The sequence below is a fragment of the Pyrus communis genome, chromosome 3, assembly GCF_963583255.1.
Source record: "Pyrus communis chromosome 3, drPyrComm1.1, whole genome shotgun sequence".
Classification (NCBI taxonomy): domain Eukaryota; kingdom Viridiplantae; phylum Streptophyta; class Magnoliopsida; order Rosales; family Rosaceae; genus Pyrus; species Pyrus communis.
The window spans coordinates 28849222-28980148 of record NC_084805.1 but is presented as its reverse complement, the minus strand read 5'-3'; the positions used below and the strand labels follow the sequence as shown (position 1 = coordinate 28980148).

General features: G+C 37.4%; 18 protein-coding genes, 1 long non-coding RNA gene and 2 pseudogenes across 23 annotated transcripts in view; 15 read left to right on the top strand and 6 right to left on the bottom strand.

The window, feature by feature from the left end:
* The window catches only part of LOC137727831 (cysteine-rich receptor-like protein kinase 27), a 2954-nt gene extending 2626 nt beyond the window's left edge, over window positions 1–328 (top strand). The window contains exon 7 of the mRNA XM_068466668.1: window positions 1–328. This exon is cut by the window's left edge and continues 176 nt beyond it. Within this exon, the coding sequence (XP_068322769.1) occupies window positions 1–145 (145 nt within the window). The 3' untranslated portion in view covers window positions 146–328.
* Window positions 329–10005: 9677 nt separating this feature from the next.
* On the top strand, window positions 10006–15676 carry LOC137729823 (uncharacterized). 3 transcript variants are annotated; one of them, XR_011068043.1, is made up of 7 exons: window positions 10006–10321; window positions 10524–10570; window positions 11327–11488; window positions 11609–12297; window positions 12449–12531; window positions 12665–12725; window positions 13689–15676. It is a non-coding gene; the product is annotated as an uncharacterized lncRNA (long non-coding RNA). The 3 variants fall into 3 exon arrangements; XR_011068042.1 differs by having other exon boundaries at window positions 11417–12297; XR_011068041.1 differs by having other exon boundaries at window positions 11327–12297.
* A 926-nt stretch (window positions 15677–16602) lies between these two features.
* LOC137727825 (cysteine-rich receptor-like protein kinase 27) lies at window positions 16603–19336 on the top strand. 2 transcript variants are annotated; one of them, XM_068466660.1, is made up of 7 exons: window positions 16606–17471; window positions 17576–17713; window positions 17807–17934; window positions 18021–18231; window positions 18355–18592; window positions 18689–18839; window positions 18928–19336. In XM_068466660.1, exons 1-7 carry the CDS (start codon window positions 16673–16675, stop codon window positions 19246–19248), a joined length of 1986 nt encoding a protein of 661 aa, XP_068322761.1. In that variant the 5' UTR covers window positions 16606–16672; the 3' UTR covers window positions 19249–19336. The 2 variants fall into 2 exon arrangements, with proteins under 2 accessions (XP_068322760.1, XP_068322761.1); XM_068466659.1 differs by having other exon boundaries at window positions 16603–17471; window positions 18021–18592.
* A 2598-nt stretch (window positions 19337–21934) lies between these two features.
* Window positions 21935–24732, top strand: LOC137727828 (cysteine-rich receptor-like protein kinase 26). The gene is made up of 7 exons (XM_068466665.1): window positions 21935–22804; window positions 22928–23056; window positions 23148–23275; window positions 23359–23569; window positions 23664–23901; window positions 24033–24183; window positions 24286–24732. The coding sequence occupies exons 1-7, from the start codon at window positions 21982–21984 to the stop codon at window positions 24619–24621; spliced, it is 2016 nt and encodes a 671-aa protein (XP_068322766.1). The 5' UTR covers window positions 21935–21981; the 3' UTR covers window positions 24622–24732.
* A 15960-nt stretch (window positions 24733–40692) lies between these two features.
* LOC137727827 (cysteine-rich receptor-like protein kinase 10) lies at window positions 40693–43885 on the top strand. The gene is made up of 7 exons (XM_068466664.1): window positions 40693–41590; window positions 41782–41919; window positions 42062–42189; window positions 42456–42666; window positions 42777–43014; window positions 43124–43274; window positions 43363–43885. Exons 1-7 carry the CDS (start codon window positions 40714–40716, stop codon window positions 43717–43719), a joined length of 2100 nt encoding a protein of 699 aa, XP_068322765.1. The 5' UTR covers window positions 40693–40713; the 3' UTR covers window positions 43720–43885.
* Window positions 43886–45173: 1288 nt separating this feature from the next.
* On the bottom strand, window positions 45174–47525 carry LOC137728592 (uncharacterized; annotated as a pseudogene).
* Window positions 47526–51460: 3935 nt separating this feature from the next.
* On the bottom strand, window positions 51461–53795 carry LOC137728084 (transcription factor ILR3-like). The gene is made up of 5 exons (XM_068466971.1): window positions 53434–53795; window positions 52668–52730; window positions 52431–52508; window positions 52141–52303; window positions 51461–52015 (listed from the first exon to the last, which is right to left on the bottom strand). Exons 1-5 carry the CDS (start codon window positions 53550–53552, stop codon window positions 51749–51751), a joined length of 690 nt encoding a protein of 229 aa, XP_068323072.1. The 5' UTR covers window positions 53553–53795; the 3' UTR covers window positions 51461–51748.
* A 459-nt stretch (window positions 53796–54254) lies between these two features.
* Window positions 54255–55997, bottom strand: LOC137729786 (thioredoxin-like protein CXXS1). The gene is made up of 3 exons (XM_068468808.1): window positions 55749–55997; window positions 55415–55537; window positions 54255–54768 (listed from the first exon to the last, which is right to left on the bottom strand). The coding sequence occupies exons 1-3, from the start codon at window positions 55860–55862 to the stop codon at window positions 54616–54618; spliced, it is 390 nt and encodes a 129-aa protein (XP_068324909.1). The 5' UTR covers window positions 55863–55997; the 3' UTR covers window positions 54255–54615.
* A 794-nt stretch (window positions 55998–56791) lies between these two features.
* On the bottom strand, window positions 56792–61738 carry LOC137729796 (kinesin-like protein KIN-14C). Its single transcript, XM_068468819.1, has 17 exons — window positions 61533–61738; window positions 61082–61324; window positions 60813–60957; window positions 60460–60569; window positions 60214–60333; window positions 59896–60099; window positions 59495–59704; window positions 59323–59397; window positions 59092–59238; window positions 58883–59021; window positions 58670–58779; window positions 58173–58334; window positions 57886–58106; window positions 57646–57727; window positions 57445–57549; window positions 57238–57342; window positions 56792–57132 (listed from the first exon to the last, which is right to left on the bottom strand). The coding sequence occupies exons 1-17, from the start codon at window positions 61575–61577 to the stop codon at window positions 56953–56955; spliced, it is 2403 nt and encodes an 800-aa protein (XP_068324920.1). The 5' UTR covers window positions 61578–61738; the 3' UTR covers window positions 56792–56952.
* A 1560-nt stretch (window positions 61739–63298) lies between these two features.
* On the top strand, window positions 63299–64654 carry LOC137727241 (oxygen-evolving enhancer protein 3, chloroplastic-like). The gene is made up of 3 exons (XM_068466099.1): window positions 63299–63676; window positions 64033–64328; window positions 64420–64654. Exons 1-3 carry the CDS (start codon window positions 63373–63375, stop codon window positions 64516–64518), a joined length of 699 nt encoding a protein of 232 aa, XP_068322200.1. The 5' UTR covers window positions 63299–63372; the 3' UTR covers window positions 64519–64654.
* Window positions 64655–68094: 3440 nt separating this feature from the next.
* On the bottom strand, window positions 68095–69357 carry LOC137727391 (putative F-box protein At1g47790). Its single transcript, XM_068466259.1, has one exon. The coding sequence runs from the start codon at window positions 69308–69310 to the stop codon at window positions 68222–68224; it is 1089 nt and encodes a 362-aa protein (XP_068322360.1). The 5' UTR covers window positions 69311–69357; the 3' UTR covers window positions 68095–68221.
* Window positions 69358–71777: 2420 nt separating this feature from the next.
* On the top strand, window positions 71778–73316 carry LOC137727923 (probable transcription factor At1g61730). Its single transcript, XM_068466790.1, has one exon. The coding sequence runs from the start codon at window positions 71915–71917 to the stop codon at window positions 73073–73075; it is 1161 nt and encodes a 386-aa protein (XP_068322891.1). The 5' UTR covers window positions 71778–71914; the 3' UTR covers window positions 73076–73316.
* Window positions 73317–74572: 1256 nt separating this feature from the next.
* LOC137728004 (histone H2A.6-like) lies at window positions 74573–75214 on the top strand. The gene is made up of 2 exons (XM_068466880.1): window positions 74573–74824; window positions 74942–75214. Exons 1-2 carry the CDS (start codon window positions 74636–74638, stop codon window positions 75149–75151), a joined length of 399 nt encoding a protein of 132 aa, XP_068322981.1. The 5' UTR covers window positions 74573–74635; the 3' UTR covers window positions 75152–75214.
* Window positions 75215–75461: 247 nt separating this feature from the next.
* LOC137728003 (protein DESIGUAL 2-like) lies at window positions 75462–76666 on the bottom strand. Its single transcript, XM_068466879.1, has 3 exons — window positions 76460–76666; window positions 76127–76332; window positions 75462–75771 (listed from the first exon to the last, which is right to left on the bottom strand). The coding sequence occupies exons 1-3, from the start codon at window positions 76556–76558 to the stop codon at window positions 75555–75557; spliced, it is 522 nt and encodes a 173-aa protein (XP_068322980.1). The 5' UTR covers window positions 76559–76666; the 3' UTR covers window positions 75462–75554.
* Window positions 76667–78346: 1680 nt separating this feature from the next.
* LOC137729937 (protein HEAT-STRESS-ASSOCIATED 32) lies at window positions 78347–80628 on the top strand. The gene is made up of 5 exons (XM_068468987.1): window positions 78347–78589; window positions 78847–79038; window positions 79188–79395; window positions 80029–80252; window positions 80352–80628. The coding sequence occupies exons 1-5, from the start codon at window positions 78467–78469 to the stop codon at window positions 80460–80462; spliced, it is 858 nt and encodes a 285-aa protein (XP_068325088.1). The 5' UTR covers window positions 78347–78466; the 3' UTR covers window positions 80463–80628.
* Window positions 80629–83588: 2960 nt separating this feature from the next.
* Window positions 83589–86685, top strand: LOC137728805 (anthocyanidin reductase ((2S)-flavan-3-ol-forming)-like). Its single transcript, XM_068467577.1, has 6 exons — window positions 83589–83937; window positions 84828–84994; window positions 85081–85281; window positions 85374–85533; window positions 85624–85840; window positions 86155–86685. The coding sequence occupies exons 1-6, from the start codon at window positions 83808–83810 to the stop codon at window positions 86297–86299; spliced, it is 1020 nt and encodes a 339-aa protein (XP_068323678.1). The 5' UTR covers window positions 83589–83807; the 3' UTR covers window positions 86300–86685.
* A 12358-nt stretch (window positions 86686–99043) lies between these two features.
* Window positions 99044–102779, top strand: LOC137729943 ((E,E)-alpha-farnesene synthase). Its single transcript, XM_068468993.1, has 7 exons — window positions 99044–99296; window positions 99406–99673; window positions 99791–100172; window positions 101290–101508; window positions 101634–101775; window positions 101998–102246; window positions 102339–102779. Exons 1-7 carry the CDS (start codon window positions 99126–99128, stop codon window positions 102636–102638), a joined length of 1731 nt encoding a protein of 576 aa, XP_068325094.1. The 5' UTR covers window positions 99044–99125; the 3' UTR covers window positions 102639–102779.
* A 408-nt stretch (window positions 102780–103187) lies between these two features.
* LOC137728590 ((E,E)-alpha-farnesene synthase-like) lies at window positions 103188–104706 on the top strand (annotated as a pseudogene).
* Window positions 104707–108642: 3936 nt separating this feature from the next.
* On the top strand, window positions 108643–112686 carry LOC137729942 (uncharacterized). Its single transcript, XM_068468992.1, has 6 exons — window positions 108643–109025; window positions 109252–110245; window positions 110347–110534; window positions 111461–111497; window positions 111600–111667; window positions 111767–112686. The coding sequence occupies exons 1-6, from the start codon at window positions 108928–108930 to the stop codon at window positions 112236–112238; spliced, it is 1857 nt and encodes a 618-aa protein (XP_068325093.1). The 5' UTR covers window positions 108643–108927; the 3' UTR covers window positions 112239–112686.
* Window positions 112687–113562: 876 nt separating this feature from the next.
* On the top strand, window positions 113563–118538 carry LOC137729940 (uncharacterized). 2 transcript variants are annotated; one of them, XM_068468990.1, is made up of 3 exons: window positions 113563–113906; window positions 114545–114710; window positions 114802–118538. In XM_068468990.1, exons 1-3 carry the CDS (start codon window positions 113793–113795, stop codon window positions 118308–118310), a joined length of 3789 nt encoding a protein of 1262 aa, XP_068325091.1. In that variant the 5' UTR covers window positions 113563–113792; the 3' UTR covers window positions 118311–118538. The 2 variants fall into 2 exon arrangements, with proteins under 2 accessions (XP_068325091.1, XP_068325092.1); XM_068468991.1 differs by having other exon boundaries at window positions 113767–113906; window positions 114556–114710.
* An 8943-nt stretch (window positions 118539–127481) lies between these two features.
* The window catches only part of LOC137729945 ((3S,6E)-nerolidol synthase 1-like), a 3962-nt gene continuing 516 nt past the window's right edge, over window positions 127482–130927 (top strand). Inside the window, exons 1-7 of the mRNA XM_068468997.1 lie at window positions 127482–127636; window positions 128374–128629; window positions 128824–129184; window positions 129266–129484; window positions 130276–130414; window positions 130506–130760; window positions 130863–130927. The exon at window positions 130863–130927 is cut by the window's right edge and continues 516 nt beyond it. Of these exons, the coding sequence (XP_068325098.1) occupies window positions 127586–127636; window positions 128374–128629; window positions 128824–129184; window positions 129266–129484; window positions 130276–130414; window positions 130506–130760; window positions 130863–130927 (1346 nt within the window). The 5' untranslated portion in view covers window positions 127482–127585. The remainder of the gene's footprint in view (window positions 127637–128373; window positions 128630–128823; window positions 129185–129265; window positions 129485–130275; window positions 130415–130505; window positions 130761–130862) is intronic.

Genomic DNA, 130927 nt, shown 5'->3' with positions numbered 1-130927 from the left:
GACACTCCCATTACCTTCAAGACCTGCATATTATTTGCACAACAGTGAAGCAGACACGACGGAACGAACACAATCATATGAATCTAAAAACCCTGAGCATGTGTCGATAAATGAGGACTCAATTACTGAGCTATATCCTCGCTAAAAAAATGTAGGTTTTTTGTTTTTGTTTTTAATTTTATTGTATAAACTGCAAAGTCAATCTCACTCCAGCATTGATATTAATATATGTAGGCGTTTTGGTTTGATTTAAGCACAAGTTTGTTTTATGTTGATTGTGTGGAGAAATTTTTTTGTGTATTTGGAACACCGACAATGTTAATTTTCATTATTTTGAAAGGGAACTTTGTTCCTGCATGTAGATAAATCCAGAGTTACGTGTTCTAAACAAATGTTTTGATCAATAAAGTAAAGAAAGAAAATACCAAACATCAGCTAAAGTTTAATTTTCACAGATTGCATCATAGAAAGACGAGTTAGGTCTCTAACATAAGAATTTCTTACGACATGTGGAGAAGAGTCACAAGATGCTTCCACTTATAAATGAAGAATATCAACACTAAATACTAGTACTAAGTGATTTATATTAATTTTTCCGAAAAATAATAATTTAGAGACCTAATTTTTACTTAAGTGCTAATTTAGAGACAAAATTAACAATTCATCTATGAAAAAAATTGTAGTTGACAAGTAACCTTCTCTTAAATATTTATGTCGATAGATAAATGAACTTTGTAATGCAAAGTTACATGCTAAGAATAGAAATTTTTTATAAGGTATACAGTTGGTCATGAAAAATAAAAAGGAATATTGAAGGGGTGATGTTAAAAAGACAACCACCAACTGTCATTTTATATGGCCTACAAAAGAATATCTAAAACTATGATCTTCCTGTGAAAATTCGAAGGGCTGAAACTAGAGTGGAAGAGTCAAGTGGAAAAGAGTATTCACATACACATTTGGTCTCTTCGTACGCATTGGTTTATTTATTTGGACCGCATTCAAAAAATAATTTTCCACGCATCTCACATATATCGCCAAAAAAATTTTGTTATGGATAATTTTGCTAACATGAACTTGTCTTCTCCAACTTTAACATAGCATGATCACCCGCCGTCAGCGGCTCGTGCTTTGCTTTCAGATTATGTTGGATTGTCTGGCTGCAGCTTCTCAAATTAACATGCATCTCAGCATTCAGGTTTGTTTCACTTTCTTGTTTTTTATCCTAACTTTGTGGTGTCGTTCGAATTGTTTTGTAGGTTTAGACATTTTAGATTTGGCTTTAGAGAGTTTAGGTTTCATGTCTCCTCTTTCTTTTCTTTGTATTTTTTTTGTTTTGGTTTCTAGAGAGATAAGATTTATGTCCCTCTTTCTTTTTCATGTATTTTTTTTGTTGGTTTTAGGAGGAGTAAGGTTTATATCCTGCTAACTAGAGACAACTTCTTTTTTCATTATGAATACAAAAAATTTCATACCACCGAAGTTTTCTGACAAAAAGATATTTCCATGGAAACCAATTCTTTCATCCTTGAATTTGTGACCACAAACTGGGAGAAGAAGATTCAATCCAGACCTACAAAAGAAACATTTTTCCAAGAGGAGTGAACACTAAATATTTGAACTTGGAAAAGAAGATTCAATCCACACCCACAAAAGAAACATTTGTTCCAAGAAGTGTGAAGACTAAATATTTAATATGGAGATGTAATTATTGAAAATTTGAAGAAAATGACAAGTAAGAACAAAGTTTGGCTAAAAACTCCATCCAGAAACCTTCATTTCCACACGGCATCTCAATCCTGGCATACATAGTCAAAGAAGACCAAGACGAAACCGTCAATCACTGTCAGTTTTCAACTCTCCGAACAAATCTACGCCACACTTGATTTTTTTTGTGGATTTTCAGCTTAAAAACAAATATATGACAATTACTTTATTGATCAGATATATATATATATATATATATATATATATATAAATTACTTTAGTGACTGAAAAAATAGGTTCCACAAGTTTATAACAGTTTCCTTCGTATACAAAAGAAAATAGGAAAATGATAAACATATTAGTTTAGCCTCTCAAATACTCTTATTTAATTTTGATCCTTTTTTTTGTTCGATTTATTAAATTTGAATGTCATAGGTTAAGAAAATTGTTAAATTCGATTCTCATAAATAGTGATTTCTACAAAAATTTATTCTTTCAATCCTTAACATATATATATAGTTGCATCAAAATAAAAAAAATTAACAAAAAACTTATCTATATTTTTAGGTTTTTTTTTTTTTTTCACTATAGGGTGGGTTGATGATTATAGAAGATACAACCAATGTTAGCTACTCTATTAAAGTTATAATTGAAGGTCTCGGGGTAATTAGTAGTGAAACACATACTTTTAAAGTACACATGAGATATTAGACGATTTTTTTTCTTGAACTTGTATGGAGCTGCTAATTTCTTTCTAAATTTTAATTTTAGCCGAATACCGCCTGATTTCTTAAAATTTGCAAATTTTCCCCCTTGAACTTTTATTATAATTTGTCTCATGAATTTTAATTTTACAACTGGCCATCAGTTTATAGTAATGAATTTGTTGAGATGGGTAATTACTTTTCTTATTTAAATTTTGGTCTTTAAGTGAAATAGGTGAATCGAAACAGATACGTGAATCAAGTCACAAGAAAGGCTAATGTAATGACATCACAATCCCAATATGTTGCTGAAAAAGCAAGACCAAGAAGAAGATTTATGGTTGTCCACATTAGCGATAAAATTGAAACTAAAGTGTATGGAGTGAACTAGCAGAAGAAAAGAAAAAAGAAATCATACATTATTTGGTTCCTCTCTAATGTGGGATTTTGTCTACCCATACATACATACATACATACATGCACATGACATACATTTACATATATACATGTACATACATACATACATACATACATACATACATACATGTATAATTATATAAAGCCAAACCTCAACCGCGTTACTTCGGAATTGAGCAGGACAAACGGATTTCTGCAGACCATTTCGCTCGTCTTTGCTTGTTTATATCTTGTTCGTTATAGTTCCGTTTGGCGAATAGTTTTCGCCTACGCACTCGTGAGGTCGAGCTCTATCCACATATGTAAATAAAAGTGACAAAACATTTAGGAATAAAATACGTCCTCAAAAAGTCCGTTTAATTCATTAAGGGTGTTTTCATCATTTTACTTATCAAAAAAAAAAAACTACACATTGTAATTATATACGCGTTGAAACTAAGAATACGAAATGTGTAATTTTAAATAGTGAAATCCAGAAACGAAATTTCACATCCAACGCCCGCAGCAAAGCGCAAGCACATTTTCCAGTTAATCCTATAATCAAGGGATTATATGCATTTACATGTTTATATCAATTTTAATCTTCAGGTATGCTAGTATAAAAATAAAAATATGCTGATTTGTAATCCTAGCTATTAGACCTATTTTCTTGCACGTCTTTAATCAATTGATTAGCTTTTGTTTATCATGTGCGGTCTGTTGTCCTCAAGTTTGTGTCTTTTTCAATATTTCTTATCTATCTACTTGATACGTGTTTAACACAATGTTAACAGTGTTAAGTACTATTATTTTGTGTTTTAAAAAAAATAATAAAAAATTCATACTATTGAATGAGAGAACACGGCACATCCAACTCCCTACCAACACGAATCCAACCCCAACAACCACCTTACCTCGCCAGCGGCCACTATCGCTCCTCGTCGCTTCCCGCCGAGGATCCTTTGTCCACCTTCCTCCCTATTCAAACTAACATACCATATCCGTGGGGAGAATACATATGACATCGAATTGAATAAGTCATCAAATCAAAGTTGGTGATTGATCTCCAATTGAATTTGTCACGCCTCGATCCCGAGATACATTTACAATCGATACATGACGCATTACCACATACTTTTTCATCTATCATGCCTCGCTTTTGAGACATGACAAAGAAAATAGAGACCAACAGTTCAAAAGTTTAATAAATTTTCCTTTTATTTCATAGCTGCATCCAATCCTCAGACTAGGCTGCCTATGTACCCTAAACGGGATCAAGTCATTCGTAGTTCACCTTAATAATTAGGCTATTTAGCCAAAATGGTCCTTAAGATTTACATAACTCATCGCTTTGGTCCCTGAGATTTGATATTGCTAGAATTGGTCCCTGAATTCGTCTATCATCACTCATTTTGGTCATTCCATGAAAAATCTCCATTAAATAGGAATAAAATGACAAAAATACCCTTATTTTTTGTCAAATCATTTTGTCATATTGTTTATTAAATTGAGGATATTTTTGTCATTTTGATCCTTATTTAATATATTTTTTCATGGAATGACTAAAATGATTGATGGTGGGCAATCTCCGGAACTACTTCTATTGATTTCAAATCTTAGGGACCAAGGTTTCACACTCAACTAGCGGGTGATTGCTCGACCATACCATTAGGGAGAGGGGATTGAGATGATCTCGAGCATCAGGCGAAGCTGAGACACATCCATACTAGAAGCCATTCGAACTTCCAGCAAAAGGACTGGGGGGGAGACCTAACCAAGTCCATCTTGTTCCCCCGTACCATCCCAATGTGATTAAGATCAATCCGCAGCCCACACTTCAGAAAGATCAAAAAAATGATCAACCTATCCAATCAAAGACCCCTTTTGGATTATACCTTGACTGCCTTGGAGATTAGACTTATGATCTTTACACCTTCATTTGTGGGATCAGATTAGATGATGGGTCCAAAAGAGGGACAAGCACACTCTCTCCCCCGGTAGAAACCTCCTCTCTCTGTCCCGCCCTTTAGCTTTCGGTATCGATATGCCTCAGAGACAATTTTGGCTAAAATGCCTAAAATTAAATCCATAACTATACTACGTACTTGCCTCACTAGGCGATTTCATAGCTATTCTAAAAACCCAAGTTGATGATACGTTATTTTATTTACGAATTCTCTTTCTTTCTTTTTTTTCTTAATGTTTCTCAACCTTGGTTCTAAACATCTTGGCGAGGCCTCAAAGTCGTGTTTATGAGCTCTAATAAAAAGTCATGGCCACTACCTCGTAATAAGGCCACCGAGTACAACCATACGTGCTGATTTCCTTTGGGGTCTTGACTATAGGAAGACACAATTCGTACTTATTACATGGACCTAACCGAGCATCTGATCTCCTGAACCCCAAAGTTACTTCAAATAAACAAAGCATAAATTCTGAAGTGCGTAAAAATACAAGCTAATCTTATGCTTTCTGCTTATAACTATTAAGTCTCAGTGTAAACAGAAATACCCAACATCATATACCTACAACAATGGCTTGTATATGTCAATGTTTTATTGTATGCTTATATACAAAACTTTCCTGGCAAATCATATACCAACAACAATGGCACGATCATCTGTTGCTGTAAACAACCCCAATAAAAAGTAAAAAACTTAAAGCTACTGTTCGTCTTACATCACCCAAATAACCAGGAGGGAGCAAGAGATACTAATCGAGTTAAAATCCTCGTAAGTAATGGTGTCTATAGTTGAAGTGCTAGATATTTATTTCTATATTTTGACACAAAATAGAATTTTGCATAAATTAAATCATACAACTCAAACCTGAAGCATGGCGGCGTTCACGTTGATCTCAACATCCGCAGCGACAAGAGTCACCCCTAGCACTGGTCTTCCTCCCCTGGCCCTTCGATTTTTTCCCCCATCTTTTCCTTTTTTCCACCGTCTTCCTCCCCCCTCCTTCATTCTTTTCCCCCTTTTTTTTTTCTTTTTCGCCGACCTCCCTCTTCTTGAGAGTTCTCCCCATTTCTCTCTTTATTTATTTATTTATTTATTTATTATTATTATTATTTTATATCTACTGATGTTATCTTTACTATTTCCTCAGCAGGATCCTCTGTTCGATTTGTACATTTCTTTGTGTAATTCAATTCAATGTGCTTTGTTTTCATCAATCATTTGGTTATCTTAATGTAAATTAGTGTTGATTTATGGTCAATGTTCGTAAATGATCAATTTGAGCTGTTTGTGTGGCCAATACAGAGTTTTCGATTCGTATTTGTTTCATTGCAACTTTTGCATTGCATAGTGATTCAATGAGCTAGACCTTACTTCAGATTCTGATGTAAGGACTTTAACTTTAAGGGATGCAATCAATTAAGATTTTAAAAGATTTTAAAAATGATAGATTTTATAGGATTAAAGAGGATTAAAGATTTCTACAAAATTCATATGGATTTTAAAGAATTTGAATGGATTGTTGTGGAAGGATTTGAAATCTAGGGAGTGATGTTAGATTCTTCTTACTCTTGGTTATAGCTCTCAAATCCCACAAAATCCACAACTTATTGAAATTATGATATCACGTCCCCAAAATTATTATTTTATTTCATTCTTGACGTATTTCGAAGATTTGATTGGAACTAGTTCGTTAATTCTCCAAATTTGAGAAAAACAAAGTGAGGGTTACTTTAATCATTTCTAATTTTCTCAACCTTTTTGGTCAACTCTTGAATTGGTTATGTAGAGTTCGATTCCATGTGCACGTAGGCGTAAACAGATCTTATTTCTGAATCAAAACAGAAAAGTTAGAGTCGTTTGAAGTTGATGGCATTTTGGTAAAATTACCAAAATGCTATAAATGGAGTGAAACCTCCAGAAAAGGGGGAGGTTTTCTGAAAGTGGGCAGGGGAGCTGCTACTAATCCATTTTAGGGGAGACTTGGACCCGTAAACCCACAAAACTTGACCTGCTTGTATCTTCTTCATCCGAGCTCCGTTTTGGGTGATCTTGCTGTCCATGGAAAGCTCTTGACGAACCCTACATCTCTGTGGTGTTATATTTCCCAATTTCTTTTCCATCTTTGCAGTTCGAACCTGCAAAGCCCACAAGTTTTCCGGTGGTTTTATCATTTTTCCGGTGATTCCAACAACCCCTTTCTTTGAGTGAGGTATGAAACTTCATCTACTCTTCATAATCTTCAAGTTGGTATGCTTAGTTTATGCTTTCGTATTCATTTTAGAGTTGGGTGTTTAGAACCCTAGAAATCTTGTTTTCTCTGGTAAATTTGGACGGTTTCTGGTTAGAAATTATCGTCAGCCTAGTTGTGAAAAGTGTTTCTCTTATTGAGTTCTAACTACCACGTAAATTTGAGCTCATCTAGTTAATGTTGAAAATTCGGGGTTTCTAAATCATCCATCTTGACTACCACTGTGTGTGGCGGTGCATGGGATTGTTCACGAGTGTTGTCTAGCTTTCAAATACCTTCTAGTAACCCTGTGAACCTATGTCTAGCTCGGTTTCCAAAAATTCAATTTTTTGGTGTGGTGATCAATTTAGACCACCACTTGTTTGTGTGATTGACAACAATCCGACCGTTGGATCATAATGAAATTTTAGTATGTTATTCTAGAAACATAATGTGGCCTTTGGGAAGTTATGGATCATAAATCTGATGTGCGGATCTTCAAGATCGAATTACGTAGAGTGGTGGACCCTATCGTTGACCGAGAGTTGAATTGTAGTCAACATGTCTCGATACGTTCTAAATAATAAAATTAGTACTATAGGAGACTTAAGTGAAGTCTAGTGGACCTACATTGGTTAGAGAGTGACTTGAACATATATGATGTGGTTATTACCTTGATTTCTTATATTGGTATCATCTGTGAATATGACTTGGTTTTATAATGCGATTTATATTGAAATGTGATTATATATATATATATATATATATATATATATTTAGCCATAGATCTATGTTTATTAAACATGATTTGGCTTGTGTACTGATGATGATCGAGATATGTGATTGGACGTGCATATTTGAAATGTGGTTGATTGGCATAGATGATATGATATGATGAAATGTGAATGACTTTAATATATGTGAATATGAAATGGTTTTATAATTATGTTTCCTATAAATTGTTAATTTTTATATCTAGCCATCAAGGTAGTTTATGAAGTGGGATTTGACGTGCACATTGGAAATATGGTTTGTTTTATATGATTGGCTTGATTTGATGAAAGGTGAAGGCTAGTGGTGGACTAGGACCCTGCTTGGCTAATCCGCATTGGGGGGTCGCTAGTGGTCCTGCTTGGTTAGTCCGCATTGGGGGACCATACTATATGTATGGATTGCGCTTGGTTAATCCAAGTTGGGCGATCCTTATAGCCATGTATGCTTAGGAGTGATCATGCTTGGTTAATCCGCATTGAGTGATCACCTCCTAATAACTGTAGGAGTGACTCTGCTTGGTTAATCTGCATTGGGGGGTCACTGCCTGCTTGGTTACTTTCTTAGGGGTGGCTCTGCTTGGTTAATCCGCTTTGGGGGGCGACTTCCTGTTTGGTTACTTATGTAAGCTTCGATCGAACTGCATCCCTCTTGCCCTACTTTTCATTGTGTTGTATGAGATTATGGTTGTGAGATATTGTGATTTGTTTCAGACGAACCGTTGGATGTCTAGGTGACTTATTCAGAGTTTTCAAAGGGTTGGTATTGATTTCTTATGAATTATTTATATTCAAGGTCTATAAATTGTGATTGATGACTAGTTTTATTATTGTATCACATGCTTATATTATTGTCACTCACCCGAGCCTTGCAGCTTATCTGAATGCCTGATTTGCCAGAGCACCAATCCCATAATGTAGGCATTGACTTTCCATATGACAGGTCTAGGTAGATTACGAGAAATTGCTTGATATTTTGGTTCCGTTGAGTGGTCCAGAACCCGATGTTGTTGGATTCCGTTGAGTGGTCCGGAATCCTTACTCTTGTTCATTTCGTAAGGTGATATTAGAATCCTAAATTCGAGTAGATGGGAATTACCCACCATAGATATTGTGAAAATAAATTAGAATTACCATGATTATTACTCATAATCCAAGTGGGGAATTATATAGAGTTTCTTGGTTAATTCGTGAAATGTTTTGTTATCGCATTGCTTGATGAACATAATTAAATGCTAAGATTGTACATCTTGATTCACGAATTGATTAATTATTTACGGGATTGTGGAGTGACGTTGGATATGAGTGTCGTTATTATGATTATTTTAGTTGATTAATATTTTTGGAGAATAATATTGTGTTTTGCTAATTCTTTAATATGTTACACGCTATGAAATGTGATTTCAAGTGGGAACGTGATGATTTATGTGATGGATGAAGTGGAAATGTTATTCGTCTTGTGGGATTATTATGTTGGATATCATTGTTATTGTTATAACTGACTTGTTGATAAATATGATGAGATAATATGATTGTGCTTCGTCGTTTGTTATTTGAAAGATTGCATGATATTCATGGTGATATTTTGTTGGGACATAACGACTTATGTGATGAATGTTCGAGTGTACTGAAGTAATGAATTACGAATGACTTGATTCCTATTTAGGGTAGGTAGGCAGTCTAACGAGGATGTTAGATGCAGCTATAAAGTCTACAAAGAATAATTGTGCAGTCGGATCTTAAGTTATGTTTCACTTTTTCCGGAGGCGGGGTAAGTTAGAGATGAGTATTTGGTGACGTTACGTGTCGATCCTAGACGTATGTCGGGATCGGGGCGTGACAAAAATCCTCCAAAATCTTAATTTTTTTAATATACTTAGATTTGAATGGATTTTAAAAATTTTTAATTGACTACACCTAGATTTGAATAGATTCTAAAATCCTTTAAAATCGTTTAATTGATTACATTAAAATTTTAAAGTTTTTGAAAATTCTTTCAAATCCGAATTTGACTACATCCTTTATTAAAATTCAAGTAGAGGTAAGAATTTGTAATAAGATACAAAGAAGTTCAATTGTAACTTTAGTTTCATCAATTCTACTGCAAAATCAAATGTCTGATGGTCCGAATTAAAAGTTTGAAGGGTAGTTTTGTCATCTTAATTGTTGGGACTGATTGGGATTGATGGTGAGGGGATTGTAGCACAGACAGGAGGCCATGCTGCCTCTGAGATAGAGATAGAGAGAGAAGGAGAGAGAGAGGGATTTCAGGGATACGCAAATCCTTCCCTTCACCACAGAAGCTCTGCAAATCAGTCGGCCCCAGCCTCTCAACAGTCATCTCCAGATCCCCTTCATACTGCGAATGAATTCCTTCGCCTTCAGTGTCTCCACACTGCGATGGCAACTGCAACAGAGCTCTCGAATTCTCTCTCTCTTGAAGTTCCTCCGTTTTTTCTCATCAAACTTCAATTCGTCCTAAGTTTGCCATACAACGATGAAATCGCGCAAGGTTTTTTCGGTTGATTCGGGCCACCCCCAACGTCCGGCAAGGTATCAATCTCTTCCTCTCCTCACGAATGTAGCTTCTCTGGTTTTCACTTTGATTTTTTATAGAAGGTATGAGATTTCTTTAATTTTTTTGCTTGGTTTATGATTTTTTTGTGGATTGGACTAGCTGGGGGCTATGGGTATCTTCGAATTTGGATGGTCTAGGGTTTCTGATGAGTTCTCTGTTTTTGGTTTTGGTTTTTAGGGATTGGACTAGGAAAAGGGCTGGAGGCGATTTCAAACCATATAAAGGTATATGTGTGTAAAGTCCCTTCTTTCGGTTTTTTATTGCATTGTTTAGGTGGTGAATTGCGCAGAGAATGGGGGAAGAGAGTGTACAATTTATTTAGTTTGAGCAAAACAGTAGCATTTAAGCTTAGTCGGTCAGTGAGGATTAGAGTCAATAAGTTTGAGAGATGGAATGATATATGTGTGTAAAGTCCCTTCTTTCAGTTTTTTATTGCATTGTTTAGGTGGTGAATTGCGCGGAAAATGGGGGAAGAGGGGTACAATTTATTTAATTTGAGCAAAACAGTAGCATTTAAGCTTAGTTGGTTATTGAGGATTAGAGTTAATAAGGTGTCCTCTGTCTTTATCTGAAATCTGAATTCATTGAATGATGAAGAGGTTGTAGTGTGAGATAAATCGAGAAAGTAACGAAAAGATAAAGCAACAAATATATGACAAACAATAATGATAGATCAATTCATCTATGTTGGTTTATTAAACTTGGTCAAGCAAGCCTTTTGTCTTAATTGGGATATAGTTTGGTACTTTCATACTAATTTCCGTAATTTATAATAGTTAACCAACTAAAAGTGCTTTCTTCTGATTATTTTCCAATATATTTTAGCCAGTACAATCCTAAAAGATTTATTTAGATGCACAACAAATCTGTGTATGAAAGGATATATGTGAGTATCTCTTACATGAATGATTTTATCATTTCCAGAATAATGTGATTTCACTTGATTAGACCAAATTGATTTGATGTTTCCCTATTTGAAGTTGAGGAGTCACATTGGTGGGAAGCAATTCAGGGGCACGTCGTCTTCTAACTGGTTCGTCGTCTTCTTTCTTCACTTATGAGTTTTTCAGGTCGAAGGAGTCATCTGCTTCTTCTGGGATTTTCGGGGCCATATTTGTGCCTTCTTCCGGCGTTGTTTATTGGTAACTTCTAAAACCTTTGTAGACATCATGTTCATTTCAGATTTTTGTATCAGTCTTTGTATGCACGGATTCGTTTCGTATTTGAACAAAATTGTAAAACCAAAATGTGTTGTGACTCAGATTTCTCACTTTGAATTGGTATGTTCTATGGCACATCAAATTCCCTCAATATAAGCCGAGGTATGGAAAAGCTTCGAATTCCTTGGTTTCTTCCAATTAGTATGCAGAACTCTCAAAAAAGAAACAGGTGAGGGTTGAATGTGTACCCTCATATATACAAGGAGAGATATGGAAATGCTTAGAATGGTGAAGTATTAGCCATGGTGCTAAGTTCTTCACTTATCATAATTTCCAATGACACAACAATTTCCAATGACTTATTACTCATTTTGGTCTATTTTAATATGGTTTGTGCTCCTCTGTCTTAAAAAAACTTTCCTTTGTTTTACTTTGTTGTTAGGCTTTTTGGTTTATTGGTGAAAGGTTCAGAGAGTTGGGATTGAGTTGTGCATATGTCATTTGAATTAATTTGGGTTGTGTTTAAGCATTGTACAGTCGCCGTTAGGATTTTGTGGTCAGACAAAGATGGAATCCAAGGACGATGACTACTAGAAAATTTTATTTTGAATTTGGAATTGGTTTGATTGAAGCCCCCTAATTGATTATAATTTCAATTTAGTTTTGATTTTTATGCATCAGGAATTTCAATTGAAGCCTCCTAATTGGATAGTTCTTTTCCCATGTTAGGCTTCTCTGACTCTGGTGATGCAGATACCAAATTGGAGCGGTGCTGTTAGTGGAGGAATCAGGTAGAAACAATGAGTTTGTAGATTGAATTTGTATATGATGATAATGAAACATACTATGTTGGTTTTGTAATTCTTTATGCTTTCAAAGTTAATTGCGCGGTTATGTTCGTAACCTCTGGGTTCTTACGGTTCTTCGTCTCTCTTACTTCAGATTCTTTGCGTTTTTATCATTCATTTGTGAAGAAATGGGTCGTACGAAGTGGTAAGGCTCTGAGGAAGGCACTTGCCACCAAGGTGCATTTCATTTGGGTTTCTAATGTCGAAAATTAGAATTGATAATTACAAGCGATTTTTTCCAAGAAACAATCAGATTATTGAATCTAAGTTGCTAATTGTTTTAATTTTGTATATGCTGCAATTAAATTAGCACCCGCAACTGGAGGAGTCAAGAAGCCTGACTGCTACTGCCCTGGAATCGTCACTCTTTGGTAAGTTTTCAACACAATATAGTTCAAATCCTCTGAATCATGTTCTTGAATTTTACTATATGTATCATGTTCTTTGCATTTTGTTATCTGAACTCTGTTTTTTGAATTTGGTTACCGGAATCGTGCCTATCATTTGGTGTTTAATTAGTTGGTTGTTTCGTAATCAGATTGCTGAACAAATGTTTTGTGTCAATTTGGCTGTCATAGTAAGATTACTTCATGGAACAGTATAATTATTGTGGTATGTGAATGTTGAATTTTTTCTTAATTTAATTTCGGAAAAGAATGTGTTTAACTGTAGTACTATATGATGAAGTTAGCATCATTATCGGTAAATGCTAGAAAGAAAAAAATTGTCCCTCTTCCTCTGGCCTCCTGAAGTGTTTCAATTCCAGTGTCACCATCTTTTGTTTCATTCATTCGTAGAATATATTCTTCTTTTTTCTATACCTTTATTACCTCCTTTTAACTTTGATTATCTGTACTTGATGAGTATTATTAGATCCATTCTCAAAATTTTGCATCCCCTGCTTCTTTCTTATGGTCCTTATACTCAAACATGTTCAAGTTTGTATTTTTCTGATGGATTAGACTATTGGGAACTTAGTTACTTTTACTTTTTATATATTTCTGTTGGGTTTTTTGTTTTTTGGAAAATGAGTATTTGATTAATCGCTTGACTTTCGCTTTCAAAAGGACTCAGAACTTTTGTGTCAATTTGGCTGTGATGGTAAGATTACTTCATGTAACATTGTGTTGTGGCATGTGGGTGTCGAATTTTTTTCTTAATTTAATTTCGGAAAGAAATGCGTTTAACGGTAGACCTATATGATGAAGTTAGCATCCTTATAAGTTGGGATCCTAAAACAGGAGTGGTGTACTCATAAATTCCTACTTTTCTCTGCCTCCTTCCCCTCTACTTGCACCAATTGTGACTTGTTTTCTTTTTTGGTTCTATCTCAGGAGTTTATCAAGGAGAAAGTTCATGAACGAAAGAAATCTAATCGAGAGGTATTTTCTTTTTGGCAAATATCATGAATTATGTTTGGGTGTTTAAACAATATTTGCCTAAAAGTATACTCTGTTTTTTAGTGGTATTTCAAATAAGGTAACTTCCCCAAACACTGATATTTTGGTTTTCTATCAGTATGTGTGAAACCATCTTGATTCAGGTTACAAGGTTGAGAGTTGCGGATAATTAATCATGTTCAATAACCTTAGTTACAGGGCCATTCACTTAAATTTTGGTTTCAAGTTGTAGAAAGACGGCTTTTCATTCTTTCTTAATATAAGCTTTCATTACAGCTTCAGTTTCACATCATTCGTCACTGGATTTGCTAATATAAGTTTTTACTTTTAGTGAGATAATCTTACTGGTGAATTGTTAAAAGGTAGGAAGAGAGAAGGCGGCCTGTGATTTTATAAACTAAAGTTCAGATGCATTTTCTGTGGTATGGGATGTCCGAGAGAAAGGGTTTCAGGGATCAGGTTTGGGTGGGATTTCGAGGATTAGGTATGGGGTTTTGTTTGTGCGATTTGTAGAGAGATGAGGGAGTCCGAGATAGGATTTAGGAGATTTGTTCGAGGAATTGCAGATAGAGATAGGGAGTGTCCGAGAGAAGTGTGGGAGGATTTAGGCGGGATTTTAGGGATTTAGTTTAGGGTTTGTTTTCTGCGATTTGGGGGAGATGGTCTGGTGTCAGTGCCTTCACAGGGTGGGGGTGTGATATGGGGGAGAGAGGAGAGGGGGTTGGTTGCAGAGAGTGGGGGTGTGATTTGGGGGAGATAGGTGAGGGGGTTGGTTGCAGAGAGAAGGTGACGGCGGGTGCACGATCAGGGGGACATAAAGAGAGTTGATTGGGTACAAGATTTGGGGGTAGGGTTGAGGGAACGAGTGTGATTGGATATTATATTACAATTGTGGGTTCTGTTTTTAGGGCTGGATGAAAAGAAACACCCATCAGAGCTTTGAACAACTCGAAGGTCAGTGATTTCTTCCTTCTCTCTAATTCTGTTTCTGCTATTTCATTTTGTAGGATTTAGTTTATTAAGTTGGAAAATTTAATTAAACATTTTCAATTGCAGAGCTTAGTGTATACAACAATTAGGGTTGTTGGTTATATTCAAATCAGAAATAAAATTGTTGAAATGGTTACAAAATTAGCTACTTGAACAAGTCCTCAACATTTTATGTTTTTAATTACCTGTTGAAATGGTTGCCTATACTACAGGCCACATATTATGTGTGAACTACATGTTTCTTCTGTTTCTTAAGGAAACAGAACTTTTTTGGAAACCATCTCATTCTAATCAAAGACGTTTAGTTTCTTCCCACTCATTGTACAATGTGTGTATATGCCTGCTCACTTGAATGTATATAAAAGCAAAATTGCTTATCTTATCAATCGCATTCACTCATGTAACCAATTGTTTGTTCATAATTGTGTTGAATTTATTTAACTTAAATGTATTTCATTCGTCTAATTACGCTTGAAACAACTGGTTCCCGCAGCGATGCCTGGGCGTATTTTCTAGTACCCACAACTCATTTTGATCATTTCACGATAATAGGGAATATTTTACCAGAAAAACTAATGTCGGATTGTAACAGAATCTGACTTGAACAGACAAGGAACGGGGTATGGCTATCACTGCTCGATATATTAGGATCTAGTACTTGCAGGAGGTAGATGCCGGCGGTGATTGAGGAGACATGTTAAGAAGGTGAGCGAGAAAAGGAGTCTTGTGGCGGTGAGGAGGAGGGGAGTATCCGCTAACTGTGAGGCATTTGGGTCTGCGCTGCGTCGCGTTCATTTCCCACAATTTGTTGGAAATTTGTTATTTTTTGTATTTTAAAACAAAATAAAAATATTTAACACTGCCATGGATAGCGAAGGAGATATTATTTGGAATTGGTCAATATTAATTATCATCAGCAATATTAGGCAATGATGGAGGTTTTTATTTTTTATATATTTTTAAACAATCGATATTATTTACACTTAAGAAAATGGGGGTGAACTTAACCTCATATTAGACTAGCAATAATGTAGTTCAAATTCGTCTTTGTAGTTATTCCAAGTCTAAATTCTCAACTGGGGTAGATCAATATGGGTTTGGTTAGTGATGTCATTCTTGTATGCTCAAATTTGAATCTTTTTCTCGTAACTAGCTTAGAATAAGATATGAATACAAGTCCAGTGACTTGATGATTAGCGAAGCAAATGCATCATGCTAGTTAGTGGTGTATTAAACCAAGAGCTGAAGACTCGCTGGTTAATAGGATAAACAACCAATTTAGTTCTTGAATTATCACCTTAATGAAAATTAGATTCCTAAACTATATTTTTCAGAAAAATTAGTCCATGAATTATAAAAATTTGCCACTTACATCCCTAATGTTATATTCGAAGCTAATATATTTAATTTTTCGACAATTTAAGTCATGTTACTTGCATGTGATACACATTGGAGGGTAGATTGGTAGTTTTTCATAAAGAAATAGTGTAATTTAACTTTTGAGGGTACATTAGATATTAAATTCGCAACCTATATGAAATGTTAAGGGCTTATAGACAAGAAAATGATGGTATTACACTCTAAAGTGTGTCAAGTGACTTAAGTTGACGAAAAATTGGATAAAATAGCTTTGAATATAATAATATGGATGAAATTAGCAATTTGTAATGAATTTAAGGACTTATTTTACCAAAAAATAATTCAGGAACCTAATCTTCATTGAGTTGATAGTTCAACGACTAAATCAGCATTTTACCCTTATTAATATATATATATATATATATATATATATATAAAAAAAAATCAATAAAAAAGTCGAAAGAGCACCCACCTCGAAAGAGCACCCAGCCACGCCTCATGCCTCAGTTTTTAAAACACTGGTTACTACTAAATTAAAATTCAAACTACTGTTCACTTGAGAAACAGAAATGGATTCATCAAGAATGTTATTTCTCTTCATTGTTTCCATTCTCTTGGACCTTCTTGCACCCGCCGTAGCCCAAGTCAATGACGCTGTATGCAATTATACAGTTGATTTCTGCCGGAGATGTTCCTACACTGGCACCTACGAAGACGGTGGCGCCTACCAAAAAAACCTCCACACCCTCCTCTCCTCTTTCTCTTCCAACAATCAAACCAACTCCGGCTTTTACAATTCATCAACAGGGCAAGACCCCGACAAAGTGAACGCAATTGCATTGTGTAGAGGAGATGTGTCCCTCAACGACTGCCACACTTGTGTCAACCTGTCTAGTTCCATTCTCTTCAAGGATTGTTTGAATCAAGACGAAGCAATCATATGGGGGGAGCGTTGCATGGTGCGATACTCGAGAAAATTAATATTTGGTACTCAGGAGGATGAGCCTATTAAGTACCTTCCTAGCCTGAGTAGCGCAACTGATCCCGAAGAATTTGATTTGGTGCTCAATCTCTTTTTGGATACTTTAACCGAGAAAGCTGCCTCGGGGGATTCTCTTAAAAAATTTGCAGCTGGACATGTGATTATCCAAGGAAGTACAACAAACCAACCAATATATGCACTTTTGCAGTGCACTCCAGATTTGGGTAAGCAAAATTGCAGTGGTTGCCTTAAAGGGGCTATCTCTAAAATACCAGAGTGTTGTAGTGGAAAGCAAGGAGGCAGAGTTCTTAAGCCGAGTTGTAATTTGAGATTCGAGACAAATCTTTTCTATGACTTTACCGCCGATTCTCTAGTAGCTCTCCCAGGTATGGTTAAACTTAATGGATGCTTTCATTACAATTAATTCTTTGTCTTTGCTATCTGTTTGTGATGCCCAATAAAATGAAAGCACCCTTCTGATGTTTTGCAGGAAAGAAGAGTACCATATCAAAAGCAGTCATCGTCGTCATCATCACTGTTGTTGCGATTGTTTTTGTCGCTATGATTCTTATCGGAATTTTTATTTCCTCAAGAATGAGGAGACGAAGGAAAAAACTGAAACTTGAAAGTAAGTCCAACTGTGATTATTGTCACATAGTCTCATATATTATGCTTTTCTCTCAGAACAGATGTGATGATTAAGCTGTCACGTACTTTTCAGATGATAATTCGGATGACATTGGTGTGGTGGAATCGTTGCAATATGACTTCGAAACTATAAGATCTGCAACAGATGACTTCTCTGATGCAAATAAGCTTGGCCAAGGAGGATTTGGAGCTGTCTACAAGGTAACAAAACACTATATTACAAGAAAAACGATTTACTGAAAAATTGTTTAACCCATCTAACTTTTTTTTTTCCTTATAAACTTCAGGGTAGGCTACCAAATGGAAAATATATAGCCGTGAAAAGACTCTCTAAGAATTCTGAACAAGGTGATCGTGAATTGAAAACTGAAGTCACGTTGCTTTCTCAACTTCACCACCGGAATCTAGTACGACTGCTAGGTTTTTGCTTGAAAGCAGGGGAAAGAATCCTCATTTACGAATACGTGCCCAACGCAAGTCTTGATCACTTCATTTTTGGTATGTTTGCTCTATCTTTTGGCATAATTGACAACATTCCTCTTAAATTTTTTGTTACTGAAAATTGTATCAACAAAAGAAAAACTTATGAATCATATTTCGTTCTATTGCAATTGTATTTAGATCCAATCAATCATGGACATTTGAATTGGGAAACACGTTACAAAATCATAAGAGGGATTTCTCGAGGGCTTCTTTACCTTCATGAAGATTCTTGTCCTCGAATCATTCACCGTGATCTTAAACCTAGCAACATTCTGTTAGATGAAGATATGAATCCTAAAATTGCAGACTTTCGCATGGCTCAATTGTTTATGATGGATCAAACTCGAGGAGATACCAAGACAATCATGGGGACCTAGTAAGTATACAAAAATTCTAGCTAAAACACGTTCGTGTGCTTGCCTTGCTAGAAGCCCGAAATTCATGTTTTAATTTGGTGAATATAATTATGCAGTGGATATATGGCTCCAAAATATGCGATCCATGGTCGTTTTTCTGTCAAATCAGATGTTTTTAGTTTTGGCGTGTTAGTCCTTGAGATCTTAAGTGGTAGAAAGATTACCAGTTTCCTAAGTGCTGAGAATGAAGAGGACCTTTTAACCTATGTGAGTAAGAATATACTCTTTTACACATTATTTAACTCTCAGTACATGAACTTTCTTTCATTAATGTACTTCTCAACTTTTATTATAGGCATGGAGAAATTGGAAGGCGGATACCGTGACAAATATCATAGACCCTGTGCTGACGACGGGATTAGGAACTGAAATGATGAGATGCATCCACATTGGTTTACTTTGCGTCCAAGAAAATGTGACTAGCAGACCGACAATGACTTCAGTTGTTTCGTTGCTTAATAGTCATTCTATGACACTCCCATTACCTTCAAGACCTGCATATTATTTGCACAACAGTGAAACAGACACGACGGAACGAACACAATCATATGAATCTAAAAACCCTGAGCATGTGTCGATAAATGAGGACTCAATTACTGAGCTATATCCTCGCTAAAAAAAATGTAGGCTTTTTGTTTTTAGTTTTTGTTTTTAATTTTATTATATAAACTGCAAGGTCAATCTCACTCCAGCATTGATATTAACATATGTAGGCGTTTTGGTTTGGTTTAAGCACAAATTTGTTTTATGTTGATTGTGTGGAGAAAGTTTTTTGTGTACTTGGAACACCAACAATGTTATTTTTCTTTATTTTGAAAGGGAACTTGTTCTTGCATGTAGATAAATCCAGAGTTACGTGTTTAGAACAAATTTTTTGATCAATAAAGTAAAGAAAGAAAATACCAAACAGCAGCTAAAGTTTAATTTTCACAGAAGACAAGTTAGTTAGGTCTCTAACATAAGAATTTCTTACGACATGTAGAGAAGAGTCACAAGATGCTTTCATTTATAAATGAAGAGTAACAATACTAGACACTAGTACTAAGCTATTTATATTAATTTTTTCGAAAAAAAAATAGTTTAGAGATCTAATTTTTACTTAAGTGCTAATTTAGAGACAAAATCAACAATTCATCTATGAAAAAAATTGTAGTTGACAAGTAACCTTCTCTTAAATATTTATGTCGATAGATAAATGAACTTTAAAAAGCAAAATTACATGCTAAAAATAGAAAATTTTTGTAAGGTATACAGTCGGTCGTGAAAAATAAAAAGGAATATTCAAAGGGTGATGTTAAAAAGACCACCACCGTCACTTTTTATGGCCTACAAAAGAATATCTAAAACCATGATCTTCCAGTGAAAATTCAAGGGGCTGAAACTAGGGTGGAAGAGTCAAGTGGAAAAGAGTATTCACGTACACATTTGGCCTCTTCGTACACAATGATTTATTTGTTTGGACCGCATTCAGAAAATAACTTTTTACGAATTTCACATATATCGCGAAGAAAATTTTGTTGTGAACAATTTTGCTAATATGGACTTGTCTTCTCCAACTTTAACATAACATGATTAACCGCCGTCAGCGGCTCATGCTTTGTTTTCAGATTATGTTGGCTTGCCTGGTTGCAGTTTCTCAAATTAGTATGCATCTCAACGTACAGATTTGTCTCACTTTTTTGTTTTTTATCCTAACCTTGTGGTGTCGTTCGAATTGTTTCATAGGTTTAGACATTTTAGGTTTGGCTTTAGAGAGTTTAGGTTTCATGTCTCCGCTTTCTTTTCTTTGTATCTTTCTTGTTTTGGTTTCTAGATATATAAGGTTTATATCTCTTCTTCTTTTTCATGTTTTTTTTTTTTGTTGGTTTTAAGAGTAGTAAGGTTTATATCCCCTGATTAGAAACAACTTCTTTTTTCATTATCAATAAAAAAAATGTCGTACAAAAGAAACATTTTTCCAAGAGGAGTGAAGACTAAATATTTGAACTGGGAGAAGAAGATTCAATCCACACCGACAAAAGAAACATTTTTTCCAAGAAGCGTGAAGACTAAATATTTGAACTGAAGATGTAATTATTGAAATTTTGAAGAAAAAGACAAGTAAGAACAAAGTTTGGCTAAAAACTCCATCCAGAAACCTTCATTTTCACACGGCATCTCAATCCTGGCATAGATAGTCAAATTGAAAGACCAAGATTTTCCAAAAAAAAAAAAAAAAAAAAAAAATTGAAGGACCATGACGAAACTGTCAATCACTGTCAATTTTCAACTCTCCGGACAATTCTACGCCACTCCTGAATTTTTTTTATTGGATTTTCAGCTTAAAAACAAATATATGACAATTACTTTAGTGACCGGACCCAAAAAAAAAAACAGTACTTTAGTGACTGAAAAAATAGGTTCCACAAGTTTATAACATTTTCCTTCGTATACAGAAGAAAATAGGAAAATGATAAACATATAATTTTAGCCTCTAAAATATTTTTATTTAATTTTGATCGTTGTTTTTGTTCGATTATTAGATTTGAATGTCATTAGTTAAGAAACTTGTTAAATTCGAATCTCATAAATAGTGAATTCTACAAAAATTTATTCTTTCAATCCTTAGCATATATATCGTTGCATCAAAATTTTTAAAAAAAAAAAAACAAAAAAAAAACAAAAAAAAAAAAAAAAAAACAAGAAACTTATCTATATTTTTATTTATTTTTTTATTTTTTTCACAATAGGGTGGGTTGATGATTATAGAAGATACAACCAATGCTAGCTACTCTATTAAAGTATTAATTGAAGGTCTCGGGGTAATTAGCAGCGAAACACATACTTTTAACGTACACATGAGATATTAGACGAAATATCTCTCTAAATTTTAATTTTAGCTAAGTACCTGCCTAAACTCTTAAAATTTGCAAATTTCCCCCTTAAATTTTTATAATTTCTCAATTTCTCTCATGAATTTTAATTTTATAACTGGCCATCAGTTTATAGTAATGAATTTATTGAGATGAGTAATTATTTTTCTTATTTAAATTTGGGTCTTCAATTGAAATAGGTGAATCGAAACGGTTACATGAATCAAGTCATAAGAAAGGCTAATGTAATGACATCACAATCCCAATATGTTGCTGAAAAAGCAAGACCAAGAAGAAGATTTACAGTTGTCCATATTAGCGATAAAATTCAAACTGAAGTTCGTAGATTATTTCTAATGTGGGATCTTGTCTACCCATACATACAAGTACATTACATACATTTACATATATACCTGTACATATGTACATACATACATACATGTATAATTATATAAAGCCAAACCTCAACCGCGTTGCTTCGGAATTGAGCAGGAGAAATGGATTTCTCCAGACCATTACTTCTCTTCATTCTTCCTGCTATCTTCAACCTTCTAGCTCCCACCATGGCCCAATTTGACCTCCGCACCTGCACTAGCGCAGCTGAATACTGCTGGATATGTTCTGATACTGGAGGCAACTACACGCCCGGTGACATATACCAATCCAACCTCAAAAGACTCTTCTCTTCCTTCTCCTCCGACACCCGAAACAAATCTGGATTCTACAGTTCTTCAATGGGACAAGACTCCAACAAAGTCAATGCCATTGCATTATGTAGAGGAGACCTTGCACTTGACAATTGTAGGACTTGCGTCAACGAGACCACTCATCTTCTCTTGCAGAATTGTCCAAATCATAAGGAAGCAATCCTATGGGGAGAGCGTTGTATGGTTCGCTACTCGTACAACTTAATATTTGGTATTGAGCAAGGGGACCCAACTAAGTATTTGCCCAGCCCAAATTCTGCGAAAAACTCTCAACAGTTTGAGGCGGTTCTTAACCCTTTGTTGGGTATTTTAATTGAGAAAGCTGCATCTGGGGATTCGCTTAAAAAATTTGCGGCAGGGCATGCAAATATCCCGGATGCCGAAACAATACATGCATTTGCCCAGTGCACTCCAGATATAAACCAGCAAAATTGCAGCAATTGCCTTAAAGATTCCTTCTCAATTATTCCAGGATGTTGCGGTGGAAAAAGTGGAGGAAGAGTTCTTAAACCCAGCTGTAGCTTAAGGTATGAGAATAATGGTGATTTCTTTGGGCCTTTCACCACTTCGCAAATAGATATTCCAGTTCCACCAGCACTAGCACCAGCACCAGGTATGCTAGTATTTAAATTAATTAGTATTTCGGCTCCCTGCATATGTTTAAATGTAATCGATGCCTCACAATTATGTGGTGTGATTCTTAACAAAACTACGCTTGTGATTTACAATATTTCAGCAGCAAAGAAGAGTAACACAAGAGAAATTGTCATCATCATCACTGTGGTTTCGGTTGCTGTCGCTATTATCATGATTAGCATATGTATTTTCTTAAGAATGATGAAACGAAGAGTAAAATTACGTGAAGGTAAGTTCAACCTGTTTTATCGTCACACTCTGATCTTTAAAATGCATTTAATTATCTCATCCAACTTTTTTGGAACATTTGTTATTTTCAGGTCACGGGAATTCAGATGAAAATTTGGTGGAGTCGTTGCAATATGACTTCGAAACTATAAAATCTGCAACAGATGACTTCTCTGATGCAAATAAGCTTGGACGAGGTGGATTTGGAACTGTTTACAAGGTAACAAAACAAATAAATTCCACAAGAAAAAGATGATACTTAACAATTGTTTCCTTACTTTATGTTTTCTGCTAAACATTCAGGGAAGGCTATTGAATGGGCAACTTATAGCCGTGAAAAGGCTCTCTAAGAATTCTGAACAAGGTGATCGTGAATTTAAGAACGAAGTAGAGTTACTTGCTCAGCTTCAACACCGGAATTTAGTAAGGCTCCTTGGATTTTGCATAAAAGCAAAGGAAAGACTCCTCATTTACCAATACGTGGCTAACGCAAGTCTTGATCACTTCATTTTTGGTATATTTGCTCTATCTCTTTGTTGGTATAATTTATACTGATTTCTTATAGATAAAAAATTCACAGTTCCTTCTAACGAAACAATATATATTAGACCCCCAAAATAATGCGCATTTGGAATGGGAAACACGTTACAAGATCATACAAGGCATTGCTCGAGGGATCCTTTATCTTCATGAAGACTCTCGGGTCCGAATTATTCACCGTGATCTAAAAGCAAGCAACATTTTGTTAGATGAAGATATGAACCCCAAAATTGCTGATTTTGGTATGGCCAGATTGTTCATGATTGATCAAACTCAAGGAGATACAAAGACAATTGTGGGAACCTAGTAAGTACTCTAATAACATTGCAAGCTATCTTACACTTTAGTCTTGTGCTTTGATTACAATAGAAATCAAAGTTTTTCAAGTTTCCATTAGAACTTAATTACATTCTTTTATTTGGAATATTATATTGCAGCGGATATATGGCTCCAGAGTATGCAATTCATGGGCGCTTCTCTGTCAAAACAGACATCTTCAGTTTTGGTGTGTTAGTGCTTGAAATTATTAGTGCTAAAAAGATTGGCAGTTTTCGATATGGTAAAAGTGAAGAGGACCTTTTAATCTATGTGAGTAGTATAATCAATTTGGTTATTCCCTCTATTGCCTGCCAAAGAACATTAACTGGTAGTAAAAAATTTCCTTTTGACTATATTGATGAACTTTTATAGGCTTGGAGAAATTGGAGGGAGGAAACACCTCAAAATATCATAGATCCTACGTTGACGACAAGCTCAAGAATCGAAATAATGAGATGCATCCACGTTGGTTTACTTTGTGTCCAACAAAATGCGGTTGACAGACCGACCGTGGTTTCAATTGTATCCATGCTTAATAGCGAGAGTCTCACACTTTCAGTGCCCTCACAACCTGCATTTTATTTGCAAGACGCCGGTGAACCAGACATGTGTTTGACGACATTGACAGAGTCTGATGAATCCAAAAGCAGCTCCATCTATGTGACGCAAAATGAGCCTTCAAATATTACTGAACCATATCCTCGCTAGTTATGAGCTATGTTCCCAATGGAGAGGAATGCACATATCCCACTTCTTTTGAATAATGTATATTTACCGTATAAGCTTCATAGTCGGTATCAATTAATTTCTTAATCTTCATATCCCTACAAACAAAAAATTATTCGAATCGAGTATCGTTTAATCATTCAAATATATCAAATAAATAGACGGTTAATTATGAAAATGTTACTTGGTACTCACTCCGTCGATTTGTTCCATACTTTTGGATGACTAAACCATACCAATTTGAATGATTCTTTGTAGGAATGATCTTTAAATGAATACTAAGAAATTGAACGGTTCCGATTATGAAGTTTATATGCTACATCATTTGAAAGAAGTATGTGTATTTCCCCATTAGGGGAACTCAAGTATTATATCCTATATATAATAACAAAAATGCTACTTTACCATATTTGTATCACTTCTCTTATAAAGATGGAATTCACATTTATTGGTAGGCCTTACTTTATAAGAAAGTTGATACAACAAATGTTATATGAAAAATATGATTAGTGTAGCATTACTCATATAATAACATTTTTTATTATGTTTTTCTGTTTAGCATAAGTCATACTTTTGTTTTTTGTTTTTTTTTTTTAAATTAAACAACATCAAATCCACTCCATCATTGTTATATATCATGAAAGACATTAAAATCTTTTTGTATTCTTGTTTCAAAGTTGGTGTGCTTGTAATTGTAACTTATATTTATAGAAAAATTTACAATAAAACTAGTGGATCTCTATTTCCTCTCCCAATCAATTATTATGTTTGCTGAATTAGTCATAGAAAAAGAGAAAATTTTGTTGAATATGTCAACGCAAATTATGAGGGTCTTTCAGGAGAAAAACTTGTGTGGGGCTTGGCTTGCCACTGGATTTCGTTGAGTGGCACTACAATCCACTCAAAACTCGCCATGTGGCAAGTCTTAAATATATTCTTTTATCATTCTTTTATATTTAAAATTTTTATAATTATTTTTTTAACTAATTAATATATTATATATATTAATGTTATGTTTCCTTTTTTATTTCTTTCCCCCTATATTTTTTCTTCCCAAATCCACCCCACACCCCCCCCCCCCCGGCCAACTTTGTTTTGCCGTAGATCTTAGGTTTCAGTACTCTCTCCCCTTTCTTTCTTTCCCAATTTCGTTTCTTTCTTTCTTTAAAAAAAAAAAAAAAAAAAAAAAAAGTTCTACACCCACTCCAATTTTATCATGGAAAGCAACTAAGAATCTGTAAGTTTTTTTTCTTTCTTTATACAGTAGTTGCTTTGATCATGTGACATGAATAACCCACATATACAAATGTAGTAGGGTTATTTTCTTTTCTTTTAATTGGGGGTGTTTGGGTTCGGGTGAGGTTTTTTGGATTTTTTATATTTATAATATGAATTAGGGTATCTTCTATGTTTGCTACCTTCTTTATTATGAGTCTTTAATTAATATATTAGTATAATCTTTGATTTTTTTTTTTTTCAATTGATAGGTTGCTGCTGAGGCAATGGAGTTTGAAGAAGATCTGAAAATCGAAATGGTGGTGCATTCAAACGTTGAACCTTACAGATACTTGGTTGCTTTCCATGATAAACTTGGAGTGGGTGCATAACTTTATTTTATTTTATTTAAAGAAAGAAAGAAAGAAATGAAACTGGGAAAGAAAGAAAGGGGAGGGAGTCCTATGACCTACGGCAAAACAAAGTGTTGGGGGGGGGGGGGGGTTGGGAAGAAAAAAATTAAGGGGAAAGAAATAAAAAAGGAAACATAACGTTAATATATATAATATATTAATTAGTTAAAAAATAATTATAAAAATTTTAAATATAAAAGAATGATAAAAGAATATATTTGAGACTTGCCACGTGGGGGGGGGGGATTTGGGAAGAAAAAAAAAATAGGGGGAAAGATATAAAAAAAGGAAACATAACATTAATATATATATAATATATTAATTAGTTAAAAAAATAATTATAAAATTTTTAAATATAAAAGAATGATAAAAGAATATATTTAAGACATGCCACGTGGCAAGTTTTAAGCGGATTGTAGTGCCATTCAGCGAAGTCTAGTGGCAAGCCAAGCTCCATACAAGTTTTTCTCGTCTTTCAGGGATTGCCTCCTATTATTTAACGTTAATATTCATGCATGCAATCCGCATGCCTTTTGTACCACTAATTCAACAACCTTCAACCATCGAGCAAACAAAGATGTCACTAGATCTTCCAATTTGATGAAGATTACTCTCTCTATAAGGACTCTTAAGATCCTTATAAATACACTAGCCTGGATATTTATTGGGGGACAATCACTTTATTCTCTACAAGACTGGCGTATATAGACAAACACATCTCCTTTACATATCTTTCTTTCATACATATACACACTTACTCTCTATGCTTAACATAGGTCTGCATGCGGCCGTCTACTCGTAGGCATGTCTATGGAGAATTCATCTCCTCACATCTCACCATAGGCTATTCGTTAAGGCTGGTTCACACCATTCTTTCATAGAACTACACCCGTGGATGAATTCTTATTCTCGGAGATATGTAGGCAGTTCTTACCCGATTTAACCACACCGTCCAATCAACCTCATTCTTCTCTCATCGAAGATCATGAGATAGTCCGATTGAGTTCTTGTCTCCGCCCGCAGATGTGCGCGAATTTGTTTCCAACATTCGTCGCTTAAAGTTTTCGATATTTACGCGACAAATTTAGGATTTTGTCATGCAAATATGCTTTAAGCGACGAAATATTCATGGTCATGCAAAGTATCGTTGCACATATGATCATCAAAAGTTGCACATATGATGATCAAAAGTTGAGAGGTATCCCTTAGAAAATGTCCAGCGACATCCAAAGCTTATGTCACAAAGAAATTTAAAAGACATGACTCTTTCTTTGTGCGTATGGGTTTGGTATATTTTTAGATTTAATACTAGATAATGACCGCCTGTGATATTAGTTTGTACTTGGTTCAAGGAAATCTCAAGCGATGACTCACGTAAATTGCGAAATATATATATATATATATATATATATATATATATGAAATTGTTATTAGCACTCTAAAAATCTCATCTGACATTCCAAACTTTCTATAATTAGAAAGAAAAATACACTTGTGAGGAGTGTAGAATGAGATTTTTGGAGTGCTAATAATAATTCCTTATATATATATATATATTAACGGTAAGAATTTCATATTTAGTACTATTTAATTTTTAAGTTTCATTTAAAAATTATTTTTATAAATGAAGATAGTTAAGTCATTCAAATACATCAAAGAAATCATGACTAATCAATTAATGATTAACCATCCATTTATTTGATATATTTGAATGACTAAATAAACTCTGTTTCAAATTATTTTTCGTAAAATGATCTTGAAATAAAAACTAAAAATTAAACGATTTTGATTAGATTATAATTCAAAGTAATTAATCATAATATTTATCCTATGTATGTAATAAGTTGCGGCTAGAGCATCATTTGCATCAAATAAATCATGACTAATCAATTAATGATTAATCATCCATTTATTTGATATATTTGAATAACTAAATAAACTCTGTTTCAAATTATTTTTTATAAAACAATTTTGAAATAAAAACTAAAAAATTAAACGATTTTGATTAGATTATAATTCAGAGTAATTAATCATAATATTTACCCTACGTATGTAATAAGTTGCGGCTAGAGAATCATTTGTTACTTTTGAACCAAAAAATTTTCATTTCCTCGATGGTAGTTATATCAATATCAATATCGAAAATATTCGGACGTTGAACTTGTGACCAATACTTTCATCCTTGAAATATCAATACATTTCAATGTCGATATTTCCATAGAAACCAATACTTTCATCCTTGAATTTGTGACCACAAACTGGGAGAACAAGATCCAAAAAAGAAAACATTTTTCCAAGAATTTGCGACCACAAACTGGGAGAAGAAGATTCAATCCAGTCACACAAAATTGTGACCACAAACTGGGAGAAGAAATTCAATCCAGTCACACAAAATTGTGACCACAAACTGGGAGAAGAAATTCAATCCAAACCCACAAAAGATAAACAATTTTCCAAGACGCGTGGATATTTATATGAAGATGTAATTGATTGAAAATTTAAAGAAAAGGACAAGCAAGAACAAAGTTTGGCTGAAAACTCCACCCATAAACCTTCATTTCCACATGACTTGAAACAATTAGTAATATTAAGAGTAACTCAGTTACTTATTCTCAATTTTTTATATACTTTAATTTCCAATCATTACATATGAGATTTATCGAGCAAGTGACTCGGACTTTGGATTGCTTTTGTTTAGAAAAAAGAGCATCCAGCTTTCTGATTTATACTACTTACCCGAGGTGATCAGTTTAATTAGATTGAATACATACAAAATGGTTAATGTTGGAATGAAAGAATTTTTGAAGCAGCACTAGACGAGAGCTTAGTTTTCTTTTCTTTTTTTCCTGTTGGTAAAATACTAATTGACTAGCTAGGTAGAACTGTATACGAGGCGATGCTAAAATGGAAATTTTGTTTGGACCGTCCGTATAAGGCAAATTCTTGAGTTCCGGAACTTGGGTATATAAATGCATATACATCCATGTAATTTAATCGGATAGCCATGTCATGTCATGTCCTGATATAGGAGGGCTCGGGGGAGAATGATGAAAGTTGAGGTTTCACTGTAAAATTAATTAGCAATATGGAAAGTAGTCTGATTATTTATAAACACATACAATGTCTTTTATTTCTCCGATGAGAGATTCTATCTCAACACGCCATCTCACATGCGATGAATTTTCAAATCTGACACTTGAACAAATGTATTTAATATTTTTTTTTAATACAACAATATATTTACTAGAATAATATCACTAGACGTGTTACTAATTGGCAACAAGATGCATGTCGTGAGAATGAAAGCCTTTTGTAGCCAAAATGATCCCTGAGATTTGCATAACTCATAACTTTGGTCCCTGAGATTTGAAATCAATATAAGTGGTCTCTGAGTTTATCCACCATCAATTATTTTGGTCATTCCATGAAAAATTATATTAAATAAGGACTAAAATGACAAAAATACCCTCAATTTAATAAACAATAGGTCAAATGATTTGACAAAAATTCAAGGTATTTTTGTCATTTTAGCTTTATTTAATGAAGATTTTTCATGGAATTATCAAAATAATTGATGGTTGATAAACTCAGAAACCATTTCTATTAATTTCAAATCTCAAAAATCAAAATAAAAAGTTATACAAATTTTATAAATCATTTTGGCTAAAAAATTGAGGATGAAATGTCTAGTGGTGATGTTTGAGGTAACAATAAAATAGCAATAGTAGCTCAACACCTAGAACGTCCAGCTAAAAGAACACCCAAAAGGAATTCTACAATTCGAAAGGAGCCCAACTGAATACGTATACGGGCCACGCCGTAAAGAGACCAACCCAGGCCCATACGGAATTGGAAATTTAAAAGGAAAATTACCTACCCTAACCAGTGAGAATCAGAAAGGGAAGATATAAAAAAAAAGGAAAAGTTTCCTAATGAAAGAGGAAACCAATACTTCCCTAATCCAAGCAGGATTAGATCTTTATATATCCCAACAGCGTGCTCCTCTTATTCCCACAGTTCCAAGGGTTTCTGCTTGGAAGGAGTTGAAAGGCTTCTTATTTATTTATGAGTTCGTTCCTAATGCAAGTCTCAACTACATCATATTTATTTGGTATTATTCTTCAAGATCTTCTTGTTACATTTTAGCTTTATCTCAAAATTTTATCATAAAATCTCATTCATGTAACATACAACAAATATTATAACCTTGTATGTAGATCAAATTAAGCACGCATAGGAGGCCATAAGAGGAGAGATTTTTCAGTGTGCCTAAAACACAAGGCGGAACTCCACATTACTTATATAGTAACGAGGCAAATGCTTATTTTCCCTAATCAAGATTAGAAAGGACTAACTGGAAGTGTTCAAGTGGGCAAGGGACGCAAACAACAGAAATTCATTATTATTCATCCTCCGCGTGCATGATATATATCTGCTTACCTCACCGACCAAAAACAAATCTCCTTAGGTCTTGGTCTTCATGCAAAGCATTCAAGATCTAAATGGTGTGGATTTGGTGCTAATTCGTAAAGTCCAGCCAATCAAAAAGTACCAACATGCACGCGTGCATGCATGACATAAAGAATTGGGGTTCATCAAGTTAATCTATCAACCAATTAGGACTTCCGCTTTTGGCCTATTGACGGTGACTTAATTCGATCACGGCTAACAACATTTTGCATTTCAATTTTCTCATAATATTTGAAATCGAATCAATTAATTTATACTTTCAAATTATTTGAACATATATGTTCCTTAAATTGATGGCATTACAAGTTTGAGATCCATCATGGACTAACGTGTAAGCTACATTTGCTTCACAAAAACAAAAATATCTCATTATTGAGCTTCGACTTATCCTAAATCAATCCTAAAACGAATATTGATCGTACAATTTGGTCCAAAAAGTGCAAGTGTGGCGTATACGTATGCCAGCCTAGATAAAAATGGTTCACACATACGACATGTCATCAATTTGACGGAGGAATGAACATTCAAACAGACATAAGACAAAAATTGATAAAAAATTCAAAATTTTACAGTGCAACTTGAAAATTTTAAAACCTAATAGCCCCATTTTAAAATTACCTCAAATATGAAAGATACAAAATGTAATTACCCTTTCTTATTATCTTCGTGGATTTGAGAAAAGCATATGCTGTGAAATTAGCTAGCATATCATTCTATCAAAAACACATGGAAAGAAACTTAAACGGGTTCAAAACTACAAAAGCACCGTCTGTCTAAATGAAGCGACGAATATCAAGACCTGAACATAGAATAAACAAATTAATTAACAAAAAGAAGAAGAACATAGAATAGACAAACCTTCATCAGAAAAGAAAATGCAAAAAACATATGGACCAACCCACATGCCAGTAATTGCAGGGTCTAGACTATAACACTACCATCATTATGGAGATTTGGACTACTCATTTTAAATTTTACGACTCTCATTAGTCAATTTTATTGGCCCACCGCACACAAACCATAGGTTCAGATCTCTCTAATTCTCTCTCGTCAATGATCCAGATCTTCGAGTCTTTGGGCTCCAAACATAGAGATTCGGAGAGAATCTCGACACATGTCAAACATTCTAACTAGTAGTCCACATGTCATGACATCATGTCTTTACCTACAAATATGAAAATCTGATGATTAAATGATTGAAATTATGTGTTTTATTGGAAGTTACGAGAAACTTACCCTATGTTTTCTCATGTAATATAACACAATTAATTCCTCGTGTATGTTCTATATTTGAATTTGTTCTGGATGCTGGCCAGTCACACTCACATGTACATATTGCTCGTGACAACATAAACACATGAGTTGAGTTCATCTGCGTGCAACTAGGCTTAGGATTCTTGTGGGGAAATCAAACTTTCTACGGTTCATATATATACTGCTCGGTGCTCACATGTATTGCTACAAGCTACTTGTAAATCATGTGATGTCACCAATAGAAAATAAGCATGTTAATCAATACTTCAGTAATAATTCAATAATCAACAACCATATTATATGGTTTATAAAAATTGATCGAAATAGTTGGTCTCCCTAGCATTACCCAACATTATAAACTTGTTTTTAATTGAACATGTAGATCCAATCAAGCGCGCATAATTGGATTGGAATAGGCTCTACAAAATCATAGTAGGCATTTTTCGAGGACTCATTTACATTCATGAGGATTCTCGACTTAGAATTATTTGTTCGTGCTTGATCGAACACAAGGCAACACCAGTCGAACTGTGGGAACCTTGTAAGTACTTGACGAGGTTACATGGCTTATATTATAATTACGTTAATCTATGTCAATAATCCAATATGTTAGTGACAAAAACAACGTTATTCTTGTTTTCGATATGCAGTGGATATGTGACTCCAGAATATGCAATACATGGGCACCTTTCTGTTTAGTCGGATGTCTATAATTTTAGTGGTCTTAGTTTTGCAGATAGTAAGCGGACAGAAAAATAATTGCTTTCATCATGGAGAGAACGTGGAAGATCTTCTAAGCTGTGTAAGTACTTAAAACTATATGGATATTGCAACCAAGAAATATAATTAAATCCGTAATAATATTTCTACAAATATTACAATCGTTGCAGGCATGGAAATGGTGATGTGAAGGGATGGCTTCAAATCTTATAGATCCCACATTGTCTAACGGTTCAAGAAATGAAATATTGAGATGCATCCCGATTGGGTTACTATGTGTGCAAGAAAATATAGCTAACAGGGCAACCATGAATGCTATTGTTCTTATGCTTAATAGTTACTCAGTCACACTTCTGGTACCCTCACAACCAGCATTTTTCAGGCATGGTAGCGTTGGATCTGACGTGTCTTTGGGATGGAACATTAGTTCAGAGGTGATGGAACATTTGAAAATATAATGAGTAAGTTAGCATTTATTTGTTTCATTTTTGCTTTTCAATGGTGCAATATTAATTCATTCTTGTTTAGGTAATTGCATTAAGTCTTGTGAGGCTTTTATAGAGAAATAGATAGTGACAAACAGAGAAAAGTAGGGAGAAGCCGTTTGTATTACAAAATGAATTTCTTGATTTGCTTATTATATTGATACAAGATATATACAAGCCTATAGTTGACTTTGTACAACATTAAAGGTAACTAATAACTCTTGATTATTTACATAAACAATATGGAGAGAATGGTGGGATCACGTTTTGACAGCAGATGTGGTGGAGAGATTTGTGGTGGATTCAATACTCTTGTCATCCCCCCTCAAGCGAAACGGAACAAAGTGTAGATTGAGCTTGGAACCAAGAAAAGAGAATCGATCGCGGGAAAGTCCTTTGGTGAAGATATCAGCGATTTGATGATGAGAGGAGATGTGTCGAGTTTGAAGGACACCGTGGGCAAGAAGCTCACAAACAAAGTGGTAGTCAATCTCTATGTGATGAGTACGCGCATGAAAAACAGGATTGGCTGCCATGTGAAGGGCAGAGACATTGTCGACGAAAATGCAAGGTGGAGTACGAAGCAGAATGCCTAGTTCACGGAAGAGATAACAAAACAACGAATTTCAACAGCTGTGGTGGCAAGAGCACGATATTCTGCTTCGGAACTAGAACAAGACACGGTGGATTGCTTTTTGGCGGTCCATGTAAGAAGGTTCGGACCAAGAAAAATGCAAGCACCATTTGTTGAGCGACGATCATCAATGGAACCGGCCCAGTCAGTATAAAAAAAGCCTTGAATGGAGAAGTCTGGAGATGAACGAAATAAAAGACCTTGTTCAACAGTCCCTTTGATGTAGCGGTAGATACGTTTGACGGCCTGAAGATATGTTGATTTAGGGTTGTGCATGTACTGACAAACTTGATTAACGGCAAAGGAAATGTCGGGGCGGGTTAGAGTCAAATACTGAAGTACGCCAACCATGCTCCGATAAACATCAGGATCCGAGATAGGATCATCATCATAAGCAGACAAACGTAATGAGGAGAGGAATGGTGTAGGGCTGGGCTTGCACTGGTCCATCTTAAATTTCTGTAGTAAATCAGATGCATAACGGCTTTGAGCGAGAGATAGTTGGCTGCCTCGTCGAGTAACTTCCATTCCAAGAAAAAAAAATGGAGGTCACCTAACTTACGGCTAGCAAAGGTGGTACATAGTTTATCAAGGAACCTGTGAATAGCATCATTGTTTGAACTTGTGACAATGAGATCATCAACGTATACCAGAACATAGAATGAGTATGTAGAGGAATGGTAAATAAATAGGGATGCATCCGATTTACTATGGGAAAAGCCTTGATTACACAAGAAATAGGCAAAACGCTGGAACCAAACGCGAGGTGCTTGTTTGAGGCCATAAAGAGCTTTGTGAAGGCAACAAACATACTGGGAGTGGTTGGAATCAACAAAGCCAGGTGGTTGTTTCATATAAACTTCTTCGTGAAGAATACCATTCAGGAAAGTATTCCGAACGTCAAGTTGCTGCAATGACCAATTTTGTGAGACTGCTAAGGCAAAAATGGTACGGATAGTACCTGGTTTAACAACAGGACTAAAGGTCTCGTCGTAGTCAACCCCAACTTGTTGATTGAACCCCTTGGCGACGAGACAAGCCTTGTGGCGGTCAATGGAGCCATCGGCCTTTCGTTTAACATGAAATACCCATTTGCATCCCACAATATTCATATGAGGAGTAATAGGAACAAGAGACCAAGTGTGATTCTGAAAAAGTGCATCATGTTCCTCTTTCATCGCTTGCTGCCAATGCAGGAATTTAGACGTTTGAGTATAGCTAGTGGGCTCAATGGACATAGGATCTTCAAGGACTGCGGTTAAACCACGAGGAAGGGGATGTCTGGGCGAGTCGTAAGTGAGGGCATTGATGCTTCCAAATTTGCGTGGAGGAGTAGAGTCTGGAGAAGTGACAGGTTGCGGTGAAGAAGCAATAGTGGTTGCAGATGACTGAAAAGTGCTACAGGTGAAGTGGGTATAGGCGCTGCAATAGTCGTGGATGGAGAATGGGGCGTAGGAGGATCAAAACCAGTTGTTGGAATGTTGCTGGGAGACACAAGTGATGCTGCATGCGTTAGTGGTTGTAGTTCTTGTCGCTGGGATGTTGTTGCTGCTTGCTGAAGTGGTGTGATGGGCTGGGATATGGTGCAAGGAAGAATAGGTGCTACCGCATGCGTCAGTGGCTCCAAAAATAATGGTTGATGGGACTGCTCGTGAGGAGGAGAATCTGTCCTGCGGTCTTTATACGGAAAGGTGAGTTCATCAAATTGTACATTGCGAGAAATATACACCTTACCAGAAGCAACATCGAGACAACGGTAGCCTTTGTAGTTGTTGTTGTAACCAATGAAGACACATGGGATGGACTTGGGCATCAACTTATGTTTATTGTAAGGAACCAAGTGAGGAAAGCATGTGCACCCAAATGTCTTAAGAAATCGGTAATCAGGAACTTTGGCAAAGAGTTTTTCATAAGAAAAAACATTCCCAAGATTATGAAGAGGCAACCGGTTGATAAGAAATGCAGCGGTTGTGAATGCCTCCACCCAAAAATTTTGCGAGAGATGAGATTGAGCAAGGAGACATAGACCCATTTCGATAACATGGCGATGTTTGTGCTTAACTATACCGTTTTGTTGTGGCGTATGTGGGCAAGAGAGTTGGTGTGTTATGCCATGATCACGAAGAAAATGCCGAAATGCAAGGCTAGTGAATTCACCACCACCATCTGTTTGTAATACTTTAATAGTGCGATTCAAACGATTTTGAATTATGCATTTGAAAGTAACAAAGGTAGTCATGACATCGGACTTACGAACAAGAGGGAACAACCACACAAATCTTGAATAATCATCCACCATAGATAAATAGTACTTATAGCCAAAATTAGACATAATAGGAGCGGGGCCCCATACATCAAGGTGTAAGAGGTCTAAAGGATATTGAGTCATGGACGTCCGAGAGGAAAATAGAAGATGACAAGCCTTGCCAATTGGACAAATATGACATTTTTTATTAGATGAAAATGCACCACTAATGGGGATGTGGTATTTATTTGCCAAAACTTGAAAGATAACAGTGGAGGGGTGACCCAAGCGAGCATGCCACACATCGCTAGTCGTCCGTTCGCCATAAAACACAAGCTTGGGAGTAACGTGAGGAGTAGCTCTAATATAGTAAAGTTCGCCATAGTTATGCCCAATCAGAAGGAGTTGGCCCGTTTTCTTGTCCTTCACACGAAAAGAACAATCATCCATCTCAAAAAAACAGTGATTGTCATAACAAAATCGACGAAGAGATAATAAGTTCTTCTTAATGGCAGGGACACATAACACATCTTTTAGCAACATAGGTCCATGTAAACCAGATATGGAGGATTTACCGACATGAGATATAGGCAGGTGATTTCCGTTGCCCACAACAATAGTATCAGTACCTGTGTATGGTTGGATTTGTGTGAAAGCGGAAGGATCATTGGCCATGTGATTTGTGGTGCCGGAATCGACCACCCAAGGTGTTGACGAGGGAGAGTCCGCAGTTGCTAGATAGGCAAAGTTTCCTCGGGTGGGACACTGGCGGGCTTTGTGACCATATTCTTCACAAAGTTGACAGTAGCCATCATATTCAAATGTCGGTGGCTTAGGTGGCAGTGACGGTGTGGGAAGAAGAGGTGATCGAGTGTCAGTCGATGAACTGGGGTTAGGCTGAGGAGGATTCCAGTTGGCTTGACAGTTTTGATTTGAAGAACGCCAATGTCGACCACGACAATTGCCTTGTCTAAACGAGTGATGTGAGGAAGATGATCGGTGACCATTGTAGGCAGAATGAGACGAACCAGCACGACGACGAGAGGCAGCAAAAGCAGCGCTACTGGACAAGGAGAAAGTGTACATCTTTTTTATGAGATGTTCTTCTTGAATGAGCAGGTCATAGCAGTCATCGTATGAGAGAGAAGATCGAAGATGAACGGCTATTGTAAACTCTTTATATTCAGGACCAAGACCGTCCAAGAGGCTTTCAATGAGTTCCTCGTCAGAAATAACGGAGCTAACAGCGGTAAGTGAATCCGCAAGGCTTTTGGCATGCAGCAAATAATCAGACATGGACTTCTTTGAATCCTTTTTGAGAGTGCGGAGTTGTTCACGAAGGGTGCGGATGTGAGTCTTGGAGACAGGAGACAAACGCTTTTCGAGAAGAGACCAAGCATTGAAGGCGTAGTTGCAAGGAAGCAGTATAGAGCGGATAGATGGTGAGCAAGTAGACTTGATCCAACTGAGGACAAGTTTGTCCCGAGAATAATTCGAATTAAGAGATCCATCATCAAGCTTCTTTGGAGGTTTGGTATTGGTGGTCACGACATCTTCCAGACCATGAATTTCAAGAATGTCGGAAAATTAGGATCGCCAACTGAGATAATTATTTCTGTCCATGGGAGTATTGATGGTGTGGGAGATGTTAAAGGTGGTGGGGAGGGAAGCAATAGATGCGGCCATGGTTGAAGAATGAGAGGAATCAGAGGAGGCAGTGGAGATTGGGGTGGTGCGGGCGTATAAAGGATCGAACGTTGGGAAGCGTTAGCTTGTGAGAAAGGATGATACCATATAGAGAAATAGATAGTGACAGACAGAGAAGAGTAGGGAGAAGCCGTATGTATTACAAAATGAATTTCTTGATTTGACACGCCCCGACCCCGATATTCCCCGAATACCAGGATAGGCACGTGCTGGCCGACACCTGAGGGTGACGAAAGCCATTTATTAAGTGTAAATGCTGAAAATAAGGGATAAATAAGCTTTATAAATATAAAAGAATAATTAATATGCAAATAAGGACCGTGTTCAGAGCACACCTCTAAGCTGGAACACTAAAAGAAAATTGAATGAAACAAAGGAGTGGGTCCTACACCGAGAGGACTCGAAGATACCGATGCGGAAGTGCCTGGACGTCGGGATTGTATGCCTCGATTCTAAGTCCTGAAGGGGACGCAAAACAAACATGAGTGGACCAAGTTGATATATATAATAAAATAGTTATCAACATACTAACCCCCAGGTTTTATGAAAACACAAATATAATGATAAACATAGGTTTTCCGAAACCTAGCATGTCGTGCAATATCTCAAATCATAATTTGCATAAATAATAAACACTAGTGAGTGTCCGATATAACACTTCAGGCCTCATGCCGGCTCCCCGTCTCTGAGCAGACAGTCAGAGGAAAATGCACTTCATGCCCCTTGCCGGCTCCCCGTCTCTGAGCAGACAGTCAAAGGAAAACACACTCCAGACCCTATGCCAACACCAAACCGTCACCCGGGACGGACCGGATCTATCCCTACGTCCCGTAGCGGAAAGGACCACTAGGTAAGTATAAAACCAGTGAACATACATATATTGAAAATCAATTTCATAGTATAAAGTCATTCATCATCTATACTATAAAGAAGTGTTCTAAACATGTTCTAAATATCATATCGTCATCCATCAGATATTCTATAAGAACATGGGTTATAGGAAAAATAGTAATAATTCAAACTAGCCTTAGTAAGCATGTTATCTCAAAACGTTTCAAAAAACATAATCGTAAAATCATGCTTTTCTGTGTATGCAATTCTACCATTAAAACATGCATTTTTAGAAGGGGTCCACTCACAGTACTTCGGCGTCAAAAAGCCACGCCACTAGCGAAGATGGAAACGCCACAAATAATTGCCCCTAAGCACATAAACGGTACATTTAGTCAAACTCTACTCAAACGATTGAATTTGGGAAAACGGACATCGGAAACAGATTCAGAACGTCGAAATTAGCCTAGGAGGGTTCCAAAAAGTCAACGGTCAAAGTCAACGTTGACCGTTGACCGGTCAAAGTCAACGGTCAGACCGGGTCCGGGTCAACGGGTCAAACGGGTCTGGGCTTGGATCCATGTTGGGTTAAAGGGTTTGGACTTGGGTTGGATCTGGGTTTGGCCTAAAGGGTTTGGGTTAGGATAATTGGGTTAGGTTTTTAAGTGGGTTGGGTTGTGCTTGAACCCATACGGCCCAAAGGCCCACAACAGGGTGATGGGTTTTGGGCTAACAGGCCCTAAGGCCTAATTAAAAAGGGGAAAAATGGGTTTGGGCTGCAACCAAGGCCCTAAGGCCTTTTGGGTTTTTAAAAGAAACAAAACTAAAAATAAAAATAGAAAGGGTGAGGGTATTGGGCCAGAAACCAAACAGGCTCTAAGCCCGTGGGTGTGGGAGATGGCCCGAAGGCCTGGGTGTTTTCTTGGGCTGGGTTTCACGCCGGAGAAGAAGGCCAGAATTCGGCCGGAATTTAGACAAACTTCGAACGTCCATAACTTTGTTAATACTCGACGAAATCAAGTGATTCAAAAATGAAAATCGTAGCTCTTGAAGAGACGAAGAGAATGGTACCTCACACGACGTCTAACTCGCCGTGGTTTGGCTGGAAAACACCTCGAAAGTCACTGAGGTCGCCGGAAACTGGGTAAGATTCAAATGAGTATAACTTCTTCAATACTCAATGAAATTAGGTGAAACAAAAAGGAAAGTTGTAGTACTCAGCGAGACGAAGAGATTGATACCTCGTACACCGGCCAACTCGCCGTGTTTTGGCCGGAAATTGCCTCGAAAGGGGCGGTGCTCGCCGGAAAACTGGGAAATGCCTCCGAGGTGGTTTCTTCGTGGTTTGACGTCCAAAACACAACCACAGGGTTACAAAAAAGTTATAGGTGTGGGCATGGGTGTGTGTGTGTGTTCTTGTCGGAGGAAAGAGCACCAAGAGGAGGGGGGGAAAGAAAGAGCACGGAGGAAGAAAGAGAGAAGAGAGAAGAGAAGACTTTTCAGAAAAAGAAAAGAAAAGGGCAAGGGAACCGGGGACAAAACAGGGGGTGGGCCCCCTTGGGCTCACCAATTAAGGCTCAAAAACAATTTTAAAAGAAAGGTATCTCCAAACTTAATGAAAATACAAAAATACTCATTTTCTTCCGTAAATTCAGGAACGAGTTATTACATGATTTTGCTTATCATATTGATACAAGATATTTACAAGCCTATAGTTGACTTTGTACAACATAAAAGGTAACTAATAACTCTTGATTATTTATATAAACAATATGGAGAGAATGGTGGGATCACGTTTTGACAGCAGATGTGGTGGAGAAATTTGTGGTGGATTCAATACTCTTGTCAGCTTTGTGTAAGAGAAAGACTAAGAGTTGTTTTGGGACCAGTACTCCCAGCGTACCAGTCAAACGACGACTTTGATTAATTTGGCATGTCGCCCACCACTCCCATCTCTATCAACCTTACATCCTCATCACATGCATTGTATACAGTGGGGTGTTCTTCATTCTTCATATATAGAAATCTAGCAAGTTTTCTGTCATAATTATAAATTTATAATCCCCTTTTACAAACCAATTTCAGCAAAAATATCAAACAATGCCAGCAATGGTTTCCTCAAGATTTCTATACTGCCTCTATCCCATTCTGTTTCTCATGATTAATCAAGCCCTTGGTCAAGTTCCAGATTTTCTACACCACTTCTGTGTAAACGAGAATGGAAACTATACCACCAATAGCACCTATCAGACAAACCTCAACCGCCTTCTCTCCTCCCTGCCCTCCGAAGAAAACGGTGACGGGTACGGTTTTTACAATGCATCCTATGGTGAAAACTCGTCGAACGAACAAATTTATGCAATCGGACTTTGTAGAGGAGATGTCATGGCGGAAGATTGCCGCACCTGCCTAAATAACTCCCGATATGCTCTGCCTCAGCGTTGCCCTAATCAGAAGGAAGCAATTGGTTGGCACGACGAATGCATGCTACGCTACTCAAACCGATCCTTCTATGGCGTTATGGAAGCTAGGCCTTTTTTCTATGTGCAGAATCCTAATAACATATCGTCGTCAGGCCTGGATGGATTCAACCAAGAGCTGAGGAAGGTAGCGGACAGGATAAGAAATGAGGCTGCAGCGGGTGGTTCTCTTCGGAAGTTTGCATATGGAAACGCAAGTGTCCCAACTTCCCAAACAGTATATGCACTAGCGCAGTGCACGCCGGACATATCCAAGCAAGCGTGCAGTGATTGCTTAGGCGGAGCTTTTGTAGATATCCGCAAATGTTGTGAAGGGACAGAAGGTGGGAGAGTTTTTAGTCCTAGCTGTAACTTTAGATTCGAGGTTTTCAGCTTCATTGACCCTACAACTTTTACACCATTGACATCGCCGCCAGGCCCGCCACCAGTGCCACTATCAATGCCACCATCAGTATCTTCTCTTCCACCATCAAACAATACCACAAATACTTCACAAGGTATGTATGCACAACGTATATGTATGTATACTCCATTACATACACCTATGATTCTAGTAATTTGCTTTACACTGGTCTCCATTTAATTGATCAATGAAAAAACATATATTTCTTCTCCTCGTACCGTCGAGATTTTCTAAAAAATTAAAAAAATTAAAAAAAAAAGATATATTTCTGATTTTACTTTGCAGGATCGAAGAGCAACAAATCTCGGATTGTCATCATTATTTTTGTGCCAATTATTGCTTCTTTGTTACTAGTTATGTTAATGTGCTTTTGTCTAAGAGTACGGAAGGCAAGGAAAAAGATTCAAAGTAGTTTAGTTCCAGGTACGTACGTACTGTGACAAAATAAACACAGCAACATTTAACTCAATTTCCTTCGAGTGGAGAAGCTTACTACTGTTACAACATCTAGATCTAACTATTTTAGATATGAACTTATGTAAATTTTGTTAAATTTGTACCCCAGGAGAAGATGCGGACGAAATGGGAAGGGTAGAATCCTTGCAATTCAATTTTGACACCATTAGAGTTGCCACAGATGACTTTTCTGAAGCCAATAAACTAGGACAAGGGGGATTTGGTTCTGTTTATAAGGTAATATATATATATATATATATATATATATATATATATATATATATATATGTATCTATGTATATATGTATGTATGTATGTATGTATATTGAAGAATATAAAATCTCACTTCATACCTGACGAAATAAAATACAACATAACAATTATTCCACTATTAGTAACACCGAGGCCGGCTTATTGTGATAAAACCTAACATGCCTTTGAAACCTTGACAACATCACACGGGCAACACCAATGCAAACCTTTTTGTTTTGATACTCTTCCAGGGTAGGTTATTGAATGGAGAAGAAATAGCAGTGAAAAGGCTTTCCGTAAATTCTGGACAAGGAGATTTGGAGTTTAAAAATGAGGTCTTGTTAGTGGCAAAGCTTCAACACCGGAACTTAGTTAGGCTCTTGGGTTTCTGCTTGGAAGGAATTGAAAGGCTTCTTATTTATGAGTTTGTCCCTAATGCAAGTCTCGACCACATCATATTTGGTATTTATGCATCAGTGTGATCTTCTTCTCCTTTTTGGCTTTAATTTCAAAATTTTATCATAATGTAACATACAACAAACGTTATATTCTTGTTTTTAATTAAAATGCAGACCCAATTAAGCGCACACAATTGGATTGGAATAGGCGCTACAGAATCATAATAGGCATTTCTCGAGGACTTATTTACCTTCATGAGGATTCTCGGCTAAGAATTATTCACCGTGATCTCAAAGCTAGTAATATATTGATAGATGAAGAAATGAACCCCAAAATATCAGATTTTGGCATGGCAAAGTTGTTCGTGCTTGATCAAACACAAGGCAACACCAGTCGAATTGTGGGGACCTAGTAAGTGCTTGACGAGTCTACGTGGCTTGTATTAGAATTGTGTAAATCTATATCAATAATTCAATATGTCAATGTTAAAAACAACATTATTCTTGTTATTGATATGCAGTGGATATATGGCTCCAGAATATGCATTATATGGGCACTTTTCTGTTAAGTCGGATGTTTATAGTTTTGGTGTCTTAGTTTTGGAGATAGTAAGCGGACAGAAAAATAATTGCTTTCGTCATGTACAAAATGTGGAGGATCTTCTAAGCTATGTAAGTACTTGAAACAACATGCACATTGCAATCAAGAAAAATAATTAAACCCCTAATTATGTTTCTACAAATTTTACAATCGTTGCAGGCATGGATATGTTGGAGGCAAGGGACAGCTTCGAATCTAATCGATCCCACATTGACGAATGGTTCAAGAAATGAAATAATGAAATGCATCCACATTGGGTTTCTGTGTGTGCAAGAAAATATAGCTGATAGGCCAACCATGAATGCTATTGTTCTAATGCTTAATAGTTACTCAGTCACACTTCCAGTACCCTCACAACCAGCATTTTTCAGGGATAGTAACGTTGGATCTGACATGTCTTTGGGATGGAGGAATAGTTCAGAGGTGATGACAACCGGGTCGGATCGATCCAAGAGCAGCTCTGTCAAAGCACCAGAAAAAGAGGTTTCGATGATAACCGAAGTATATCCTAGATAACTCTTTAGATGGAAACTGCATTTCTTTTTATTATGATGTGTAATTTAGCGTTTACATGGTTCATTGTTCTTTTCAATGGTGCAACAATTTGCTCTTGTTTAGGTAATTGCTATGAGCTTGGGACCTTGTGTGAGAGATTAAGGACTAGTTTGGTATTGCTGTATTTTGAAAAAAAAACTGTTTTTATTATGCTGTAAAAATAATCAGTTGTGAAATAAAACAATTAGATATTTGGTGTTTTTTTAACCAATAATATTATTTACACTAAAGGGGAGGGGGTATGCTTAGTCTCACAATGGGCTAGCAATAATATAGTTCAAACTCGTCTTTGGCAAGAATTGAACCTAGACCTCTCACATACAAGTGAAAATGAATATCACTAGACTGTATTACTAAATGACATGTATTTGGTGAATTAGATTTGCAAAAGTGCTTTGAGTCCAAAAGTAGTATCGAAGTGTTTAATAAACTTTTATATAAAAACATAATGAATATGTATAATTACCTAAAAAGACACACTATTCATCCCTATTTTATTACTCTTTTTATTATTAATCCACTAATTATTTTCTACCAACACTCTCTCTCCTCTCCCTCATTTTCTCCCGATTCTCATCTCATCTGTCACTCCCAGACGTCGCACCAGTTCCCTATTATTTTGTTCCCCTCTTTCTCACCATGATCAATCTTGTCCAAAGTCAACGCCATAATCTCTAAACTCTCTAATCTAACATTTAATCTAACAAAATCTATCATTTGATAAAAAATAAAAAAATAAAAAAATCTTTGCCCAGAGACCCTAAATTCCCTTCTGAGTCTCACTCTTCTCCCCCTGTTCTCAAATGGGTTGGAAGCAAAAAGACCGAGAAGCCCCACATCGATCTTCTCTCGTCCGCCTCTTGGTGGGTTTGGTTTCTTGTGCTCTGGTCTATGCATTCGTCTCTGTGCTACTTAAACCTAATGATGCATCTTCATTCGCCAAGCTCAAGTCGTTCGCGTTGGTGGAGGGCGGCCGTGTTGGGGTGGATGGGTTTCTTAGGTATTGTGTGGGAACAAAGAGGCGATGAAATTCCGTCTCAAGAGTTTACTATTTAATTAAGTATGTTGTATTTGCGCGATGACAGAATGTATGAAAGGCAAGTTCAATGGAAATGGAAGTCCAGATAAGATAGAGGTGAGGATTGAAGATCAGGAAGTACTAAAGAGTGAACGTTTTCGTTATCTTGGAACTATCTTGTAAAAGAATGGAGAATTTGATGGAGATCTTACTTGGAATGTTGGGGAGTCAAAAAACAACACGTGCCAAAAATGAGTGTAGCAGAGACAGGGATGAAGCCATAGATTTGTGTGAATGGGGGCAACCTCAATCAATAAAGTCATAATTAAAAAGCTCAAAAATTTACTAAACACAATACTTATATATTAATCCATAAAGTTTTTCATACAACAGTCCCTTACAATATCCCTCGACGCGTTTTCATGTTCTGAAAGCGTTGCATGACAACATCATTACCAATACCATCAAATATTTCTCTCTATAAAAATAATCATGTTATCATTCATCCATTGATCTCCTATCCGATTTCTCAATCGATTCTTCAGAATTTTCATGGCCGAAAATGCTCTTTCAACGGTTGCAGTAGCAACTGGAAGAGTTAGTGCTAATATCACAAGCAAGTAAACCAGCGAATACACCTTGTGTTTCTTGCATTGAACCATTTTTTTTGCAAGATCTCCAATCTCTTTTAAACCTGAAAACTCAATGCTAGACCACATATCCAAAATGTAAGTCTCAAGTTGAATCTTAAGTATCACCAGCTCATTCATAGAGAAGTCTTTAGGATAAAACTGGGTAAGACTCAATAGCTTTTGGCTATCAAAAGCAGAGAAGGAGTCGGCTGGACATAAACATGCCAAACAAAGAAGTAACTCAATGTTGGTCTCATTGAAACGATTATTTAGTTCTTGAAGCTGCCAATCCAAAACAACATAAAATATCCCAACACAATAATGAGGCATATTTGTAACTTCTTGTGCTTTTCCTTGCCCTCGCCTTCAAGAAAGAAACATATCATCCATATTAGGCACATCAATATCATGTTTAAGACAAAATTCTGAGACTTCACTAAGTAAAGAATCCCAACCACTTTTCCTCATTATCTCCAACATTTGCTGACAAACTCCAACCAACTTCATGGCATTTACAATATCCTGATCCTTCCTTTGCAATGCTTGTGACAATTCATTAGTTATTCCTAGTATATCTTTCATCAAGTGTAGATTAAACACAAAATCAAATGATTGCATGGAATCTTATAAATTATTCGCTTCACATCTTTGTTGAGAGCTTTTTCCATCATCTGCTATTACTTCAAGTACATCAAGTATGGATGAAAACATAGTCATTATACTTACTAAAGTACCAAAGTGTGAACCCCAACGTGTTTCTCCAGCAAGTTTCAAAGTAGTTTCTTGATTTTTGCGTTTCCCACTTGTAAACTCACCACTGTTTAGTGCTTCAATAACTGCAATAGATTGCTTCTCTCGAAGAATATCACAACGCTTCGATGAAGCTCCAACAACATATACCCAAATAGTAACTATATTAAAAAGAGACTCAATTTGGATGTTCTTCTTTGCCACAGCTACAAGAGCTAATTGAAGTTGATGTGCAAAGCAATGAATATGATAGGCACAACCACTTTCTTTCATAATAAGAGCTTTAAGACCATTGAACTCACCTTACATATTGCTGGCCTCATCGTAACCTTGCCCATGCAACCTAGACATACTCAATTTATGCCTAGAAAATACCTCATCAATGGTTTCCTTGAGTGAGAGAACATCAATACTAGTAACATGCTCAATGCCAATAAAACGCTCAACGACATGCCCATTCTTGTCCACATAACGCAATACAATAGCCATTTGTTCCTTCGTTGATACATTGCAAGATTCATCAATCAAAATAGAGAACAACGAAGTGTCAACATCTTCAATAATAGCCTTGATCGTCTCAGTTGCACAAGCATTTACAATGTCTTTTTGAATATCTGGTGATGTCAATTTGTGGTTCTCCGGAGCATTTTTCAAAGTAAAGGCTTTCACATCCTCATTGTGGTCGGCAAGAAACTGTAGAAGCTCAAGAAAGTTTCCATGGTTGCTTGAATGTTCAGATTCATCATTACCACGAAATGCAAGCCCTTGTCTCAAAAGAAATCGACAACAATCAATTGATGCATTCAACCGAGCTCTATATTGAATTCGAGCTTCATCATGAGTTTTAGAGAAAAAAGACTGGATATGTTGCTTTTGACTCCTTAAAGCTTCAAAATTACTCCATGCTTGATTGTGTGCACTATTGACACCTCCAATATGAGTTAGAAGTCTTTCTTTCTTCTTCCAGTTAGAAAATCCTTCGCCAACAAAGAAATCACCACCTACTTGTTCTTCAATGTTTGGTTTAAAAGGTAGCAACACAGACAAAGGGCAGCATCTTTTTCTACACTATATTCCAACCAAGTAGGAAAATCATCCAACCAAGCAGGGTTGAATCGCCTTTGCGTGTCTCCATATTTCTTGTAAGGAAAATTATGGGTTTTAGGTTGTTGAGGACCAGCTAGCACATACGCTCTTCGTACTTGATCTCGAATATTAGGATTGTAATCCAAAATTCGAATTCGCTTACCAGGATCTGATGGAAGATTTGATAAAATAAATTCTGTATTATTCTGTCTACGAGTATCATTATTTTTCTCAATAACTGAGGATGGTGGCACTGATATTTTCTTGAAAAACCTTTCCATGATGTTTCAGTCTGCAAAGTCATTCATATTGATACCAATAACATATAAGATTCATACATAATTTTTAGAATAAAAATCTCAATAAAATTCTTAGAATAAAAATCTCAACAAAAATCCCATCTTTTCTAACCTTCAGGATGAAAACACATGAGAAACAAGTTAGATATGCAACTGAGACCTTTTGAAACCAAGTTGCTAAAGTGACACGCCCCGACCCCGATATTCCCCGAATACCAGGATAGGCACGTAATGGCCGACACCCGAGGGTGACGAAAGCCATTTATTAAGTGCAAATGCTGAAAATAAGGGATAAATAAGGTTTATAAATATAAAAGAATAATTAATATGCAAATAAGGACCGTGTTCAGAGCACATCTCTAATCTAGAACACTAAAAGAAAATAATATAAAATTGAATGAAACAAAGGAGTGGGTCCTACATCGAGAGGACTCGAAGATGCCGATGTGGAAGTGCCTGAACGTCGGGATTGTATGCCTCGATTCTAAGTCCTGAAGGGGGCGCAAAACAAACATGAGTGGACCAGGTTGATATATATATATATATATATATATATATATATATATACAATAAAACAGTTATCAACATACTAACCCCCAGGTTTTTTGAAAACACATATATATAAGGATAAATATAGGTTTTCCAAACCCTAGCCTGTCGTGCAATGTTTTAAATCATAAATCGCATAAATAATAAACACTAGTGAATGTCCAATACAACTCTTCAGGCCCCGTGCCGGCTCCCCGTCTCTGAGCAGACAGTCAGAGGAAAACACACTTCAGGCCCTATGCCAACACCCAACCGTCGCCCGGGACGGACCGGATCTATCCCTACGTCCCGTAGCGGAAAGGACCACTAGGTAAGTACAAAACCAGTGAACATACATATATTGAAAATCAACTTCATAGTATAAAGTCATGCATCATCTATACTGTAAAGAGGTGTTCTAAACATGTTCTAAATATCATATCGTCATCCATCAGATATTCTATAAGAACATGGGTTATAGGAAAAATAGTAATAATTCAAACTAGCCTCAGTAAGCATGTTATCTCGTAAAACGTTTCATAAAACATAATCATCAAATCATGCTTTTCATGTATGCATTTGTACTATCAAAACATGCATTTTTAGAAGGGGTCCACTCACAGTACTTCGCCGTCGAAAAGCCACGCCATCTAGCGAAGAAGGAAACGCCACAGATAATCGCCCCTAAGCACATAAAGGGTACATTTAGTCAAACTCTACTCAAACGATTGAATTTGGGGAAACGGACATCGGAAACGAGTTTAGAACGTCGAAATTAGCTTAGGAGGGGTCCCGCATGAAAACCCAAAAAGTCAACGCTGACCGTTGACCCAGTCAACGATCAACGGGTCAGGGTCACGGGTCACGGGTCAGGGCCTTAGGGTTTTAGGCTAGGGTTTTGGGTTAGGGTAATTGGGTTAGGTGTTAGGTGGGTTGGGTTTTAGGTTAGAAACCATACGGCCCAAAGGCCTAAATAAAAGGGTAATGGGTTTAGGCTACCCAAGTTTTTGGGCTTGGCAGGAAAGGCCCAAAGGCCTTGGGTTTGGGTGGTTCGCCGGATTTCCAAGGAGGGTGAAGGCCGGATTTCGGCCGAAGAATTCCCAAGCTCTGATGGAGCTCAAAACTCAACCAAAACATGTCATTCAATATACCAAATTGAAGCCCCGAAGGTAAGGAATCGAAATATACCCTTGGTTCCTGTCATCGTGGTCGGAGTTGGCCGGAAAACAGCTTGGAAGCCACGGGTGTCCGCCAGAAACTGGGTAAGATTCAAATGAGCATAACTTCTTCAATACTCAATGAAATTGGGTGAAACAAAAAGGAAAGTTGTAGTACTCAGCGAGACGAAGAGATTGATACCTTGCAAGCTGCCAACTCACCGTGGTTTGGCCGGAAATTGCCTCGAAAGGGGCGGTGCTCGCCGGAAAACTGGGAAATGTCTTTGAGGTGGTTTCTTCGTGGTTTGACGACCAAAACACAACCACGGGGTTCGAAAAGAGCTATAGGTGTGGGCATGGGTGTGTGTGTGTGTGTGTGTGTGTGGGTGTGTTCTGCTCGGAGAAAAGAGCACCAAGAGGGGGAATGGAGAAAGAGAGATGAAGAAAGAGAGAAGAGAGACTTTTCAGAAAAAAAAAAAAAAAAAAAAAAAAAGGAAAGGGAACCGGGGGACAAAATAGGGGTTGGGCCCTTGGGCTCACCAATTAAGGTTCAAAAACAATTTTAAAAAGGAAGGTATTCCTCAAACTTAGTGAAAATACAAAAATACCTATTTTCTTACGTAATTCTCGGGACGGGTTGTTACATAAAGAACACTTATGTAAAACTTTAACCCTGTAACATACTACAAGGGACATTTTGATTAACATAGCAATCTAATCAAACCAAGATCCAACCAAGGCGATAATTCAATTAACCAATACCAATAAGCATACAAATTATTCAACAAATAAACATTTAATTCAACTACTCATATGAATAAATGTATACCCATATTCATAGAATTCATAATTTCATAATTTCATTCATCAATAATCATAGAATTCATATCAATAATCAATAAGTCAATAACCATATTAGTGCATGACCATATCCATATGATTCTATATTTCTATACCAATTAAACAAAAATTCGTCTTAAATAATTAATTAGGGTTAGGGATTATGGATTTAGGAATTAAAAAATTTACCTAAATATATATATGTCGGCTAGAGAGTGGCTGACTGGAGTGGTTGGCTGCTGGCGTGGCTGGGGGAAGAGCAACTTTGCTCCTGTTCCGTTCCATTTCAAGCTGTTGGGGGAAGAGCAGCACCGCGGTCCACGCTGCTCTCTGATTGGCAAGTAGCAAAGGGTAATGAAAACAAAGTAGAGAGATGGAATGGGAGTCTGGGACCGTGGGGACAAGCGGTCCCCCACTATAACATACTCTTTTTTTTTTCCAAACATATACGAAACGACGCTGTTTCGTTTGCATTTTTTTAAATTTTTTTTACCATGACCAAAACGACGTCGTGTTGGCCTGGTTTTGAGAAGAAAAAAAATAAACAAAGACCCAGCTCTGCTTCTGCAGAACCAGATCGAAGGAACCAAAAAAATCTCAGTGGGGGCTTTGCTGTTGCAGAACCAGATCAGTTTGAGCAGCATGCCAGCATCAGAAAAATCTCAGTGGGGGCATCCGCCCCCCTAGGCCCATGGTAGCTCCGTCCTTGAGCGGAGATCATAATGCTTCGTTGGATGTGTGACCCATAAAGATTTTGAAAGAGATAGTAAGAAAAGATATGGAGTACTTGGACCTAATGGAAGACTTTGTTTGATATTAATCAGCAATCAATAACAAATATATATATAGAAATAAATTCGAATATGCTAATAAACAATGAGTTGCAATTAAGTATATTGACAAAGTATGAGCAAACGAAATTACTATTAAACAGATAAAATAAAGATAAAATCGAGGCTTGCATACCACAATATCATTGAAATAGAAATTCGCCCCTCCTCTATGAGTTCTGTCAGCAATTGCTTCACCAGGATTCAACGATATAAACTAAGATTCCAACACCTGAAAACTTAGTTTTTGGCGTATTTCTTTGTGGTTCTCTCAGTATGTAGATGCATATAATTAAAGTAGTCATATAATTGTTCGCAACATATATGATTTTGGGAGGTGACTATTCAACGTAAAAGGCGTGTGGCTTATACTTTTTCAGAAGTTCTCAAACTTCATCCTTTCGGATATGTCTGTTGAAAAATAAAAGATTAATTAAATCCAAAATTAATTATTGAATTCAATTATTAGAACCTGATTTTGAAGAGAACAATTTCGTAACGACCTGTCGTGCAAAGTCTCTAGCATCTCGATCTTCAAGAGAACAATTTCGAATACTTGCTATAGAAGGAAACATAAGTTGCTAAAGGTGTAATGAATGCCTCCAAGTTTGCATCTTACAGCACAGAAATCGTCGATGCATCTTACAGCACAGAAATCGTCGATCCCGAACAGTTTACAGGTCAAAATTTGGAAAATTATACAAATGACCAAGGTAAATGTTTGATGAGAACTACAATGTTTATCCAAAGCAGTCAATGAAAGTCGAAAACTAGAACACGATAATCATTAACGAGAAACAACTTTGAAGGATTCTACAAGACCGAGAAGCCATAATTCAAAGCTGACAACTCAAGCAACGGGAGGGCGGAGAACATGGTCCTGTGAGGTATCAACTGCAGCCGGTGGCATGAACTGCCACATGGACATTCCAGGGTATCCGACGAAGGGCATCATTTTCCCGCCAACAACTTGGCCCGGGGCAGAAAACGGAGTTGGAATTGCAGCAGGGTGAGGCAAGAAGCTTGGTTGAGTACCCAACGCTTTCATTTGCCGCTCAATGTTTTCTTTCTCTGCTTTGAGCCTCTGCTTCTCATCACGAAGTTCATTTTTCTCAGCCTACACAAAAGCATCCACTCAGCCATCCAAGCAGTTAAAGTGAACAAAGCTTCTCACACGAACTGCATATTCATATATACCTTAAAATAAATAAAAGGTAAACTGAAGGACAAAGCCACACATACCTTCAATTCATTTACTGTCTCCTGCAGATTCGCACTTGACTCCTTTAGTTGTTGGGCTTCCCCGCGTAACTGAGTTACCATTCGAATAGCATCACCCAGTATTGCAACCTTGTCAGTTTTGGGTGGCCCTTCAGGTTCAAGGATAGAACTCAAATCCACAAACCTTAAAGTAACACAAAAAAAGTCAAAACGAAAAAGACAGTGAGAGAGAGACAGACAGACAGAGAAACAGAGAAACAGAGAAACAGAGAGATCATTAAGCATTAGAGAACTAGAGAACTAGAGCATGCCTGTCATTCAGTCTATCCCGCCGCATTTTCTCTCTACATGCTTTAGAACCAGACACATTGCATGATCCAGTCCTCGCCCTGCGATGGAAACAATGTGTAATTCAATCATGATGAAGCAGAAGGATAAATACATAGCAAAATTATTCTAAACAAGTCCAAAAACCTATGAACTCCAAACAGGCTAGTACTTCATTATCTGTTAAACAAGTGAAGAAGAATAAGACTGAGTAAACATACCGTTTCCGCAACCCAGTTTCCTTCATGCTATCTGGATTTCCAAACGAGTCATCAAATTCCACGCTGAGAAAATAGCAACACGAAAATGAATTCGTCCTCGAAACAAAGGTAAGTTGATCTTGGTCAACATGGTACAGCCAGAAAATGATCAAAGGGAACACTTTCAACACAATGTCTAAGCACATTACTCATCAAATTCCGCCATCCTCTCCGGACTCTTCGGAGTAAATTCAACTAAATGGTCAAAGCACATTTACTATAACATCAATCAATTTCATAACCCAAAACGGCCAGCATTTCTCAAAATTTGGAATAAAAATAAAACAAAATTAAGCAGTTAATGACAAATATTAGACTCACAAAACTCCCTCCAGTCCATTATTATAAAAGGCAACCTCAAGCCAACAAAGCTTGCGTTGTGCGAGGGTCGGTGAACGTTATGCTGCCTTACCCTTGCTTTGCTGTTTTCACGACTCGAACCTATGACCTTCCTATTAGCAGTTCATTATTATCTTATCATAAATCATCAAATTAAGTCCTCAAATATTATTATATTACCGCTCGCTCATCAAACCAAAATTAAAAATTAAAAAGAAAATCCGGAATTAATAAACAAAATTGAAAATTGACACTTCGAATAAACCAGTAATAAAATAAATTGAATAATCTCCACAGAAACATTGACACCCAAATCACATTCAACAGCAGGGAAATTCCAATTGCAGCAAAAAAATGAACTTTATTGCAAAAAATGTGAATACGGTACCCGGGGGCGGTGGGACCGGCAAATGAATGATCCGGCCAAGAGAAACCGGGAGGGTCAAGAATGTCGTCAATCACACCATAATCGAAGACCCAGTTGGGATTTTGCGGCGGCGAACCCATGTTTTAACGCTTGCCGGAAATTCCGAATTTCCGGCGGTGAACCCTCGCAGAAACAGCGCCGCCGTGGTGGGCCGGGAAACGCAATGGGAGGGAATATTCCGAAATTAATATTTTTTATTAAATAATTTTCTGAGTGAATTTTGGTCGATGGGATTTCGGTGGTAGGAAATATATATGTGGGAGAAAGAGAAAGGGGAAGAGATATTATTTTATTGCGAATTTATGGAAAAGCAAACAAAAATGGAGGTGGTGCGTCGCCATTGCACAGCCACCACGAAACGTGCTACTACAAAATTATTCGTTTTTTCGTTTTGCACCCCTTTATTTTGATTTATTTTATCTTTAGTCCTTTGTTCTTTGAGTTGGGCCTTGAATTCCAAACAAATGGGCCTTTTCTTTTGGATCCAATCCATGAAATCAACCTTCCTCTTTTTTTCCCTTCCTTTTCCTCTTCTCCTATTTTATCGGTCACGGATAAACCACAACAATATCTTATATTAATTTTTCATAGAAAGAGAAAGACACAATAAAGAATTTGAGAGGAGGATATGGAAGGAAATGGAAATAAAAGGAAAAAGAATCCTAGTCCGATGTTAATAGGCCTTGTTTGACCGCTCGTACGAGAAAATACAGACCTGATTGTTTGGTGCAATTATGCAATTAAGTTTTTCACATCCGTGTTATACGATTGAAGCCTGCTAATTTATCCGCCCAAAACTTATGTATTATTTAAGAAACGTTTACAAGCACAATTTACAACTTCTTCACACATTTATATGAATTTCCCACTGCACTTACAACCACAATTTACAACTTCTGGAGGTCAAAGATTATAACATCTTCCAAGCACAATCACTAGAGACAGAAAGAACAGAAGAAACAAAATTACAAAGCATAAAATGTTATAGTGACAAGTTTATCAACTGAAGCATCGGTAGGTTTTCGGTTTACGCCATCCGTACAGCAGCCAAAGAAAAAGCTTATCATCCACATCTGTGTTAAAACCATTCACAACCACTTATTTCACTACTTCAAACTGCATCATATCACACTGCTGCTAGTGCTACGCAACATCCACACGTTTGGACTGAAGGAAACCCTCAATCCTTTTCCTTACCTCTTCCGGATTGGCACCCACGAGCTTGTCAACCGTTGCATCGCCCCTTATCAGCGAAAACGTTGGCATCGCCTTTATCTCCAGTCGGGTCGCTACCTCCTATGAAAACAAAAGGGAGAGAGATATTTACATCCATATCGGCATCGCCATCATAAACAACATCAAAATCTTTAGAGAAAAGTTGCTGTAATAAGAGCTTTTAGTCCCTCTCTTTTGCTAGATTGCTAAAATTACTTGACAGGAAAGTCTTCAAACTTCCTTTTCTTCGCAGCGAAAAGGTTTGTAAACACACGAGTGAACGCTCCAAAAGAGGTTGATGTCAAGCCAAAAACTCAATTCAACAAGCAATATCCGAAAAATCACAAACAAAAACTCAAGCACTAATCGAACCCCTAAACAAAAATTCCCATGAATGCGAGTTTTTAGTCCTCTTCCATTACCATTTCTTTGAATCTTCTTTTGCACCAAAATGGTTTGTAAAACTCGTAAAGTTTGACATAACCTCAAACTAGATATCACTCGAAAACACCGGACCAAAAGGTCGGAATCTGGTCGAGTTCAGAAGATCAATTAAGTGTTGTTCAGTAACAGATTCAATAAAGGCTTGAACAAACTCCTTCACAACATAAACCATCAACAAATGCAAACAGGGTTCTAGCATATAAATTTACCGGTTCGATAAATATATATAACTATACATATACAGATTAGACATATGCTTGTTTGAAGAAATTAAGTTAATTACCTTAACCTCGTCGACATCAACGGTGAGAAACAGAACATCCGGATAATCTGAGGCAATTTCCTCGAAGAATGAGTTCATAGCCACCGAAGGCATGCACCACGAAGCAGTGAAATGTGTAATAATCTACAAACACATCCAACCAAAAACCAATTCAACAACGAACTCATAATTCCACAACTGTGATCAAATTAATCATGTTCACGTGCCACAGCCAAGTCGGCTAGAGTGGTGTGCTGCTCTCGCGCAAATTCGAATCCTCATTTTTCAAATAGTTTAGATTAGATTAGAACAGCGCTCGAATTAAACGGAAATCGAGAGTGTTGAGGAGACGTACAGGACAGCCTTGGTTGGTGGCTTGGGAAACATACGAGTCCCAAGTCTCCACAGAGTCAACCTTCATGACTTTGGGCCTAGTTACCTGCTGCTCTTCTTGTAGTTGACCTGCCATCTTCCCCTTCCTTCTCTGCTTTCTGTTGCTTCTCGTGCTTGGCACGGTTGGCTCAGTTAGGTGGCCTTTTGTAGTTTGATTCGGATATCCGTGACTGTGTGTATAACTCTGGAATTCTGATGCTGCTAATACCGCTTTATTCTTATTTTTTGTCACGGTTTGAAAACAACGGGCTAGATAGTTTAGTTTTATCAAAAAGGAGGAGAAAAGAGATTAGGATAGATATGAATGTTTTTGGACCCACCACCGTTATATAATGCAAACTATGGTATGATGATTTTGCCCCTTTACCCTCATTGGTAAGTTGACAAATTTTTTACAATTAAAATATATTAATTGTATCAATTTATAGTGTTAGACGGGAAATTCAAACTTAGTGCTTAGTGCATGGGAAAAAAAAAATTTAATTTTACTGATGACTAAATCTGTATGTTTGTCAAATAAATAAAAGACAATAAATAGTGAAAACTAAAAAAAAATTAGGGTACTTTTTCGGCTATTTATTGTGAGGATGTGAAGATTGTTTCTCATCAAAAAGCTAAGTAAAGTCAACGGCTTATAAAGAGTTGTGCTAGTATCTCTATAGCAAATCAATTTTAGAATGTAACATCAACTACTTTTATAGTATTCGAAATGCACGTGAAACCGAATAACACGTGAGTAGACATAAAAAGATGTAAAAATGGTTCCATATCAAAGAGTTAATGAAGTCTCAATGCACTGAACTACCTTATTGAGGTAAAATAGGACACACGGTGTTCTGGACTCATACAGCCGACCCAATTAGAGAGATTAAGATTTGTTGTTATTGTATTCAACTAACAAAGGAATATGCCAATCATTACTTGTGATAAGTGTTGATCCAATAAGGAATATTTTCTCATACAGCAATAAATCAAGTTACTGAAATAATAAATCTATATTTTGTCATAACTCATAAGCATAGAAAACAACGTACTGATCTCTCAGTACACGATACAAATCTACAAGTACAAATTTTGTAGTACCTTAAAGCACAAGATCTACAAAACACACCCTTTCCCACATACAGACGACAGCAACCAACCTCCAAACAGAAAAGATGACAAAGCTAGCCGTAACTTAAGCGATTATCTGCAGGTTTCATGGAGGTTTGCCTCCGAGGAATCCCAATTTCGCAAGCATTGACCCTAGCAGCAAATCGAAGTGAGCAGAGGGATTCCCCAACCGAAGAGGAATCCGGGGAGATGTTAACAACCATCAATGTTTTCGAATCTCCTCCCAAACAAGGCTGTTTATACATTAAATGAGATGTCATCCAACAATGTAACTACTACAATTCTTCAAGAACAAAGCAAGCTGCCATAATGGTAAAAATAATCAAAGATTACTATACCTGTAGAAGATATGTCAGTTTGGAGTTCCTAAAAGGAACATGGTCCTCCTTTTTCGCCAAAGCAAATATGACGTCGCTCAATGATGAGAGACTTTTGTTAATGGCCTGGTAGTTAATGTCATATTGTTAGCTAACCAATATAAAACTTGACAATATATTTACATCTATTCGGGAAAGAAGATTGGAGATTTTCAAGAAGAAACGAACCTGAGTCTCCTTCAAACGCTCTCCAGTTGCGCCGCTCCTTGATAGTCTTTCACTACCGGCAAGGTCAATAAGATTTAAGACCCCCTGGACTTGTTGTTCCGTGTTCTACCAAGGCAAGAAAGCATGTCAGTAATCAAACTTAAAAAGCGAATGAAAGATTGGTAAGGAAGAACAATAACATCACATCAGCGCAAAACAAACCTCATTAATCCCAGATATACGCAAGGTAAACACAAAATGGCTTCTCGAAGATTGCTCATTCATATGAGTCTTGCCTACAGACCTAAGAAATAGCATTCAAGAATGAACAGCCACATCAGATTTGATGTTTTGAAAACTTGACAGTAACATTGCTAAGTGCAGCCTTTCATATGAAAGTGACTCAAAATGAACTAACATATATGAAATATCACGACCGATTCGAATACTTTTGATGCATACCTGCTCTGTGCAGCCTGTTGTAAAAGAGATGAAATTTGGTTTATGTTGCAAACATCAACAATCGTTAGGTCAGAAACATATGTGTTTCCATTTGCATCATGCTTTATCGTGTACTGCTTTCCGCAAACACCATTTTCTATCTTTGACAAGTCTGCACTGCTTGAACGACCAGTGCATAACAAGTCACGAATGTTCTCATTGTATATTTCAAGCATCGAGGCCTGCACATATTTTGAAAGGACATTATAATTTGCAAACCTAAACAAACAAAAAACAAGTCATAGTACCTGCATTTTGTATTTCCAACCCTGGGCCTGAAGAGCTTGACTCGTTTGGAATATTTGCTCGAGGGAACGAGGTATTAAACCTTTTTGCTCTAGAGCATCTGGCCTGCCCATCATAGTATAAGTTTTTCCGGAACCTGTTTGACCATACGCAAATATGCAGACCTGAAAAAAATAATCAATATTTATTTTAGTGCATGCATTTGCCTGTATGAAAGGTAAAAGAATTCACCAAAGAAATTGGAAGCAGTTCTAATTCTAAAAACATAATCCATAAAATACTTAAAGGGGAAAGAAAAACGATCAGCACATAACCAAAATACACAAAATATTAAACACTGGCAGCTAATTCCTAAGGGCAAAAGTTATCTCGATTATGGACTCGGAAACCAAAATAATGGGAAGAAAAAGTGTTACGGTTTAAGGTGCCAAAAAAAAAAAATTCAGTCCAATGAACATTTAATTCCTTTAAAAACACATGAACAAGATTCAACTTATACCTTGTAGCCATCAAGTGCACTTTGTACAAGTTGCGATATTTCCACAAAAACATCTTGTTGGGAAGTCTCGTGGTGAAACACTTTGTCAAATGTGAAATTAAATTTTTGGCCTGCAAACATTTATAGTGGAATTAGATTAAAATAACTAAGTAAAGTGGTGTACACTTATATTTTAAACTAATTAAAGTAAAAAATTATTAGACATGCCCGTACCACTCTGTACCAAGTCGAGGCCTCTGCCAAGAGATTCTGTTCCTGTAGGATAAGAAACTACAGGGGCGTCTGTTGCATTGGCATCGTCAGGTAGCAATGGACGCACTCGACAGAACACCCTAATATTACCTTTTAATTCCTATTAAAGAAAAAGATTAGTACCCTGAAATCTTATTAACTCTATAACATGTTAAGCATAGTAAAATTACCAGAATAGTGTTATGTAACTTTTTCCTTAACTTCTCTCCTTCCAGTATTTGCAGCTCTGATTCAGCCAGACGATTTTGTAACTCCTGTACGACTCTCTTATGTTCTTCAAATTCTGTCAATGTTTCTGAAGCGGATTGACTGACCATCTAAGAGAAAGTAAACAGTAGATGTTAACTTATAAATTGACAGGTAGAAGCAACATTTTAAAACCCCAACTGAATTCATATCACCTTCAATTTGTCATTTGCAGCATTTAGCTCATGCCTTAATGTATCTATCTCCTGTTTCTGAGATGAATCTCTTTCCTAAAAAAGCATGCCCACAATATTAAAAAGTTGATACAGCGGGAAATCATGAAATAAAATAAAAAAACTAAAACAAAATAAAGAATCTAATATGAACCTCCAAGGCTTTTGATTTTCTCATCAATCTATCTAACTCTTCACACGACATCTCAGTGTTTTCCTTGTACTTCACCACTTGATCCCTCAAATCTTGAATCTCTCTTGCATGGCGATCACGGTCATCTCTAACTTGTTGCAGTTCCCCACGAAGGCATTTGATTTCATTATCTAATAATTCCTTCTGCTTTAATGTTTCGTCCAGTGAGGCCTGCACGCAAATCATGTACATACAGTCAAAGGGCGTGTTATATTATTGGATTTCAGGCAAATAAATGGGTCATTTCCCAAGAACACTGTCTCTCAGTTGACAAAAAAATTGAACTAGGATATATATAGGGTGGTGAAAGGTGAAAAAAAAGTATATATCATCAACACAAGGATTGCTGCACAGATACGTACTGTTACTTTAGTCAACTCATCTTGCAATGCCTTATTGTGAACCCTCAAATTGCTAAGCGTCTCCAGAACTGTCCTTTTCTCATCTTCAACTCGTTTGAGAGACTCGGTGGCAGTTTCAAGATCTTTTTGGAGTTTGCTATTGTACTGTTGTAGACTCTTGTTGTACTCTTGTGCTCGATTATATAAATCCTGATACGAAGAAACCTGCAGCGGCACAATTTTAGAAACATTACCGAATGCAAATTTTGATAAACCGGAGGGGAATTCGGAAAAGAATAGGTAATATGCAGAAGGAAGAGAAAAATCTGACTATATTACCTTCTTGTCTGCAACTAATTTCTCCTCCCGCACTATTTCAAGCTTCTGTGAGAGAGAAGCTTGCAACTTCTCAGCAGCATCCCTTGCTTCCTTTTCACTTCTGTGACTAGCCATCGCATCCTGAATGTCAAACAAAAGGATGAAAATAAATATGCGAAGAAAAGACCCAGGAACAAAAAAACCAAAAGCAGGAATGACAATCATATCACAAAAATTAGTGTGTAACTGCATGACTGGAAACCTTACCAACTTCTCTGATTCTTCTTTCGCAAGTTTCTCTTCTAAAGTAGCTATATTTTCCCTCAGCTTTGAATTTACAGCATTGAGCTCGTCGACCTTGTTTTTCATCTCCACCTCTTAAAAATAAACAAATTGAACACATATTACAAATCTGTTCCTTTGAACAAAATCTCTTAAATATCATAACCACATAGGTTCACTTGTAACAAAAGCACGATACTACTTGACAAATGACTTGAGATTTCCATCTGAAAACTCTATAATACTTAATATACCGCCACATATAAGCAATTCATCGGTTAGTTACGAAGTTATGTCACTCCAACAGACAATGGCATGAATAAAGAATAAAGAAATACCAGTATCCGCGCATTTTTTTTCTGCAGAAGCCAATGCATTCCGTAGTTTTTCCTCCTCGAGAATATGGCCTTCCTCAACTTCCTGCAACCATTTGATGCATAGCTTCAGCCTCTTACTATAATCAGCTAACTGCTCAGCTTTCCCCTGCCATATGACCAGATAAAAAAACGTTATAAAAAAAAAAAAAAAAAAAAAACATCAATTCAGATTTCAAAACAAGCACCCAAGAAAGCCCTATTTATTAAAACAATTGGGGTGAGAAATAAACCTTATGATCAAATTTCTTCACTTTTAACTTCTCAATCAACAACGCCTCGACTTCTTCCTTCGTAAACTCAACATTGGCACACTCTGATCCCTCCACACTGCCTATATCGCTTGTACCTGCTGCGTCTTGCTTAACAACAGCGAGTGGTGGTCGTTGGCGGCCCATACTACTCGGTACCTCCGGTTTTCTTGTTTCGATTCTCCGCCGCTTGTCTAAGGGAACTTCATCAAGACTACTCTTTTTCTACACAAAACAAAAAACTCACCATTACAATCCCCCATCTGAAACCTTTATTTACACAATCCTACATAACCATTAATTTTCAACCAACCCCAAAAGTCATTTCATACATTTTTCTTCCATTCTGAACCCAAAACAACAAAATCATCACCCACCGAATTAAGCAAACAAAATTAAAACTGAAAATTTTAATTCTTTTATTCTCACTTACAGAAAACGGGCTCCGAGGAGCCCTGTTTTGGTTGCGAGACGCCATTAATCAGGTTCCGCTTCTTAGCTGCCGATCTGGTGGAGCCGACGGTCGGATATAAGGGTGTGACGTTGAATTTGCAGAGTTGATTGGTGAAATCGAATTGGGGATTTGGCGGAAGATAGGGCTCGAGAGTTGGAGAAGAGTGTCTGAGAGAAAAAGGAGAGAGAGACAGAGAATGAAAATTTGAAATTGGATCTGGCGGTACAAACATTAACACGCTCTTCCAAAAGGACGTTGGTGATTATATGGGCCGGGCCGGGCCGGTTTATGCGGGTTTCAAAGGGCCAAGTTACTTAATGAATTACGGTTTTAAAAGCCCAATCAATTGCATTATGACACTTGATCATCCAGGTCATGTTCAAATCACACTAAAAAACTATTCATCTTCTAATACCGTTCCTAAATCATCCCTAACTCTACATTTGTTTGTGGTTAATGGTATAGAACCCGGATCCCAATATCCTAAGCCTAGGGATCAAATCATATGGGCTGTTGAAATTAGATCAAAAAGCTACAAACATGAGGCCCCTTTAAAGTTATAATAATTGTAACTGTTGGATCAAATTTTAACGTCCCGGATTAAATGATCCCTAGACTTAGGATATTGGGATGGTATAAAGTCAAAAATGCCACCAAATAATTGAAATTTGTAAAGCGGATAAGCAACACCAAAAGACTAAACAAAAGAGAAATAACAGACTAAAAAGTACGAAGAACCGCATTTTCACCTGTCATGTGTTGTAATTTTGGACCCTTTTGGATGCTGTTCCATACAGTATAGAGACTAAAACTTAGAAGGCTTCAATCGGGAGAGGAATTTAAGTAAGTTGCATTCGAATATCGCTATTTGAAAACTAAAATGAAACGAAGCATTTTCATTAATTATTTAATATTTTTTTTCCTTTTTCTTGTTCGAATTGGATTTAGTATTTTGACATAAAACCTAGATTTGCATCGCTAGTAATTCATTGAATAGAATTTCAAATTTCATTAATTCTGGAAGACATTTAAATTTGGATTTAACACATAAATGGCAAATTCATCTATAACTTATTTGGTATAGGACTATACACTATATGAGATTTTGACAAAAAATTGAACTTGAAAGTAGATGGACATGATGATTCCTCTTAATTAATTTATTTTTGTTCAGAGTTTTAAAGAACTTTCATACAATGAGTATGTCGTTGTGGCAGTATCTAAAGTCCATTACGCATTGACATATGAAAACTCTAACGCATGAGTACAAGTGAGTTGGAAAACGTCATAATCACAGTGTAGGTGAATTTCTCTTAAAATTTTCATTAATCAGAATTCAATATGACACTATGCAAGGCGCTCTCGTTATTATGATTTAAACGAAGTATAGTTTAATGCCTTTGTGAATTTTAACTTTTAGATGCTAAAAAAATTTCTCTCGTACCGCCAAGTTTCCAAATAAAATATAGACAATGTTTCATTTTAATCTTTCAACTTGAAATGAATGGTATTATGTAGCTAGAAAGACTAATAACATCATTGTGATAATCTCAAGGAGTCCACGTATCAGAATGACAGAGTACTAGTTGGAACATTATCCAGCTTGTCAAATAGAAAATGCAACGAGGAACACTTGTCAAATCCCAATTGGCTAATAACCATATCCAATTTATCCAACAAGAAAATGGCAGATAAGGTCCTTGCCCAAGACCACTCTACATCGCATAAGCATAGAACAAAACATATGATTTCTACATTTCTGCCACTGAAAACTGATAATTGTTAAAAAAACAAATAAAAAGTTAAGGAGGTTAAGAAAATGGCACAAGCTATGGCTTCAATGGCTGGCCTGCACGGTTCCTCCCAGGCAGTTTTGGAGGGCAGCCTCCACCTAAGCAGCTCATCACGCTTGAACACGGTCAGCAGCACCGGCAGGGTAGCCGTGGCGAGGTACGGGCTCACCATTAGAGCCCAGCAAGTGCCTTCAGAGCCCGAAACTAGTCGTAGGGCCGTGCTTGGTCTCGTCGCAGTTGGTCTGGCCTCCGGGTCATTTGTCCAAGCTGTGCTTGCCGAGGCTAAGCCCATCAAAGTCGGTCCTCCTCCACCTCCCTCCGGCGGATTGCGTAAGACCCTCACTCTTGACCTTGTCGCTATTTTCAGTCTTAGCATGGCAATTGCATTAGAATACTAAAACATAATATAGAAACCTGTTACATGGAAAATGTACAATGTTTTAGGACTCGTTTGAGACTGTTTCTGTAGAAGCACTTTTGCTCATAAGCGTTGTTTTTATTAGAAACACAAAATTTCAAATGCTTATTTCAAAAGCACTATTTTGATTGCAGAATTAAACATTGGAATTGGATTTGCAACACATCATGTTTAGTTTGATCTGAATCATTGAGAATATGAAGTGCATGAATTGTTTATTGGGTGCGTTGATGAACTCATGAAGGTGAATTTGTTTTTGTTGTGGCAGCTGGAACCCTAAACTCGGATGAGGCAAGAGACCTTGACCTGCCGTTGAAGGAGAGGTTCTTCCTCCAACCGCTCACTCCGGCTCAGGCTGCCGCGCGGGCAAAGGAGTCAGCCAAGGAAATTGTAGCTGTCAAGGAGTTCATTGACAAAAAGGCATGGCCCTACGTCCAGAACGATCTTCGTCTCAGAGCCTCGTATCTCCGTTATGACCTCAAGACCGTCATTTCTGCCAAACCTAAGGGCGAGAAGGAGCCCCTCAAGGAACTCGCTGGAAAGCTCTTCAAAGACATTGACGGCGTAAGTTCACCATGTGACATACACGTCTTTTACTTGACATAGATTTTGGTTTGCATTGATTCATGTACTTTTGTTTTGTGTCTGGGGACAGTTGGACCATGCAGCGAAGATCAAGAGCACCCCGGAAGCAGAGAAGTACTACGCCGCGACCGTATCTTCCCTCAGTGATGTTCTTGCAAAGCTTGGTTAAACCCTAAAAGGGATTAATGTATTTGATGTATAAGGCTTTTTAAGAGCTTTGTTTGACTGTTTGTGAGATCAAATTGTTCGGATGCTATTTGGGGGAAATCTAGTGATATTTAAATGTCGTTATTTCTGCATAAAAATCGTGAACATATTCTTTTGTTTTCCACATAAAAAGATGCAGTGAAAACACTGGTGTAACAAAAAAGGTTCAAAATTCTTAAGATGAACATGAAGTTTCTAACAGCAAAAGACGTTAAGGGCTCCCTCTGCTATATCAGCAACCGCTAGACGGTTACCCCAAAGGTAAAACGAAACTTGTTTCAAATCTGATAGAATTGTTAAAAGTACAACACCAGCCCAAATAATAAAGATTGGCCCATGATGAAGAAACAAAGGAGAAAGCATTCATATGCTAGAATCTTCTAGCATAAGTGTGTCGGTGGGAACAAGCTAGAATTGTCTAGCTATTATAACAAATGTGTGTGTGTAATAATATGCTAGAGAATTCTAGCATCATTTAAGTCGGCAAGGCTAATATGCAAAGCCTAGGTTGGCGTAGTGTGTGCATGATCATGCACTAGAAAATTCTAGAGAGGCCATATGTCGGCAAACATGCCTATAAATATGTATGCATGTGTGTTGGTAAGAAACCAACCAAGCAAGCTTGTAAGCAAGCAAGCGAGAGTGAGAAGAAAGAATAGTCTTGTAAGAGTGTGAGTGCTCTAGAGTTTGTCTCTAAAAAGTGAGAGAGTGTCATAGCTTCTCAAGAGTGTCTTTGATAGTTTGTGTTGTAATATTTTGTTTGTGTAATACAAGTAATTTGTTTACTTGTATTGTCTCTCTAACACTTGTGTTAGAGTTGTGTACTCTAAGTTTTCATCCCAACAAGAATCCCTCCCAGAAAAGTACTGGTGATTAAATATTCACTCCACAAATCAAGAGAATGAACTTCTACGTACAAATCGTGTCCATCTTATAAACTTTCGGGTAAATACAAAACCCCTCCTTCGCTATATCTGCATGAACAAAATTCTGCTTGATCCACCACCAGTTTGCCCTGTTTTAACAAATTCTGGTTTGGATGTTTCAAGCATCTCCAATTGACATCCTTCCCGATCGAGATCACAAACAAATGTCACTTCAATTCACTCACGAGTGAGTGAACTGAAAACAGCATCTATTTGTACGACATGTTCATGTTCAGAAGACAAATTTTTTGCATCGATGTAGCAATTGGCATAACTAAAAGGTTCAAGCTCAAATTGCTCTTCAAAGACACCACAGGCAGCCACAACAAAATCGAGTGATAGTATCAAAGGGAAGCTCTGGTAATCGTTGCTTCGGCACCTCTTCTTCTTCGGTAGCAACACATTGTCCCATTGTATTGGACATGGGATTAATTCAAAGCTAGAATGACAAAACAAAATTAACAAATCCAAATCAGAATTAGAAAAAAAGTACGAAGGAGACCCTCGGTTACTATTACGCTAGTCATGAATTCAAATACACAGTTTTGATGCAAACTAGGGAAAATTCAACCACTCCCACACAAGTTTTGGTCACCAAAACATTAAGAGCTTCTAGCTATGTTTCCACATGACGCGACAAATTCGAGAAAATATGTTTTGCAATTTTGCCACTCTAGTTTTTTTAACATATTGATGCGCAAAATTTAAAATATTCGACAATATTGAATACTCCGCCACTTCAAGTGTATGAAGACAAAACGTTGCAGCTTATGTAACTAAAAGGTTTCAAACTGCTCCTAAAGAGTAACAAAGCAAGATTGTCTAAGATGAACATGAAGTAAACAAGATTCTCTAAGATGACATCGTCTCGCTTTCTGTTCTCATTCCCTTCAAACTCATCAGGCTTGGCATATATACAGTAAACTTTCTATCCCCAACCTGTGTTTTCATGATCAACTTCTCAATGTTCTCCAATTTCATCATATACAAAACTTTCATCTCCAACATGAAACTTGATTATACTTATATCACGATGAACCATGGCAATAACGACCTGATCCTTCCAAAGTGGGTTGTCCTTTAAAATTTTCAGGGGAATGATGATCTTGGTTCCACTCCATTTGTGCTCTTTATAGTCTTCTAACAGAAAGACATGAAGGGCTCCCTCTGGTATATCAGAAACCGCTAGACAGTCATAGAAAAAACGGAACTTGTTGCAAATCTGAGAAAACTCTTTCGGGCGAAGTAGTAGTGGTGAAGCATTCACTCCACAAATCAAGAGAAGGAACTTCTAGGTACAAATCATGTCCAATCTGTTAGAATTTCAGGTAAATGAACAATCCCTCCATCCTTATCTGAAGTGAAAAATGTTGTTCCACCACCATTCTGTCATGTTCCAAAAAGTTTTGGTTTGGTTGTTTCAAGGATCTCTATTTGTCATCCTTCCCTACCGTTAGAACTTCAAATCCTAAGTGCATTGCCTCTCAATTGAGAGAATGAACACATACCACTTTACATTCATGAGTGAGTGAATTGAAAATGATGTCCATTTGTACGACACTCTCATGTGCATCGGGCAAGTAAAGTACTTGGCGGGTTGCAGGATTTCTGATCCGACAAACTTGAGAAGAACCACTCTTCTCCAGAAACAAGCCAGCATAATGGCTTTCAATGTTGAAATTATAATCCGTAGGAAGCCACTCGTAACAGGCCAGGCTCTCATGTTTTGTGATAAACTCATAGTCCTGACCAATCAACAAACACCATAACTTGCACACACTTGAACCTAACCAAAGACTCTAAATTCCAGCTCAAAATCTCAACGATAATCTCAAAGGGAAGCTCCGATGCTTCTGGTCGCACCACTCGTTTACTGTATCAGAAAGTTAACTGAAGTCATCTTCAGAGGGTATAAATCTTTATTTTATCAGTGGAAGAGGTTGATGGGAAACAAAATTATTGAAAGAACAAGACCCTTTGGGATTCAATAATACTTGTTTGGAATAATTTGTATAAAAACCCTAGTGCTGAATTCCAGAAAGGTTCTGGAAAAATGTTCTAAAACCAAAACATACAACTTTCGAATCACCAAAATTCCATTTAAATGACTGAAAAGAAGAAAAGCAGAAAAAAAAAGTTGAGAGAGATGAATTTTACCGTGATCTAAATTCCATGATAACACCTTGGCCCGCAAGTTTTTTTTTGTCAAACTATAGGTTTTGTTAGAGTAGATGTTAGATTAGCCACCAACGGGGTTCGAATCCATGCCGTCATGCAAGGACTCAACTCCTTTCCACCACTTAATGTGGTAAAGGCCCGCAAGTTTACTATTTAGAGGTTTTTAGACAAGAAATTCTGGTAGGGGGACTCTCCTGTATATGTTTCACGACACTTAGGCTTGTAGGGTTGTTTTTAATTTAGCTAGAAAACTAAAAATTAGCAACTGGTACAACTAAATTAAAAGTCTTGTTTTTACTTCAAAAGTGCGTCGACGTTGAAGAAGTCCAAGGGAACATTTAAGGGTTTCTAGCTATGTTTCCACATGACATGACAAAACTCAGCAAAACATGTAATGTAATCTTGGCACAAGTGCTATGTTACAACAGGTGTGGCTAAAAAGTTCAAACTTCCCCTTGGAGAGCAGCATAAACTGTAACACAAACAATCTAAAAAGATGAACAGAAAGACGAGATTTTGCAAACAAGGAATCCATGTGGAGTGAAAATACACATCATTGCTCTAGCCTTGTGCTCCTTTAATTTCTGGTGTCATTTCCTTGAGAGTCATGAGGGTTGACTTAAGTCGAGGTATTCGTTCCTTCAAGGATTCTAAATTGGCAAAAACCTTAACAGTCTTTTTCTCAATGTCATATGAAATAAGTTGTTCTCCGTTTAGAAACACGAGTTGATTTGAACGACCTTGTATAAGTACAAGTTTATCCGTCAAAATTGTGTCGTCAACCTCTAAATTTTTCAAGGGAAAGATGATCTTGTTTTGACTCCATTTGTGCTCTTTGAAGTCTACTAACACCAAGATGTGAAGGTCCCCCCCTACTATATCAGCAATGGCAGGACGATTATCCCAAAGAAAAGGCCAGAGATTCTCCAAATCTATGAAAGCTCCTTGAGGCAGAGTAGTAGTGGTGAGACGTTCACTCCACAGATCAAGAGAATGAATTTGTAAGCACAACTTACGTCCCTCGGTTATAATTTCGGGTAAGTGAAGAGCCCATTCAACCTTATCTGCCCCACAACGAGATTGTTTCAGCACCGGTTTGCCTCGTCCCAGCCAATTCTTGTTTTGTTTGTGCAAAGGTCTCCACATTTCATCCTTTCCGATTGTTATCACTTCAATACCTACCTGTTCCCGTGCCGTATCGAAATAGACACGGAACACTTTACACTCACCAGTGAGTGAATTCAAACCGAGGTCCATTAATTCTTTGGAACCCTCGTCGTGTGCATCAGGCAAGTAGAGCACTTTGCAGGTCGCAGGATTTCTAATGCGGCAAACTTGAGATGTTGTGCTCTTCTCCAAGGACAAGCCAGAACAGTAACCTTTGAGCTCAAACTTTTTATCACTAACAGTGACAATCGATTTGTTTTCCCATTCGCAATGATAATAAGGTGAGAGGATGCAACGGGTCCGATCGCTATGCTTTGCAATGAACTTGTAGTCTTGAAGCAACAAAAACCATTGCTTGCACACGCACTTGAATCTCAACAAAGACAACACAGGAAGCCAACTCAAAATCTCACTGATAATTTCAAAAGGAAGCTCCGACGATACCTGTGTCGGCCTTTTTCTTCTTTGGTAGTAACACATCATTGTCGATCTCAATATATTTCAAGGACACTAGAAGAACACGAGCACGAGAGATTCAAAGCTAGAGTGACAGAGAACAAATCCCAAATCAGAATTAGAACAAGAAGGTTAATATTAAGCTAGCTAGTCAATTGATATGCACAGAGTTTTGATATTTACACAAGCCCTAGATTTGAAACCAAAACCCTAATTCCTAAGGTTTAAGAATAACCTAGCTTTAATCAAAGCCCTGGCTTTGAAACCAAAACCCTAATTCCTGAGGTTTAAGAATAACCTAGCTTTGATTCAAAGCCCTAGCTTCGAAACCAAAACCCTAATTCCTAAGGTAACAAAGCCCTAGCTTCGAAACCAAAACCCTAATTCCTAAGGTAACCTAGCTTTGAATTCAAAGCCCTAGCTTTGAATCAAAAGACCGTAAAGAAGAAGGGCTTAGAAAAAATAAGAAAAGAAATTACCTGAATTCCACAAATTTGACTTGAGGTTTGCATCCTCTATAATCTATGAGAATTTTGGAATGTCTTTTAAGCTATATGTTAAAGACATATATGGGTCAGTGGGCCACTACCAATCATACGGGATATCGATACAATTAAGCGTGAAACCATTTAATACAAGTTGTAATTATTGTGTAATTAAGATGGCCGATGTGGGACAACTTTTACATTATTCAACGCATACAAGGTTAATAAAATCAAGAAAGTGGCGTCCAAATGATGAATATATAAGAGAAATATATGCACAAATAAAATTAATGAAATAAGAAATTCACCGTGAACATAATTTCACAAACTTCTATAGGTTTTGGTGGACAAGATTAGATGTGGCAAATCAACACATTGAGTTGTTAATAAGTACCCATCAAGATCCATTTAGTTTCATTTCATCTTACACCATCGTCATCACTACCAATCTCACCTATATATTACAGTAATATCAAATTAAACAAATTTTAACGAGTACCTATTAACAATCGAATGTGTTAATTTTGCCACCTGTAGACAAGACTAATAGAACAAAGAAGGATAATTACTCGATTCACTGTTTATATTTGCCCCCTCCCAATCAATTCAAAACAAGCTGCAGCCATTAAAATAAGCTGCTATGTGGTAAAGCAACTCTGTATTTTGATTTCTAGAAGATGCAAATTAATTCAACAACTGATTTAAATAATTAATCGCGTTTCGATATTGATCTTCGTGTAAAATTTTTTTTTTTAATATTTCGATAAATTGTCAAGTGAATGATCACGTTATCATTTTTTAGAGGTATTTTTATCAAATCACCTTCTCTATTTCACGAAATATATTGACAGATTTTTTTCAAAAAAACTAAAATGATTTACAATAGAAAAAATCAGAGACCATTTGTAACATCCCACATCGCCCAGGGGAGTGATCCTTATATATATATTCTCATCTCTACCTAGCACGAGGCCTTTTGGGAGCTCACTGGCTTCGGATTCCGTAGGAACTCCGAAGTTAAGCGAGAAAGGGGCTAGAGCAATCCCATGATGGGTGACCCACTGGGAAGTTGCTTGTGAGTTCCCAAAAACAAAACCGTGAGGGAATGGTAAGCCCAAAGCGGACAATATCGTGCTACGGTGGTGGAGCGGGCCCAGGAAGTGATCCGCCCCGGGCGGGGATGTGACAATTTGGTATCAGAGCCTAACCCTGGTCGCGAGTGTGCCGACGAGGACGTCGGACCCCTAAGGGAGGTGGATTGTAACATCCCACATCGCCCAGGGGAGTGATCCTTATATATATATATTCTCATCTCTACCTAGCACGAGGCCTTTTGGGAGCTCACTGGCTTCGGATTCCGTAGGAACTCCGAAGTTAAGCGAGAAAGGGGCTAGAGCAATCCCATGATGGGTGACCCACTGGGAAGTTGCTCGTGAGTTCCCAAAAACAAAACCGTGAGGGAATGGTAAGCCCAAAGCGGACAATATCGTGCTACGGTGGTGGAGCGGGCCCAGGAAGTGATCCGCCCCGGGCCGGGTTGAAGTTGCTCGTGAGTTCCCAAAAACAAAACCGTGAGGGAATGGTAAGCCCAAAGCGGACAATATCGTGCTACGGTGGTGGAGCGGGCCCAGGAAGTGATCCGCCCCGGGCCGGGATGTGACAACCATCATGGGATTGCTCTAGCCCCTTTCTCGCTTAACTTCGGAGTTCCTACGGAATCCGAAGCCAGTGAGCTCCCAAAAGGCCTCGTGCTAGGTAGAGATGAGAATATATATATATAAGGATCACTCCCCTTGGCGATGTGGGATGTTACACCATTGATATCGATTTTCATTGTTGAAGACCAAAACGAGGAGTTGTGTTGTTCTCGGTAATCATTTTGACTAAAAGTATTTTCATAATATTGTTTGATGACTTCATCCAATCGAAGGGTCAGCAATAAAAGGTAACGGAGCAAATAAAAGGTCACTGTATCGTTCGCACACAGTGCTACTTTCCAAGGTGCTTGACATCCTCAACTTCCACGCGGTGACTTTTATTTGCCGTTTTCGCGCACACAAATTCCCCTAAAAGAAAAAGGTCAGTCTTTCAAGTGCCCGGTTCGAATCCCTAATTTCCCAAAAACCCTAAATCTCCATCTCTTCCCATGGCTCCCAAGCGCCCATCTCCGCTGGACGAACCCCCGGCAGCTTCTTCGGCGGAGGATGAGGAAGTCTCGTCGGAAGAAGAAGGGGAAGAGGAGGAATCCGGATCTGGGTCGGATTCCGAACCCGAAGAGCCACTGCCTCCGAAGATCTCGTCTTCCGCACCGGTTTCCGAGAAAAAGCCGCCATCCAAGAAACCGGACTCCTCCGCCGCCAATTCGAAGAAGGAGTCTTCATCCTCTGGTTCCGAGGCCGATTCCGATTCCGATGTGGATAAGGATTTGGTGGTGAAGCCGATTGCCTCGAAGCCAATGGAAGAGACGCCGAAGACAAAGAAGCCCAGATCAAGGCCCGCGGCTACTGCTACGCCGGTGGTGAAATCTGGGTCGAAACGGCCGAGCGAGACCGAGCTCAAGGATTCAAAGCGGCTCAAGAAGAAGGAACCGGACCAGCTCGAGGAGGAAGCGAAGAAGTCCAAGCTGTTCCAGAGGATTTGGAGCGATGAGGATGAGATAATTATCTTGAAAGGCATGGTTGATTACACCACCAAGAAAGGGGCGGACCCGTATTCCGATATGGGTGCCTTCCATGAATTTATCAAGAAATCGCTGAAGGTTGATGTGAACAAAAACCAATTGCAAGATAAGATTCGTCGGCTGAAGAAGAAGTATGCGACCAATGTGAAGAAGAAGAAGTTTAATCCTACTAAAGCTCATGACCAGAAGGTGTTTGACTTGTCCAAGAAGGTATGGGGTAGCAGCAGTAGCGGGGAAGGGTCGAGTGGTGTCAGCGGGCTGTCTGAACAGTCAAAGTCTAATGGGAAAGCTAGGAATACCAAGACTCTCGCTTCGATTAGAGCTAATAGTTTGAGCTCACCGGAGCCGCCAAAGGAGGCTGTGAAGGTGGATTTGGGTCTGAACCCGTGCTCTTCGGAAAGTTTGAGTGAGGTGATTGGGTTTGACAAGGGTTTCGGCGAGCTGGGGTTGCCGGAGGGTTTGGTGAAGCAGGGTTTGGAGTTGATTGGAGGGCCCAAGCGAGCTGAGTTGAAGGAGAAATGGAGGAAGCTGCATGTTGCTGAATTGGAGCTTTTTGTGAAGCGGTCCGAGTTAATGAGGGATCAGACGAAGGTGATTCTGGAGGCTTTAAATTCATCCGACCATTAGAATGTTGGATCAGGTATAGCAAGTCGAGATGCTTGTGTTGATGTCTAGAAAGACCATGTTTTAAGGTTTTAGTAATTGTTAATTAAGAATTCTGTAGCATTTAGTTGCTAAGTTTGTCTATTAGATCTTTGCTCGGATAATGGCTGGCCATCGGTGTCTTCCTATGTGTTTATTTGAGGTTATTATTGTGGCAGAGTGGTATCTTTTGTTTCCATCGAGTATCTATTATTCCGCTGTGTTATGTTGCTGTCTCTGATAATGTTAAGCAGGGTTACATAATGCTTTGGTGAATCAGTTATCTTGCTGAGTGTCGTTGAAATCTTAGGTACATTACTAATGTTGTGGTATTATTCGGTTTGTTAAATAGCTGCAATTGTTTTCGGTCACTATAATCGTAGCGTAGAAGGGAATGATCATTCAAAACACATTTTAATTCGCTAGATGCGCTTCATTGTCCTCATAGTCATGGTTCAATCATTTGATTGGGTCTTTCGTATGATCTTCCCAGTATTCTGGTACTTGACATGCTTGGAGGTCTTACATTATCTCCAAAATGTTTGCACCAGCGGCCAGGCAGTGGAGCTGTTGATTCCATTTCTTGAATGCAGTCTTTGGTGGTGATGTGCATTGGTCGTGCGATGCTGATTTCCTGTTTGTGTTCTTATAACGCTGTTTTTAGTACCAAAGAAAAACCAAGGGCTGGCTGAGTTGGTGTCGTAAGGATTTATCCTGTGTCTTATGAGTTGTGTTTGGGATTCTTGGTTTGTAGAGTTTCACGAATCTTTTCGAATGCAAGTGATTAAAACCTTCTGGTCATGATTTGTATTGGGGAGACAATCTAATCCGTTATCTTGGTGGAGGAATGGGGAGTATGCATGCGCTGATTTTAGGGCGCGTCCAACTCCTGTCCAACCACTAAGGGGAGACTTGACAAACTTAATTAAAACCAACCCATCCTTCCACCAATAAACGATCTTTTGACTACAAATAAAGTAGTTTTTTAAAAAATGTCTTGAATTTTTTTTTAATATGTTATAGCGTTATTTACAAAAATGTTATAGCAAATTTACGATGAGTAAGTAGACGTAATAGCACTCATTAACAAAAATGAGAAAATTTTAACGTCTAATTGACAGATAAGTAAGCGTAACAGCACTCGTCGACAAGAAAAACTCATCAGCTTCTTCATTCTTTTAATTTTGCTCTTGAATTAATATATATCGAAGCAAAACAAATTTGAAAAGCACATGGTCAAAATTGGTCAATTCATATTTAATCCCAGTGAAAATATGTCCTTCCCGCTCTACACAAATACAGAAGCACAACCGAACCGGCTGAATCCAAACATCACCATCCAACCGTCCAATTATTTTGAAACAAATGGCCACAGATTGCAATCCGCGTCACTCCCTCTCATTGGCTCTAATTCTCCATAAGCGGCGAACGCCCTATATAAACCTAGAAACTCCCCAAAACGCTCATCCCGCTATTTCATAACTACATTCACATCGCGAATAATTTGAGATTCTCTCTCTCTCTCTCTCTCTCTTCTCTGAATCCATGGCCGGAAGAGGAAAATCAATCGGCTCCGGCACCGCCAAGAAGGCCACGTCTCGGAGCAGCAAGGCCGGTCTCCAATTCCCCGTCGGCCGTATCGCCCGGTTCTTGAAAGCTGGCAAGTACGCCGAGCGTGTTGGCGCCGGCGCCCCTGTCTACCTCGCCGCCGTCCTTGAATACCTCGCCGCAGAGGTCAATTTCTCCACCTGAACCTTAATTGTTTCTCAATTTTGCATCTTTATCTTTTCTGCGATTTAAATTTTGATTTGTTGAATTAAAGTTTGATTTCTTTGAAAATTGGATTTTTAGGTTTTGGAATTGGCCGGAAACGCCGCACGTGACAACAAGAAGACGAGGATTGTGCCGAGGCACATCCAGCTGGCCGTCAGGAACGACGAGGAGCTCAGCAAGCTGCTCGGCGCCGTGACCATCGCCAACGGCGGCGTTATGCCCAACATCCACAACATGCTCCTCCCCAAGAAAACCGGCACCGGCAAATCTGGCCCCGCCGAAGACTAGAAACTGAGCTTCGATTAGTTCCCTTTTGTAAAAAAAGAGATGGCACAAATGCAAAAAATGGAAGGTAGTGTGGTTTAGAGAGGTTAGAAACTGAGCAATTTTTGGATTGCTTTCTGGTTTGATCAATTTAAAGAGATGAAATTATGGCTCGAATTTCTTGTTCGTCTCCACTTGAGAATTTTAAATTTAATAATTGCAAATCAAGATACGAAATTGACATGAATTTCGAATTGGGGTTTTGGGAAATTTGAGAAGTTCTTGGCGATTTCGAATTGGGGTTTTGGGAAATTACGTCACTTAATTATCAACTCCAATCTGTTCTTCATTATAATTTAAACTTGAGTTTACAAACAGTAAACAAAAAATTCATCAAATGGTAATTAAGTGATTAAGCTGGAGGAGGTCAAGCTGGGTTGCCGGGTGTGGTGGGTTTGAGTTTCCCTTCTTTGAACGTCGCTTTGGCAGAGACGTAATATGCAATGATGAACAATCCATGGAAGAAGCATAAGATCCCTCCGATGGACAGAACCCGACGGTGTGACAACCCGCACGATTTTCTCGACTTTCTGTTTGACATTGTCCCGGCAATCAGCAGTGAAAATGCCACCGCCAATGTAATCCTGCGTAATGTTGATTTTAGACTAATGCTAGGAAGTTAAAACGATTTTTAACCAAACTCGTCTCTAATATTGTTATTACTCTTTACTTTAGTTTTTGGATTTAAAATTAGAAGTGGTTATCCTATGAAAAATCTCTATTAATTAAAAAAATCATTAGTTTAAGTGAAAATGTTGATTTTACAAAAATATTTTTAATTTAACAGAGATTTCGAACAAAATAATTGAAGGTGGACAATTAAGGGGCCGTTTATATCAATTTTAAATCTCAAGAATCCAAGTGAGTTATACTAATTTCAAAAACCATTTTGGATAAAAGGCCAGGAAGTTAATTAATTGTGGATAATTAGTTAATTACCATGATAAGATGAGGGAAGCAACTGCTAATTGCTTATTTGCTGTGGCTTTTTGGTAATCTTCCTTGGACGAGATGCAAATGCAGCCACCAAGCAAGTTGCCTATTACATGTGCAACTGCTAGTATCACAGCAGCTGCCAACCCTAATTTGAAGGCCTGGTAACTTGGGTCCCTGCACTCAAAGATCCACATCTTCAAATGGTGCACCTGTTTTTCTCATGCCAAGAAATTTCCATATATAGATTAGTAACTCAAATAAAGGGCATTGCTTGGCTCGTTACGCATGCTGGAAACATAAATTTATGCATACATGTCAAACAGTAATTTGTTTTACCTTGTTTTGAGCAATCTCAGCTTGAATCCCAAGGATTCCCGCCACGACGTCCATAATCAAGACCGAGAGGCAGACGAGAGGAGTCGCGTTTTTAACCATCTTTGCAGGGTTGGTTGTAGGAGGGGATGATGGGTGTGGAGTTTATAGGCAGCTTCTGCCTGCCGGTGGGTTTATGTAGTAGAGGAGGGACGAGGGAGAGGCTGTCTATCTGACAGATTAGGAAGGAAATTAGCTGTGGTTTTTATGAGTAAAAGCTTCTTTTGTCTTGACGGTTTTCACTTTATTCTTCCTCTTTCTTTTCTTTTTTTGGTAAACCTTTATTCTTCCTTCTTTTGCCTGTTGTTATTCTTTGCTTTTTGAATTTTGGATTCCTTTCATGGGGAGCAAGGAAAGCAGAGTATCATCCACGAGAGATTTTTTATTGTGCTAGGAACACAATCCAAAACTCAACTATAATTAGTTGAAAACTTGTAAAAAAGAATTTTCAATTAATTGTATTGTAACATTTTATGTATTGGACCGTGTTTTCGACACACTACAAAATTTCTCATCATCCACATGCGGTTGGGATTGGGAATTAACTTTGATTCTTACGTGTATGACAGCCGAGAAGAATCACATTTCTCTTCAAATTATTTCTTCAATTCCATGAGCCTCTTGGCCCAGGGATCATATGGTCATTTTATAGTTTCTAACGAGCTCAAGTACTCAATATGCAAGTAGAAACAATAATATTATTTATATCATGTTTTTGTACCACATTTTCATACCACCTTAGGTGGCATTTGATGTAAACAGTCATATCATTTGAATTAATCAGATTTTTGAATTTAGTTCATTATTTAATAAATTAATAATTAAGAAAAATTAGTTAAGTAAATGATGATTGTGATATACGAGGAGTCTTTCTCCTTCATGTTCTTGAGTTTTGCAAATTTTTCAAATAATGTGACTATCCACATCAGATGCCACCTAAGGTGGTATAGAAATGTGGTATAAAAAGATGATATAAATAGCATTACTCAAGTAAAAAATGTAAGCTGAACCAATAAACCAAAGTATGGGGGTTAGATCAGTTGGATAGTGCAACTAGTTGCTTGCACTTGAGCTCGATCTATCTCTTTGTAGCCTGCTTTGAATTGAGGTCGAATCTCCAAAGAGAGCAGGGTCTTGTCTTTGATCCTCTCTTTCATAGATTAGAGTTGCTCCGTGACTTTTTGTATCCGAGTTCAATCCCCTTTTTTTTCGTCTATTAGAACTGCTAAAGCAATAGCTTCGCTTTTTTGCACCGAAATTCAATTTATTCCTCATCGATAAAAGTAGTTTAAGATATCATTTTGCTAAAATCAAAGTAAAAATTCATGTATATTGGATCCTAATTGGGAGAGATTTTTGTGCATAACAGTCTAATCCTAATTGGGAGAGATTCTTGCGCATAACATTCTTGACTTCTTAAGCAATGTAATATTGTAACACACTCATGTTATACCACTTGTATTTGGTCACACACTGATGTATAAGATGATCTAGTTGGGAGGGTTTGTTTGCTCATTACCCTTAAACAATATGATGATCACCACCTTATTACTTATAGTTAGATGAGTTATATTTTATCTATCAATATGCACAAATATCAAAATTTAAACTCTTATAACGACGATTAATAAAATGATGAACAAAAGTATTTTCTCAAGTTGGATTGTACATAGAGGTGACAATTTGCACCCAGCCCGTAAACCCGAATCAGCCCACCCATTAAACCGATCCAACCATTTGCCAGCTCTACGGTTGGATACATGGAGGAGCGGACAAGTGGCAGTTCATTTGAGCTGTCATCTGTCATCTTTCAAAACATTTCTAGAACCAACTAGATCAACTGTCATCTTCTCGAATTAACCAGAGAAAGTTGTAGACAAACCCAATAAGGAATTGCCCTTCCCTTTCCTATTCTCCAATTCTCGCAATCTCTGATTCATCCTGTGAACTTGATTCCTGAGGAGGAAGACGATGGCGGCGTACAGATGGAAGTACTTCGAGGAGAACGAAGACCGTCCCGAAAAACCTCGAAGCTATGGCGTCACAGAAATGAGAGGCCCCCATTACTCCCTCTTGAGCCAAAACGTCCTCCAGGTACTTCCCAAAATTTCATCTTTCTTTTCCCTTGGATTCATTTCATCATCATTTTTGCTTTTGGGTTTTTCACAAAATGTTGTCCTGCTATGTAAATTTCAAAATTTTGGCTTGCTCCCATTTAAAAATTTTCAAAAATTTTCTTTTCTTTCAAGATTTTAGGACTTGGGTTTTTGAATTTGTGGAAAAGTTGATGTGGGTTTATCATAATTTGTTGAAATTGGTAATTAATGTTTGGAAATGTTACATTTTTACAGGATATTTTTGAGTCCATGGGGCAGTTTGTTGATGGTTTGAAGTTTTCTGGAGGTTCCGACAGCTTAATGCCGAAATCGTTTATCAAAGAAGTGACTGATGTTGCTCACCAGCATGATGTATATGTCAGCACCGGCGATTGGGCTGAAAATTTGCTTCGAAAAGGTCCATCGGCTTTCAAAGAGTATGTGGAGGTGAGATGTTGGGAAGAATTTCATTATTTCAGTGATATATATTTCAGTGATATATATATATATATATATATGTATATGTATATTATTGTGTGTATTTGTTTGTATGTTATTAATGGCAATGATTCAGTGTTCTGTTATGATTTCTTTAGGAATGTAAGAGCTTGGGGTTTGACACAATCGAGCTGAATGTGGGATCTCTTGAACTTCCTGAAGAAACTCTTCTGAGATACGTGCGCTTGATTAAGAGCGGTGGTCTGAAAGCGAAGCCACAGTTTGCGGTCAAGTTTAACAAGTCCGACATTCCTGTAGGTGATCGAGCATTTGGAGCCTACGTGGTTCCAAGCCCACGATCATCTGGTATGCCGTGCAATCTTTCCTCAAAAAATAAGTGAATGATATGTTTGCCTTGATAGCTAGATATTGTCCGAGAGCTCTGCATACAACTTGTATATTTTCTTGTTGGGACATTTAATAGCTCCGAGCTTAAAAAACATATAGAAACTGAATTCCAGAAATTGCAAATCCTTGTCCTTTTGTTCCGTTGTTATGTGAAGGTTAGTTCACATTCGCAAACAAATAGCATACCACAAAGGCCCAAGAAGGAGGAAAAAATTGTGCTTTAACCTTACGTAAAGAAACGTAGAATTTCGGTTTAATGGCATGAATCCAAGTAATTGAATTTGTCTGGTGTATGTAATATCAATATCTGTTTTACTTTGATTACTAGGCTGCATGATACCATGAATAAGAGTTAGCAACTAATGATATTACCACACGGCACCTCGAGAAAAGTTGTGCCGTCATTTTTTCACGCTGATGATTCTTCCTTCTTGCATTCGTCTTTCTGATTATTGCCTTTTGTTTGTGATGGTAACATTTCCTTGACGTGTGTTGTGATCATATTACACGAAATATGGTGCAGTAGTGGGAGCACCCCTATGGTTATTTGGTTATAACTTATAAACATGACTGTTGTCTCTGTTTTCTTAGAATTTGTTGAAGATGTTGATCTTCTGATTAGAAGGGCTGAGAGATGCTTAGAGGCTGGGGCCGACATGATAATGATCGACGCTGATGATGTCTGTAAACAAGCTGACTCATTGCGGGCAGACATAATTGCGAAGGTTATCGGGCGTCTGGGGGTTGAGAAGACCATGTTCGAAGCTTCAAATCCAAGAACATCAGAGTGGTTCATCAAACAATATGGTCCAAGGGTATACAACGTGCTCTCATATTTTTCTTTCTTCATTTCTTCTTTGTGTATAGTGCATTGCGCATGCTGCTAAATTGTTCTTGTTTGCCTGAATTACTAGGTGAATCTCTTCGTGGACCACTCCCATGTGATGGATCTCGAGTGCCTCCGGGGACGCAACTTAGGTAAAAATCATGCATCTGTGCTGGGTTCCTCTTATTTTCTGTTTTAAAACTTTTTTTAATTACAAAAATGGCGAGAACCAAAAGGTGTGGTAATGTGTGGAAACATCGCCGTTGTCCTGTTGATATCGCATATGTATGTGTTCCTCCGGTGCATGTAACGTTATCGAAGTACCTTAAATTTGGTCATTTTTGCAGTAAATTTATGTTCGGGTTTTTGTGTAATCGTTTTAATTCAGACGATTCAATTCTGAGTACTGTAACCTAAGTTGAAGTTTGAATAATTGACGTTGTCTTTCGGGCGAAAAATTGATGTTGTAGCCTTGTAGGATCTATTTTCTTTACTACATACGCAGGCATGTTAGGATATAACTCTTGTAGTGAAGAGATCATCGTGCGGCAGAGAGAAACTTAGGCCATTTCCAACCGAAACGAGCCCTCTAGTCCTCCAAGATATTAACATTTTAATGAATAGTATAGGGTCATATTTGCCTTCATCTTCAACCGAGAGCCAAAGGGTCATATGGCTTGTTTTAACTCTGTTACAAAAAACTGTCTTCAATCGAAGATCATAGAACCAAACATAATTTATTATTTAAATTTAAAAATTACAACAACTTAAATTTAAAAACAACTTAAAATTTAAAAATTACAAATTAAATTCATAAAAAAAAAATTTGGTCAAAAAAACAAAAAAAATGAATCCAACGGTAACTAGCCGTTGTATTTGAAATTTTGACTTACCATTCCTATTGGATATAACCGACAGTATGAAATTTCTGGCCCGGCCCGAGGTTGGTTGGCTGCTTTGGGCCAGCCGCTTGGCCTTTCGGCCTTTTTTTGTCCAGTGAGGCTCACGAGCCTTTTGGCTTAGCCCTCGGTTAGAGATAATTTTTGGGTTATTTTTAGCCTCTTGGTCGTATGAACCCTTTCGGTTGGAGATGGTCTTAGGTGCAGGTGCATTGTCACCTGGGGTTCGTGTGATGCGGTGAGAGAGGGAGATATGGAACTACAATATGTTATACGCGAGACTTTTCCCCCGTGCCTGCAGATGATTCTCACGTGATATAGGCACATAGGAATATACGGCTTTTGCATTCAAGAAGATTAGAATATTTGTATGAATGTTACTTTATAGTTCACATTAGTTTTTGTTGTTTAATTAATTCTACACCTATGTTTCTATTAGCAATTGATCAATTAGTCACAATGCTTAGGAAAACTAATGAAAATGGTTTGAGTTTTAATGATAAGGATAAAATAAAGAGTAAAATGAATAGTAACAGAATTAACTTTTTACTGTAAAAATGTGATCTTTCGTTAAAGTTAACAGTACCGAAAGTTTTTTGTTAAAATTCCATATTTTGAAACCTAACATTTTACACCCATCAGGTTTGAGGTGGTTTTTAAAACAAGTAATGTGATTCTAATTTTTTCACGTTGACTCCTTAAACATCTAACTCTCAACTAAAGCGACTCTTTTTGTCAACATGACGCAAATACGGTTTATTTAATATGATAAAATAAAATTTTCGTGATTTATTTTAAAAATCTCTCTAAACTTAAAGCGTGTAAAATGAAATTATACTTTTATTTTCCTAATAAAAAAATGTGTAATATCGATATTATTATTTGGCAATAATGCAAGACAGCTCCCCTTGTGGTTAGGTGTGCAATAGTGCGTGGAAAAAGGACCTACTTCCTTCCTACTTGGTGTTGCACGTTTCAGAATGTTAGCTCATTTCAAACAAGTCTCCGTTGTTTACGGACCCAAAAAGTCATGTCGTTTCGTGCATCGTTTCGCTTATTTCGGCATAAGTTGATAATTATTTTATTTTTAAATTTAATTTTTTATTTTTGTGCTGGAGATAAAAAATAAAGTATATAAATAAAGACGAGGAAAAGTAGTTGGAGGGAGAGTAGAATGTGTAAAAATTATTTGCTGTAAAATATATATGTATTTTTTTTGGTAATTTGAATGCTAGAGTATGTTTACAAAGCTACATTGAATTCTCTAGTTATGAACTTAATTATACAACATGATTACAAAATATATAAATATCAAGAATAATATGAGTGAAATTCAAGTTCATAGAAGAAACCCCTTTGAAGCAATTATGATGTTGAACTTCTTCAATAACAGAGCGGCTGCGTGGTTTCTTCGGTGGCAACGGATGGTGAAGGAAAATAGGGTTTTGTTTCTGGAAGAAAAGCCAAAGAAAGAGAAGAGAGAGCTCTAGGTGACCCCAAGGGGGGCTTGTATAAAAGTGATCTAAAACCCTAGTATTTATAAGCTAAATAGGGCTGCAGCTGATTGCAAGTTGATCCCAACCATTAAGCCAAGGTTTTGAACGTTTTTCCTTATTTGGCTTCTTCAAATCAGGCTAGATTGGTCTTCTAATCAGCCAGATTCGCTTTGGATTCTTTATTTGGGCTTCAAAACAAATAACAACTTTATTTAGGCTCCAAAACAAGTCACTAAACTTCTCTCCACGTTTGAATAAGGGTTCAATTTATCACTTTGTATACATTTCTTGTTATATTTGTCGCATCTTCATCTGCATTTCTTCGTTAATGTGTTTCCTCTCTATTTCCAGCCAGAAATCAATATAGAATCTGAAAAAAAAGAAATATCTATGAAACGGACGTTAATAAATCAAACTAAAAGTTGAAATGTCTGTCAGGCAAGTCATAATAAATATAATTCAAGAAAAGAAGATGAAAACGGCTTTAGCATAAGAATCAAGGGTAAGAATATTTTATAATTGGGACGTATGCGTTCGTTTTAAAGTGTTTTTAAAATAATTGAAATTTTTTTTAATGAAAATTGTCTTTCAAAATAATTATTAGTAAAAACTCAAGTAAATTATGATAAAACAATTGAAATGCTATATTTCACTAGAAATACTTTCGGTTATTTTAAAAGCATTTTCAAACTAACTCTATATGTATTGTGAACTATTATCGACGCTCCAAAAAGGTCACAGGTAAGGTTTTTGTCAGTTGAATGACAAATTTTCTAATCATTGCCAATGTCAAGTGTAGAATAACTATTTTGAAGTCTCGCGTTTTCATTTTGTTTTGTTATTTGTTTTGGGTCGACAGATATATTATAGCAGGAAAGTTTGTTTTTGGTGTTTTGTCGAAAAGCTCCTTTACACCTGGGGGGATGATCACAACGGAATGACTGAAATTGCATAGTGAGTTGGTGGCTTCTTAGATCCTCACGTGCTCACCTTCTTCCTCTTCCGATTCGATTGGATGAAACTTCTGCCAACAGCGACTGTGCCTACTCACAGTCTATTTAACCAGTAAATCCCCCGCTACACAAAACACCACTCCCATAATTCCCACCGACCTTTTCAGCTGAAAATCTGACAGAGGAAGAGGAAGCCATGGCCACCCAACAACCCATCTCAAAGAAGACGGCTTGCGTCGTAGGCGGAACCGGTTTCGTGGCGTCTCTGCTGGTCAAGCTGCTGCTCCAGAAGGGCTACGCCGTCAGAACCACCGTCAGAGACCCTGGTCAGACTCCCTCTTCTCCATTTTTTCCCAATTTATTTAATTTATCTATTTTTTTTAACCAGACGATATTCTAGACTACCCTAATACATAACGATATCAAAAACGCTGGTGAATATCTTGACTAACTCGTATGCAATTTCTTTTGAAGTTTCAAATTTTTGTTTTTTCTTTTCTGTCAACTGCAATTTATGCCCAGTAAAAAACCATGTTCATAACCAAAGAACGAAGACAAAGTACATGTATTGTCAGTATTAAAGGGGACATGCAGGGACTAACTCCCTCGCTGTACTAAATATTATTCTTATACTACATAGTCGATGTCAAGTCAAATCAGTTTGTTCATTAAAGTTAGTTCAGTCAGAGATAATTTAGTGTAACAAACGCGAAGGGACCAGTCTCTCATGCTCTAAGTTCAAATTACCTATGTTTGTCAGATGCCCTCCCATACATGAAATCCTGGCTCCGCCACTGCTCCCCTTCCTTCCTCTCCTCTCTCACTTTCGTGATGCTCAAATAGAAGGGGACCAGAGGGGAAGGGAATTCAAAGGAAAGAGAATCCTACTCCGTTTCCATCACCTTATATAGGACCATTGCACTGAAAAGTTTGTCATGTTTCGCGTCTCTGGTAGAAAAAATTGAAACTTCAAAACGTTGTACTTGGCATGTGATGAGTAAATCCAATATGACCATTAAGCTAGAGGTGTTAGTGACAAGACAAGGTAAAAGTTCATAATATGATTTAATTACTCATCTGAATTTACTGTTGGAATACAAAGAGGCCTTCGTAATTTTGTAGGTTATCAGTAAATTTTGAGAAAACTTATCAGTTAAATTCTTGTTTTACTGTGCTGCATGAATTGGTTTTCAATTTTTGATACATTTGGGTGCAGACAACCACAAGAAGGTCTCCCACCTCACAGCACTACAAGAGTTGGGTGAGCTAGAGATTTTAGCAGGAGATCTAACTGATGAAGGGAGCTTCGATGCCCCAATAGCAGGCTGTGATCTTGTTTTCCATGTTGCAACCCCTGTCAACTTTGCCTCACAGGATCCAGAGGTCCGGATTTTGTGAGAATTTCTTGATGAAATGTTGCATTCTGTATAGTTGAGGACAGTGGTAATACTAACATTGTCAATTAACAGAATGATATGATCAAACCAGCAATCCAAGGGGTACTAAATGTTCTGAAGTCGTGCGTGAAAGCCAAAACAGTGAAGCGCGTTGTTTTGACATCATCAGCTGCTACAGTTTCGATCAATACACTTGACGGAACAGGTTTGGTTGTGGATGAAAAGGATTGGAGTGATTTGGAGTTCTTGACTACTGTCAAGCCACCCACTTGGGTATGTCACCAAATCCTTTCTTTAAATAGGTCTAGTGTCTAGATATTCGCTGAATGAATTGATCAAACAAGAACGTTTTCTCAAATTTGCAGGGGTACCCTGCCTCCAAGACACTAGCTGAGAAGACAGCTTGGAAATTTGCCGAAAAAAACAACATTGATCTAATCACTGTGATCCCTTCTCTTATGGCCGGTCCTCCTCTCACTCCAGATGTTCCCAGCAGTATCGGCCTTGCCATGGCTTTAATCACAGGTTTGAAGCCAGAAGCTAGAACAATGAACTACTTTGCACTATATCTCCGATAGGCATGGTGTTCTGATGATTTCTTTTAATGTTTTACAGGAGATGATTTCCTCATAAATATGGCCCTGAAAGGTATGCAAATGCTATCAGGTTCGATATCCATTACACATGTGGAGGATGTCTGCCGGGCTCATATATTTTTGGCTGAGAAAGAATCTGCATCTGGTCGGTACATTTGCTGTGCTGCCAACTCTGGCGTTCCTGAGCTTGCTAAGTTCCTCAACAAAAGATACCCCCAGTACAAAGTCCCCACTGAGTAAGCCCATAATCCTAGTATTCGAAAACCTAGATTTATAAATTCCTGTTTTTGATGATGAGTAGTATGTTTAGATTTGTGTACACCGAGTGTTTTTTCGTTCTACAGTTTTAAGTTCTAGTACTTCGACATTGCATTCGCTTTTTATAGTCACCCTCAAATGTTTCTACCAAGAAAATTCTGACCAAGGTTTGGAACTTAAAGTTGGCAAGTTGCATTGATTGTCGAAGTAAAATTCAAAGGGTTTAGAACTCCAGCTCAACTAGCTATTGTACAATTTCGGATGGTTTTTTCATTCTCCGTTGTAATTGCAGGTTTGGAGATTTTCCGTCCAAGGCCAAACTGATCATCTCTTCAGAGAAGCTTATCAAGGAGGGGTTTGATTTTAAGTATGGCATCGAAGAAATATATGACCAAACTGTGGAGTACTTCAAGGCAAAGGGGCTGCTGCAGAACTAGAAAAACCAAGTCTCACTAGCTTGTGATCCTCCTGTTATATGGATCACAAAATGTGTGTAATCGATCAGCGTGTATCGAGCTAGCTATCTCTCTATCGTCTGGCTTACCGTAAATTTTCTTGTCAAAAAGCATCGTAATTTGCTGAGTTAGGCAAATGGTAATAAAATCGAGCAGCGACGAAAAAGCAACAGCGGCGTGTTGCTTTCTGATGAGAATTATATGCCTGCTTTTTTGTTGAACCACAGGAATGGCTGTGTTCTGTGTGAAGGCATATTCATAGTCCCAACATGTAGGATGCCGTTTCTACATGATAAGTCCTTTCAGGAAAACGGCTGATCGTCTAAGCACAATTAATGAATCAAAACCGAAAAGGTTACAAGTAAAAGATGAATAAGCACGAACAAGTTTATTGTACAAGTACAAGACTCTGAGCTTTTAAGTTTGGTGACCACTTTGTCCGCCTTCAGCGTTCAATCGAAGCATCTTTGTTCTCCAGCAGATCGATTTCAATGAAAGTTTCTGCAGGAGTTGAGCAGTACGTGTAGTTCCTCGTGTGATGCCTCATCTTCAAAATCCACGATAAGGTCTGTACAATGTCCCTCATTGACGGCCGGTTTCTGGACACACTACTCGCACATTTGTAAGCGAAATCAGCTACATTCGCCAGCTGTCCTATGTTGAACTTTCCGTCGAGGTGAGAATCCACAATCACTTGCCACGGGAGTCTATCCTCTGTGTCGATGGCAGCCTAGAAATCGGCATGAAAAGTTATACAATGTTAGGGCTTGTTTGGTATCCTATTTGAAATTTTTTTATAATTTCTCAAAACATTTCTTAAGAATTTTTCTTGAAAACAATTTTCTTTAAAACTCAAAAACTTGTTTGGTATGCGATTTAAAAATTTTTAATTTTACAACTTAAATTGGACAAAGAGATCTAAAAATAGAGGGTTGAGAGAGAAAGATGAGAGAGGAGGAAAGAAAGTAAAAGATGATTGGAGAAAAGAGAAAGAAGTGAGAGAATCGGAGGAGATAGAGAGGAAAAGGAAGAGGAGTGATAGAAAAAAAATCGAGAAAATAATGAGTGTGGATTGGAAGAGAGACGAAAAAGGTGAAAAAAAAAAAAGGAGAAGGGTAGAGAGAAAGAAGAAAAGAGAGAGATAACTTTGGAGATTGGAAGCTATGATAAAAAAAAATAGTAAAAAGAAAAAAAGAACAATAATGTTAAGAAAAATCTCTAATCATCCGACGATTGGAAGCTATGCTTACGCAACGGCCTTGATTGCACGGGCCGATGATGTAAACAGTATCACATTTACTAATCACATTACTAAAACTTTTCAGTTTGATAATCACACTATTACGTAGTGTATTAGCTATACTATTTAATGAAAATGCAAGTATTTCTTGAAAACGGACCTAAAGTGCTTTATGCTAAAGTACTTTTAACTTTTCGGCCAAACAAGAAGCAACTCAAGTACTATGTTGTTGGTGCGTAGTTTGTGTCTTTGCGAAAAAGAGAAAGGTGGGGTTTTTTTTTTTTTCAGATTTTTCGAAGAAAAGCAACAAAACAAAGGAAGGGGAGGGGAGGAGAAGATAATAAGCGGCTGGCAATCTGATGAGAAAAAGGAGACGCGGGGAAAAAATGGGACAATAGATAAATTTAATGGTGTATATTATTTAGCCATTTAAAAGAAAATTCTATTATGAAAACTTTAAATATAAAATTATGACAAATATTGTACTTAATGCTTACCAAGTGGCATGTCTTTAGTAAATGGTAGTGCCACTCATCATTGTCCAGTGGCAAGTGAAGTCTCACATAAGTTTTTCTCCTAGGCAAGAGCCTAGGCAGACTAAGCGGATTTAAGTTAATTTATTATATATCGTATAAATAAGTGTCATTTGCATTTAAAAATAAATCATTGTATTGGGTTTCCTAAATTGCAAAATAAAATGACATTTAAGTTATAAAGGATTAAAATATATTGAATGACACACCCCGATCGAGATCAGGGCGTGCTGGCCGTCACGCAGAGGTGACGTAACCATGTGCACAGTGCGGAAGCTAATAAAACAATAATAGAAATAGTAATACAAATAAATAAAAACTGGTTTACATGAAATGGTAATAATGTGCAAGTGCTAGCGTAAGTGTGACGCAAAGTTTAGAGCAACGCCTAAAGCAGTCCAAAAGAAAATGATGCGACAACAGTACACCCGAAGGTGGCCCTACGCTGGCGATCGTCTGTCAGAAATGCCGGCAAAGTCCTCTGGGAAACCACCAAACCTGCTAATCAACTAGAACCTGGAGGGGCGCAAAACAAAAGCGTGAGTGGGCAAAAACAAAGCTTTTCGAAAACCATTTAACAAATAAGTTCTAACCCCTCGCCGTAAAACCTGTATACTTCCCAGAAAATAAACATATGTATGTATATACATAAATACCAATCATGCTCCAGGATATGCCATGCCAAATCTCACAATGAAATGCAAGTGCTCAGGTGGAAATCATATCAATATCATATAGTCTGGCAGCCGGAGTCACCTAACGTGACCTGTACGGCTGAATCTAGAGCTCAAATCTCAATCTTAATAACTAAACTGCACACGAGTCGGAACCACCTAAAGTGGTTTGTACAACAGGTCTGGGTGTAACATGTATATACGCTCGAGTGCTACCATCACGTGAAGGCTGGGCGAATGATCGCGGGTCACCTACGAGTCGGAACCACCTAATGTGGTCTGTACGACAGGACTGTGCACCTAACTTGGATCCAAGCTGAGCGTGTGGTGCGGGAGGTGAACATCACGTGAAGGACTGTGCCCTACTCCGGGCGGGAGCACTAACACCGGGGGTGCAGGTTATGAGCTCTCTAAGCATCTCGAATCGCTACTGAATGTAAACATGAATAACACTTACCTGGCACTTACCTGTGCATCCGCAGCACCAAACATGCATATATATATATATATACACGACTAATAATGTAACCAACGATGCACAAACAACGATAATATAATGCATGGCATATGACAATTAACACTTCAAATCAATTTCTGGGAAAATATATAAATATATAGGTATATACGGAAAACCAAAAGCCCACTCATTGGTATGTGGAAAGGTCGTAGCCCCCCTGCCTTGAGTGACCACGCTCGTCCTCGGGATAAGTATCACCTATATGCGAAACAACTACAAAAACGTTAATTTTAAAGCACATAACCAACCTTTAGAAATAACTTCTCATACAATGCTCAAATGGGGTGTATGAATACACCAACGTGATCTACTCAACCTCAGGAACATCCCCATATTTTTAAAATAATTTTTCACCGTCGCACGTGCCCCCACGCGCCGGTCAAGGCATGGCCACGCGCAGGCACGTGCCTGGCACGCTGACGGCATCAACTGATGGCTTTAGGAATATTCCGTTATCTATAACGGTTTCTGTCAACGGCGTCAGGAATATTCCATCAGATTTGACGGAATATTCCGTCGTCTTCTCCGGCGCCGGAAAACTGGGAATTTTTCAAATCGTCCTATCTTCTTCGTTTTTCAACCAAATTTCACGAAATTGGTACCAAAATGAAGCTTACAACGAGAGGAACACAATCATACCACTTTCAAGTGCTAAAAACCACAAAATCTCACCTGGAAAATCACCCCAACTCTGGCCAACTTCGAAACTCGTGATCCCGACGTCCAAAACCTTCAAACGAACCACCCCGAGCCTCCTAGGGACCTCACCAAGTTTCCTGCAAGCTTGAAATTCCCTAAAACGTGAGAAATTACGTGTGCATGAACAGTACCAAAATCGGGCATCATGAGTTCAACGTGAAAACGAAGGTATTCTCACCTAAAAAAGGTATGGTTGGACTCCTACAAGCCTCACGAGCATGAATATGTGCTTGGTTTCCTCGATCTGTGAAGGTTTGATGGGTATGTGGGTGTGTCCGTACGTTGTATGGAAAATGGGAAAGGAATGGGAACTCGGGATGGGGGGGTACAGGGCAAGGGAAAGAATGTGGGTGCAGGTTTGGGTGTGTGGCCCAAAACATGCCAACAAGGAACCCAAAAACAACCACAAAACGTAAAGAAAACGAACCAGGGGCAAAATCGTCTTTTCACGCGTACATTTTTAAAATTCTTGGGACGGGCTGTTACATTGAAAACATGAGGAACAATCATATAATAAGTGTTCATTCGAGTATTCAACAAGTCTCTTTCATTTTTATTAAAAAATAAAATGTAAAATGAAAGTTATTTATTTTATGTATAAGTGAGAGTTGCGACATAGGCGGGGCTCTAGGCGGGGAAATTTACAATAAGGGGAGGGGTGGGTTTAGTCTCAAAATAGTCTAGTAATAATGTGCTTTAAATTTGCTTTTGCGCAAGAATAGAACCTAAGACCTCTCATTTATAAGTGAAAAACAATAACAATAAACCGTATTACTGAGTGGTACTAGGTAGAAATTTTTGGAACAGTGCCTACACCTTCTTAGTAGGATTCTGTGGCAAGATACATTTTTTAATGTAATGGTATACGGTGGGGCATGCCAAATGTCATATACAATTTGAGAGGCACTTAAAAAAACACTTCTCTTTAAGTACAGTAACAAATAATGTACTGTCGGCGTTCTAGTCTCATTAAATTTTTTTTGAGGCAGAGTGCCACCATGACCATCTCCACCACCAGTCCCAATGCGGACCCCCTCGCAATGCCGATCACCAAATCCACGCGGTCAACTTCGACTGTCTGTTTGATCAAACTGACCGCAAGATTGACAGATAAAAATGACCCGACACGAAAGTATTACTCGACTCACATGGTTTGTGTTTTTACTAAAAAAAGGAAGAAAGGACTGAATATCAATAAATCTTGTTTATGGGGATGTGGATTGTATTTTTGAACTTGGAAAAATGTAGAAATATATCCACCACAAAAATTCGATGCTTGCAAGATACTGGGCGGTGATTTTGTTTTATGCCACGTTCGGGAAACTTCCCCAATATGAACAGAAATATTCTCATATTCTCATAAAAATCATAAGTGCTACCATCCCACCACGGCACCAGCAGTCCCAATGCGGACCCCCTCGCAATGCCGATCACAAATCCCATGTGATTGACTTCAACTCCATGTTTGCTCAAATTGACACGCAAGTGAAAGGGAAGAATGACCCGCAAAACGGACGTACAGGTAGGCAGCTACAATTAAATATGTTTTGGAGAGGAATGGGATCATTTGCAGAGTTTTTCGAAGAGACGATTGACCGGGAAAAATGTAAAGCCCAGCTTCCCCCAGTGACCAACAAAAAGCCATTCTTCTCTTCTTAACGCACAAGCCAAAAAATTATCCAAGTAAGGGGAGGAGAAGACAATAAGCGGCTGGCAATCTGATAAGAAAAAGGAGATGCGTAGCTGAGGGAAAAAAAATGGGACAATAGATAAATTGAATGGTGTATATTATTTAGCCATTTAAAAGAAAATTCTATTATGAAAACTTTAAATATAAAATCTATGACAAATATTGTACTTAATGCTTACCAAGTGGAATGTCTTTAGTAAATGGTAGTGATATTCAGTATTGTCCAGTAACAAGTGAAGCCTCACATAATTTTTTTTCTTGGGCAGGGCCTAGGCAAATTAAACGAATTTAAATTAATTTATTATATATCGTATAAATAAGTGTCCTTTACATTTAAAAATAAATCATTGTATTGGGTTACCTAAATTGCAAAATAAAATGACATTTAAGTTATAAAGGATTAACATATATTGAAAACATGAGGAACAATCATATAATGAGTGTTAATTCGAGTATTCAACAAGTCTCTTTCATTTTTATTAGAAAATAAAATGCAAAATAAAAGTTATCTATTTCATGTATAAGTGAGAGTTGCAACATGGGTGGGGCCATGCATGCGGCTATACCTCCTTAATCATATTCTGTGGCAAGTGAGATTTTATAATGCGATAAGGATAAAGGGGAGGTATGCCGGATGTCATTATTTAATTGGAAGGACATTTGAAAAAAAAAAAAAAAAAAACTTCTCTCCAATGTACAATGCCATGTGGTGCACCGCTCGCTGGGCGGGAAAATTTACAATAAGGGGAGGGGTGGGCTTAGTCTCAAAATAGTTTAGCAATAAGGTGCTTCAAATCCACCTTTAGTGAGAATAGAACTTAAGACCTCTCACTTATAAGTGAAGAGGAATACTACTAAGCTGTACTACTGAGTGGAACTAGACATGAATTTTTAGAACAGTGTCTACACCTCCTCAGTAGGATTCTGTGGCAAGATACATTTTTTAATGTAATGGTCCAAGGATTTTGGACCATTTGATTTTTATCCAAAGGCTACAAACATGGATATTCCTTTAAAATTATAATAATTATAGTCGTTTTCATCTAATGGTTTAAGATTCTTTGTCATAATGATCCTCTTCTTGGGCTCAGGAAGGATCCAAGTCCATGCACTGGCCGCGTTCTAGTCTCACAAAAAAATTTATGAGGCAGAGAGAGTGCCACCGTCTCCACCACCAGTCCCAATGCGGACCCCCTCGCAATGCCGATCCCCAAATCCACGCGCTCGACTTCGACTCTCTGTTTGATCAAACTGAGCGCAAGATTGATATGAAAAAATGACCCTACACGAAAGGACCACTCGACTCCTATGTTGTTCGTACATGGTTTGTGTCTTTGCTAAAAAGAGGAAGAAAGGACTGAAAATCAGTAAATCTTGTTTATGGGGATGTGGATTGTATTTTTGAACTTGGAAAAATGTAGAAATATATCCACCACAAAAATTCGATGCTTGCAAGATACTGGGCGGTGATTTTGTTTTATGCTATGTTAGGGAAACTTCCCCAATATGAACAGAAATATTCTCATATTCTCATAAAAAATTCATTGATGGAGTCATTTTATTATAAGTAATGCTAACGACACTAAATTTATGTATCAAATTCGGGTACCAAATGATGAAGTGCATGCCACCTCATAAACATTTTATGTTAACTTGTATTCTAATTATTGTTAATTAATTTAAGGAAAAAAAATTGATACGTAATTACTAATTAAAGTCTACACCTTCTCAAACGAATTTTGTGGCAAGAGATTGGTTCTACTAAAAAAAATATATAAAACCATGTATTTGAAACTGATTCTGCAAAAATGATTGAGAACGGATTGGACTGATTTTAGAAATAAAGGATACAAACTAATTCTACATGTAGTTTTCGAAAGTGATTATGCAAAAATAGTCGAAGAGGAGTTAAGCTGATGAGACACATTAATTTCTTTGAAGTTGTGTTGGCTGGGCTATGGTAAATAATATAATTGTTAGGGGTATGACTGCTATTTTAAAAAAGGGAATTGTTATTAGCACTCCAAAAATCTCATTCTACACTCCAAACTTTCTATATTAGGAAAGAAAAATACACTTGTGAGGAGTGTAGAATGAGATTTTTGGATTGCTGTTGACCCTAAAAATTACAAAGCCTACATGGCGCGGAGGCCGAGTAACTAATGAGCTAACTACGTCCTTCGGTTGATGCGGGGCGTACCAACTCGTTGGCCGAGCCTGGCTGAGAAGTACAATTTGTTGATGTTGCGTTGAGCGCGTTGCTAACTTCTTGATCTTGCAATTGCGGCCAAGGAAGGAACAAATCTCAGCCTTTGGATCCTCGAGCCTGAAGACAAGGTTGCTAATTTTGCGAAGATCACGAATCGTCAGCACCAGATTCGGTTATAGTGATTATATTCGTGAGAGTATAAGCACGCCAAATTGACGCCAAATTATACGGACATAAGTACTCAAAGGTGATGTATGTCTTGATGGTAAATGTGGTTCGGCCGTCAGAATGCTGAACTCTGAAACTCACTTGTGAGTATCTAATCATAAAATCACTCGACGTTCAATGCGCCGAATGTCGTAACTCGTAACACCTTACTTCGCCGAGAAGGCTAATAAGATGACTTCTGCCAATAAGGATTCGAAAACCCTTCTCGACCGAGACTTGGATAGGTAACCAGTGGGTCTCGACGCAGTATTGTTTATCCAAACTGAAGGTGCTCCTCGGTCGGCTGATTCTACAACAACAGTGTTGTTTATCCAAACTGAATATGCTCGCGGGTTGCCTTCACAGTGCTGTTTCTCCAACGTTGGCGGAAAAAGAAAATAAAATTTCTCAAGATGTTTGAGAGGTTTGTGCAGAGCAATTGTGTGTTGAATTGGAGGGGCTTTGAATTTTGTCCGCGACTTTGTATTTATAAGAACGAACTGCCTCACCCTCAAGTTGTAGCCGCATCACACGATTCTTGGAATATTACTCCAGGTAGAATAATCATCACTTAATCTTACTGATTATCCTATTCCCGCAATTGCATTAGGATAATTGTCCTTCATCACTCATCGGCCAACTGGGAGTCATCACGTGCATCATGATAAAATATAAATTGCACGGAACCATAGATAGTCATTATCATCACCTCCACACGTTAGCCAAAGATAGAATCCTAATAGAACTCTTTACTTGCCGCATGCAAAATCAAAAACCACCACCTCATCCTCCATTGTTAATGATAATCCACGTGCATAGCAAGCCTGTAGGTCTTTTGGCAATCCCAAAAGCCATTCTAGCCACTTCACCATTTCAATTTCATCTTTATCCCATGCATAGATTAATTGCATGAAATTAATCCAGTAGTAGATGCACTGCCGTATGTCGAATGTCTCCAATTAATTTGAATTGTAGGTTAGAGATATTATTTGCATCACGTTTATCTGGAACAAGAGAAAAACCAAGATAATTCACTATTAAAAAATAATCATTATGATTAAAAATCATAATATTATCTCTTAAAAATAAATCTTAATTTCTTCATATGACGGTGTGAAGTTATGGTCATTCAACGACCTTGATTGCACGGGCCGATGATGTAAATTTGGGTCTAAACAAGTACCAATAACAGTTCCCTTAAAAAATTGTTTCCTTGTTTTTGGGCTAGGCTTTAGGTGTTTTTGTTTTTCCTTAAAATGTTAAAAAACTAGGCACTTAGGGCTAGTTTGGTATTGTTGTACTTTTTAAAAATTGTCAAAGACAATAATGTAGGACAAAAATTGTAATTTTGTAGAACATGTGGGGGTATACTTGTTATTTGAAAATTTTATTAAATGAGCATTGATTATTATGTTTTGAAAAGAAAAAAAAAACACTTTTTTTAGAAGTATGATAGACCTTGTTTCTGCTTTTCTACTTTCATTGACAGCAGTTTTCTAAAAAAACACTTTTTTGTTTTGTTTTACCAAACATATTTAATGCTCTAGATTTTTTAATAAGGTTTTTTTTTTTTGCCCCCCCCTAAAGCACCACAACCTCAAACTAATCCTTAGTACTACGGTCTAGTGATATTTCTCTTCACCTGTAAGTGAGAGGTTTTAGGTTCGATTCTTGCCAAAGGTGAATTTGAACCACATTATTGCTAGCTCATTGTGGAGCTAAGCCCACTCTCTCTCCTTAGTGTAAATAATATCATTCGTAAAAAAAAAAATGTTTAAAAATTAATGAAGTTCCTTGAAATATTACATATTTTTTTGTCTTTATATATAAGGCTCCCTTTAATTAATTTAAGGAAAAAAATTTGATACATAATTAAAGCCTACACCCAGGGCCGTCTTTGAGATTTTGGGAGCATTGTGCAAAATTTATAAAAGCATTCATCCTTAAGGTAGGACAATGTATTGACGCTAGAAAACAATCACTTAAACCCAAACAAAGTTTAGCACTCACTGATTGCAAATTTAAAAATGTCATTAATAATAAGTAAAAAGAGCTACAAACATAACATTCACTAAATAATCAAAAACAGTTCAATCTTAAACAACCAAACAAGAAACCAAACTTAAAAAACTCTTAACTTTTAAGTTTCACTTGAATATGTAATATTATTATATAATAATATTGAAAAAAACACCGTCCTTTATGATATATTATTGGCACTCAAAATATCTTATTGTACTCTAAATTTTTATATTTAGAAACTAAAATAAAATTATGCTTATAAGGAGTGTAAGATGAGATTTTAAAGGGCTAACAAAATCAATTTTTAAATATAGAACATTATTTCATAACAAAAGCAATTTTAGATATATAATATTATTACATATAAATATTAGATGATAAAAATTTTGGGAGCCCTTTCAAATTTGGGGTCACTGCACCTTTCGTTACCCCCTCAACGCCCCCTTTGCCTACACCTCTTCAGTCAGATTATGTGGTAGGAAAGAGTTTTTAATGTGACGAGAATATAGTAGGATATGTTAGATGTCATTATATAATTGGATAGACATTTGAAAAAAAAAAAAAACTAATGAAAATGGTTTGAAAACTTTAAGTTTTAACGATAAAGATAAAATAAAGGGTAAAGTAAATAACAACATAATTAATTTTTTAGTGTAAAAATATGATTTTTTTTTTTTTTTTTTTTTGTTAAAACGAATATTATGGAGAGCTTTGAAAAAAAACGAAATTTCTTTAATTGTACGACTTGTGACTTAAAGCTCCCTTGAAAAATACGAAATTTCATTAATTGTACGACATGTGACTTATCGTTCGTAATTTGACCGCTAAAAAATCTGTGAGGCATGAGTATTACGATCCCATCACCAGTCCCAATGCGGACCCCCTCGCAATGCCGATCACAATCCCACGCGATCGACTTCGACTCCATGTTTTGCTCAAACTGACACGCAAGTTTGACAGGGAAGAATGGCCCGGCAAAACGGCGACTTACGGGTGGGTGAGTGAACGATCATTGGACCACGAAGACGACAGCTAACAACTTTTGATTTTCTTGACGTCATTTTAAAAAGTTAGGTGACGTGTCGTTTAATGGCGTCATACAATGTAACAACCCAAATGGGAAAAGCTTGGGGTGCAATTGGAAATCAATTTAAATTAGTATTTCGTATCGATCTTATTTCTATCACGTTACTGAATTTTTTTAGAGTGATAATCACATTGTTACTTAGTGTATTACATCTATATATTATGAACTTAAAGAGAAGAGCTCATATGTAACTACTTTTTTATAAAACACTTATCCTCAGAAACAATTGTAGTAAAATATTTTCTATTAGGACACATTGAAATTATTAATAAAAATGTAGGTGGTTCTTGAAGAAGCATTTAAAATACTTCCTAAGAAATGCAAGGGCTTGGATCGATGAGTCATAAACGAGAATTTTTTTAGTAGAATGATATGTTAGTGGGTTAAATAGTTAATAGTTATCGGGAAGGGAACCAGTGATAATCGAACTCGCACTATAATACTATGCATGATTATTTTTCGTCATTGCGGTGAGACGTTATTTCCAGAAATATTAATTATGTTTTTTGAGATATACACTCCCCCATTCAGAACCTGAATTTCTATAGCATGTCCCGGCATTCGGAACCCGAGTTTCTATATTTAAGTTTCGTGCATGTACCAAGATTCTGTCACATCTTAATCATTATAGTAATCCAACGATTTAAGACAGTGGCACATCGGCTACAATTACATATGTTTTGGAGAGGAACGGGACCATTTCCAGAGTTTTTCGAAGAGACGATTGACCGGGAAAAATGTAAAAGCCCAGCTTCCCCTAGTGACCAACAAAAAGCCATTCTTCCCTTCTTAACGCACAAGCCAAAAAATTATCCAATGAATAAAAATAAAAATAAAAATAAAATAATCGTTACTTGATTGAATATGAAGATTCGTTCAACCAGCTGTGAAGGAAGAACAAACGAAGATGCACGACGATAAAAACTGAAGACACGACACACTACATGTAGTGAAATGCGAGTAAATACGAGAAGTCCCTTTCAATCCTCCCTTACTCACTAATCATGTACTTTTAATTATTTTCTGTTTTTCTGATTATAAAGGAGGGTTAGTTTATTTATATTCATCATTATTTGAAACGATTTGAATTTATAGCCTACTCTTACTCATCACTTTACCAACTCTTATTACTAGCTAATTAACCCCGTAACTTCACTCATCACATAACTCTTGGACATGCATGCACATATTTTTTTAATTAATTTGAATTTTGTTTTCTAGTAGGGCTAGATTCTTAGAACTTGGACTGATATATCATTGTCCCGACTTTAATTGGAATAGTTGAGTTTTGCTTCCTCGGATTCAAATTTGTTTGATTTTTCTATTCTCGAATCTCTTGGATTTAATTTAGAATTCAACTTGGCTTTGGTTACGATGATATATGTGCAAGTTTAGAGGCGGCGTTGGGTTGTGTAAAAGGTGTACTGCACATGCTTCCAAATTTTAGAAGGTTCTTAAAAACAGGAGATTCGAGAATAGAAAGCCGGCGTGATGGGCAATGCATGTTTATAGATTCGAGAATAATTTTGGAACCTTCTATTCTCGTGATGGGCAAAGCTATAAACATGCAACGCCGGAACCTTCAATATATTGTCCTTATTTTTTTGAAAAACTATATTAAAGAAGAATCTTTTATAAATTTCGCACAGAGCTTCCAAAAGTCTTAGAGACGGCCCTATAGTTGTAAGAAGAACTGAAGAACCATATATCTCATCCACGCATTGATATTTTTGTCGTTTTCCACGAGAAACGTGAAAAGCTGTAAACATGCATTGCCCATTACAAATATTGACTAGTAGACGTGTGGAGTATACACTACCCTTGCCTATATAACCCACCCCTCCGGAGATTCATTTGATATCCCAAAAACCTCTAGCTTCTTGTATCCCAAACATCTCTAGCTTCTTGTACACCAAATTAGGTATTCACTATGGAGTTTAGAGTTCACTTGCATGCTGATCATGAGCAGAAAATTCTTCAAAACCAAATAAAACCCGAACCTGAAGCCTCTTACTTGATTAATCAAAGACGATCTGCAAATTACAAACCAAATATTTGGAAGAATGATTTCCTAGATCAATCTCTTATCAGCAAATACGATGTGAGTTATATATGTTTCTAATTAAGCTTCTTCCATTAATGTTGTAGTTAAAGTCTAAAGCTTAATTAACGTGAATTGTCTTAATTATTTTATTATAAACTGAGCGCAGGGAGATGAGTATCGGAAGCTGTCTGAGAAGTTAATAGAAGAAGTTAAGATTTATATATCTGCTGAAACAAAGGATTTAGTGGCTAAGTTGGAGCTCATTGACAGCGTCCGAAAACTAGGCCTCGCGAACCACTTCGAAAAGGAAATCAAGGAAGCCCTAGACAGCATTGCAGCTATCGAAAGCGACAATCTCGGCACAAGAGACGATCTTTATGGTACTGCATTACACTTCAAGATCCTCAGGCAGCATGGCTATAAAGTTTCACAAGGTAAATAATGATTAGCCATGCGTTTAGACCTAATCACTTCTAAATCATTTCCATAATTTTATCTTATAATTAAAGAACTCTTATTGGTTAACTGATTATTTGTGGTGTGAAACCCAGATATATTTGGTAGATTCATGGATGAAAAGGGCACATTAGAGAACCACCATTTCGCGCATTTGAAAGGAATGCTGGAACTTTTCGAGGCCTCAAACCTGGGTTTCGAAGGTGAAGATATTTTAGATGAGGCGAAAGCTTCCCTGACGCTAGCTCTCAGAGATAGTGGTCATATTTGTTATCCGGACAGTAACCTTTCCAGGGACGTAGTTCATTCCCTGGAGCTTCCATCACACCGCAGAGTGCAGTGGTTTGATGTCAAATGGCAAATCAACGCCTATGAAAAAGACATTTGTCGCGTCAACGCCACGTTACTCGGATTAGCAAAGCTTAATTTCAACATGGTTCAGGCCCAACTCCAAAAAGACTTAAGGGAAGCATCCAAGTAAGGCAAAAAAAAAAAAAAAAAAACATCATTCGTCTTCTTCTTAATTTATTTAGGGGTGTCGTATCCTTACATCCATTTTTACTTCTCATACATCCCTTATTAATTTATATCATTTGTCTTCTTCAATTTTTTCGATCTGACGGCCTAAAATTAAGATGGAGTGTGAGAAGTAAAAAGGGATGTGGGGATAGCACACCCCATGTTATTTCTATATATTTATTATGATGACGACATTTTTTTGACCTAAGAGTAAATTGTAGCAATGGTCCCTTAAATTTAACTCAATTTGAGCAATTATCCCTCAACTATAAATCCATTACTATCGGTCCCTCAACTCATCAAAATGTGCAGCTATGGTCCCTAAACTTTAATGCAACTAGAGAAATGGTCCCTCAACTTTAACCCAATTGGAGCAATGATCCCTTAACTTTAACCCAATTGTAGCAATGGTCCTTCCAACATAACTCATTTTGACAAAATTATGACGAAGTTGACAAAATGGACCATAGCTACACGTTTTGATGAATTGAGGGATTCCAATTGTAGCAATGGTCCTTCCAACATAACTTATTTTGATAAAATTATGATGAAATTGATGAAAAGGACCATAGCTACACATTTTGATGAGTTGAGGGACCAATGGTAATAAATTTTTAGTTGAGGGACCATTGCTTCGATTTAATTAAAGTTGAGGGACCACTACTTCAATTTATTCTTGAACTAATGATACGATGCATGTGAAAACAATAAAACACATGATGTTACATCATTAATACATAATGTCATCAAAGTAACCTATGGGGGGATGTGAGGAAACTCTCTAAGACAATAAAACACATGATGTTACGTCATTAATACAGAATGTCATCAAAGTAATCTATTTGGGGGGTGGGGGAGAGAGAAGGGGGAGGATGTGAGGAAAGTCTATGTTATGAAAAGGAATAAAGGATAGTCTTATTTAGAAGGACGTAATGCATGTGAGTGGCATGTGACCGTCGTGCTGGCCTAATGCATGTGACTATGTGAGTGTGAGGGAGATTCTCTCTCCGTATTTTGACACAGTATTCTCAACCACTCCCACGACCCTCATAATGATTTTAATGTGTCATTTAAGGTGGTGGGCAAATCTGGGCGTCGCAGACAACTTGAAATTTGCAAGAGATAGACTGGTTGAATGTTTCGCATGTGCTGTGGGAGTAGCTTTCGAGCCTGAATGCTCATCTTTTAGAATATGTCTTACCAAAGTCATCAACTTAGTACTGATCATAGACGACGTCTATGATATTTATGGCTCAGAGGAAGAGCTAAAGCACTTCACCAATGCTGTTGATAGGTCAGTTATTTAATTTTCAAATCCCAAATGTCTAGTTTTGACATTTTTGGAGGAAGTTGTGAGTTCAAATTCCATAAACGACAATTGTTGATACAAAATTTTAAAAGATTTCTTGAATTGATCAGGTGGGATTCTAGGGAAACTGAGCAGCTTCCAGAGTGTATGAAGATGTGTTTCCAAGTACTCTACAACACTACTTGTGAAATTGCTCATGAAATTGAGAAGGAGAATGGTTGGAACCAAGTATTACCTCAATTGACCAAAGTGGTACGCAACCTAAGCCAGTTTAGTTTTGTTTTTTTTGCTGTTATTGGCACCTTGGAAAGAGCATCCTACACTTGCCAAAGCGTAAATTCTCCATTACATTTTTATAACGAATGAGTGCAGATAACATTTTTAGATTGCCAATAACAGTTCTCTTTTTTTATTTGCTTTGATTTTTATGTGTGTATATATATTTATAGCTGAACTTATTTGTCTGATTCATAGTGGGCAGATTTTTGTAAAGCATTATTGGTGGAGGCAGAATGGTATAATAAGAGCCATATACCAACCCTTGAAGAGTACCTAAGAAATGGATGCAATTCATCATCAGTTTCAATACTTTTGGTTCACTCATTTTTCTCTATAACTCATGAGGGAACCAAAGAGATGGCTGATTTTCTTCACAAGAATGAAGATCTTTTGTATAATCTCTCTCTCATTGTTCGCCTCAACAATGATTTGGGAACTTCTGCGGTAATCTTCGTTCTTTCTTTCATTATTTACGGCCGAAAAAAAAAACTAAGCAAAAATTCTAATCACGACATAATTAATGAAATGATTAACAGGCTGAACAAGAGAGAGGGGATTCTCCTTCATCAATCGTATGTTACATGAGAGAAGTGAATGCCTCTGAAGAAATAGCTAGGATGAACATTAAGGGCATGATAGACAATGCATGGAAGAAAGTAAATGGAAAATGCTTCACAACAAACCAAGTGCCTTTTCCGTCATCATTCATGAACAATGCCACAAACATGGCACGTGTGGCGCACAGCCTTTACAAAGACGGAGATGGGTTTGGTGACCAAGAGAAAGGGCCTCGGACCCACATCCTATCTTTACTATTCCAACCTCTTGTAAACTAGTACTCATATAGTTGGAAATAAATAGCAGCAAGAAGTTTGTGGCTTAGTTCGTCGTGGATAAATTAGTCTTTACAGTTTGTAATGTTGTTGTGCAAAGATTATGAATAAAAAAAAGTTGTAGTTTGTCGTTTATTTTTTCAATATTATTTTTGTCTATTTTTTTTTTTTTTCTGTTGAGCTTTAATATTAAGACCATCCATCATTAAAATTTTGAATTTGCCACTAAATGAAATATCATTGGCCCGACATTAATTGGAAAAGCAAAGTTTTGCTTGTTATGGGATTCGAATTTGTTGTTTGATTTTTCTGTACTAGAATCTCCGGGAGCCAAATTAGAATTCAACTTGATTTTGGTTATGATGAAATATATGTGTGAGTTAGACTAGGTTGTTCAGGTTAATGTGTCTAATCTTTTTGTATTCAAGCTCAATCATATTTTTGTGAATTAAAACAATGACATATGTAAATCAGAATAGTTATTTAAAGCGCTCACTCTAATGTGCGCCCGAGTTCAATCTTTTAACCTAATTAGAGTAGTTTCTTGCGAAAATGTCAAATATATATCTAAGCGGATGGCTGAAACTTTCTCCTTTCAGATGTAGGTTTTGCAACATATCAAAGCATCTCATAACTGAGTTGATCTTATTTAAAGCAAACATTTCATATATATGAAACGTAAAAGAGGGAGTAGGATTCTCTCCACCATTTTTTCCATCCCCTTGATATCACGTACTCATTGATATTTTTCTCGTTTTCCGGGTGAACTATTGTGAATGATATAAACAGTACCCATGACTAATATTGACCAGTAAACACAGTGTGGAGTTTCCAGTACCTTTGCCTATATAACCCACCCCTGCGGAGATTCATTTGATATCCCAAATATCTCGAGCTTCTTGTACATCAGACTAAGTCTTCACTATGGAGTTTACAGTACTTGCAAGCTGATCATGAGCAGCAAATTCTTCAAAACCAGATGAAACTCGAACCCAAAGCCTCTTACTTGACTAATCAAAGACGATCTGTCAATTACAAACCAAATATTTGGAAGTATGATTTCCTAGATCAATCTCTTAACAGCAAATAAGGTGTGAGTTATACATATCTAAGCTTCTTCCATTACTGTTGTAGTTAAAGTACTTTGCAACACTACTTGTGTAATTGCTCATGAAATTGAGGAGGAGAATGATTGGATCATAGATTACCTCATTTGACCAAAGTGGTACTCAACCTAACCCGGTTTTGCTTTGGTTTTTTAGCTGTTATTTGCACTTTGAAAAGGTCATCCTGTACTTTCCGAGGAGTAAATTCTTTGTATATTTTTATATTGGTTAATTGCAGATAACATTTTTAGATTGCCATAACATTTCTTCTTTTTTGTTTGCTTTGAATTTTATGTATATATTTATAGTTAAAAAATTATTTCTGTTTCTTAGTGGGCAGATTTTTGTAAAGCATTATTGGTGGAGGCAGAGTGGTACAATAAGAGCCATACACCTATCCTTGAAGAGTACCTAAGAAATGGGTGCACTTCATCATCAGTTTCAGTGCTTTTGGTTCACACATTTTTGTCTACAACTCATGAGGGAACCAGAGAGATGGCTGATTTTCTCCGCAAGAACGAAGATCTTTTGTATAATATCTCTCTCATCGTTCGCCTCACCAATGATTTGGGAACTTCCGCGGTATTCTTCTTCTATCTTTTGTTCATTCTTTAAAATAGGAAGAAATTAAGCAAAAATCCTAATCATGACATAATTAACGAAATGATTAACAGGCCGAGCAAGAGAGGGGGGATTCTCCTTCATCAATCCTATGTTACATGAGAGAAGTGAAAATGCTAGGAAGAACATTAAGGGCATGATAGACAAGGCTTGGAAGAAACTAAATGGAAAATGCTTCACAACAAACCAAGTGCCTTTTCTGTCATCGTTCAGCAACACTGCCACAAATATGGCTCGATCGAGTAGCGCACAGCCTTTACCAAGATGGAGATGGATTTGGTGACCAAGAGAAAGGGACTCTGACCCATCTCCTGTCTTTACTATTCGAACCTCTTGTAAACTAGTTAGTACTCATGTGGTTTGAAATAAAGATATTACCTTTAAAATCAAAGTTATTTCTTTGAATTAAAGTTATTATCTTTCTGATGCTTATTGCCACTTATCTACATACATGCATATAAGAAAAACTTAAGAAACAAACAAACAGAAAGAAAGAGAACCTTTTGTTTTATCTGAAGTCTTCCAATTCATTGAAGTCGATGAATACATAGAAGAATAATAAGCGAATGCAAATAGGAAAAAAAAATCTTAACAAACAAACAAACAGAAAGAATAAGAACCTTTTGTGTTATCTGAAGTCTTCCAGTTCATTGAAGTCGTTGACTACATAGGAGAATAATAAGCAAATATAAATAGAAAAATAGATCGACAAATATATTTTTAAAGAAAAAGAAATATCAGCGTATCTATCAAAGCATTTATAATCATCTTCAAGAGCCATAATATTATTAGTGGCTACATTTTTTAACGCTCGAAGTTGCTTAAATTGATCCACACACCCCTAGTACTTTATCTTCGTGTACAAGTTTTTCACTCTAAAACTTCAAAATAGACCATCTATTAGTAAAAAGGAATTTGTTTTTCTCTATGAAAGCATTTAATTAGGGTTTTAGTCATAATAGAACGTATGATAAAAATTGTGTGATGGTAAGAGTTTGATTACTGTGTGATGGTAAGGGTTTGATTATTGTGTAAGACAAAGATTGTGTAATTGTAGAGGAGTTAATTACAGTAACACCTCCTGAGGTTTATCGAGTTTTGACAAAATTACCTTATGTTTGAGATATTACAATAACACCTCCTTACATTTTAATTCACTTTCAAACATTCCCTTGAGTAAAAAATATAATAACAAACAGACGACTTCACCCTTTTTAATTACTTCAAACTAATTAATAAACAAAAAATTTATAAAATTATAAAACATTAACACTGTAAAATGGACAAGAGAAAGACCATCTCATCTACGATGGATACTTGTATATACCTCTGTACCCTGTCAATTCATAAGCATGTGGTCCTGCCTCCGACAACCAATGCATGCAAACCTCGTCGCGAGGAATATGTCACTGTTTCATTTGGGTTTCACCCAGGTTTATCGACGACAAAGTTGTAACGATGGTCTCATTCATTGTGAGGGGAGCCTTGCAGTAACTTGAGGTTTACAACTTAAAACACAAAATATTGGAGACTACAAGGGATCAATTTGCTTGCTGCAATCCAATATAGGTATTGGAATGTATTACGCACAGTTGGGGGGCGGAGGGAAATAGGCACTAAGGTGGTCTAAGTCCGAATGTGAAGGTCTTTCGAGTACCCTTCTAATGTTTAGTATGGATCTCTTTTGTGCCTAATAAATGTTTGTTGTAATGCATGTTAGGCATACCTCGACATGTTGCGTCAATAACACTCGACAAATTCTCTCTATATCAACCATCAGATTGGTTCAACATATGCGATATCTGTCGACATGTGCACAACAAGCCTACCAAGTGAATAAACTGATTTTCTTTTACGTGCTTTGTGCTTTATTCCCATCTTAAAAACTTGTATATAGCACTGGAACCACTCAAGGTTCAAATTCCGAATTTGCCACTATGTACAGTGACATATGGATTCTCAAGGACAAAAATGTTTTTAAAAAGTTGAATATTGTTGCTATTCCTACGAGGAAGACAAGGTTATTCATTGGGACCAGGATTGTCTGCCCTCCCATTTTCTATCCCATTCCATCTCCTCCTATTTTTCTAGCCATTGATTTCATATTGAGTTAATTTAATGCTCTAGATTTTGCCACCTCACACATTTTCACTCTCCTTTCTTCCGTTTTGCTTCTGCTACTACATTCACAGACCAAAAAACATTTTCAGCTGCACAACAACAACATCCTCCACCAAGAATGCCATTGAATTACAATTGAGGGCTTATCTTCGTTATGTGCATGAATGCACCATACACATGGTCCATAACATAATGGAGCATTCCCAGATTCACAGTCACCATTTTTCAAAGAAACCTAGAAATTCAAACACCAAATTTTTACAAAAGATGGGTTTTTGATCAATTAAAAAAAAAAAAAAAACCAGATGGGATTATATGCAAATTTTCAGAAACAGAGAAGAACCCATAATCTAGAGTGTTGAAAAAAAAAAAAAGAATTTATGAATTTAATCATGTGCAAGTCACGATTTGGGGATGAACAGATTAGAGAGAACTAAAAAAATTCGAAATAAACACTCGGAAATTGTGGCGATTGTGAATCGAGAGGCGTGGGCGGCAAAGAAATCAAAGGTAGACTGAGAAGAAGAAATCCATGAGACAAAAGGAGATGAGAGGAGAAGGGGTGGTGAGAGAGCCGAGGAGATCCATAATGGGATGGCGAAAGGGCAGAGGGGGAAGAGAGAGAGAGAGAGAACAAATCAAACCAAAACAAAACAAAAACTATGGGCTGAGAGTAAAAATGTTTCTTGGTCTGTGAATGTAGTAGCAGAAGCGAAGAGGAAGAAAAGACAGTGAAAATGTGTGAGGTGGCAAAATTTGGAGCATTAAATTAACTCAACATGAAATCAATGGCTAGAAAAATAGGAGGGAATGAAATGGCAGACAATCTTGGTCCTATTCATTGAGCTTTGAAATAAATAACGAACTCCTGGTGGGTTGGCCTTGGCGGGATCAACGACTCTACCAGTCTCTTGCTAACGTTTTGATCTTTAATTTTTGTTTTTTTTTTTTTAATATTTAATGTTTTAATTTGATATTAATTTGCTCAATATTTATAAAGATTTTCTTATTCAACAAAAAAATAAAGCTTTTTCTTAATTATAAAGGTAACTTAGTAATGCAGATTTTTGACTCGAGGGTTTAATAAATTGTTTTTCTTGATTAAAAAAAAAAATCTAAGAAGGCTTTAGTGTAATTTTTTAAATGTGAAGGGGTATCGTGAAAACTCGGTAAATCTCATGAAGTGTTAGTGTAATAACTTGATAGTAATTGTTTGATTATTGGGTGTCAGTTTATTGATAAATTTGAATTTTATTGTTATTAAATATAGAGTGAATTTATATTGTTTCAAATAAAATTTCTCATTTGTTTTTATTTATTGAGGGTTAAAAGTATGGGGCGTGAAATTTGAGCAACATACTGGACGAGTTGGATGGACTTCGATTTGTTCCGTCTTCAGGATTTTACAGTTTTGGGCCTGATTCCTTGGTTTTGTTGTGCAAAAATCATGGTCTTGATCTTCAGTCCAACAAAAATGAAATAAAGGACATTTTCGGCAAAATAGATATTTCTTTTCTTTTTAAAAGGCAAAAAATAATTATATTGAAGGGTTTTAAACTCTTGACATAGCTTACTTCTACCCATCACTTTACGTACTTTCATTTCATCACAAAAAACAACTAAAATCAAATTGATTGTTGTTATTTTGCGGTTTCTTTCTAGCCATTGGTCTTTTATTTGGGGTCTCTATTTGCTATAATCTGAAGTTAGATTGATGAAAAAACTGTTCACTCAACTATGTTTGATGTTTAAAATCCTCTCGAGGCCACGAATTGTGCGTTTGATGGCAGAGGTACTTTGGGTCGTAGATTAGTGATTGTAGCGTTCATTATGGTATGACTTTTTAATGCTGTGTGACATTAATGCTGCAAGTGTTTTAACCGTTATATTTAATTTCATCAACTGTTATTTCTTCTATTTTTAATTTCAACAATTCATTTTTATACCACTAAATTCTACGTTTTTGAAGAAGATTTAAGTGATATAAACTTTTATAGTTGCTTTTGAAGAAAATATTGTTGTATTTGAGTTTGCTATGTAGATTTTTTTTTTTTTAAAAAAAAAATTGAGGAAAAAAAGGAAAAGGAAAAAAAAAAAGGGAGGGAATTTGTTATATGTAGATTGCAAAGGTCGGTCAATGATCGGATGGCCAGGATCATCATCAGGTGAAAGACGCCATCTTGATCAGATAGAAAGCCCAGCGAGCAGTACGGACGGGAAAGAAAGAAAAAAACGCAGTGGTGGAGTTCCAATAAGCGAGGGAAGCAGAGAGGCGATCTTTCAAAGTTCAGAAGCTTTTTCCCTCTGCTTCTTCTCCTTCCATCCAATCTCTGTCCTCTTCAATCCCAATCTCCTAACAAAATCTACAAATTGAATCAAAGGGAAGATCTTGAGAGAGAAGGTAGAGGGAGAGAGAGAGAGAGAGAGAGGAGGGGGAGAGAAAAATGTCGAAGAAGAAAGTGAGTGGGAATACCATGACGCTCAAGGACTTCCATGGCGGTTCGATTCCCTCTGATCTCCCTCTTCCTTCTGCTCCTGGTGTGTAAGTCCCGTTTACCCTTTTCTTAATCTTTATATATTTTCTGTGTATTTTGATTGCTTTGGGAAATTACGAGATTGAAAAACCCTATTGCTTTGATTCATATCTGTAAAGCTCCGATTTTTAGATCTGGGTTTTGTAATTGCTTTGATTTTCGTTGCCCTAGAGCGAGAGATTGAAAAACCCTGGTTGATTTTTGCACCAATTTTGGATGTTTTTTGTTCTGCAGAGTTGTTAGGCCTACGGATCGTTCGGCTTACGACCGTCCCACCGCTTGGGGAAACCCTATGGGGCGGGCGGACCATCGCTCTCGGCCCCACACGTCTCCTGCCACGAGGCATTTCGATGACAAGACTCCATTTCTCACTCACTCCGTGCACATTGGCCGGAACTTTGATGAGGACGAGCGCAAGCCACTCGATGGTGGGTCGATGTCACGCCGGACCATTGGGGATGATAGCATTCGGGTTCCCCTGACCCTTGCTGAACCCAAGCAGGCGTTTATATCTGCAGGCGTGTCATCCGGTGTGCCATCTAGCGTGCAGACACGGGCTCAAGCACCGCTCTCCCCGAGGGGGGCAGTGAGTTCCTACTTGGAGAGGGTTAGCGAGACATCCCATGTTGGAGGGAATTCTCATAGCATAGGTGGCAATGGCGGGCGTGGTGTTGATGGGGCTTGTCCGAATGCATGGGCAATGAGGAAGGAGATGGCGGGTATATCCGAGCCAGTGCAATCTGCTTGGTCTGGACAAAGTGCTGTTCAAAAGCTGGCCCATGCCAGTGCACTCGATAAGGTGTCTTCAGGTAGATGGCAATCAAGGCCTTCAATCAATTATCAGACAAATATCAAGGTCGTTAGATCTCCCGAAACTGAGAGTGGCTTGCATTCCAAGGGTTATGGTAGTGATACTTACAAGAGGACAGATGTGATGGTTGAAAGGGATGCAGCCTTGGCAAGGTATGCTGAAAGGGGTCTTCAACTTGATGGTGTTCAGCTACCTGATCACGAGAGTTCTAGGGCTCCTATTAATTCAGAGCTTAGAGATAGGAAGCCAACTGTTTATAACAACAGGGTTCAACCTGCTCCATCTGATGGCAAATTTGGTCTGGCTGAATTGCATCCCATAGTGTCTTCAGAGCCTGTAGAGCGACCCAAGTTGAAGTTACTTCCAAGAACAAAGCCAGTGGAGGGTTTGGAAGCTACAGTAGTTGTTAATGCACAGGTATTGACAAGGTTATTAAAGTGTATTATAGAGATACTCAAATCTATGGGGTTCTACGTTGCACTGAATGCACTAAATTCTTATTGTTTGGTTGATTATAGAAGTACCAGAGGGTGACTGAGTCTGTCCATGTCGAAACCGTCAATGAAGCGTATGGAAATACGAATGCTCCAAAACCTGGTTCGGCAGGCTCTGATGGTGGGAAACAGGCGGTGGAGCGTCCAAAATTGAATTTAATTCCCCGATCTCAGCCTCTCGAACACTTGGAAGTAAATGCCAAAAGAGACAGGTATGCAATGCTTTTGACTGTGGTTTTCTCGACTTTGGGCCTTCTATCTGCTCGTACTTGCCATTTTCTTCTGGTATTAGGCCAGGGCCTTTGTGGTTTTGTTCTATGGAAATTATGATATTCAGCCCAATAAGTAAAAAATAAATGAAATTCTCGGCCAGATTAAAACGTGAAATTGTTTCAATTTGCTTCTTTAGTTGTAATCCTTTGCCACCACTCCCCTTTTATATACTCTACTTCAATTACACTTTTTGCTTCATAGAGGTAATATTCTTTTTGTAGCAATGGGCTTCTCTAAAAGCTTCTGGAGAAATCTTTTAAATTGAAGAACGTTTTCTCACGGTTGTTGCCCAAAAATAAGGTTGGCCTGATTTGAGGCCATAATGATTGCTTTTTAGAGCTCTTTAGGCCATTGAACCAATCCCATGGGTTGGTTATGTTACGAACAATTTGCGAATACATCTTAAGTAATGTTTTATTGTGTTGTGTGTATATATTGTTATTGATGGAAAATTTTAAAATCTTGTCTTCCACTTTTGTTCCACAGAATTAGCAAATGACTTCAATTTTTGTCTGATATATTATTTTCCTGCCTTCTGGATGAAGCTGTGCCACTATAGTTGTTCTCAGAGTCTAGTATTTTGTTTTGTTTTTTGCTTACATGAATATTTGAACCTAAATATACTACTCCTGATCCCCCTTCCTCCTGTACACTATGCCGCTTAAGGCAAAATTTGGGTTTGGAGTCCAGCAGTTGTTCGAGAAGCATTGATTGAATTTGTAGCATGAGTCCATGACAGAACGTTACCCTTCCACTCTTACTTCTTGGTGGCATTCACAAAAGAATATGTGCTTGTTGTTCTTAATATTGGGTCTCTACATTGATGGTTGCAAGTAATATCTGATGAAATCCGTGAATGATGCAGGGTTGTATTATTTGGTGGTGCTCGCCCACGAGAACTGGTGAATTTTTTTGTCCATGGTTTGACATTTAAGTTCAATTTGTTCATGAGCATTGAGTGGATTCATGTCCCCTTTCTGAAACCCTTTCTGTTTTTATGTCAGGTTCTGAAGGAGCGAGGGGTTGACGATGTTGTGATCACCAATCCTGACACAGCTCAGCATTCTGACAAGTAGCGACTTATTTTCTATCTCAAAAATTTCTATTATTTAAGTTTGGAAATTTGGGGTTTTTTTTTTTTTCCTTACGAACAAATTACTGTTGTTTGAAGGGTTAAACATCAAGTTGCCAGGCCTGATAGAGTTCCTGCACCCGCAAATCCTTCTCGCCACAGTGAGAAAGCTGAGAATCATCCTTTTGATCAGAGGACTGGAAAGAAATTCGAAAGGAGGGATAATCGGGTAGATGGTGAGAGAATTGACATGCAGAAGAAGAACTGGCGTAATGATAGTAGGAGGAACAGCAGAGAGCCTGAGAGACTGCAGCAACAGTCAGAGAGGCCACCATCACCAGAGACCTGGCGGAAGCCTGAACAACCTAAACCATCTTCCCCTGATGCTGTTGGCCTGCAGCACGGGAAAGCGGCTTCAGCTCTTGAGCTTGCGCAAGCATTTTCCAGATCAGTATCCGATCCAAAATTAGCTGATCGGTTTTCTGGCCGAAGGGGCATTCCTGGCCGGGCCCAAATGCCCTTTTCACGGCTGATGGGCCCAACCCCAAGGCCTCAGATAAATGGTTACTAAATGTCCTGTTCCCATTTCGACATCACTTGGTGGTATAGAGATTCAGAGTTTTGCTGGCGAACTTGTTCGTTTGAAGTAGCTGGGATTACAAGCAGGCCGACTAAGTCACATTCACCTGTGAGTGCCTGCCTCCACAAGAATTTTCCAGTTTCCGCAGAATGGTTATTGCCACACAAAATTGATTGCGATCGTCTAGCCCGAGAGGTGTCTTATCTCTACAACCCTCATCGTATTGTGTTTTCTATTTGTCTTTCCTTTTTCGCGGTTCCGTTGGCACCATTGAAAAACTGTATTCTCCTCCCCTTAGGTGGAAAAAGAGTGTTCTGTTTCCTATGAGGCCAGTTGTAGCAAGAGTTACGCTACAAATTCTTGTTTTAAGGAGTGTTGTTTTAATTTCATTCCTTCCCTTCCTTTTCCCTTAAAAAAGGTTCGGAGAAGTGTTCATCGACTCTCTTTTGTTTGATAATTTTCTGAAAGTTACTGTGTTAGCATGTTCTCCTGATTGTAGTCCCGATTTAAACTACAAATCGATATTAAAGAAGTCGTTAACTGATAGCTTCACCCTCGGGGACAATCTGCCATCTCCCCTCTCGCATACACACTTGTCTGGTGATTTAAAAGTTGTTTTCTGGTGGTCGTGAACGTAACTTATCACTGTCTTGAAAGATCTCTAATACGCAAATTACCGGGTGACGGTTAGTTTAAGATTGCCGAAGGTGCGCTTTCGTTGTTGACGAGAATAATGCGCTTTCACGGGCTTTGCGTTCTCACCATGCATTGGGTTGTTATATTTGCACCGAGTCTCTCTCTCACGTCGTTTCACTAAAAATCTTGAAAACTTGTCCAACTCCCACTAAGAGGATCTTCAAAGGAGATGTCAAAATTGCCACGTAGGCATACAACAGTAAAAAATGACAGCAAACTCTCTCTAACCGAGCTTTCAATTTCTTATGTGACACTGAGTCATTTGAAGACAGTCTTTTGTTGTCAAATTCATTAAATAATTTTTTAATAGATTAATATAATATACAATAAATGTTGTTAAGTTTTTGAAATATGTGATTGGTTGGCTTAATTATTAGACTCTATAAAAAGATAAAAAGTTTATTAAATGACATTATTATTTAATATATTGAGTGAAACAAAATATTATACAAAATGTCGAATTACTATATAAACTATCAACTATATTTTAATATTTAAAATTTGACATCTGATGCTCTATCCCCTCCTCCTCCTCCCCGTAGAGTCCTCAAAATGTCGCTGTCCGACTAAAACGACGCTGTTTCGATGCGTCTTCTAACCCAACGTGAATTAATCGTCGTCAGATCACATAGAACAAGTCACTACTATTTTTCCCCTTCACGTATTCCCTTTCCTTCTCGATTCATCAAATCCATCAGATATTATTTAATTAATCATTTTTTGCGTGTATCAAAGCTTAACGATCCGAGAGGGTAAATAAGAGCTGAAAAATCAGAGAAATTCGATTTTGTTTTCTCATGATTTTTTGGGGGATTAATTTGATTGATTCGGCGTAATCGGGGCGGAAAGATGTTGGAGAAGATCGGGCTGCCGGCGAAGCCGTCACTGAGAGGGAATACTTGGGCGGTTGACGGCTCACACTGCCAGGGATGTTCTTCTCAGTTCACCTTCATCAATCGCAAGGTTCACTTCTTCTTCTGCCCCTCTCGATCCAATGACCCATCTGTGAATTCTTTACTAATTTTTGTATTTCTTCAGTCTTCGATTTTTGGGTGCCGAAAGATTGCTGCTTTTTTTTTATTTTTTATTTTATTTTTATTATGTGGATTCGACCAAGATTAGGATACTTCGATTCTTGGCTTTCTATTTTTAGCGGTGTAGAAATCATAGGTTGTCTATTTTTTAATGTTTTGGAAAGAATGGTGATTGTTTAGTTTAAGATTGTATTGGAGATTCGTAGTTTGTGTTGTGCTAAGAATGGGTTTAATGATGTACACTTAGGGACCGTCTCTGACTGCTTCCTATGAAAGCACTTCTGCTCATAGGCGCTTTTTCTAGAAGTTCCTTTGTTAGAAACACATTGAAATTTCGAGTGCTTCTTTAAAAACCTACTGGAAGTGCTTCCTAAAGTTCGTAAGTGCTTTTGATTGTTAGAAAGCACTTTTAGCCCTTACAGTAGCAGTTCGAAACATGCCCTTAAACCTCTTTGCCTAATGGTATAAACTTAATGCTTTGATAGGATTAAATTTGACATTTCTTTCTTGTGTATGTATCTGTTGGTTTGTTCCCGATTCTTGACAATGCACATTGTGGGATTTCAGCACCATTGCAGGAGGTGTGGCGGCTTGTTTTGCAACAGTTGCACCCAGCAAAGAATGCTATTACGGGGGCAAGGTGATGCACCTGTGCGTATTTGTGACCCTTGTAAAAAGCTAGAAGAAGCAGCACGCTTTGAGAGATATGGACACAAGAGTAGAGCTGGGAGAGGTATCATTTTTGTCTGTTCAGTGACAGTTTGTGCTTCTGCCACATGCTTTTTGTTTAATTACTCTACCCTTTAATTTTACCTTCTGTGCAGGCAGTTCAAAGTTGACATCAAATCATGAGGATGAAGTTTTGGATGAGATTCTCAGTAGTGACAGAAAGGAATTAGGACAAGAGTCGAACAGTAATGTGGTTTCCAGTATGCAGAGAGCCGCTAGTAGTGCATCATGTTCAAGTAGCCATGATGGGGTAGGAGAAATACATAGAAGTCTTTCCGTTGATGAGCCTAATTTACAGAGTGGTGGTGGATCTGCTTCTCCTGACGAATTGCGCCAGCAAGCTTTGGACGAGAAAAAGAAGTATAAAGTTCTTAAAGGAGAAGGGAAGTCTGCGGAAGCATTAAGAGCCTTTAAGAGAGGGAAGGAGCTTGAGAGACAGGCTGACACATTGGAAATATCTTTGAGAAAAGAGCGTAGAAAGGTTTTACTTTCTGCCAATGTGGCGGAGAGCCAGATTAAAGATGGGCCTTCTGAATCTGGAAGAAGAAATAAGGTCACGCCTCCAGTTGGTAAAGAAAAGGATGACCTTGCTGCTGAGCTGAAAGAACTAGGATGGTCCGATATGGATCTCCTTGATGAAAACAAAAAACAAGCAAGTCTGAGTTTGGAGGGCGAACTTTCTTCTCTTCTGGGAGAGGTCTCACAAAAGACCAATAAAAACAAAGGTAGTGGTGCCATTGACAAAACCCAGGTTGTTGCACTAAAAAAGAAGGCTCTCATGCTGAAGCGTGACGGTAAACTTACAGAAGCTAAGGAGGAACTAAAAAGAGCTAAAATTCTAGAGAAGGAACTCGAGGAACAGGAATTCTTGGCTGAGGCTGAAGATTCTGATGATGAGCTATCTGCGTTGATTCGTAATATGGATGATGACAAACAGGAAGAATTTTCAATTCAATATGAGCAGGAGGATGGCTTCAATTTTGATCATCTTATTAGTGCTGCTGATGATCTGGGTGGTAATTTTGAAGTGACAGATGAGGATATGGAGGACCCAGAAATAAGTGCTGCTTTACAATCTTTAGGATGGTCTCAAGGTTCTAATAATCCGGAAACTTCTCCTCCCCAGATACCTTCCATTGACAGGGAAGCTCTATTAAGCGAAATTCAATCATTGAAAAGAGAGGCGCTTAATCATAAACGGGCAGGTAATGTGCAACAGGCAATGACACAGCTAAAGAAGGCAAAGCTACTTGAACAGGACCTTGAAAGCCTTGAGTCTCAAGAGGGCAATGTTGCAAATGATCCTACGAGAATTCATAAACAAGCTGCTGATAAATCATCGCAGTCACCTATGGTGGGTGATATTCATACAATGGAATGTACGGACTCCAAACCTGTAAGGAAGACTAAATTAATGATTCAGAAAGAGCTTCTGGGCTTGAAAAAGAAAGCCCTTGCTCTGAGAAGGGAAGGACGACTAAATGAGGCTGAAGAAGAATTGAAGAAAGGAAGGGTACTTGAGCAGCAACTTGAAGAGCTAGAGAATGGTTCTATGTGGAAGGACATGCCTGGGACTGTTGGCAGTAAAGTCCCAGATTTGGCACATGAGCTTCCCAATGTTTCTGCAGGTCTGCCAGTTGCAGATGAGGAAGGAGAAAATGTAACAGATCAAGATATGCATGATCCAGCATACCTTTCTATGTTAAACAATTTGGGTTGGAATGATGACGATAATGAAGGGACCAACTCGTCATTGGAAACTTCTAAGCAAATGGATAATGTCTCAATGAAGGTCAGTGAACCTGCTGTAACTCAAGCCGCGGTTAATGTCCCAGCTGGAGGATCAAGGAGAAGCAAAGCTGAAATCCAGAGGGAACTTTTAGGGTTGAAAAGGAAAGCTCTTGCTCTGAGGCGCCAAGGAGAGACCGGGGATGCAGAAGAACTGCTAAAAAAAGCAAAAGCACTAGAGGGCCAGATGTTGGAAATGGAAGCACCCGAGGAAAATATCATTGAACCTCCTCTTAATAGTGCTGAGGAAGAACGTGATGGAGGTGATGTAACAGAAAATAGTATGCGGGACCCAGCACTTTTCTCAGAGGGAACTTACTCCTACAAACCAGCCGTTTCTGCGCCAAGAAATAAAGGTGCAATCCAAAGGGAAGTTTTGGATATGAAAAGAAAGGCTTTTGCCTTTAGACGGAAGGGAGAAACCAAAGAAGCTGAGGAAGTGTTGAGGATGGCAAAGTTGCTAGAGATTCAAATTGAAGAGATGGAAGCCCCAAAGGATTTGAGTCTGCATGATGATTCAAAGGAAGAGAAATCTGAGAGTTTCGGATATCTAATTAACACCAAAAAGCCAGGGAATTTGAAGGATGATACAGATGTTAGAAGGTTTACTGAGGCAGCAATGGGTCCAATTGACGAAGTTGTTAAGTTGTCAGCAAAGAATTCTGAGTTTGTTCCTCTAACCTCACAGCTAGCTAAAGGAAGCCAACCATTTCCAGTGGAATTGGGTGCTTTGGGTGAAACTTATTTTCCGGACGACCAGAAAATAGCGGAAGGCGTTAGTCAGATATCTGCACCTGTCCAATCTGGAAACTTAGTTGATTTGTTGACAGGGGATGACTGGAGAAGTTATCAAAGGCCAGCTGAAAAACAAGATGATGGCCTAAAGTTTGTTTCTGTTGGTTCCTTTACCGCCAGTCCTCCCGTGCAGTTGGGCTCCCAGACCTGTTCGAATGTATATCTGGGAAGCCAAGATAATAAAATTGACAAACAGGAAGATAAGCGAGATGTTAATGTAGCAAATTCAGTTCAGGAAGCTGCTTCTCAGAGCAGCCAAAGTGCCATTCGGCAAGAAATCCTGGCTTTTAAGAGGAGGGCATTAGCTTTAAAGAGAGAAGGGAAACTGACAGAAGCTCGAGAGGAACTTCGTCAGGCAAAGTTATTGGAGAAGCGTCTTGATGAAGATAGTCCTCAGTCCAAAACTGCTTCAAGTGAGGTGTCCAGTGCCGTACAAAATACAACTGGAGAGCAGAGCCAATCCCAATCATTACAGTCACGAGACATCCCTTCTTCTAGCCAAAAGCATCACGGTTCACCATCTTCGGACCCAAAACCTTTGTCCAGTCGTGATCGCTTCAAGTTGCAACAGGAGTCTCTTGGCCACAAACGTCAGGCTATGAAGTTGCGGAGGGAGGGTCGGATGGAAGAAGCAGAAGCCGAGTTTGAATTAGCCAAGGCACTTGAGAATCAGTTGGATCTATCAGCTGCTCATGATTCCGCAACCGTTGACAAAGGAGAATCAATGGATGATGTCTCTGTTGAGGGTCTTGATCCTCAACTACTGGCTGCCTTGAAAGAAATTGGAATCGAAAATGCTAGTAATTTATCGCAAGGCCCCGAAAGACCAGAGCCTTCAAAAGTTAATGTTGGTAAGGGCAATAACGCAATCCAAGATAGAAGTCGGCTGGAAGAACAGATCAAGGCAGAGAAGGTAAAGGCGGTAAATTTCAAACGTGCTGGAAAACAAGCGGAGGCCTTGGATGCTCTTCGAAAGGCCAAGCTACTCGAAAAGAAGCTGAATTCTCCATCTTCAAAGTAAACAAAATAAAAAAATCACCTTGGTAAGTTAGAAGATCTTTATTGCTTACGAACTATGAAGCTCGATAGGTCTGTAAATGTTGTTGGTACGCAGAATTCACCACGAAGCAGGATACACGATTTATGCAAGACGAGTATCGTAACCGAAAATGTATCATCTGTATTGTAGAGGCACCCTTCCTGCCTGCACCATTCCTATATGTCAATAAATGGTATATGACTTGTAACATTTACCTCATTTCCGACGGAAAAGATTTCGCGTAACTTCAAAGGTCTCATGTTGCACAAAAAAGTTTGACCTAACACTCACAGGGTGCGAGTTTTTTTGCGCTCTAGAATTGTGAACTGCTGTGGCGAAGCTACCAACTGATCTTATTTTAGAACTTACTTTTGCATAATTTTTTTAAAGGACCGTAAGCTTCTAAGCATCTTAAAATTCATGTAAAACATTCAAGGAATGTTATGGCCGACGTAACTCTGTTTAGGAATATGTTATGGACCATACAAGCATTTCTTTAAAGCTCAGGGGAAAGATGTCGCAAAAAATTACCAAATTTTAACAAAAAAATAAAAATAACACATGATTTTTAATAGGTTTAACAATTTTTTGCCACATCGTAAATGTTGAATTAAAGTTCGTATGGGATATTTTGCTAATATTCTGGCTAATTTTGGATTAAGTTATCCATTTTTAGTTTAAAAAACTACATTCGGACCTCATTTAATGGTTTGAACAGCTTCACATAGCATATTATATTTATTCAAATTTTTGTTGTATTTGCTTCAAAATGATAGTCCTCTTTTTATTTTTATTTTTATTTTAAGAAGTTGCAGTTACAGTGATGATTATCTAGATGACGCTTAAAGACCCGATTTTCAACACAATCAAAATTGATAGCCCAAACCCAACCAACCCAACCCAAGTGTATACAACGCATTTGTCAGCAATTCAACTTCATCCTTAATTTGTTCCCCATTCAGTTTGTTGGCTTCATAATTTTCATTCCTGCTCTGTGAATGAATTCTAGCTAGTAGCATTTAGAAATAAAAGAAACCTGCTTTTAGACTAATAGCATCTCTAACACCGTTTGCAATGGTTGGAATAAAGGTTAAAGTTTAAGCTTTAAGCTCTAGGAATGAATTCTAGCTAGTAGCATTTAGAAATAAAAGAAACCTGCTTTTAGACTAATAGCATCTCTAACACCGTTTGCAATGGTTGGAATAAAGGTTAAAGTTTAAGCTTTAAACTTCCTTCATACCATTTTCAATATTGGGTTACAATAACCCTTAGAAAGAAAATAATTTTTTAGGCTAGATTCTCCCCAAGGATTAAGCTTGGATTAATTCATTATGGAGCCACCAATGTTCATGGGGTGCATGACTGAAGCCCCAACTCCAAATAAACTCGCCATACGCCAGATAGAAGCATGGCGAGGCTCATGGGGACATGTACGTCAACCACTATATAATAGAACCACCGACTCTTTGGCTGATCAACCGTTCAAAATAATATGAGTGGTTGATTTCACGGTCATATGTCAATTTTTATTTTGTTTATGTGGAATATTTATGTAGTTTTCACTGTCGATGGTCGTAATCAATGTTTATCGAAACAATGAAAGTTTCACAAAATTAAAGTTTAGGGTCGGAGTTCTTCTTAGGATAAGTAGTCACAACTCACAAGTCTTTCAATTAAGAAAAAAATAATGAAAATCACAGAATTGTCGTGTCCACTCGTTTTTGTTGAAAGTCTTGCCGAGTTTCCCGCAGCATACGAAAACACACAAGAAATGGGGGATAAGTGCCGCATAGAATTAGGGTTCCACGTGCTTTCGTACCCATGCCTAATGATAATGTCTGAGGATCACAATTATCGGAGGATCACATGCAGTCATATATGAAACGAATATAATGTATTCAAAGTTGCAAATTTAGGTATGGTAGTACTTGACAAAGTTGTGGTAATATTTGATCATGATATTTCTTCACACCTTCTTTTCCTTTTTCATGAAGGTAATGCCAGTCACGTTTCAAATTAAACAGTACATTTGTTGCTGCTCGTAAAACTTGAGTAGTTTAAAGTAAACTGCTAGGAAATTTCGTTCTACTCGCTTTAGTGGAAGAGAGCAAGACTACTAATGTAGTTTAATGATTATGCGTTTATGTGTAGTTCAGTTTGTTTAATTCATCATCTTTTATCCAATTTGATGTCCAATATTCCTACCATGACTGAGTATATATGTGCTTTCATATATTATTCATCTCATATATTATCCTTTCAGCTAAAAAAAAAAAAGAGTAAATTGTAGCAATGATTCATTAACTTCAACTCAATTGGAGCAATGGTCCATCAACTAAAAATCTATTACTATTGGTCCATCAACTCATCAAAACATGCAACTATGATCCCTCAACTAAAAATTCATTATCATTGGTCCCTCAACTTCAATCCAATTGGAGAAATAATCTATCAATTTTAATTCAATTGGAGCAACGGTCTCTCAACTTTAACCCAATTGTAGTAATGGTCCTTCCAACAAAACTCATTTTGACAAAATTCTAACGAACTTGACGAAAATGATCATAGTTGCATGTTTTGATGAGTTGAGGGACCCCAATTGTAGCAATGGTTCTTCCAACATAACTCATTTTGACAAAATTCTAACGAAGTTGACGAAAATGATTATAGCTACTTATTTTGATGAGTTGAGGGACCAATTGTAACAGATTTTTAGTTGATGGACCATTACTCTAATTTGATTAAAGTTGAGAGATCATTGCTAACTAAAGTGCTATTGGTCTTCCGTCTTAATAATCTGTTTTAACTAAGCAGAACGTATGGGAGAGTAACATAAACAAAGGGAGAAAAGAAGGGTCATCCAAATGGAGCATTGAATCGTTTTTCTCAGTAGAAAGTTAGGTACCATAAGAAGAAAGAGAGAGAATGACAATCGATTAAGGTGGTCATTTTGCCCCATGGGTTGTATATTCATTGGTGTTTTATTCTAGAAAAATGTTAACGAGACTCTCTCAAAAGTGGAATTCTTCATAGATTATGTGCCGCCTCACAGTTAATGTCAATTCTCGTGCCACCATTTATAAAATATTATGTCAAAAAAATGAGATGACAGAAATCTGCTTCTCAGAGCAACCAAAGTGCCATTCGGCAAGAAATCCTGGCTTTTAAGAGGAGGGCATTAGCTTTAAAGAGAGAAGGTAAAGTAACAGAAGCTCGAGAGGAACTTCGGCAGGCAAAGTTATTGGAGAAGCGTCTTGATGAAAATAGTCCTCGGTCCAAAACTACTTCAAGTGAGGTGTCCGGTGCCGCACAAAATAGAACTGGCGAGCAGAGCCAATCCAATCATTACAGTAAGGAGACATCCCTTCTTCCAGCCGAAAGCATCATGGTTTACTATCCTCGGGCCCAAAACCTCAAAGGGAAAGATGTCGCAAAAAATTATCAAATTTTAACCAAATAAAATAACGCATGATTTTTAATGGGTTTAGCAAAATTTTGCCACATCGTAAATGTCTAATTAAAGTTCATATAGGATATTTTGGTAATGTTCTGGCTTGAATTTTGGATTAGTGTATCCATTTTTTAGTTTAAAAAACTATTTTTGAACCTCATTTAATGGTTCGAACAGCTTCAAATAGCATATCATATTCATTTATGTTTTGTTATATTTGCTTCAAAACGATAATCCTCTTTTTATTTTTATTTTAAGAAGCTGCAGCTGCAGCGGTGATCATCTAAGGAACGTCTAAAGATCCAAATTCATCCCAATCAAAATTGATAGCACAAACCCAACCCAACCCAACCCAACCCAACCCGTGTATACAACGCATCAATCAGCAATTCAGCATCATCCTGAATTTGTTCTCCATTCAGTTTCTTGACTTCATAATTTTTATTCCTACTCTGTGCATGAAGTCTAGCTAGTAACATTTGTCATAGAAATAAAAGAAACCTGTTTTTAGACTAATAACATCACTAAGACCATTTGCAATGGTTGGGATAAAGTTTAAACTTTAAACTTTAAATCTCATCCAAACCATTTTTAATTATTGCGTTAAAACAAGCTTTGGGAAAATAATTCTTTGATTCAGATTCTCTTCAAGAATTAAGCCCAGATTATTTCGTTATGGACCCAACAATGTGTGTGAGCTGTGCGACTGAAGCCCCACACCCCAAATAGCTTCCCCATATAAACTTTAAATCTCATCCAAACCATTTTTAATTATTGGGTTAAAACAAGCTTTGGGAAAATAATTCTTTGACTCATATTCTTTTCAAAAATTAAGCTCAGATTAATTCGTTATGAACCCAACAATCCGTGTTAGTGGGTCAGGAAAATCCTAATCTGCTGCTCGGGAAAGGATCCAATTCCAACAACTATGTGGCTAATCATCGGTCCAAATAATGAGTTGTTGATTCAACAGTCTTATTTCAACCTTTTTATTTATGTCTTTCACTGTCGAGGGTCGTAATAAATGTTTGACAAAAACAATGAAAGTTTCAGAGAGTAAATGTTTAGGGTTGTAGTTCTTGGTAAGTAGTCACAGCTCACTAGTCATTCAATTAACAAAAAAACAACAACGAAAGTCACAGAAGTTGTACTGTGATCCACTCGTTTTTGTTGAAATTCTTGCCGAGTTTCCCGCAGCATACAAAATGGCAAAAGAAGTGGCCAGGGTTCCACGTGATTCTCGTACACATGCATCGGAATTAGGGTTCCACTTGATTCTCGTACACATGCATCGGAATTAGGGTTCCACGTGATTCTCGTACACATGCATCGTGATAATATCTAAGGAATGAGGATGTTCTTTGTAAGGATTTCGAGAATCCTCTAATTATATTCGTTCATTGTACATTACGAGGTCAGAAATCTTTATAAATTTTTTTATTTAAAATTGAATATAAACAAAACCTGATGAAAACTGACCGTACGATATACGATGAATGGATGTGATTAGAGGATCCGGCGAGGATCCTCTGTCATATCTAAGGACCACAAGTATGAAATAAATATGATGTGTGATTCCCAACAGTAATAAATATTCGAAGTTCCTAATTTTGTTTTGGTAGTACTTAATAAAGTTGTGGTATATATTTGATCATGATATTTCTTCACACCTTCTTTTCCTTTTTAATGAAGGTCTGTTTGGGCCCAAAATAATATTATTGGACTGAACGTAGGTTTATGTTCGGCCCAAAGCTTTTTCAAATGTACTATGTGCTGTCTGGTGGTCATAGGCCGCTCAGTTAGGGCAGTCGAGTCCTGTTGTAAGAAGGAGTGATATGGATAAGAGTGGATGGGTCGAAGTCTTAGTACGATAAGGAGTCCTAATGCAATGAGGATTCTCGGCCGGATGAGGGCATTTAAGCCTAGAAATGAATGTGGCCTAAAAAAGGGGTTGAGTTCAAAGTCCTAATAGGAGTACAATTGGTCGAGATAAGGTTGGATCAGAATAAGAAGTCCTAATCCGAGTATAGTTTTAACTCGATCATAAGGAGGATTTGTTGCTATAAATAGAGAGCAGAGTGCATCATTCAAACCTTCTCCAATTCAACACACAACTGCTCTGCGCAAACCTCTCAAACATCTTGAGATTTTTTTTTTCTTTTTTTCGCCAACACATCTTTAGTTTGGATAAACACCACTGTGAAGGCAACCGGCGAACATCTTCAGTTTGGATAAACAGCATTATTGTCGTAGAATCAGCCGACCGAGGAGCACCTTCAGTTTGGATAAACAGCACTTCGTTGAGGCCAACTGGTTACCTATCCAAGTCTCGATCGAGAAGGGTTTCCGAATCCTTTTTGGCAGAGGTCATTTTATTAGTCTTCTCGGCGAGGTAAGGTCTTACAAGTTACTCCATTCGGCACATTAAACGCCAAGTGATTTTATGATTGGATATTCACAAGTGAGTTTCAGAGTTCGGCATTCTGACGACCAAACTACATTTACCATCAAAACATACATATCTTTTGAGTACCTGTGTCCGTATAATTTAGAGCCGGTTCGACGTGCTTATACTCTTATGAATATAATCACCGTGACCGAACCAGGCACCGACGATTCGTGAACTTCGCATAACTAGCAAACTTGTCTTCAAGCTCGAGAACTCGAAGGCCGAGACGTGTTCCTTCCTTGGCCGCAGTCGCATGATCAAGAAGTCAGTAACGCGGTCAACGCAACATCAACAAATTTTACTCCTCGGCCGAGCTCAACCGACGAGTTAGCACGCCCCGCATCAATCAAATGACGTAGTTAGCTTAGTAGTTACTCGGCCCATGCGCCACATAGGCTTTGTAATTTTTAGGGTCAACAAGGTCACGCAAATCACAAGATACAAATTAAACAGTTCATTTGTTGCTACTCATGAAACTTGAGTAGTTTAAAGTAAATTGCTAAGAAATTTTGTTCTACTCGCTTTAGCGGAAGAGAGTAAGATTACAAATGTAGTTCAACGATTATGCTTTTATGTGTAGTTCAGTTCGCCTAATTCATCATCTTCTATCCAATTCGATTTTCAGTATTACTACCATGATTGAGTGTATATATGCTTTCAGCTAAAAAAAAAAAAAAAGGGAATCCACTAATGAACAACCACCCTAGCTAACTTGCTAACTAAAGTGCTAATGATCTTCCGTCTTTAATAATCTCTTTTAACTAGACAAAACGTAAGGGAGAATACATATAAACAAAAGGAAGAAAAGAAGAGTCATCAAAATGGAGCATTAAAACTTTTTTTCTCAGTAGAATATTAGGGAACTATAAGAAGAAAGAAAGAGAATGACAATTGACTAGGGATGGTCATTTTGTCCCTTGGCTTATATTCCTGGGTGTTTTATTCTAGAGAAATGTTAAGGGACTTCCTTAGACCATTTTTAATCCTTGGGCTAAAATCTAAAATTTTTAGCCCAAAAAAAACTTTTTTGCTTCAACCTTTCTGACTTAAATTTTTTAGCTTGAGATTATTAAAGAATAAATTTAGGCTAATTTTTTCTTATAAAGTAATTAAAAAAAATTATGTACACTATCATAATTTAATTTTATGAACATTTTAACCTAAAAATATTTAAATTCTGATAAATATTGAAAAATCACTAAATTTGGGTGAATTTTGAGTTAAATAATTTTTTTTTAATTATTTTAGCCATTGGATTTAAATTTGGGTCATTAGATCTTTTTTTTACCATTATATTTTATTATATTCGATCTCAGCCGTTAGATTCAATAAATCCTGAGAGACATGCCCATGTAGGTGGGGTCTCGCTAGTGGTGCCCACACCATTTTCTAGGCTAAATCCTAGGAGGAATTTGGTTTTTAGCTTTTAGCCCATACATTTAGCATGGATTGAGTTGGGTTTGAAAGGGGAATAAAACTTACAAAATAGTATTTAGCCCAGGGTTGAGTTTGGTCTTAAAAGTGAGACAAATGTTTTATAATGTTGGGATAACGTTTTATAATGATAACACGAAAATTGACGTTAAAATGTAAGGCAACAAAGACTTCATAAAAAGTCATACTTTTGAGTAGCATTTGTGGTCTGTCTCGCTCATCTTATCTCGGTGGGAATGGGTTGTGTAGGAAGGACTACGGGTCTCCATTAAATGTATAAATGGATTTTTTGGGTAATGGTCCCCATTCATCATTTATTTAATGGACATGGATTGCCCAACTCCAATCCCACTATGTTTGTCCAATGCTCATGTAACTGTATTGACTATTGACTAAGTTTTAAATGAAACAACAACATTTTTATTTTTCCTATGCCTCCTCAAATTTGATTTTAATCTTATTTTCCATTGAATTCAAATTTTTCTATTTAATACCTTGGAACTAAATTTTCGTTCCATTTTTGCTTAATTTTTATCATGTCTGTTACATATTTGTTAAGTTTACTTATGTGATATGAGTGAAACGCAATTATCATAGACATGACAGAAGTATAAGATCAACACATCCAACCAAATGGTGCCACATATATTGAAATAAAAAAAAAAGGAAAAAAAAAAAAAGGAAGAGAAGGCTTCTTCAATCTTCATCCAGTGGCCATTTTTTTCTGAAATAAAGTCCCAACAGCTTTAAATAGCTGAAATATGTAAAATTGCAGTTAATTTCATGTGCTTATGTGTATATCTAAGGATTGTTGGTGTGTATAGGTTTTGGTTTTATGTGGCAATGCTAGAAGGAGAAGAGTTTAGTGCAGTCTTAACATTTCTAGGCTTATTTTTTGCTACTCTTTTGAAAAGGAGTAAGCGGAATTGGAGTTTTAAAAGACAAAAGTGAGATTGAAATGAAATTTCAGCGACGGTCAGGGAGGTTAGATGCATTGTTGCCCACCAAAATCTGATGAGCCCCCTCCCAAGTACGGTTAAAAATGGGAGCTACAATAGTTAAGCATATAACTTAGGTTGTTGGCCAAATGCTACAGCAAATGTCAAAAAATAGACACGAAGAAGTGAAAATGGAAGGAAGAGTCAAGAAGATGTAGTCGAAGCAGAGCATTGGATGATGATCGACACGTGGGCAGTGTGGACAAAGGTGTCATTCCACTATGCTAAGGAGGAAAAAGAACGGGGAATGGAGGGCTGGTGGAGGGCCATTTTGTCATTTTAAGGTTGGTGAACAATGTTTTTTGAACCAAGTTTTAGTATATAGAAAGAGAATTGTTATTGGCACTTCAAAAATCTTATTCTACACTCTAAACTTTTTATATTTGGAAAGAAAAATACACTTGTGAGGAGTGTGTAGAATGAGATTTTTGGAGTGTCAATAACACTTCCCTATAGAAAAGAAAATTGTTATTGGCACTCCAAAAATCTTATTTTGCACTCTAAACTTTTTATAATTAAAAGGAAAAAATCACTTGTAAGAAGTGTAGAATAAAATTTTGAATTGTTAATAACAGTTCCTTGTAAAAAAAATTCCCAAAAAGTAAATCAACGGTCTAAAATATGCTGAGACGAATTCAACTATCTTCTTTCTCCAACAATAAAGTGTGCAAAACGTTGTGTACTGCTAAGACAACAATATGCATCAGTCGAGCTCAAGTACTCAACCGAATCATTGTGCATATTGATCCCACCACTAAAGCTCTGTTAAACACGCTCCACATGCTTACGCCATTGCATTGAATGCCAAGAGATATTGCCCTATAAATTCACTAGGAATCACCATGAGCTGATCACCTCACCTCACTCCCAACAAGTATACTCTCTCATCCAGAACTGGAATTTCTGAAATTCTTTCTTGTAGAAAATGGCACACTTTCTTCAAGCTCACTCTGCTTCCTCCCAGGGACAAGTTATTGTAAGTTCCAAAAATAATAACCCAACATATATATTTTATATACACATATGTTAAGTGCCCAAATTGCTCCACAGTCCACTACACATGTACCAAAACTATCCCTACTTGGTTACTTAATTTCTCCACACACTATCTTCTCTCTCCTTTTCTTTTATGGTGAAGCGTTGATTTAGTTCCTGAACTATCACATCAAAGAAAATTAGTTTCCTGAATTATTATTTTCTTCCAGTAAAATAAGTCTATATATTGATTAAAAATGGCTAATTTCATCCATACTATTATATTCAAAGCTATTTTATTCAATTTTTCGTCAACTTAAGTCACTTGACACTTTAGAATGTAATACTGTCATTTTCTCGCCTATAAGCCCTTTACATTTCATATAGGTTGCAAATGTAATGTCTAATTTACCCTCCAAGGTTAACTCCATACACTATTTCTTTATGAAAAATTATCAATCTACCGTCCAATGTGTATCACATACAAGTAACGTGACTTAAATTGATGGAAAATTGAATATAGTAGCTTTGTATCTAATATTAAGGATGTAATTAAGGATGTAATTGACATATTTTTATAATTCATGGACTTATTTTTCTTAAAAAATAGTATAGGGACTAATTTTCACTCAGGTGATAATTTAAAGACTAAATTAATAATTCATCATTTTTTTTTTTACTATGTAATTTCAGTCTGGTGTCTGCTTGTCATGCTAAGTTCAATGTTTCCCCTTTTAGGGCGACCTTCAGGTTCGCTATGCAAAGAAATTGAAGGAAATGAAGGATGCACTCGCAAATATCGGAGAAGATGAACAATTGATTGCGGTTGACGCCATGCAACGCCTCGGCGTTGACTATCATTTCCAAAAGGAGATTGAAGCAATTTTAAAAAAGCAATGTACGAGAGCTTATGGCGATGAAGGCAGTGATGAACTTGGTGTGGTTTCACTTCGTTTTCGACTACTGAGACAGCAAGGTTATCATGTAACCACAGGTTGGCCTCAATTCTCTTTTTGTCCCAACTTTACTGCAAAATGTTATTTTATTAAAACGACCAAGTGAACATTTATTTGTTTGTTTGTTGATGCAAATGTGAAATTTGGTTTAAAATTTTGATCTGCCTAACATTACTTTGAAAGTTAATGTCACCATTACTAGAAAGTAATTAATTTTCCTTGTGATTAACAGATGCATTTAACAAGTTCAAGAACAACGAGGAATTCAAAGTCGACATAAGCGGACTAGTGGGATTATATGAAGCATCTCATTTGAGCTTCCCAGGAGAAGAGACACTTGATGAAGCTGGAAGGCGAATCCACCAGCTTCTCACAGATTGGATGAAAAACAATCTCGATGATCATCAAGCTTCAGCAGTCGCGTACTCATTAGAGCATCCTTATCACAAGAGCTTGACAAGATTCATGGCTAAGAACTTCTTAAATAATTTCGAAGGAAAGGAGAAATGGGTCAATGTTTTGCGGGAGCTAGCAAAACTAGAGTTCAACATGGTTGAATCTCTAATCCGAAATGAAGTTCAACAAGTATCCAAGTGAGTTCAGATCAAAAGACATTGATTATAACTTAGTACTCCTTTTTAATTAATGAAAATATTTTTCATCGTAATAATTAGGTGGTGGAAAGAACTAGGCTTGACTAAGGAGTTGAAGTTCGTGAGAGACCAGCCAATTAAATGGTATACATGGCCGATGGCATGCCTTGCAGATCCAAACTTATCAGAGGAAAGGGTTGAACTCACAAAATCGATCTCTCTTGTCTACATAATTGACGATATTTTTGATGTTCAAGGCACCCTCGATGAACTCATTCTCTTCACAGCTGCAGTTGAGAGGTACGTGTACTCGTGTGTTTTTTGTTGAAATTTTTTTAGATTGATGGGCCCGGCAGTCCCATTCTAACGACATCAATACTTTCTATAACTTTACCACATGCCCAATCCGTCAGGTGTGAGATTTTACCACAAAAAGTCTTGGTATTAGTTAGAGTATGGTAATCATATTTAAAGCCACTCTTGTTGATTTCCCCCACCGATGTGAGATTTCAACACTCCCCCTCACATGCTACCCCATTTAGTGGTTCACACGTGGAGATCCACACATCGGCAATTGAAACTTAAAGGTTGGCTCCAATGGAGTCCAGACTTGTTTTCAATTTTTTCAGGAAGTGCCTCTTAAGAACTCAAAGGCCGGCTCTATGTTAAGAGTCCAAGCTTGTTACCAAGCCCACACTTCCTGGTGACAAGCTTTTGGCTTGCATGGGCCTGTAACCGTGGGCTCTGATATCATGTTAGGATGTTTTTAGATCGACGGGCCCGGAGAACCCCAGTCTAACGACATCGATACTGTCCCTAACTTTACCACCTACCCAATCCGTCAGGTGTGATGTTTTACCACAAAAGGCCCTGGTATTAGTTAGAGTAGGCTAATCATATTTAAAGCCACCCTTGTTGACTTTGCCACCGACTTGGGATTCCAACATTTTTACGTCCTACATGTTACACTATTGTGCAAATAAAATGTGATTATGTTGCTAAATTATGAATTTGAATCATGCATGACTATCAGCGGTCTAAATTCATAGTCACTTGCGCTGATATTAACGCATTTAATTAATTATTTGCAGATGGGATATTGATGCAACTGGTGAACTACCGAATTACATGAAGATGTGTTTTAAGGCTATTTATGACATTACCAATGAAACCAGCTACATTGTGCACAAAAGGCATGGATGGAACCCTATAGAGTCCCTTAAAAAATCGGTATATAAGTTAACTTCGATTCAACGACTTAACCATTGCAGTTCAGAATTAGAATTATTGCTAATATTATAGTACTGCTGCATGCATGCAGTGGGCAACATTATGCAAAGCGTTCCTACTAGAAGCGCGATGGTTTAGTTGCGGGCACTTGCCAAACAGTCAAGAGTACTTGAACAACGGGTTCATCAGTTCAGGGGTGCCTGTGGTTCTAACACATGCATTCTTCTTACTGGGTCAAGGTATAAGCAAGGAAACTGTACGTATTCTGGACAACATCAACATATCTAGCATTATATCTTCAACCGCAACAATTCTTCGGCTATGGGATGACTTCGGAAGTGCCAAGGTTCGTACTTGTATTTTGATATGGTTACTTAGTTTGAGTTACATTTAGCACTTGTTTATAAAAGATATAGTCTTGTAAGGATATTTTCTGGATTAATTGCAGGATGAGGACCAAGATGGAAATGATGGTTCATACATAGAGTGTTACGTGAAAGAAAATCAAGGTTG

Coding starts and splice junctions, on each gene's coding strand:
- LOC137727825 (XM_068466659.1), top strand. CDS start 16,673: ATGGATTCATCAAGAATGTTATTTCTCTTCATTGTTTCCATTCTCTTG. Junction 17,472..17,575: donor TTCTCTAGTAGCTCTCCCAG/GTATGGTTAAAC, acceptor GATGTTTTGCAG/GAAAGAAGAGTACCATATCA. Junction 17,714..17,806: donor GAAAAAACTGAAACTTGAAA/GTAAGTCCAACT, acceptor CGTACTTTTCAG/ATGATAATTCGGATGACATT.
- LOC137727828 (XM_068466665.1), top strand. CDS start 21,982: ATGGATTTCTCCAGACCATTACTTCTCTTCATTCTTCCTGCTATCTTC. Junction 23,276..23,358: donor GATTTGGAACTGTTTACAAG/GTAACAAAACAA, acceptor CTAAACATTCAG/GGAAGGCTATTGAATGGGCA. Junction 23,902..24,032: donor AAGACAATTGTGGGAACCTA/GTAAGTACTCTA, acceptor ATTATATTGCAG/CGGATATATGGCTCCAGAGT.
- LOC137727827 (XM_068466664.1), top strand. CDS start 40,714: ATGCCAGCAATGGTTTCCTCAAGATTTCTATACTGCCTCTATCCCATT. Junction 42,190..42,455: donor GATTTGGTTCTGTTTATAAG/GTAATATATATA, acceptor ATACTCTTCCAG/GGTAGGTTATTGAATGGAGA. Junction 43,275..43,362: donor TGGAGGATCTTCTAAGCTAT/GTAAGTACTTGA, acceptor CAATCGTTGCAG/GCATGGATATGTTGGAGGCA.
- LOC137728084 (XM_068466971.1), bottom strand. CDS start 53,552: ATGGGTTCGCCGCCGCAAAATCCCAACTGGGTCTTCGATTATGGTGTG. Junction 52,731..53,433: donor GCCGGTCCCACCGCCCCCGG/GTACCGTATTCA, acceptor CTATTTTCTCAG/CGTGGAATTTGATGACTCGT. Junction 52,016..52,140: donor AGACAGTAAATGAATTGAAG/GTATGTGTGGCT, acceptor GCTTTTGTGTAG/GCTGAGAAAAATGAACTTCG.
- LOC137729786 (XM_068468808.1), bottom strand. CDS start 55,862: ATGGCAGGTCAACTACAAGAAGAGCAGCAGGTAACTAGGCCCAAAGTC. Junction 55,538..55,748: donor CCACCAACCAAGGCTGTCCT/GTACGTCTCCTC, acceptor ATGTGTTTGTAG/ATTATTACACATTTCACTGC. Junction 54,769..55,414: donor TTGATGTCGACGAGGTTAAG/GTAATTAACTTA, acceptor TTGTTTTCATAG/GAGGTAGCGACCCGACTGGA.
- LOC137729796 (XM_068468819.1), bottom strand. CDS start 61,577: ATGGCGTCTCGCAACCAAAACAGGGCTCCTCGGAGCCCGTTTTCT. Junction 60,334..60,459: donor AAGAAGAATCAGAGAAGTTG/GTAAGGTTTCCA, acceptor TTTGACATTCAG/GATGCGATGGCTAGTCACAG. Junction 60,100..60,213: donor AATTAGTTGCAGACAAGAAG/GTAATATAGTCA, acceptor GTGCCGCTGCAG/GTTTCTTCGTATCAGGATTT.
- LOC137727241 (XM_068466099.1), top strand. CDS start 63,373: ATGGCACAAGCTATGGCTTCAATGGCTGGCCTGCACGGTTCCTCCCAG. Junction 63,677..64,032: donor ACCTCCCTCCGGCGGATTGC/GTAAGACCCTCA, acceptor TTGTTGTGGCAG/CTGGAACCCTAAACTCGGAT. Junction 64,329..64,419: donor TCTTCAAAGACATTGACGGC/GTAAGTTCACCA, acceptor GTCTGGGGACAG/TTGGACCATGCAGCGAAGAT.
- LOC137727391 (XM_068466259.1), bottom strand. CDS start 69,310: ATGATGTGTTACTACCAAAGAAGAAAAAGGCCGACACAGGTATCGTCG.
- LOC137727923 (XM_068466790.1), top strand. CDS start 71,915: ATGGCTCCCAAGCGCCCATCTCCGCTGGACGAACCCCCGGCAGCTTCT.
- LOC137728004 (XM_068466880.1), top strand. CDS start 74,636: ATGGCCGGAAGAGGAAAATCAATCGGCTCCGGCACCGCCAAGAAGGCC. Junction 74,825..74,941: donor TTGAATACCTCGCCGCAGAG/GTCAATTTCTCC, acceptor TTGGATTTTTAG/GTTTTGGAATTGGCCGGAAA.
- LOC137728003 (XM_068466879.1), bottom strand. CDS start 76,558: ATGGTTAAAAACGCGACTCCTCTCGTCTGCCTCTCGGTCTTGATTATG. Junction 76,333..76,459: donor CTGAGATTGCTCAAAACAAG/GTAAAACAAATT, acceptor TGAGAAAAACAG/GTGCACCATTTGAAGATGTG. Junction 75,772..76,126: donor GCTTCCCTCATCTTATCATG/GTAATTAACTAA, acceptor AACATTACGCAG/GATTACATTGGCGGTGGCAT.
- LOC137729937 (XM_068468987.1), top strand. CDS start 78,467: ATGGCGGCGTACAGATGGAAGTACTTCGAGGAGAACGAAGACCGTCCC. Junction 78,590..78,846: donor TGAGCCAAAACGTCCTCCAG/GTACTTCCCAAA, acceptor ACATTTTTACAG/GATATTTTTGAGTCCATGGG. Junction 80,253..80,351: donor TCAAACAATATGGTCCAAGG/GTATACAACGTG, acceptor CTGAATTACTAG/GTGAATCTCTTCGTGGACCA.
- LOC137728805 (XM_068467577.1), top strand. CDS start 83,808: ATGGCCACCCAACAACCCATCTCAAAGAAGACGGCTTGCGTCGTAGGC. Junction 84,995..85,080: donor TTGCCTCACAGGATCCAGAG/GTCCGGATTTTG, acceptor GTCAATTAACAG/AATGATATGATCAAACCAGC. Junction 85,282..85,373: donor CTGTCAAGCCACCCACTTGG/GTATGTCACCAA, acceptor TCAAATTTGCAG/GGGTACCCTGCCTCCAAGAC.
- LOC137729943 (XM_068468993.1), top strand. CDS start 99,126: ATGGAGTTTAGAGTTCACTTGCATGCTGATCATGAGCAGAAAATTCTT. Junction 99,297..99,405: donor CTCTTATCAGCAAATACGAT/GTGAGTTATATA, acceptor AACTGAGCGCAG/GGAGATGAGTATCGGAAGCT. Junction 102,247..102,338: donor ATGATTTGGGAACTTCTGCG/GTAATCTTCGTT, acceptor AATGATTAACAG/GCTGAACAAGAGAGAGGGGA.
- LOC137729942 (XM_068468992.1), top strand. CDS start 108,928: ATGTCGAAGAAGAAAGTGAGTGGGAATACCATGACGCTCAAGGACTTC. Junction 109,026..109,251: donor CTTCCTTCTGCTCCTGGTGT/GTAAGTCCCGTT, acceptor TTTGTTCTGCAG/AGTTGTTAGGCCTACGGATC. Junction 111,668..111,766: donor ACAGCTCAGCATTCTGACAA/GTAGCGACTTAT, acceptor TGTTGTTTGAAG/GGTTAAACATCAAGTTGCCA.
- LOC137729940 (XM_068468990.1), top strand. CDS start 113,793: ATGTTGGAGAAGATCGGGCTGCCGGCGAAGCCGTCACTGAGAGGGAAT. Junction 113,907..114,544: donor TCACCTTCATCAATCGCAAG/GTTCACTTCTTC, acceptor GTGGGATTTCAG/CACCATTGCAGGAGGTGTGG. Junction 114,711..114,801: donor CAAGAGTAGAGCTGGGAGAG/GTATCATTTTTG, acceptor CCTTCTGTGCAG/GCAGTTCAAAGTTGACATCA.